Source organism: Chiloscyllium punctatum, chromosome 5 (assembly GCF_047496795.1).
Source record: "Chiloscyllium punctatum isolate Juve2018m chromosome 5, sChiPun1.3, whole genome shotgun sequence".
Lineage (NCBI taxonomy): Eukaryota > Metazoa > Chordata > Chondrichthyes > Orectolobiformes > Hemiscylliidae > Chiloscyllium > Chiloscyllium punctatum.
This window is the reverse complement of record NC_092743.1, coordinates 73,704,454-73,848,632: the sequence shown is the minus strand read 5'-3', so window position 1 is coordinate 73,848,632 and position 144,179 is coordinate 73,704,454. Positions and strand designations below refer to the sequence as shown.

Here is a 144,179-nt window from a genome sequence, read left to right as displayed (position 1 = left end):
GTTACCAAAATTAATCAATATAAGAACAGACCTGGGCTTTATAGAGAGAGGCAGACAAGCTACAGAAGACAGGAAGTGATAAAGGCCTTATAAAATTATAGTTCTGTCCTAGCTGGAGTACAGTGACAAAGTTGTGCGAGAGTCATATTCTAAGAGGGCACAGGAAAGTACAAGAATTAGTCAGGTTGGGGGGAGAAAGGAGTGCAGAGGAGAAGCTAGGGATATACTCGAGCAGAAATAGGAAATATGATGGAGTTCTTTAAAGACCATAAAGGATTGATAGATGAGTATATAGAGAGTAGGCAGTAGCAATAGTAAGGTGACTTGATTATTAATCTAAACTCCAGGCCACTCTTCCGGGTACATGGGCTCAAATCCCACGAGGGCAAAATTTGAAGTTAACAAAAAACACAAAAAAGCTAGTCCAATGGCCATCATATAACCACTGTTGATTACTGTAAAACCATCTGGTTCACTAATATCCTTCACTAATATCCTTGCTGGCCTGGTATAGCCTAAATGCAATTCCAGACCTGGTAACATGGTTGAATAAAAACAGTAAATAAAAGTAAATTCTAGGCATCACACGTTTGGACTAAGCATGAAGGAGTTAAGTATAGAAGGTACAAGGTTGCAACATCCAACTCTTCATTTTCCTGTTCCTCTTCGCCTTTAATTAGTAGATCTTCACAAAATAGATTTTCAGCAGAAACACTTTCACAGAAATTACTACATACCATCATACTGGAATTACTCATTGGACCAGTAAGGTGCAAGCCTACTTTTGCGTGAATGATCTGAATTATGTGAAACATTGGTCAGAGTATTGCAATAGTCTACCATGGGGAACCTTGTCAAATGCCTTATTGAAATTCATAATCACACATCAACGGCTTTACCCTCATCCACTTGTTTGGTCACCTTCTTTCCTCTTTAGTTTTCTATCACAGACCACTGAGAGTTTCCAACCATCACATTCCACCAATCAGAAATAAACTCAGTTATGCATATTCTCAAACTATTTTCCATGCTCGCATTTTATATATTTTATACCATGAGCTCCTACTTTGTGCAATAACCATTCAATGTGGCACTTGTTTATTAAGTACCTTTCAGAAATCCAAATAAAGTTATATCTACAGTTTATCTTTTTCATCTGCAGTATGCTACTCCTTCAAAGAACGCCAATAAATTGACTAAACATGACCTTCCTTTCACAATAGCATACTGCCTTTTCCTAATTTATCTTGAAAGTTATTTCGGTGCTCAGCTGTGATCTTCTCGTTAATGATCAATTCTAACATCTTCCATGTGCAGACATTAAGCTAACTGATTTTTAGCTTTTCTAGTTTATTTTGTCCCTCCCTTTCTTCTGGAATAGAGGGGTTATATTTGCCACTTTCCAGTCTAATGGAACCTTTTTTCTAGGATTGAGAAAAATTTTGGAAAATTAATACTAACACCTCATTAGCCACCTGTTTTAAGACCCATCAGAACCCAATGATTTTGCAGACTGCAGCTCCATCAGTTGTTCCTTACTAATTTACTAATGGTTATCATTTCATCCTCTCACCCTTCAACCTCCTAGATTCATAGATATTACTGGATTGTCTCTAACTTTTTAAAAAAAGATCAATGTACCATCTAACTGAGTCCCAATTGTATATTATTGCAAGATTGCTTATGCATATTTTGGCTAAACTATTAAATAGTGATCTTTTAAATTTTAAATCTATTTATTTTAACATCTGTCAGGTAACTAAGTTCTTGATGAGGGAGATGAAAGAGAGGCATATAACTTTGGAGGAGGCAGAGGAAAATTCTCAAGAAAGTAATGAAGAAATGAAGAGGCTTAATTGGACTATAAACAATCAGGTATTTCTTCATTTGAAGTTTTACTTTCTTTCATGTTTCTTAAAAATATGGAACATTGGTGAAAGTATTTGGTTTTATTATCAAAATTAGTTTTAATTGTTTTTATTTCAATAATTCTATTCTTGAATATCATTTTAAGGAAAACTTTGAGTTTTCTGGAAAGTAATGAATATAGAAGAATAGGTAGAGCAGTAGGTAGGTAGAATGAAGTAACACCCATTACCCAAGAAAGTTGTGCAGGGCACTATGGTTAGTGTGCATTAGGATTTTCAAAAGGCATTTAATAAAGCACCACATGTTAAATTTATTAATAACAATAACACCAGTGGAATAAAGAAGGGCAATAGTCATGAGTGTGTAATTGGAGGAGAAGGAAACCGTATTAGTTAGCTGTCTTTTTTTTCAAATTGAAAGAAAGATATTGTTCCTCAAGAGGCAATGTTAGGATCACTGTTAGGATTCATAATAATGAATTGGATTTGGACATGCAGAGTATAAAGTTTGCTGATATCATGATCTCTAATACACTGCCACTATCATCCACTATCATTTAACTGAAAATGGACAGCAGGAGATTAAGCTTGGAAAGATATCACTTCACTATTTTTAGTGTGTCAAATAGTAAAAGGCACAACTTTAACAGGACTGTACAAATAATGGGTGTATGTGCCCAAATCTTTGAAAGTGGCTAGAAAAATAAGGCAACTGAAATCATGAGATTCTTGCCTTTTATTAATGGATATATTGCAAAAGCATGAAAGTTGTGAATCTTTTCACTAAACACTGGGTATCATCTAGTATGGTATGTTTAAATATGATCACCATGCTTTGGGGATAATGTCAAGGAACTAGAGGATAGAAAAGTTTTTTGACTATAGTCATTCTTGGTACCTTCTAGCTGAGAAGAAATTTGTAGTTGCTCAATCGTAACCGGTTTTGATAGAGTAAATATAAATAAACACTTTCCACTGGAGGTGGGGTGTGTGGGGGTGGAAGGTTAATAATCAAAGGGCATGAACTCTTAATTGCAATGTGTAGAAAGCTTTTTTTTGGCTAGGCAAATGGTAATGAATTTGAATGGGCTGTATAAAGGATTGATGAAGCTGATTTTACTTTTTAAATTTAAAACAAAAAATCAGTACTTCAATTTGGAAGAGGAAAAATAACCAATAATTCCCCAGGAATATGGGGAAAAAGTAGTGGCAAGGAGGTAGCTCCTTTTATAGAGCTATGAGAGCATGATGAGCCTAACAGAGCCTTCAACATTAGCTGTCCTGAATTAGAGAATTATGCCATCACAACTGCAATTTTTTCAAATGTCTTCATGTGACTGAACAGGCTGATTCATGACCAACAGATCTTTTGACCCCATGAGACATCGCAAGAGTAATCTGGACAGCTTACCTTTTCCTTCTTAGGTGCTTAACCTCACAGTGAAGGTATTGTGATTCAGTATGAGAGCTTAATAGGCAAGCTGTCACTATTCTGAATGATGGGGGTTACCAAGTGATTCTTGTCTATGCTATCACCCTTCAAGGAGAACTTCAGAGTGTTTTTGCAACATTTTTGTGTCCTTTTCACTCGAATATTGGTCACTTGAGAGTTGAGAAGTCCAGTTAGAACTAATTTTTAAGGAGGTTTTATCTGTACTGTGTGAATGCCAGCTGCATACTAGTCTATTTTAATAGTCCTCCCAAGAAATCTGAAGGATGCAGTGGAGACATTATTGATTAATTTTTTCTTGTTCTAAAGTGCTCTTGTATGGTGTTGTTACGTAATCCAGTACTTGAGTATGTTATTGTACGCCAGCAAAAGTTCTTTTTGTCGTCTAATGTTTGCTCCTGTGGCTTATAGAAGACTGATCTAGAAATTGATCAGTTGGATCTTCTCAATACACATGCTGTGATGAAGTTTCTTGAAGATTCAAATCTTCAGAGTCCAATCTACAGAGCCTTGCAACTTATGAAGTCAAATTCTTTGGTCAGCTTGATGAATGTAATGAATGGTTCCTGATGTTCAACCACTTTTTTTTACCTAATGCTAATGATACATGCTTGAGGTTCCTTTGTCATGTTTATAGCAAAGTTGTGTTTTCTGGAGGATTTTTGTGGTCATTGTAGGAAGTAGGTGACTTGGGAGACTATCATTTGAAAAGAGGAAATTGCTTCTATAGTACTGTTCATTTTCTGTGTCTCTTAGTTGCTAGATGCTTAAAATAGCTGTACTGTGAGCTTGAGACCTCTCTTAAGCTTATCTGGTCATACAACTGCTTCAGTTGGTATTGTGTTACACACTACCAAACTCCAGTGCAGCAATGAATGTAGCTCAGTGGAGCACATAGACCTAAATGGTTCCTCACTTATCATTTCCTATCTTGTTATATGCACTAACAACAATATGTAACAAGTACTTTTTTAGCTTCTTTGCGCCACTGAGTACTACTATTTTTGAATGATGTAAATATAATCTAGATAAGATAAAATTTGGTTGTTTAATATGATAAAGGCCATGAGCATAAAACCACTCAACTCCAGGTGAATCTGGAATCTTGTTTCTTTTTAAATATAAATCTTGCATGAAAATATTTTGATTGTACTTCATTCCATCATCCTGTAATCCATTTTCAGTTTTTGTGACTATTTGGGATGGGATGGTACACCTGAAGATGGCTAGCACAATATGTAATATATGTTTATAGGTAATGTGTAACTCCAGTAGATTCACTTTGCAAAATATGTATTCAGATATTTCAGTGGCGTCCAACCATTTAGCGCATGTAGTATTTGAATGCAACATGATTAATCTTTTTTGAGTTCATGATTGTTAGTTTGCTTTACAAGATTTCTGTACTTTATGTAAACAAATCAATTTTGAGATGCCATCTTAAACTATATTTGTCCTGAATGCTGTCCTTTCCTAAATGTTCAAATCTATTGTTTGGAGGTGAAAGATTTGTTTTTTGTTTAGTTGATTCTTGGATTTCAATCTATATCAGTAAATGACTGAATACCAGGTCAAGCAACTACTTTAAGGAATAATTTTAATAATTCAGTACATGAATTCTGTGTTAGTGTACAGAGTATGATAGTATAGGGAGTCCTTATTTAATTGTTGCACTTTTTTATTAGCATTTTCAATTTTCCTCTTGTATCATTCATATACTGGAATCAGAAGTCTACAGAACAGAAAAAGACCTTTTTAACCCATCACATCTGTACCAGTCAAAAACAGGCATCTAACTGTTCTAATCCAATTTTCTAGCAATTGGCGAATAATCTTATATCTGTCATCATATGTGCACAGCTTAGTACTACTTAAATGTTGTGAGGATTTCTGCCTCTACCATTCTTTTATAGGCAGAGTTCCAGGTTCCCATCACTTTGGAGTGGTTGACCAACATTCTAACACTTACCTAAAATCTATGCCCCCTAGTTATTGATTGCTCTCAAGGGAAAAAGTTTCTTCCTGTTTACCCTATCTCTGTCCCTCAATTTTATACATCTGAATTATGTCCCCCCTCAATCTCTCTACCCTAAAGAAAACAAGCCCAGTCAATCCAATCTCTCTTTAATGAAACTCACCGGCTCTGGCTGAACCCTCTCCAATGTTATATAATTCCATATATAATTCCACCTCCCTACCTAAATTGTGGATTCCAGAACTGCTCACACTACTTTAGCTGATGTCTAACCAACATTTTTTAATTTGAGCATAACTCCCTGTCCTTATAGACTGCCTTGGCAAATAGAGGCAAGTATTCCATATGCTGCCTTAACCCCTTACCCTAACCAATCCTGATTACCTTGAGGGACTGTTTTGCATGCACACCAAGGTCTCTCTAACCCTTGGTGCTTCCCAGGGTACTGTCATTGATAATGTATTCCCTCGCTTCAAGATTCATTTTAACATTTATTGATTTGTAATACCTGACAATTTTTGGTGGCCTTTTAGCATCACCTCTCTTGGACCCACCTCAAGTCTGAGTGGTAGTGCTCAGATTTCCAATGTACAGCACCACTGCCTGAGATCTGCATCAATTCTTAGGTCCAAGACTGCCCATGGTCCACCCTGTCAGAAAACTGCTCCTGCATGTGCATCTTCTGGCATGACAGTTCTATGACTGAGCTCAGCAGATCCATGAGGGAGCTGTTGAATTTGGATTAGAGTGCCTATCTTCTTCTGCTCCCAAGCCAGCCAATATAGGAACTTAGCCATTTAAAGTATTGTATTTCAATTTTGACATTACAGGGATAGTGTTACTTTTTTGATTAAGGAACTTTACTCTAGTTTCCACATGGAATGTTTTGGGAATCACTTAATGTCATTCCATTTTGTTATGGATGCTTTTCTGAAAATCACAACTTTAACTGAGGACTTTCTACATTAAAGACTTGCATAAAAACAAACTTTTTTGAATAATATTTGATATAATTGCATTTGTAAATTATTCTCCACCTGTTTTTGTTCCCCTCCCCCCCCCCCCACACCCCAACCCCCAACCCCCCAACCAAGGAGACATTGAAGAACAGCATGCTGACCAAATCAATCAACGACAGCATATGGTGTCCAAACTCCAGGAAGAACGTATTCTCTCTACAAAACTACCTAAGGCTGAAAAAATACCACAAACAAGTAACAGACTGTTTACTAATTTAAGTGGATTCAAACTGGCAGTTGGCTCTCCTGCAAAAAGCAGTTTGTTTAAATCCAGGGGTCTGATTCCACAGCTTAAAAAGTACACAGTTTCTGGTAAACTGCCATCACTAACAAGTAAAACTAATAAATAATTCATTGTACACTTGTTTAGTCTAATTATGTTTTTCATATCAACTCCTGGTTTTTAAACAAATCAAGTTTGTACTTCTTAACAAATAACTGACAAAGGTTTTTAGTTTTTATTTATTGATAGCTCCTAATATTGCAGCCTTCATCAGAGTTTCTGTAGAGAGGGCTGAAAGCTTAAGAAAAGTCAGTTGAGGACAACTAGAGCCTTTTTAAAATTGAGAAAGGAAAAAAATGAGTTATGGAGACCAAGATGGATTTAGGGAAATGTTTACCGGTAGATGAAGTTTATATTTTTATAAAGCAAGTTTACTTATTGGATGTTGATCTTGGGCTGCAATCTTAAATATTACTTATTCAAGTACAGCACTTGTAAGTCTTTTTGTACCAGCCTGAAATCAGGATAGTTAATGTATATACACATCCATAACTGAAACATAATAGCAAACTGTTGAATCATACCAAAAACACTAGCATGATCACAGTTAACTTTAATAAATGGAAATATGTAACAGACCTGTCATAGCAGATAGCTTGGCAGTATTTTATTCTTTAATTGTTCTTTTGCTGTTAATGAAAACAGAAACCTAGAAATAGAAAATCTGGCAGCATAAGTGGTGTGAAAAGTGTTGAGTTTAGCTTTGGCCATCAGAGCTAGGTAAAATAGGTATAACAACAGATTTTAAGCAAATATGAAGCCTACCTAAAGCCGGGCGAAAAGGAAAAGATGAAGGAAAACTTAATGATTGGGTGGAAGGCAAGACTGATTTAAATAACAATGGGATAATGGTAAAAGACAGAAGGGATGGTAATAAAACAATTGAAGAAACAAGATGTACTCAGGGAGGTAAGAGTGTTGGGGATTAACAAACTATTTACCAAGGACTGTTGTCTAAGGATTAATCTGGATATTGGAGAGCCAAAGTTGTTGTTGAAACAAAGAAACTGTTGAGTGCAAGACTTTCAGAAATGGAAAGAGTGGTAAAGTGAAGGGAGGGCAGTTGGGGATGCATGAGGGGAAATCCATTGTGTTTCTGTAGGCAGCAGTTACAGCAAATGCTGAATGGTGACAACTCAGCCACCTTTCACAGAAGTGAAAAAATCGTAGGACCGTTACAATGTGGAAGGAGGCCATTGGCCCCATCAAGTCTGCACTGACACTAAAAAACATCTCATGCAGAGCCAGCCCCCTACTCTCTCCCCATAACTCCACATCTGTGTAGCTTCCACATCTCTGGACACTACGGGGCAATTTATCATAGCAAATTCACCTAACCTTTACCTGTTTGGATTGTGGGAGGAAAACAGAGCAACCAAAAGAAACCCATGTAGACACAGGGAGAATGCACACAGCCGGTCACCGAAGACTGGAATCAGCCCAGGTCCCTGATGCTGTGAGGCACCAGTGCTAACCACTGAGCCACTAGGCTTTTAGTGAGAGCTTTTGGCCCATTGCATCTGCTCCTAGCTCTTCACATGAGCATTATTGCCAATTTGCTATCGAATAGAGTGTGGCTGAGAGACATCACTGAGGAACAATCTGTGAGAAGTTGGCTCAGTCACCATGATTGAACAGTTGATTGTGGAACAACCCATTTGTCAAGGAATCTAGAAGGTACTTGGTCTGTTTGTAAAGAATTTCCTGAGCTGCCTGAGGAAGAAGAGGCATTGTTGTGTCTTCTTGACTGTCACATCTACGTGGGAAGTCCAGGACAGGTTGTTGGTTATTGTCTCGCCTAAGAAATTGATGCTTTCAACCTTCACAACCTCGATGTAGATGGGGGCACATTCTGCTCCTTTCTTTCTGGAATCAATGATGAGTTATTTTGTTTTGAGAGAGGTTATTATCATTACTATCACCACAAAACAAAGCTTCCTTTCTGTGTTCTGACTTATCATTGTTTGATATCTGTCTTATCACAATGGTGTCATCAGCAAAGTTTAGCTACACAGTTGTGGGTACACAGGGAGTACAGGAGGGGGCTCTGGTGTTGAGGATTACTGTGGAGGAGGTGCAGTTGCTTTTCTTTACTGATTACAATAGGTGGGTCAGGAAGTTGAGGATCTAGTTGCAAGGGCAGGGCTGAGATCTAGCTCTGGGTTTTGAGGTCAGTGTGGAAGGAATTATGGTGTTGAAAGCAGAGCTGTAGCCAATGAGCAGGGGTTTGATGTAGGTTCTTGTTGTCTAGACATTCCAGGGAAGGGTGCAGGGCTAGGGAAATGGTGTCCACTGTGGACTTGTTATGTCAGTAGGCAAATTGCAAATGATCGCGGAAGGCTTGGAGGCTAGAGTTGATGTGGGCTATGACCACCCTCTCGCAACACTTTATAATTCTGGAGGTCAGCCACTGGGCGGGAGTTATTACGGCATTTTGCACATGCTTTCTTGGGTACTGGGTTGATAGTGGTCTTCTTGAAGCAGATGGTGACTTTGGCTTGTAGGAGGGAGAGCTTGAAGATGTCAGTGAAGACCTCTGCCAGCTGGTTCACACAGGAACTAAATGCATGGCCGGGGATTCTGTTGGGGCCAGTTGCTTTCCTTGGGTTGACACTCGGAAAGACTGACATGACACCTGCAGTGGTAATATCCTTATGAATGAAGGAATTATTAGGCTGTAGTGTATCTTGGTTCTGGTCTTTGGCTCTAGTGCTTTTCTTTGAAGATACACAATTTATGTCAAGTTGCTGCCATTTGGCAAATATCCAGCAAGTGCATCAACTCTCATTGCTACTATCTGATTATCCATTTTCCCATTCTTTCCTTTTGTGAACATTTGCATTTTCCTAATTTCCTAATCTCTACAGCATATATTCTGTGTGTATCCTTCCATACCCATAATTCTGATTGGTTGTCAGGATAAAGGAAAAGCTAAGGCTAAGTCACCCTCAGCAGTTTGTTTCTTCCAGGAGGATGCAACCATCCGATATCTCTTCCCCTTCCAGTATTCAAAGAACTGTTTCCACTGGTTTGCTGGTTCACTATCTGTGTTTTCCCTTTCTATGCCAACTGCAGGAGATGCAATACGTGCATATTGCTTTACCTCCCACTTTCTCACCAAAGATCCAAAACACTCTTGCGGGGTGAAACAGCAGTTTACATGTGCTTTTAACTTGTCATCTAATTTAGGATAACCAACAGTAACCACTTTACACAACATCTCCATTCATTTCATTAGCATGACTCCACCTTTCCAGTAACCTACAACTTCAATAAACTACTCAAACACTTTCCCAGTGTTGTAATGAACTTCAACACAAGCTTGTGGAACAGTATTTCATGTTGAGACTAAGAACTTCAATGCCCTTGTAAATGCATTAGCCACAATTTTACATCATGCATCAAGGACCAAAATAAGGAACTTTCTCAACTGCAGATGAACATGAACTGCGGAGGAGACTTTAATTAGTACCACACTGACTGCCAACTAATTAAAGGATAACAATCCAATTCCCAAACTGACAGCTGCTGCTGCAGAGACTACAGAGACTGAAAGGAGGATGAGATAGTACTTTCATGTTGAAATGCCATAAAAATTGACAATGGCAAAGATAAAAGGGATCACAGGCAAGCACTGCCGAATGGAGAGGTGAACCTTTTCAGCAGCATTATTGGGGCCAAAGTAGAAACCTTGGTAAGTCCTTCCATGAACTATAGACCCTTCAGAAAGTAAAAACCTTTGAGAAATAGTTATTGGGTCACTTGTAGCTGACAGTTGTCTTATGTGAGAGGCAGGAATGGGTATTTGACAGCTTGTAAAATTGTGGGCAAAAGGGTTACTCGGTAGGCTTGTGGTCTTGTGAGTGCCTTAGCTATCCAGCAGGGGAATTGATAGGGATAAACTAATTCATTAGTTTGAGGAATAGGTGTTTCTGCATCAGTAAACACTGGTCCAGGATGATATATTGCCTCCCTGGTGCCAAGGACATTACAAAACAATGGCAGAGCATTCTTCTAGGGAACAGTGAACAGACAGAGGTCATGGTCCACATTGGCTCAGAAGGGGGATGCAAATCTACAATCAGAATTCAGGGAACTAGGTTAGATGATAGCACGCAGGTATATAAATCTCCAGATTACTCCCAGTTCTACATGCAAGTGAGTACAGAAATAGGAGAGAGAAGTTGACTGGTGAGTACATGGTTGAAAAGATGTTTTGTGGTCTGGGTTTTAGATTCCTGGGATAGGCTCTGGGTGAGATAACACCTGCAGAAATCAAACAGACTGTCTGCACCTGAACAGATCTGGGACAGAGAGGGCATTTTGTTAGTGTCTTTGGGTGGGCTCGAAACTAACTTGGCAGGGTTGTGTGAGCTAAGAGAGGAGGATACCACTGTTTGCAAAATATTGTGATGCAGAGAACACCAAGTTAATCCTAGTAAGGGAGAAATGAAATTAAAACAAATATTGTGCACGTTATATGAACATACAGAATAAGATTGGGGAGTTATAGGCATCGATCGCAATTTAGAAATATAATATTGTGGTAATAACAAAGTGCTGACTCAATTAAGGGTCTGACTTGGTGTATATTCCTGGGTACAAAGTGTCACAGAAGATAGGAAAGTTGAGAAATGTTGAGGGCTGACAGTATTAGTTAAGGAGAGCATTGCACTGCTGGAGGAAGAGGATGTCTCAGCGTTCGAAGGCAAAATCAACTTAGCTAGAGCTAAAAAGAACAAAGAATACAATTACATTACTAGGTTCAGTCTATTGACTACCAACTAGTGCAAAGGTTGTAGAGGAACAAATCTGCAGGGGAATTAGAGAGAGATGTCGATATTACTCAACTAGAGACTGGGATACTGACATCAAGGGGCAAGTGGATTGAATGCAGCAGTATGTGTCCAGTCCAACAATAAGCAATTTATTTTGTTGGACTTGGTTCTTGAAAACGAGGCTGGCCAAATGGATCAATTATAATTTTGGGGAGGGGGATGCTTTGCATCTCAGAGACAGTGATCATTGTACTGTAAGGTTCAAGATAATGATGGAGAATGAAAATATCAATCTAGAGCAAAAAGAAATAAAAAACAAATCAATTGGCAGAGAGCAAACTTCAGGGGACAAGGACAGAGCTGAGCAAGATGAACTGAAATGAGAAGTTGGTAGGAAAACTGTAATTGAACAGTTCAAAATGCGATGGTTTAGGTAAACTGAATTGGGGAAAGGTTCCCAGAGTTCCCTGGCTGACAACGGAATGTAGAAATTAAGATAAGCTGCTTTTTCTCTTTATGACAGGTATCAGGTAGACTACCAGGCAGCATCCTGGTAAATATCCTCTACATCCTCTCTAAAGCTTCCACATCTTTCCTATAATGAGGCGAGCAGAACTGAACACAGTATTCTAACTGTGGTCTAACCAGTGCTCCATAAAGCTGCAGCATAACTCACAGCTCTTAAAGTCAAACTCCTGCTAATGAAAGTCAACACACCATACACCTTCTTAACAACCCTATCAAATTGAGTGGCAACTTTGAGGGATTTGTGGACATGAACCCCAAGATCCCTCAGTTCCACCATACTGCCAAGAATCCTCCCTTTAACACTGCATTCTGCATTCAAATTTGACCTTCCAAAATGAATCACTTCACACTTTCTCAGGATGAATTCCATCTGCCACTTTTCAGCCCAGCTATGCATCCTGTCAATGCCCCCTTGCAATCTACTACAGCCTTCCATTCTATCCACCACTCCACAGCCTTCATGTCACTTGCAAACTTACTAATCCACCCTTCCACTTCCTCATCCAAGTCATTTATAAAAATCACAAAGAGCAGAGGTCCCAGAACAGATGCCTGTGGAACGCCACTGGTCACAAAGCTCCAGACTGAATACTTTCCACCTACTACCACCTCTGAATACAGAATTGGCTGGCCCATAGAAGACAGACAACCAAATTTCTCTGTATCCCATGCCTCCTTACCTTCTAAATGAGCCTACCATGGGGAAACCTTATCAAACTCTGGGCTAAAATTCATTTACATCACATCCAGTGCTCTACCATCATCAATGTGTTTTGTTACATCCTAAATGAATTCAATAAAGTTTGGGAGGCATGGCTTGCCCCTCACAAAGCCATGCTGACTATCTCTAATCAAACTATGGTTTTTCAAGTAATCATAAATCATGTCTTTCAGAATCCTCTCCATAATTCGACCACCACAGACGTTAGACTGACTGGTCTGTAATTCCCAGGATTATCCCTGTTGCCTTTCTTGAACAAGGGAGTAACATTTTCCACTCTCTAATCATCTGGCAGTGCTCTGGTGGACAGCGAGGACACAAAGATCATCACCAAAGGCTCATCAATCTCTTCCCTCGCTTCCTATAGGAACCTAGGGTATATCCCATCTGGCCCAGGGGACTTACCTATCCTTATGTTTTTCAAAATTTTCAACACATCCTCCTTCTTAACATCAACCTGTTCAAACATATCAGCCTGTTTCACCCTGTTCTCACAAATGTGAAGGTCCCTCCCAGTCATAAATATTGAAGCAAAGTATTCATTAAGAAACTTCTCTACCTCCTCCAACTCCAGGCACAAGTACCCTCCACTCTCCCTGATCGACCCTCCCCTCACTCTGGCCATCCACTTGTTTCTCACATAAGTGTAGCATGCCTTAGAGTTTTCCTTCATCCTACCCGCTAAGGCTTTTTCATGCCACCTTCTTGCTCTACTAAGTCCACTCTTCAGTTCCTTCCTGGCTACTGTGTAACCCTCAAGAGTCCTGTCTGATTCTTGCCTCCACAACCTTAAGTAACCTTTCTTTGTCCTCTTGACTGGATGTTCCAAATCCCTTGCCACTAAAGATCCTTTACCCTATCATCCCTTCATTAGAATGGCTATTGTAGGCACATTTGGTTCCTGAAGGCACATTCCTGAAGAAGGGCTTATGCCCGAAACATCGATTCTCCTGCTCCTCGGATGCTGCTGTGCTTTTCCAGCACCACATTTTTCAACTCTGGTCTCCAGCATCTGCAGTCCTCACTTTCTCCACATTTGGTTGAATCAACTCTTTTGGACCATAACATTTCAGTGATTCTGAGAAGCATTTATCAAAATTTGCATATATGTGTAACCCCAATTTGAATTCTCATTGCTGGAGGTTCATTTGAGTGTATTTTTTTAGATTAGATTACTTACAGTGCGGAAACAGGCCCTTCAGCCCAACAAGTCCACACCACCCCGCCGAAGCGCAACCCACCCAGACCCCTACATCTACCCCTTACCTCATACTATGGGCAATTTAGCATGGCCAATTCACTTGACCTGCACATCTTTGGACTGTGGGAGGAAACCGGAGCACCCGGAGGAAACCCACGCAGACACGGGGAGAACGTGCAGTCAGTCGCCTGAGGCGGGAATTGAACCCAGGTCTCTGGCGCTGTGAGGCAGCAGTGCTAACCACTGTGCCACCGTGCCGCCCACCGTACAGCCTTCCATATGGTAGTGGACTGATATATCGGGTGGTATTTTCCCAGCCTCTGAACACCATTGCCAATTGTGAGAAAGCTGGGAAATCATGAGATGTCCAGCAAGGAGCTTCTTGACACTGAGTGCAAATGGTTTAATTTTCCAACAAAATCTTTAACAGGTGAGATGGAATTCTCGGTAGTAAGTAGTAAGAAGCCTGTTTGGAATCATAGAATCCCTACAGTGTGGAAGCAGACTATTTGGCCCATCGATTCTGCACCGACCCTCCGAAGAGCTACCCATCCAGACCCACCCTGTAATGCTGCATCTTGCATACCTAATCTACCTCGCCTGCACATTCCTGATCATTATGGGCAATTTAGCATGGCTAATCCACCTAACCTGCACATCTTTGGACTGTGGGAAGAAACTGGAGCACCCAGCGAAACCTACGCAAACATGAGGAGATTGTGCAAGCTCCACACAAACAGTTGCTTGAGGCTGGACTTGAACCTGGGTGCCTGGTGTTGTGAGGCAGCTGTGCTAACCACTGAGTCACAATACCACCCCATATTTACAATCATGAGTGTGCATTACCATCTCATTATTATCTAATCGTGCTTCTTCAAATGCAGTTTTCCACTCTCCCACCCACCAGATAGAAACTTGACATGAAGGTCAGAGTAGGCACCCGGTGATTCCAGCTTTCAATTTTTTCCTCTGGCCCTCCACCTTAGACAGCAGTCATCAATGTCTCAGGACAAAATCCATGGGCAGTAACTGTACCCAAATCCCATCAATGAATCTTGGCCTAGCACACAAACCAGCCTTCCACCCTCATAACCCATCTCTGATACACTTACAAATGCTCTGCACTTTCGTACTACATTTGGAATGCATCAGTGCCTCTTCATTGCAATATTGCTGCAAGGGTGGTTTGCATGTGGGGTCAGACACCTGTCTCATTGATTTAATGAGGGTGCATTTCATTTGTGCTTGCTTGCTGTTTTAGTACTCAGTTCCTTTGTATCTACTTTGATGCAACATAGCATCATTGTACTGCCTTTTGCACTTTGCCTTCTCATCAAGCGCTTAAAGGTTCACAATACTTCAATCCTGTCTTTCAGCTTAATCTAGACCCAAAGCCAGCATCTTGCCATGGTTGTTAGCAGTCAACAATCAAGAAGTTGACGTGTTGCTGTGTGTCAATCTCACCCATGAGGCGTATGCCAACTGTGTACCTGGCAAACACATGAGATGTGCTCCAAGCAAATGGCCACATCTCAAAGACTAAGAGGAATAGTCCCTTAGTCAAGTCAAAAGAGGTTTCTCCATCATTCAGGGGCCGTAAATCAGAGGCATTGACTGATCTCAGTCCAAGAGCTTTGACGTGTTCAGTGTGCTGCTGGGTGATCAGTGTAAGTGATCAAGTGGGTAACAGATACTCCTTCAGGTAAAGCATACCGTCAAGTGATACACTTTAAGTCAGTGAGGGAACTGCACGTTAGTCACTCATTAGTTCAGACTATCTCTCTGAGCTAGTCAAAAGGTGGATACTAGTCACTCATTGGGGTTAGTAAAATGAAAGTAAAGAGGATCATTGGTGAATAGAGATATGTTAGGGAAGTTGTGAAACTTAAATGTAGAAGGACAATAATGGTGAAGGGGGAAATTTTGACATATAAGGTGGGAGGAAACAATAGTACATTGGACGACATAGGTTGTTGCTGTGGTTGGGGCGTGGTCATTACTGATGGATGCCACTACTTTGGCCTTTATATAGGGTGGGTGGGGGTGAGCTTTGAAGGCTTTCATGTATTTGATGGTCATACATTGAACAGTAAGATTTTTAGCCCCTGTGGACACTGGGGAAAGAGCAGCACTGACTTAGACAAGTTAAAATCACACAACACCAGGTTATAATCCAATAGATTATTTAGAAGTACTAGCTTTTGGAGTGTTGCTCCTTTGTCAGGTACCTAGTGGGGCAGGATCATAAAACTCAGAACTTATAGCACAAAATCATAGTGTCATGCAACTGATATGATATATTGAACAAACCTAGATTGCTGTTAAGTCTTCCATCTTTTAGAATGGGTGCAAGTTTCAATTCATTAATATGTAAATCCCAGAACTTCTATCGAGTCACATTCCCAATGTTTTTAAAAAACTGTGATATCTCAGCTCAGGCAATGCATTAAAGGTGAGAGGTTAGAGTCTGTCTGTACTCCAATCTTGAGTCAGACTGGTTCTATTTCCAAAGTAGGAGTTTATAAAATGTCACATGACTACTTGCATTGACTGTCTGCAGATTGTGTGCTTTTTGAGCAAAATAGAATGTATCTATAAATATATTTCTGCAAATGCAAATTCACCCTATAGACTTACGTGTGTGTGCTTGCATGTGAGGGAGTGAGAGTGAGTGTGTGTGTACTTGTGTGCGTGTGAATGTATGTATGTGTGAGCATGTGTGTGTATATCTGCTCGCCAATCTGCATTATTGTGTATCCTGAAGTCCACTTTGGAGGATGGTCATCCAAAGATCCAAGGCATGGAGATGGCAGGTACTCATATGACTCGGCCAATGTTGTCTATCTCATACACTGTAGGTAAGGATGCCCAGAGGCATGGTACATTGGCGAGACAAAGCAGACGCTATGATTAAGAATGAATGGATACAGTGCAACAATTGCTGGCCAGGGATGTTCCCTCCCAGTCGGGAAACACTTCAGTCATGGACATTCTGCTTTAGATTTTCAGTTGAACACCCTCCAAGGTGAACTTTGGGATACGTAACAACGTTGAGTTGCTGAGCAGAGGCTAATAGCCAATTTCAATACCCATGAGGATGGCCTTAACCAGAACCTGGGGTTCATGTCACATGACAGGTGACCCCACTACACCAAACACTCACACACACACACTCACACACAAACATGTATACACAGATACACCCTTACATACTCACACACTCCCACAGTCTCTCTGATACACACACTCTCTCTCAGACACACACACATACACCCCCCACACTCACATCCATGTGTGCACTCTCACAGGCTTGTACTCTGTCACACTCACGCACCCGCTCCAGCTGTGTATCTTGATTCTTAAGCAGCAATCTTTGTAAGACTATGAACTTATATGTACAATGACATATCCACCATGTTATTGGCATCTTGTGGTTGCTCTCCCACTGCATGAATAGTGAAAGATGGATGTAGACTGCCGATACTTGGCCAAGTGCATACTTGGACTTCAAATATAGCACAGATGACAGGGATCCTGCCAATGCCAATTATGTCCATCTATGGTGGGAGAATAGGATGAGCAGCATGCTGTAATGGGCATGGTACATAAGGGCTAGTGTGGACTTGTTAGGCTAAATGGCCTGTTTCCACACTGTAGGGATTCTATGATATCTAGTAATGACATGAGTTTGGAGAGATAGCACAACAAAGCCTGTTAAGGCCTTGAGGAGAGAAGCCCTCCATGACACTTCACCATTTTATTGTAAGGCCATTGTTACTCGACAATGTATAGTTAAATATGTGACATCCCTGATGTTCATTTCTTAAAACAATTGTCAACTATTTCTTTATATAACAATATCGCTCCCTGGCATCAGAGGGTAGCAGTCTCTGATATTCATTTCAATTGAGAACTGCCTTCTTCTCTGAGGAGGTATTTATTTTGCACCACTAGAGGCTGCAATAATCCAAAAGCTACTTCTGTGTGTAAAACATATTGAGCTAACTCCCCTAAACACTTCTGTGGGAAATGTAATTTGACTTTCTGAAAAAGAAATCTGAGATGAGGACATCACTTGCATTTATTGTTGATCTCTAATTGTCCTGAGAAAGTCAATAATAACTTGCCTCTTCGAATACAAAAGAGTGACTTCTGGGCCAGTTCAAAGGGCCAAGCTGTGGATCCAGAATCACATTTGAGATGAGATGTGGTGCACTCTTTGAAGTTTGGAAGAATGAAAAACAATTTTTTTTCACAAAAAACATGCATGGTTCTGAGGTGGGCTTGATGGAGTCATTGCTGTCAGGATGAGAAATCTTCTGGAATTCTGACCTTGGGATCATCAAATTCCACTCTTTTAATTGGAAATGACATGGTAAGGGTTCAAGCTGACGAGGATATGTACAAGTCCAACTCTCCCCAGCTACTTGTGCAGTGTGTTGACTGATGATATGGCTTTGTTGGATGTGATGATAGAACACAAACTGCTACATGAAGAGGGAGAATGGGATATCGTGTGGGACAGTTCCACGATCACACATGACTTAGAGCATGAGGCAGCCAGGGATATGGGACATCCATATATCATAGAATTCCTACAGTGCGAAAACAGGCCCTTCAGCCCAACAAGTCCACACTGACCCTCCAAAGAATAATCCACCCAGATCCATTCTCCTACTACTCTACATTTTAAAAAAATTATTTCAAAAATATACTTTATCCATAGAAATCTTTGGTATCTGTACAGTTGGTGATGCCATTCAAGTATATATTTTACATGGCTTTACATACAGAGAACAGACCGAGTCATTGATATTTACAATTCTATGTGTTAATCGTCTAGTCTCTTGGTATTTAGCTGAGGCATCAGCGGAGCCCAATTACTGAGTGGGCTCCTCGTTATTCTTCGGCAAAAGGTCTTTCCCCACCGTGCCTTGACGGCAGCTGCCCCTAGCTTCAGCACGTCCCTCAGCACATAGTCCTGGGCCTTGGAATGTGCCAGCCTGCAACACTCAGTCAGGGTTAACTCCTCCAACTAGAAGACTAGCAAGTTTCAGGCAGACCAAAGAGCGTCTTTCACCAAGTTGATGATCCTCCAGGCGCAGTTGATGTTTGTCTCAGTGCTCAACCTGGGGAACAGACCTTAGAGCGCGGATTCCCACATCATGGAGCTGCTCAGGACGAACCTCAACAAATCCCACTGCATTCCCCTCCAGACTTTCTTTGCATAGGCATATTCCAGCAGGAGGTGTATGACAGTCTTGTCCCCTCCACAGCCACTTCGAGGGCAGCGTGCAGTGGCACAGAGAGTCCAGGTGTGCATAAAGGATCTTACAGGCAGAGCCCTTCTCACCACCAAGCCATATCTTGGCACTTGTTGGAAAGTCCTGGTGATGAGGCATTCTGCCAAATGGCTTTGACAGTCTGCCCAGGGAACTGCTCAACAGGACTCCTTTTCCAGAGGGGTCTCGAGAACACTATGTGCTGACCACTTCCTGATGGACTTGTGGTCAAAGGTGTTTTTCTTCATAAATTTCTCCACGAAGGACAGGTGATACGGAACGGTCCAATTTTATGAGGTTACCATTGTCCGTTTACCAACGTACCTGTATCTTGGGCGGCTGTCTGCATCCCTGTGGTGTAGGCGAACTGTTGGACTCTCACAGGGCTGAGGTAGCTGTCCAGCTCCTCACTGGGGTCAGTCCCTCACTCTGGTACCATCAGACCAAGACCAGGGTCCGCAGAGGCCAGTTCTACGTCTGACAGTGGGGCTGCCAGAAGTTTGTGGCTTCTAGTTACCTGGAGATGTGGGTCAGTGAATTACCCTGGTTCTCACTGGGTTGGGGGAAGGGGGGGCTTTACCAGTACCCTCAGAGGGTCTGTCTTTTCCTAATTGGGAGGTGCTTCCCTCCTTTTCCCCAGTGATGCTCTGCCTCTTTTCCTGGTGATGACCCTCCTTGCACTTGTCTTCAGCAACTGAAGAGCTGCCCATGTCCTCCCCATTCAGCTGTTGTTTCCCCCTTTGCTGTAAGGCTTCGGAGACCTGGCAGGTTTTCCTTTTCCTGTTTTTCACCGAAATCCATTTCCCCTTCCCCACTTGGAACCTGCAGCACTCATCCCATACTGATGCACCTGAGCTATACATCCCTGAACACGAAGGGCAATTTCACATAATCTGAACATCTTTTGTATTGTGGAAGCAAACCAGAGCACCCGGAGAAAACCCATGCAGACACGGGGAGAATGTGCAAACTCCATACGGACAGTTGTCCAAGGTGGGAATTGAACCTGGGTCACTGGCGCTATTAGGTAATAATGCTATCTACTGAGCCACCATGCTGCATTATGCATATGCATTGCTGGAAAACCTTAAACATTCTATTTATAAGTTTGCTTTGACAAATTTCGCATTATGAAACAAACATTTGAAATGAGATATCTAGCTTAAATTAGATTGAAGATTTTGACTGTTGCCGTATGTTTAAAGAAACCTGTTGATCATTCAGTTCATACATAAAACACAAATGTTATGTAAAAGGAACTTTGAGAAACATGATAAGAAGCCACAGTCAGTCAGATGAATAAAAAAATTAATCAAGGAAGATGAGTAAAAAATTATTCAAGGAGGAAGATTCTGATTCTCTGCTTTCCTTCTTTGAGACAAAGTGTAGGAAGTGAATTCCAGGGCTTCGGGTCTAAACAGATGGAGAATTGGCAACTATGAGATTTAAACTGGAGATGCTTAAGAGACCAGAATTTAGGAAGCATAGTTAAGGCAGAGGATTGTGGAGCTAGCAAAGATTATTGAGATAGCGAGCGGTGATGCCATCAAGATTTTTGAAAATGAGGCTGACTAATGTTTTGCTGAACCAAGAGACAAAGTAGGTCTATATTATTCTTTTGTCAGATGTGGGCATTTATTGCTCATCACTAATTATTCTTTTTGACTGGCTTGCTAGGCTTTTTGAGGTGCACTCATCCACATTGCTGCAGATCTGGAATCTGCTGGACCAAGGAAAGATGATAGATATCCTTTGGGGAAGGACCAGATGTAATTTTCTGACAATCAAAAGTTAGTAATTGTAACAAAGCAATTGGCTGAAACAAAGACTAGATTTCAAATCTGATTTAGGAATTGTGTTTTTAAACTCCATCTGCAGTTATGGTGAGATATAAGTGCTCAGTGCTTTAACCTGGGACTCTGGTTTACCTACCCAGCCAACTTTACTCTGCCACTCTCCTCTTGTAGTAGGATAGAATTCCTACAGTGTGGAAACAAGCCATTTGGCCCAACAAGTCCATACCGACCTTCCAAAGAGTAACCGACCCAGTCCCATTCCCCTACCCATTTACTCCACATTTACTAATGCACCTAACCTACACATCTCTGAACACTATGGACAATTGAGCATGGCCAATTCACCTAACCTGCACGTCTTTGGATTGTGGGAGAGAACCAGAGCAAACCCATGCAGACACTGGGAGAAAGTGCAAACTCCACACAGACAATCACTCAATGCTGGAATCAAACCTGGGTCCCTGGTGCTGTGAGGCAGCAGTGCTGACCACTGAGTCACCATATCACACCACAGCGTGGGAGTATCTGCATCAGACAATGTGCTGAGAATATTCCAGGATATTAAGCAAGCAGCGATGGCAACATAGTTCCAAGTCAGGATGATGTATGGCTTGGAGGGGAACTTGCAGGTTGTTGTGTCCCAGGTTTCTGCTGTCCTTGCCTTTTTAGGTGATAGAAGTTTGGAGGATGCTGTCAAAGGAGCCTTGATCAATTGCTGTAGAGTATTTTAAATGTGGTAAACACTGCTGCCACTGTGTCTGACTGTTCAAGGTGATCTCTGGAGCATCCAGCAAGTGATTTGTTTTGGCCTGGCTGGTGCCAAGTTTGAATGTTGCTGGAGATATACTCTTCCAGGTAGGTCGAGTTTATTCTATCAAACTCCTGGCTTGTAGATGGCAGGCAATCAATGGCCAGTCAGGAGGGGAGTTATTCACCTCAGAATTCCTAAACTCTAGCTGCCTATTGTAGCTACCGTATTTAAATGGCTAGTGCAGTTCAATTTATGATCAATGGAAGCCCATTGTAATAGTAATATCACTGTATATCCAAGGAAGATAGTTGGGTTCTCCCTTTTGGAGATAATCCTTGCCTAGCAATTAAGTGGCAGGTTACTTTCATACCATACATCAGCCTAAGTCTGAAGTTTGTCCATGACTCTCATATATACGAGGACTGCTTTACAATCTAAGGAGTCATGAAAAGTGCTGGACATCATTAGTGAACCTCTACTTAACCACGTTCAGCTGTTTCAGGTGAGAGATTCCTCGATGAGTTTGTTTTGGCGAAACAAATGTCATAAAAGAACAAGGGTTTTGCTTTGCTTTATTCAGGAATATCCACTCGAGAAAATATGTGCTCACTGTCTATGAAAAAAGTCTATGAAAAGGTCTATGAAAAGTCTATGAAAAAGGTTTAAAAGCTGATCTGTTACATCAATCTTGCATACCAAAGTATTTTGAAATATTTATGTACATTGATTAGTTCTGCCTTTTTATGTCAATAGTTGGTCCGATTGTCATGACAAAAGCTGGTTGTAGATTGATACCGTTATCACTGCATCATCTGTGAAACATTTCAGTCAGAATTTTGTTTCAGTCACTGGGTCAACTCAATGGGGTCTGCTTTTCGAACAAATAACTTCATTTTTAGATTTGAGCCTCCTTATTCTTTGTCTTCAAAAAAAAACTTGGAAAATTGTACTTTGCAAAGGAAATATTGTAAATACTTTTGTAAAATACTTGCCTTTATTCAAAATGTTCATGTTACAAATTCATAACTTACTGTATATTCTTCCCACACAATGGGAAAACAGAAAAGTATCAAGCAAATTATTGCACATTTTACAAGTAGCATACACATCTGCTAAGTGTTCCATTAAAACAGCTACTCAAAATTTTATTATACAAAATATATGGAATAAAATATCATTTACACATTGACCAGAAAATGTCCCTCTTCATGATTAGATTAGATTAGATTCCCTACAGTGTGGAAATGGCCCTTCAGCCCAACAAGTCCACACTGACCCTCCGAAGAGCATCCCACCCCTACATTTACCCCTGACTAATGCACCTAACACTACGGGGAATTTTAGCATAGCCAATTCACCTAACCTGCACATCTTTGGACATCATCTGTCAAAGTTAGTCACTTCTGGAAACTCCCAGTGAATTGAAAGTTGAATAATCGTGATTTGTTTGAATACGATCCGTGTCATCGATAATGTTTCCAGTTTTGGAATGTGGAACAGGTTCATGGAGTTTTGTTTCAAATTTGCTCTTTTGAGTTGGAATCTTAGTGAACTACATTTTGAAGTATTACCACTGGATTCAGTAAAAAGCAATATCACTGAATAGATTTGTTTTGAAAGAAATTAAATGTTACAACTGCTAAAGAAAAATCAAGAATATAGTAATAACAACTGGTCTACACAACTTTCCACATGCCTGCTAATTATGATCAAACCACTAATTCACTGTGGAATATAATCTTAGTCTTGTAAAATAAAAATTGTGTTTGACTTTGGTCAGATTTAATATCAATGAAAATTATTACATAAGCAACTCCCCAAATGCTCAAACAGTATAGGTGAAATGGTGAAAATGATAGTTAACAAGTAGTTGTGAATTCACTAATAATAGTTTAATGTTTCAAATGATGGTCCCATTGTTGTATTTCGCTTGAACTGTATTTATTTATTAAGTGGGCAGAAAATCCATTCGTGTTCATATATATGGATCCACTGACCAGAATTGCTTGGATTAAGTAGTTTTTTGCAACTACTAACATTAATAATTTCCCAATGCAGCTGTACTGAGCAGTCTTCAAGCAGGTTTGATTATTGTATATCACTGTCAGCTTTGAGACACCACTACAGTATAACTGTATCCATAAAGTACTAAATTGAGATAAAAACACTATGTAGTGATTCAGGACAAGAATGTCTATCTCACCACACCCTCTGCCGCCGCCGCCGCCGCCGCCGCCGCCACCACCTCCCACCTTCCCACTCCCCCTTACCTCCTCCCACACCCCCAGTTGGGAAATGATTTGCCACTACCATTCTATTCGAGTTAATTTTTGTGAGTGAAAATAGCTGGGTTATTTTATCTACTTTTGATCTATTAATTTAGACGCTGAACATATAACCTTTTACAACATGCTTGTGGTGATGTGGATTATTTGGTACAATTGAATGTTCCAGTTATCTAGGTAATAAGCATCAGTTAGTGACTTCTTTACATGAAATTGTGACAAAATACATTTGGTGTATACATATATACCTTCATGCCATTTAACATGGTGCTAGTTATTGATTTGATTGACCTTTCATTTTAAATTGTTCTATGGCTGTTGTTGGTATTGACCTTCTGTGGCTGTATAAAAGTCTTCAAGAAGCGATTTGAGATATTCAAAGGTTGGCCGATCTTCAGCTTTACTTTTCCAACAATCCTTCATGACATCATACAGCTCTTGTGGGCATTCTTCAGGACGTGGCATGCGATAACCACGTCCAATAGCATTTACAACCTCTGTGTTAGACATCCCTAAAAAAGTGAATTTTGAAGTTAGACTCAGATATTAAAATACTGCAATGAAAGTAATTACAATCTCCATTATTCTTAGACATGTCTGTAGTGACCAACCAACAAAATAGCATTTATATCAGAATGAGATATAGCAATCACACATAGATTACAGGATACCTGTTGTGATGAACAATTAATGGAGATGGTTATGAGCTTGGAGCACACTTATTGGGATGAATAAATCACAAAAGGCTAGCATTCCACAGGTAATAGGAAAAATAAATAGAATGCAGTTTCTATTTCAAAGGGAATATAGTATAAAGGTGGGGAGGTTTTGTTATAATCACTGGAGGGTTTGAGTTAATAAGGAGAGGCTGGATAGGCTGAGGGGTGACCTCAGAGGTTTTTAAAATCATGAGGGGCACAGGTAAGATAAATAACCAAGGCAAATGGGTCTAGTTAAGTTTGGGAGACCTGGTTGACATGAGCAAGTTGGACTGAAGGGTCTGTTTCCATGCTTTATGACACTTTTCTAAAGAAAGCTATACTGGCATTGAAGTTAGCTGATGGGTGCATTGTCTTTAAGTTTTTTTTTAAAAAGATTTCCTGCTGTATGGAAACAGGCCCTTCAGCCCAACATATCCACACCGACCCTCCAAAGAGTAACCCACCCAAACCCTATATTTACCCCTAACTGAGGGTTAAATAGAATGGCCAATTCACTTAACCTGCACATTTTTGGATTGTGGGAGGAAACTGGAGCACCTGGAGGAACCCCATGCAGACACTGGGAGAACATACAAACTCCACACACAGTCTGAGGTGGAAATCGAACCCGGGTCCCTGGCACTGTGAGGCAGCAGTGCTAACCACTGAGTCACCTTGCTTCCCCCATAGCCACCATGCCGCCCCATTATGTAAGGATGTTCAGTACTTTGGATTTGTACTTTATTGAGGTTTATAAGAATGAAAGGTGACCTTATTGAAACAAGATACTTCGTGAATGTGGAAAAGCTGTTTCTCCTTATGGGAGAATCCAGAACTAGAGGACATAATATTAGAATGAAAGGTTGCCCATTTAAGACCTAGATGAGGAAGAATTTTCTTCTGAGGATAGTGAATTTATGGAATTCGGCACTATAGAAGACGGAGGATGGGTCATCAAGTACATTGAAGGATAAGATAGATTCTTAATCAATATGGTAATTGAGGGTTATGTGGAAAAGGCAGGAGTGTGGAGTTGAGGATGACCAGATCAGCCTTTCAGATCTCACTGAATGGCAGAGCAGACTCACTGGCCTACTTCTTAACTGACAATAGATGTACCAGAGAAGAAAATATGGAACCAGTTGATATGGTTGCTCCACTCCTGCATATCTCTTCCATTCCCCACTCCATTGCTCTAAACCCTACCCCATGCAAACATAATAAAGACAGGTTCCCTGTTATCCTCACTTTCAACCCCTCCATCTACAACACCTCTGCAACTCCAACTAGACCCCACGACCAAGAACATCTTTCCCTCCCCACCCCTCCCCCTGCCTTCCTTTTGCCACTCATTGATTCATGCCACCCTTGCCACCAACCCCCTCTCCACACCACCCCCTCCCCCCCCACCCCCAAAACCCCAGTTTTCCCCTGCAACTGTAAAAAACGCAAAAAGTGCTGGCATATCACCTCCGTCACCTCCACCCAGGGCTTCAAGCAGTCCCTCCAGGTGAGACAGAGGTTCACCTGCCTCTCCTCCAACCTAGTTTGCTGTATTCGGTGGTCCCAATGTGACCTTCTCTACACCAGTGACACCAAACATAAACTAAGGGTACATTTCTCACTGCATCCCAGCTGGGCCAGAAAGGACAAGCCTGACCTCCCAGTTACTGCCCATTTCAGTTCCCTGTCCCACTCCCTCTTCAACATGTCCATCGTCCATCTCCTTTATTACCACAGTGAATCAGACAGTAAATTGGAAGAAAAACACCTCATCTTCCATCTGTGCAGCTTGCAGCCAGGAGGACTCAACATTGAGTTCTGCAATTTCAAACAACCTTCTGACCCATCCCACAACTCCCTTTTGCAGCACCGTCTCCTCTTTCCCAATCCTCCGACTGACCCCTCCTTCCAACCACCAACCGGATTCATTCCTCCTGTCAACCAACCATACCTACCATCTGTATTCACCTATCACTATCTCGCCACTCCATCCCTCTCCCCACCTACAACTGCTCCCCCCACCATTCCTGAAGAAGGATTATACCCGAAATGCCAACTTCTCCACCTGCCTGATTTGCTGTACTCTGGATTAGTGGTGCTGGAAGAGCACAGCAGTTCAGGCAGCATCCAACGAGCAGCGAAATCGCCATTTCGGGCAAAAGGCCTTCATCAGGAATAAAGGCAGTGAGCCTGAAGCTTGGAGAGATAAGCAAGGGGAGGGTGGGGGTGGGGAGAGAGTAGCATAGAGTACAATGGGTGAGTGGGGGAGGAAATGAAGGTGATAGGTCAGGGAGGGGAGGGTAGAGTGGATATGTGGAAAAGGAGCTAGACAGGTCGGACAAGTCCAGACAAGTCAAGGGGATAGTGCTGAGCTGGAATTTTGAAACTAGGAGGGGGGGGGGGGGGGGGAGGGTGGGGAAAGGGGAAATGAGGAAACTGTTGAAGTCCACATTGATGCCCTGAGGTTGAAGTGTTCCGAGGCGGAAGATGAGGCGTTCTTCCTCCAGGCGTCTGGTGGTGAGGGAGCGGCGGTGAAGGAGGCCCAGGACCTCCATGTCCTCGGCAGAGTGGGAGGGGGAGTTGAAATGTTGGGCCACGGGGCGGTATGGTTGATTGGTGCAGGTGTCTCGGAGATGTTCCCTAAAGCGCTCTGCTGGGAGGCGCCCAGTCTCCCCAATGTAGAGGAGACCACATCGGGAGCAATGGATATGATAAATGATATTAGTGGATGTGCGGGTAAAACTTTGATGGATGTGGAAGGCTCCTTTAGGGCCTTGGATAGAGGTGAGGGAGGAGATGTGGGCACAGGTTTTACAGTTCCTGCGGTGGCAGGGGAAAGTGCCAGAATGGGAGGGTGGGTCGTAGGGGAGCGTGGACCTGACCAGGTAGTCACGGAGGGAACGGTCTTTGTGGAAGGCGGAAAGGGCTGGGGAGGGAAATATATCCCTGGTGGTGGGGTCTTTTTGGAGGTGACGGAAATGTTGGCAGATGATTTGGTTTATGTGAAGGTTTGTAGGGTGGAAGGTGAGCACCAGGGGCGTTCTGTCCTTGTTACAGTTGGAGGGGTGGGGTCTGATACTCATCCAGTCTCCTGCTTGTCTACTTTGGATTCCAGTTTTCTTTGTCTCTACTCTACTTTATTTACTTGTGGAGGTAAAATACCTAAATTTGGAATCTGTTTCAATTTTGAAGATTTGATTTCAGCTTATCTCACTCTGGTAGATATGTGTCTGTGGCAATATGCTATTGCTGCCTACACACTCCTCTCATACTCTGATCGATATTATGGTAATTTTAAATTTTAATGTTAATAAAAATCTGCAGGCACTGCCAAGACAGAGGCATTGGCATAGTTGTAAAATCGAGAACTCCCAGGTTAATATTCTGGGGACTTGGCATCAAATTCCAACATGGCAGGTGGTGAAGTTAGATTTCAATAAAAACTTGGGATAAAAAGATAGCTCTATGGCAACCATTTAACTGCTATCTATTGTTGATGAAAGCCTTTTCGGTTTACTAATATTCTTTAAGGGAGGATATCTGCCATTGTTACCTTGTTTGACCCTCATGTGATTCCAGATGGTATGATTAGTTGAGTCTTAAATGACTTATGGATAATTAGAAAAAGGCAATAAATGCTGTCCTCGTTAGTGACACCTATATCCCATGAACAAATAAAAAAAAGAATTTGGAAAATTTCCAAATTCCCATTTCCAGTCTTAAAGAGGAGATCCATTCTTAATATTGATTACAGTGGAAGGTGTAATATAAGCGGTGACCGCAAATGTGATTCCAGAAAGATGTGCTGTTTCCCTAGTCAGGGATTCCACTGAGTGGTTCCAGGCTACTCTGAAGGGGGAGGATGATAAGACAGAGGTTGTGGTACCCATTGGTACCAACTAAATAAGCAGAACAAGGGATGAGGTGTTGCATCAAGAGTTCAGGGAGCTAGGCAGTTGATTAAGAAGCAGGACCTCAAAGGTTGTAATCTCAGAATTACTGTTGGCGCCATGGACTAGCAAGCATAACAAGAAATAGGAGAATAGAGTAAATGAATGACTCAGGAGTTAGTGCAGGAAGGAGGGATTTAGGTTCCTAGATCAATGGGACTGTTTCTGGGAAAAGTGGGACCAGTAACCATTGGGACTGTTTATACCTGAGTCAGAGTGGGACTGACATACTTATGGAAAGATTTGCAAGTGCTGTTGGCAGGATGTAAAACGAGTTCAGCATGGGCATTAGTTAAGTAGTGACACAGCATAACTTAGAAAAGGAAACAAAGCAGAGTCAGTTCAACCATGTGATGTCTCAAGGGAGTAAGGTGAGGTGGTAAATCAAATGAGTTAATGTGACACATGAAGCTGCCATGTTGTTGCCATCACAGAGACATAGTTGAGGGAGGGACAAGGTGCAAAAAAAAAATTGCAGTTGCATTATTAATTTATGAAATTAATTGCTGCATTTAGGAGAAGTAATATGTTGGAAGGGTCATCAAATGAGGTTTTGTGGGGAAAACTTAGGAATAAAATGGTGACAGTCACACTGTTTGGAATGCATTATAGACCCTCAAACAGTTAGCAGGCAATTGAAGAGCAGATATGTAATCAATTCACCTTAAGTGTGCAAGAATAATAATAGGGTAATTATTAATCTTACACACCTTAGGTGAATTGATTACTTATCAATTATATTGGGGAATTTCAACTTTTATATGGCATTTTTAATTGTGTTAATCACAGTATAAAGGATCGAAAGGGGCAGATTTATAGATATGGATACAGGATAGCTTTTTATGTCAACTATAGCTTTTTATGGGTCTACAGTGTTGGACCTAATTCTGGAAAATAATGCCAGATAGGTGTTCAAGGTGACAGTGGGGGTGCATTTTTATTGTAGTGACCAGAACACTTACGGAAAAGGAAAAAGATGATCTGCAAAAAAAAAAGACTTGGATAGGGGTCAGGCAGATTTAATTAGCTTGGGAGGTCATGTTTAACAAATCGAGTGCAATTTTGAGAGATGACCAGATTTGGATTAGAGTACGGCAGTTGATGTGGTTTATATCAATTTCAGCAAGGCCTTTGGCAAAGTCCCATATGGAAGACTGATAATGAAGGTTAGGGGATCTGTCCAAAATAGACTGGGAACAGCTACTAAAGAAATCTCAAGTGGAAGGTGTTCAAAAAAGGTATGGAGGAGGAGGATGTAGGGCTGACATGTTCCCATTAAGCCGAATTGTAGGAGTAACAAGCCCAGAAAACCATAAAATGTCTATGAATATTCAGGACTGATGAAAAGGAAAAGGAATACATTTAGTTCTGCTATAACACATTCCCTCAGAACGAATTGACCTTAACGCGATTAAAGAATTTAGACTGTTATTTGCAGAACGTGAACTTTCCTTACCTGCATTGGCTACAATGTGATTCAAGCCCCATTAGTTTAAGTGGTGTGGCTATTGCACGATTTTCTTATTACATGAGATTGCACGACAACGGAGCTATGCATTATATCTGTTCGTATAACAGATTCAAAGGGAGCAAAACAATAGAGGCCCTAGAGGAGTATGGGAGGAAGCAAGGAGGAAGCGCAAGAAAGCAATTAGGAAAGAAAGAAAGGGCATGAGAAAATGTTGGTGGGCAGGGTTAGGGAGAATCCGAAGATATTATACAAGGCCAAGAGAATAACCAGGGAATGAGTAGAGCCTATTAGGGACTAAAGAGGCAATAGTTGCATGAATCTGGGGGACATTTTGCACTCTACCAAGGAGTACTTCACATTTGTCTTTACTCAGGAGAAGGAGGATGCAAGTATACAATTAGAAAAGATGTACAGTGAAGTTCTTGGGCAGATTGACATAAGCAGTGAGGAGGGATTGGCGGTTGTAGTGGATTTTAAAAAGTGTACAAATTCCCAGTTCCAGATGTGCTGTATCCCAAGTTGCTGTGGGAGGTGATGGAGGAAATCACAGTGGCCCTGAATCAAATTTTAATATTGCCTGTAGCCATGGGGAGGTGCCAGAGGACTGGAGGACAGCTAATGTGGTTCCATTTTACAAGAAGTGTGGTAGAGATAGACCAGAGAACTACAGACCAGTGAGTCTAATATGAGTAATAAGGAAACTGATGGAGAAAATTGTGAAAGAGTAATCTCTATTTAGAGAAGCAGTGTTTGATCAGTGATAGTTAGCTTGGGAGGTCATGCTTAACAAATCTAGTGCAATTTTGAGAGATGACCAGCTTTGGATTAGAGTAGGGAAGTTGATGTGGTTTATATCGATTTCAGCAAGGCCTTTGGCAAAGTCCCACATAGAAGACTGATAATGAAGGTTAGGGGATCCAAGGTAACTTGACAAATTGAATCCAACATTGGCTTAGCGACAGGAAGCAGCGTGGTGGTGGAAGACCGTGTGAGAGATTTAGAATCTTAGAATTAGCTTTAATGTCACATATAAACTTTTCACTGAACTCATTTGAGTACAGTGAAAAGTTTACAAGTTACCACTTACAATATCATCTTAGGTACCCAAGGTTACATAGGTACAGATGCTTAAGTACAAATTCTTAGGAAAAAATATAGAAAATGAAAGAAATAAAAAGTTCAGCATTACAGATCATAGGAATAAATTAGAAAACTTAGAAAGAGACTGGAGCTTGGTGTGCAGTGGCTTTCTACAGGGGTCAGTGTGGATACTGTATTGTATGTGATGTTCATTAATGATGTAGATACGAATGTGGCAGGGTTGAGAGAGGTGCAGGGAAAGGGATTGATGATAAGTAAGCTTGCAGATAACACAAAAGATTTTTCCAGTTATTTACGGTGAAGACAAAAGGAGGTAAGTTACCAATCTGGATATATTCAGATTGGTCGGATCGGCAAATCAGTGGAGATGAATTTATTGCTGATAAACGTGAGGTGATACACTTTGAAAGAAGAAAAGGGGAGTTCTCAATGAATGGAAAGACACTAGGATGCTCATTTGGATTTTGGGGTGCTTACCCACAGACCCCTGAAGGTGGCAGGCTAGGTTTATAGGGCAGTTAAGAGGCTTACAAGATGCTTGCTTTTAACAATAATACATAGATTATAAGAACAAAAGTCATTTTGGAGCAGTATAGAACTGTGATAAGGCCACAGCAGAAGTATTGTGCATATATTTGGTCACCACAGTGTAGAATGGATGCAATTGCACTGAAGGAGTTACAAAAGAGAATAACAGGATGTTGTAAGTCCAGTGCCACTTCATCAGAACCCCTTTTTTTCTCTCTACAGATGCTGCCAAATCTGTTGCATTTCTCCAGCACTTTGGTTGCTGGAAATATGAAACAAAAACACAGTTCTTTGTTTTTATTTCTCCCTCTACATCCAAACTTTGCAACCTTTCACAGTTTAAAAGTTAACTCTTAAATCAACAATTTCAAATTTTCCCACATTATACTCCATTTGCCAGATTTATTTCCAGTCACTCAGCCTATCTATAGCTTTCTATAACATTCTTATGTCCTGTTCACAATGTAAGACCATCAGAATTAGGAACGGAGTTGGCCACTCAGACCCTTGAGCCTGCTCCTCTATTCAGTAAGTTCATGACAGATCTGTTGTGTTTTCCCATTTGCCCCCCTGATAACCTTAGCTTTTTGTTAGGAAAAGGAATTAATTTACCATGGCTTGAAAACATATTCAATGGCTCTGCTTCCACTATGTTCTGAGACAGAGAATTCTAAAGTCTTACACACCTGTCAGAAATTTCTCCTCATCTCTGTCCTCATTTTACAACAGTGCTTCCTAGTTCTGGATTCACCTATATCTAGAATCATAATTTTCATGTTTATCTTGTCAAGACCATTCAGGATCTCATCTACTTCAGTCAAGTTATCCCTTACTTTTCTAAAGTCCAGAGTAAACAAATCCTGGTTTTTCAACCTTTCCTCATAAGGCAGCCTACTCATTCCACTTATTGATCCAGTAAACCTCCTCTGAAACAGTGCCAACATATTTACATCCTTCCTTGAATAAGGAGACCAAAACTATACAAAGCATGTGAAATGCTGTCTCACTAATGTCCTCTAACTGAACCATGACATCTTACTTTTATGTTCAGCTCCTCTTGTAATAAAGGATATCTACTAGCCTTAATTACTTTCTGAACCTGCATACTAACTTGTTACTCATACACAACAGTACCTAGATCATTTCAGAATTCTTCAATCATTCTCTGTTTATGGAATGTTCTGCTTGTTGGAGAGTAGGAGACTGATTTGACAGATGTTTTCAAAATCACGAGAAGATAGAGAAGATAGAGAGAAGCTGTTCCTACTAATAAAAGTAAAAAAAAATGCAAGGGGACATAGATTTAAGGAAATGTACAAACAAAGCAAGGGTGATGTAAGGAAACCTTTTCATACAGTGAGTAGTTAAGGTATACTACAATACAAACAACACCGGAACAAGCCCTTTGGCTCAACAAGCCTGTGTTGATTCCTCATCAATATTTAGACCCACTACTTATTGCCCACATGCAGTTTCCCCTTCCCTCTGCTTGCCTCCGGTTTGTATGCTTACCAAGATACACCTTAAATGTTGTAAACATACTGGCTTCCATAACCTCCACTGACAGTGCTTGCCCGGCATCCACCACACTCTGTGAAACAATTTCTCTGCACTTCTCCCCTAAACTTGCCCCCTCTCACCCTGAAACTGTCCCCTCTTGTAGTTTACTGTCCACTCTGTGAAAAAGCTTCTGGCTATCCACCCTGTCTACGTTTCTCATCATTTTGTAGCCATGAAGTGGAGGAGCTGGTGTTAGACTGGGGTGGACAAAGTTAAAAATCACACAACACCAGGTTATAGTCCAACAAGTCTATTTTGAAGCTCTAGCTTTCACAGTGCTGCTCCTTCATCAGGTAGCTGATGAAGGAGCAGCGCTCTAAAACTAGTGCTTCCAAATAAACCTGTTGGACTATAACCTGGTGTTGTGTGATTTTTAAATAATTTGTAGACCTCTATCAGGTTCCCCCACAGCCCCTGTCTTTCCAGTGAAAACAATCAGAGTTCATCCAACCTCTCCTCTAAACTAGAACCAGGTAACATCCTGATAAACGTTCTCTGCACCCTCTCCAATGCATACACATCCTCTGGTGGTATGGTGACCAGAACTGCGCCCAATAGCCCAAATGTGGCCTAACTAAAATTTTATACATCACTGGTAACATCACTTGTCAATTTTAATGTTCAATATCCCACCCGATGAAGGTAAATGTGCTCTATTCCACTTTACCCATCTATGTTGCCACATCCAAGGATCTGTGGACCTGTACACCCAGATACTTCTATGTGTCAATGCTCCTAAGGGTTCTGTCAATTTTTGTCTAATTTGCACCTGAGTGTGATCCTCCAAAATGCATCACCTTGCATTTGTTAGAATTAAACTCCTGCTATCTCTCTACCCAAATCTACAATCTATCTACATCCTGCTGTATCCTTTGACAAACCTCCTCACCATCTGCAACTCTGCCACCTTGGGTTCCATCCAGTAATCAGGCCACCAGATTATCCGCCAGATCATTTATATATATTAAAAATAACAAATGTCCCTGCACTGATCAGTGTAGAACACCACCAGTTATTGATCTCCATTCTGAAAAGTACCTTTCCAACACTACTACTCTATTTTCTATGATTCAAGTCAGGTTTGTATCCATCTAGCCAGCTCACCCTGGATCACATGAGACACTACTTTTTGTACCAGCCTGTCGGGAGGCACCTTACAAAGTGCCTTACTAAAGTCCATGTAGACAATATGCACACCCTTGCCTCATCAATCATTCTTGTCACCTCCTCAAAATGGGAGGAGAAAGTGAGGACTGCAGATGCTGGAGATCAGAGCTGAAAATGTGTTGCTGGAAAAGCGCAGCAGGTCAGGCAGCATCCAAGGAACAGGAGAATCGACGTTTCGGGCATGAGCCCTTCTTCAGGAATTCCTGAAGAAGGGCTTATGCCTGAAACGTCGATTCTCCTGTTCCTTGGATGCTGCCTGACCTGCTGCGCTTTTTCAGCAACACATTTTCACCTCCTCAAAATCTCAATCAAGTTGGTGAGATATCAACTTCCGCACACAGACGTCGTGTGCCTTCATGGTGCCTATCACTAACAAGTCCATTCACTTGCAAAGTGAAGAAATCCTATCTCTCTGTATCCTCTCCAATAGCTACCAGACCTCTGATGTCAGTCTTACCAGACTGAATTATCTCTGGTTCCCTCCTTAAGCAAAGGAACAACACTGGCCATTCTCCAGTCCTGTGGAACCTCGCCTGAGGCCAAAGAGGATGCAAAGATATCTGTTAATGCCCCAGTTATTTTCTTCCTGGCCTCCCACAATATCCTGAGATAGATCCCATCTGGTCCTGGGGACTTGTCTACCTTAATATAGTTCAAGACACCCAACACTTCCTCCATTATGTTAACCTGGCTGAGAGTATTCACACACCTTACCTTACCTCAACATCCCTCATATCCCTCTCTGGTGAATACTGATGTAAAGTACTCCTTAAGGATCTCACCTATTTTCTCTGCCTCCACACCTTTATCCTGGAGTGGGCCTACGTTTTCCCTAGCTACCCTCTTGCCCCTAATACATGTACAAAATACCTTGGGATTCTCCTTAACCCTGCTAGTCAAGGATATCTCATAGCTTCTTTTAACCCTTCTAACTCCCTGTCTGACCTCCTTCCTACTTTGTCTATATTCTCCAAGGACTTTGTCTGTTTTTATTTACCTAGACCTTAGGTATGTTTTTTTTTGTTGATAAAGTGTGGCACTGGAAAAAGCAAAGCCAGTTAGGCAGCATCCAAGGAGTAGGAGAGTCAATGTTTCACCTCCATCCAAGGCCCAAAAGGATGATTCCAAATCTGACAGAGATTTATTTGCATATCCTCAAGCACATCCATTGCTCTTGATGTGGGCTCTTCTACATCAGAAACCGAAGGCAAACTCGCAAAATGGTTCGGGAACCTCTCTGGTCCATACACACCAAGCAACCCCACCTCCCTCTCCCTCTTCCAGTGACATGTCCATTCTGGGCCTCCTCCACCACCTAAACAAGGTCATCCGCAAACTGGAGGAAGAACACCGCATCTTCTGCCTTGGAAGCCTACAACCACACAATCTCAATATTGAATTCACCAATTTCCAAATCTCCCCTCCTCCCCACCTCATCCCAGATCCAACCATCTGACTCAGCCCTGCCCTCTTGACCTGATCTACCTGTTCATCTTCTTTCCCATCTATTCCCACCGACCTACTGCAATCACCTCCTACCTGTATTCACCTATCGCCATCCCACCTACCTTTCCCCTAGCCCCATCCTGCTCCCTTTCATTTCTCAGTCCCCTTCCCCCTTCCTAGTTCTGATGAAGGATCCTGCCCAAAATGTCAACTCTCCTGCTTCTCAGATGCTGCCTGACCCACAAAGCTTTTTCCAGTGCTACACCTTATCGACTTTGACTCTCCTGCATCTGCAGTCCTTACTATCTTTTTCTTTTTGACTAAGCTGATAAATTCCCCTGTTCTTCAAGGGTCCTAAACACTGCCTTTCCTGTCCCTCATTTTTATATAGTATACCTCTCCTGCACTCTAATCAGCTTGTTTTTTAAAGTCTCCCACATGTCAGATGTAGATTTACCATCAAACAAGCGCTCCCAATCCACATTTTCCAATTCTTGCCTAATTCAGTTATAGTTGGCCTTTCTCCAATTTAATACCTTCATCCGAGGTCCACTCTTGTCCTTATCCAGAAGTATCTGGAAACCTATAGAATTATGGCTACTATTCTCAAAATGCTTCCTCACTTTGATCACCTGGCTGGGCTCATTTCCCAATACCAGGTCCAGTATAGCCCCCTCCCTTGTTGGATCATCCAGATATTGTTTCAAAAAAACTCTTCTGGACATACCTAATAAATTGCCTCCTATCCAACTGCCTGGCACTAAAAGACTCCCAAGTCAATATGGGGGAAGTTAAAATCATCCACCATAACACTCCTGTTATTTTCACATCTTTCTAGAATCTGACTACGTATCTCTTCCTTTATCGCTTGCTGATAGCTGTGATTACACCCTTCTTAGTTTTTAATTCTACCCAGAATATTTTGCTGCAGGAACCTCCAGGGAGCCCTCCCTCAACATAGCTGTGTTATGTTCCCACCTCTTTTGCTTCTTCCTCTTTCTTGTCTAAAACATTGATATCCCAGAATGTTAAACTGCCAATTCTGTCCCTCTTTCAACTATATTTCTGTGATTGCAACAACATCATAATTGTATGCAGTAATCCAGGCTCTTAAGTTGATGCATCTTATCTGTTGTACTTCTTGCATTGAAACAAATACAGTCCAAGTCTCCAGTTCCACTGATTTCAGCAACATCTCCCTGTTCTTTTTAGCTATATTTCCCATAGTCTCAAGCTCTTCCCCAAATTTTATACCTACTGACCTGCTGCTTCAGTTTCCACCTCCCTGCCATTAGTTTAAACCTTCCTGAGTGGCACTATCAAACCTTCCTGCCAGGATGTTGGTGCCCCTCCAATTTACGTGCAACCTGTCCTTGTAAGCTTCCATCTTCCCTGGAAGCCATCCTCTACATCAGCTCTTTAGCCATGTGTTCAATTGTACTCTGTTCCTAGCATCAGTGGCACGTGGCATGGGGAATAATCCTGAGTTTACTACATTAGAGGTCCTGCTTTTTAGTTTGCTACTTAAGTCCCTGAATCATCATTGCAGGACCTAGTCACACTTCCCAATATGTGCAAATATGGACAATGACTTCTGTCTATTTATTGTGGAATAATTGTGTGGAAATGTGATGGAGACAAGTTGAATTGAGGTGTTCAATTAGAATTGGTGCTTATTTGGATAGGAATGATGTTTTAGGTATGGGGAAAGGGCAGAAGATTGGCAGTATGTACTAGTATGTACTAAAGCTTATGCAGGCATGATGGGCCAAATGATCTCCTTCTGTGCTGCAACAATTCTGTGAAGTATATTAATTCTACCTGCCAAAGTGAATAATTTTCCACTTTTCCACATTACGCTCTATTTTCCAGATTTTAGCCCACTCACGCAATCTATTTATATTGGTCAGCAACTTCCTTCTGTCTTCTCCTCTGTATACTTCTTACTCAACTTTGTGTAACCTGTAAATTTAACTACTATATCTCCATTCCTTTCATCAAAGCCATTCTTATAAAATGTAAAAAGCTGAAACTGCAACACCTACCCTATGGGATCTCACACTTCACATTCTGCCTTGCTAGTATGATGCACCCTATACCATGTGCTGCTACTTTGCATAATAACCTTTTATGTGGCATTTTGTCAAATGCCTTCCGGCAATCCAAGTGCAGCATGTCAACAGACTTGCCCATATCTCCAGCGCATGATACATCTTCAAGGAATTCCAATAAATCTGTTAATCATGATCCCCCTTTCACAAAATTATACAGACTCTTTTCAATGACCTCCAAGTTTTCTAAATGCCAAGATTTAACTGCCTTAATGATTTATTCTAAAGGCTTGTCATTTCTGTTATTTGTTTCCATTTGCATTTATTAGTTCATTTGTTTAAAATGCTATTTGCAACCAAACACAGACCCTTTGGTTTGTTCTTTTATTATATTTGCAACCTCTAGGCGCCATCACACTCTATTGATTCACGCATTGATTTATACAGTCTGGCCCTTGCTGTCACTGTCTAACATTTTCCATTATAATGCATTTCTGTATTGCCTTGTCTCTATTATTCAATTTATCTTTCCTCAAATTTGATACCTTAACCCCAAATTTTAGTTTTGTTGTCAGCAGAAACAATCAATTAAAAAAAGAACTCCGCAAACACAAGAACAGGAGTAGGCCATTCAGCCCAATAAGCCTGATCCATCATTTTAGATCATGGCTGATCATGTCGTCAATACAACTAACCCATACTACCTCATATGCTTTAATATCATTAATTTCCAGAAACCCATCAACTTCTTTTTTGAACCTGCTCAATAACTGAGCTTCTACAGCCCAAAGATTCATGACCTTCTGAGTGAAGAAATTCCTCCTCATCTCAAGTCTGATACAGTCTGCCCAAATACCAAGATTATGACCCTGGTTTTAATTTCACCAGTGAAGAAAAACATCTTATTCAAATCCACCATGACCTTAAAAATTTTCATAGGCTTAAATGAGATCACCTCTCATTTTCCTAAAATCTAACTAGTAAATCCCAGTTTCCTTAACATCTCCTTATAAAACAATACTACCACCTCTGGAATTAATTTGGTGAACCCCCATTGCTTCTCATCATGATTTCATAAAACTGTGCATAATTCTTAAGGTGATGTCTCACCAAGACTCTATCATGGATCTAAATTCCTTTGAACACTTGCATTTCCCAATTTTTCACCAATTAAGAAATATTCTGTCTCTTTTTTTTCTACCAAAGTGAATAATGCCTTGCTTATTTACACTTTCTTCCATTTTCAGTACTCTAGCTCATTCACTTAACCTATCCACATTCTTTTGAAGCCTCCTAGTACTCTCCTTAGAATTTGCATTCCCACCCAGTTTGGGGTCATCAGCAAACTTGGAAACATTCCTGTATTACTGTGAACTTCAGAACTTTAATAACTGTTCATGGATTGAAAGAAGCAACAATAACTCTGTCTGGAATAAACTGATAGGTGGATTAGGGCGAAGTGTTATACAGGAACCGAAAACGATTAGCCATGCCTGAGAAAAGAGAGAATTTAAGCTACATAAACAAAATTGTTTTAACAACTACATGATAACTGGCTGCCTTGTGCCACAACGACAAATGATTACCCTGCAGAAAAATTTAGAGTTAATTACAGGAAAATTGTTTCAAATGGATAGTCAATGCCAAATGTAACAAGGAACAGGGAAGCTACTTCCAAATAAGTCAGCGAGCAGCAGACTTGTAATATTGTCGAAGAAAGAATCTAAAGATTCATCAATAATGTCACACCACAAACCTGAAGGACAGCACTCTTTAGTAATAGACCTTCAAAAACAATACCGCCCAATGATTGAACCATGGACATCTAGAGGACAGATAATGTTGGTTTGAATGGAGGCTAAATTGGGTAATAGCCAAATGGATGTGTGAGGCTTAACTTGCTTACTTTAGGGGTCATACTTTGGATGCTACAGAGAATAAAGCTTAAATAATTATTTCAGTGTTCGATTGCAAGATTACTTAATAAGTAGCCGAATTAAAGGTAGCTTGTGGTAATTTACCCACGTTACAATTATTTCCCACATCCAAATCACTTGAATAGATTCTGAACATCGTGGAACCATCACTGATTCCTACTATTAATAGCCCATCACCCTGAAAATGATCCATTTATTTCTACTTGATGCTGTCGATTAACAAATTTTCAATCCATACCAGTATACTAATATACTAGTATCCATACTAAACTCCACCAATTGTATCAAAAATGATTTCCCTTTCTATGTTAACTCCACCCAATTTTGCCATTCTTTTCAAAATGTTCAGTTTATTGCATGCTTTTCTTATAGATTCCAACGTTTTTCCTAAATGGATATCAAGCTAACAGATCCATCATTCTTCATCTTCCTCTATTCTTCAACTTTTCAGTCAGCAAATCCTTTCCAGAATTGATAAGATTACAGAAGACAACTTCCAATACCTCTTTTGCTATTTTCTTCAACAGCAGCAAAGCTCATCTGGTACAACAGATTTATTAACCCTTAATCCACCTAATCCACCTAGTGCTGCCTCTTCACTAAAACAAATTTCTTTTCATTCTTCAGTTACCCAAGTCTCTTGGTCAGCTAGTATTTCTGAGAGCTTTTCTTTACAGTCTTCCAGGAAGACAGATACTGTTTAGCTTCTCATCTATTTCCCTTTGCTCCATGATAAATTCAAAAATGTGCCCAACATTACCTGGCATACATTTATATGAATATTTTACCTTTCACATATTAATAGAAGTTTTACAGTCCGCCTTTATGTTCCTCACTAGCTTGCATTTTTATTCTCTTTTCCCTTTTCTTTAAGTTGCTGGGTTGCCTCCATTGCTGGGTCCTAAATTCTTTCCAATTTTCAAGAATATTTCTGGCATTGTCCGAAACCATTTCCTTGAGAACCGTTTATCTATTTTCTTGAACAATGGTTAATGTGCCCTTCCATTTGGGTGTTTGTGCATTAGATAAAAGTACTTCATTGAAAAAAACTGACAATAGAAAGGCAGTGGCTAGTATTTGGTGTATATTCTTAATCCACCCAACCAACTTTCCCTTCAGACCCTTAGTTTCCTTTGCTCTGATTTAAGATCCTGGTTCAAGAATAAATTGTTGTATTCAAACTTAATGTGAAATTATGGTCACTATTTCCACTATTTGCTGCAATGTAGTTGGGTTAACCCTTTCACATTACACACTGAATCCACAATATCTCGACATCTACTTAGCTCCTCAACATATTGTTCCAGAAACCTCTCTTATACATTCCAAGAATTCATTCTCCTCAGCTGACTTAGTTAACCCAGTCTACGTGAAAATTAAAGCCACCAATTTTTACTATATTACCCACGTTATATGCATCTCTTTGAGGCGGCATGGTGGTTCAGTGGTTAGCACTGCTACCTCACAGCACCAGGGTCCCAGGTTTGATTCCAGACTCGGGTGACTGTCTGTATGGAGTTTGCACATTCTCCCTGTGTCTATGCGGGTTTCCTCTGGGTGCTCTGGCTTCCCCCCACCGTCCAAAGATGTGCAGGTGAATTGGCCATGCAAAATTGCCTATAGGTTAGGTGCGTTAGTCAGAGAGAAATGGGTCTGGGTGGGTTACTCTTTGGAGGGTTGGTGTGGACTTGTTGGGCTGAAGGGCCTGTTTCCACACTGTAGGGATTCTAATCTTATTAACTGATTAATAGTATAACCAATATTAGTGCTCTACAACTAATTTGCACTATCATTTGCTTTCCCTTGCTGTTTTTATTGGAGCCCTGCACAAAACATTTCTACATCTTGATTTTCCAATCAAAGATTAACTCTTACTAATATAGTACTGTACTATTATTCTTCAATAAGAATGTTACCTCACTTTTTTTTTCCTCTATTCTTTTAGAATTTAGAAAATTATTGGATATTCACTTTCCAATCTCGGTCACATTACTCTCATGTCTCTTAATGGCAATTAAATAACTTCCATAATTTATGCATTCAAAGCATTAAATTCAAATGCTGTGTACGTTCATACAGAATAACTTTAATTCTGCCATTTTTTAAACATTATTTTCACATTCCACAAGCTGTACATTCCATTTGGTTGAGATGCCTTGCCGTACTTCAACGATACCAATTGTTTATTACAAGTATAATAGCTTACCAATTACTCAGCAACAAAGTTGCTTTTGCACCAAAGTTTGAACAAAGGTCTTGATGGTGAAGAAAATACTTCTCATTATGGTGCTATTCGTCATAATTGAACCTTTGACAGTAGTTTCACAGGTATTTCACTTCATGTTTTCATGAAGTTGTGGAAAGATGAATTTAATTCAGATTGTGGCAAATTTTTATTGTCACTTTGTGATATGGATCAAATCATGTTGCAGAAAGTTTCAGAGCAACAAATAAGTTCATGATTCCCAAAGGCAATCTCCTTGATACAAGGGTGCAGATTTTCCTTTGGCCAGACTATTATTTTCCAGTGTAAATGCAAATGGCACACGTGGACTTGAGGAATTCCCATTTTAGCATATTCCAAAGGAATTGCCCAGAAAAATGAATTTTCTGTTGGGCAATTCCTCTATGTTAGGATCACTCCAAAAATTTCCAATTAAATCAGAGACTTTGGATGTTTCCAATGAAATTAGTAGTTACTCAGAAAGAAGTTAGACCATTAAACACACAGTCTAATTCCTGAAGAAATATTAAATAGACTCCATGCTTATTTCAATTACATATTTTCCAAACTCCTTACAGTCTTTTGGGATCCAAACTGGTGCCCATGCTGCCAGACCTGATTAAGACCATGCTTTCCTCTTCCCCAGACCCACTCTTCACCTGCCCCACTAAACAATGCATTGCTTACCTGCCCCCACTTGTGGCTGATACACTGTCACTCTATCCCCTTGCCACAGTAACCTATCTAGCTGACACCTTATATTCATCCCAGCTAGAATCCTAACCAGCTGGCACCCTACACATAACTTTAGCCAACATGTTCAAATGTGTCGACATTTGAAATGTTCAGATGTGTTAGTCTTTCATACTACCTTATGTACTTACTGTTCGACTGCAGCTGTCAAAGTGGCTGTCAGGACCTTTAAGTCTGAGAATATGGCAGCTGGCTGCTGCAAAAAGAGTCCATAGTTTGTCTTCCTCTGACAGTTCTATGCTATGAAAGAAATGTCAGAATGGAAATAAGGCTTCACATTTCTGCAGGAGTCCTGAGTGGAATCTCCTCTCAGAAATGTAGAGCTTCCTCTTTCATTTAAAAAGTGGAAGGAATGGTGATCTGTGTGAGATTGTCACTCCCTAGAAAATCTGGTCCATGATAATAACCTATTTTTAAATTTCATGTACATTTGAAAATGGCACTTCTGAAACTGTTACAGTACTACTATAATTCTTTATTCAAAGGAATTAGATCATATAATTCTTTAATATATCCTTGGAATTAGACAGTGGATATGAAAAATAGGAACAGATTCCAGGAAATAATAAAAACAGATTAACCTAAAATTAGACACAGACAGGTTTTGAATTTACAATAGCTCCAAAATGATTAGATTAGATTAGATTACTTACAGTGTGGAAACAGGCCCTTCGGGTGTCCACACCGCCCCGCCGAAGCGCAACCCACCCATACCCCTACGGGTAATTTAGCATGGCCAATTCACCTGACCTGCACATCTTTGGACTGTGGGAGGAAACTGGAGCACCCGGAGGAAACCCTCGCAGACACGGGGAGAATGTGCAAACATTCCCGCCTGAGGCGGGAATTGAACCCGGGTCTCTGGCGCTGTGAGGCAGCAGTGCTAACCACTGTGCCACCGTGCCGCCCAAGTTGGAAGGAAGGCATGTTTACTTTAGGTCAGTGAAACTTTGCTGCTGAATTACAAAAATGAAATGAAGGAACTAATTTATGTTCTCCTCAACTCTAAACTTTACTGTCATTTCCCCTTTTTAAAATTCAACTACAAATGATTAAGAAAGAAACTAAGTTACAATGGCATGTCTAAGCAATTCTCCTTTTGGACTTCAGTTAAGTTACTGATAGAAACCCCCTCAAACTTATTTTTTGCTCTTAATCACTGCAATAGCTCCATCTTGATCCCTATGAATGGTTTTGGCACTTTTTAAAGATGGCATTTAATTTGAATTTACACAACAACCATTTTGTCATGGTAGAATGGAATTAAAGTTAATTAAGCTTTTAATTTCATTTAGGTAAGGAAATAAATCATACTGTGTGACACTGCACCTTTACTGAAAAACTAAATTCCATGTATTTTGTCCTTCTAGAGGTCTACAGCACAGAAAAAGTTCCTTCATCCCATCAAGTTTGCAACATAAGTTCAAAAGAGCAGAATTAGGCTATTTGGCCCACCGCATCTGCTCTGTCATTCAATCATGGTCGATGTCCGCCTCACCCCCATTTTCTTGCCTTTTCTCCATATCTCTTCAACTCATTACCAGTTAAAAATCTGTCTAACTCCTCCTTAAATTTACTCACTGTCCCAGTATCCACTGGGGTAGCAAATTCCACAGATACAAAACCCTTTGGGAGAAGTAGTTCCTCCTCAACTCTATTTTAAAGTTGCTACCTCTTATCCTAAGACTATGACTTCTCATCCTGGAATGGCCCACAAGAGGGAGTGTCTGCTCCACATCAATTTTATCTACACCTTTTATCATCTTGAATACCACAATATGATCACCCCTCATTCTTCTAAATTCCAGAGAGTATAGGCCTAAACTGTTCAATCTCTCTTCATATGACAAACTCCTCACAATCCACCTGACTATTCTAATACAATTTTTCAGCACTTGATGTATACCCTTGTATGCCTTGAAATCACAAGTGCATACCTAAGTACTACTTAAATGTACTGTTTTTGCCTCTACTTCCCTACACACAGTGAGCTCCAGATTCCTATCCCCTACAAAATCCTCACATCCCCTACAAATTTCCTGCCCCTTACCTTAAGTTTATCATTGCTTTACCCCAGGGAGAAAGTTCCTTCTTGCCAATGTCCCTCATAATTTTATACAACCTCAGTCTCCACTGCTCCAAGTAAAACAGCCCAGTCTTTCCAATCTCTATTCATAACTAAAACTCTTCAACCCTGGTAGCTTCCCCTGCATTATTTCCTGCATAATTCTATAATGTGGATTCAAGAACTGTGTACATTTCTCTAACTGCAGCCTAACAAACATTTTATACAGTTCCACATAACATCCCCACTCTTAAACTGTATGCCTCAGCTAATAAAAGTATCCTAATATCCTCAACAAATTTATCTACCCACTCCTCCACCTTGAGAACTTGGTGGACATGCGGACCAAAGTACTGCTGATCTTTGGTGCTTCCCAGGATCCTCAGGTTCATCATGTATTCCCTTATCTTGTTTGCCCTGCTCAAAGGCATCACCTTGCATTTAGCTGGCTTGAATTTCACTTGCTACTGATCAGTTCATCTATATTCTTTTGTACTCTAATGCTATCTTCCTCACTATTTGCCAGCCACCAATTTTTATATCATCCACAAACATATTAATCAATCCTCCTACAAGACTAAATCATTTATATATACCACAAACAGCAAAGTTTAATAGGAAGAATAGGCAGAGCATGGAGGAAGAACATGGCAGTTTTAAGTGTAATTATTTTAGTGGATGAAGTATAACAGGTAAGGCAGATGAGCTTAGAGACTGGATTGTACGTGGAACTACGATGTTATAGCCATTACAGGAATTTTGTCAAGAGAATGGCAGGACCGGCAGCTCAATGTTCCAGTGTTTAGATTTTCAGGTGAGATAGAGAGGGGTGTAAAAGAGATGGGGAGTTGATTAAGGAGAATGTCACAGTTGTACTAAGAGATGGCATCTTGAAGGGCTCATCCAGTGAGGCCATGTGGGTAGAATTTAGGAATAAGAAAGGGACAATCATTATGATTTAGGTGGGGGGGGGGGGGGGTTGGTGTGGTGTTTATATTATAGACCTCCCAATATGGGTGATTTTAACCTCCCCAATATTGACTGGGACCCTCTGAGGGGCTTAGATGGGGCAGAATTTGTTAGATGCGTCCAGGAAGTCTTCTGAAACAAGATGTAAGTAGTCCAATTGGGAAGGAGCCATACCAGAACTTTTATTGAGGAATGAGCCCAAGTGATTGAAGTTTCAATGGGGAGCTTTTTCGGAAGTATGATCATAATTCTGTAACTTAAGATAGTTATAGATAAGGATAAGACTGGTCCTTTGGTGAAAGTGCTAAATTGAGAGAAGGCTAATTATAACAGTATTAGGCAGGAACTGGAGAAATTAGACTGGAGACAGCTGTTTGAGGGTAAATCCATATCTGACATGTGAGAGATCTTTAAATGCCCAACAAGTCCACACCGACCCTCCGAAGAGCAAGCCACCCAGACCCTTTCCGCTATTACTCTACACTTAGCCCAGACTAATACACTTAACTTACACATCCCTGAACACTATGGGCAATTTTAGTATGGCCAATTCACCTAATCTGCACATCTTTGGGTTGTGGGAGGAAACTGGAGCACCCAGAAGAAACCCATACAGACACGGGGAGAATGTGCAAACTCCACACAGACAGGAATCGAATCCGGGTCCCTAGCGCTGTGAGGCAACAGTGCCAACCACTGAGCCACCATGCCACCCATAAATGTTGAATTCAGTTGGCTTAAGCAGTGTGTAATGTAGTAATGCCGCTTACAGTAACCAAGAGCTTTCTGGGAATAGAAGAAGTGACTTTGGGGGCCTTAGAAAAAGTGAACAAGGAAGAGCTGCTGGAATTGGCAGTCAAGCTAGAGTTGGAGCTGCCTCTTTCTGTGAGGAAAGGAGAGATAACTACAGCAATAGCTCAGCATTTAAATTTGCTGGAAACGCCATTAGAATCTTTAGAGATGGCTAAAATTCAATTGAGAATGATGCAGCTTGAGTTAGTGGCAAAAGAAATGAAACTGTTTGAATTATGATTAAAAGCCAAGGAAAGAGACAAAGAATTAATTGCTTGAGAACAACAAAAAGAATAAGAGAGAGAGGAGATAGAAAAGGAGACAGGAGAGAAAGAGAGGGAGTTCGAACTTTAGAAATTGGCACTTAGACAGGAAAGTCAGCTTAAAAGGACAGAGATGAAGATTGAAGGTAAGCTTTGTGAGGTTAGAGTGTCCAGTGAAGAGTGAGGAAGTCATAGTAGGTGTACTGGACAAACTCTTTGCTCCACAAGTACATTTTATCCTTGCTAATGATATAGCTGGTTCACAGGTAGGAGTGCTGTCTATTGTGGTTGAAAAGCCAGTGGAAACTCAGGCAAATGAACTAATAAAACTTGCATATCCTGAGATTTTTTTCAGACTGTAACAAGGTCACAATGTTACCAGTTGAAACAGAAAAGATCAGAGAGTATAGATAAGAATGTCAAAATGGAATTAGCAGAGACCCTGTTTCATCAAATGGTTGAGACAAACCAGGAGCAGATTGATGACAAAGCAGACATCTTTAGTTCAGAGAAATTGACTGAAGTACAGCAGAAAGATGAAAAACTAAGCCAATTGTATCAAAAAGCATACACAGATGGAGAATCTAGATGTATCTCAGTGTGCTACTACCTTAAAAGTGATATTTTAATGAGGAAATGGAGACCATTACATATTCAGACAGATGAGAAATGGGCAGAGTTCTATTGCCAGTGGCTTATAGAAAGGAGATGTTGCTGGTGGTACATGAACAACTTAGGGGTAAGAAAAGCCCAAGCTAAAATATAAAAAACATTTTTACTAACCTGGACTGCACAAGTATGTAACTGAATTTTGTCAGACTTGTCATACATGTCAGGTAATTGGAAAACTACACACAGTAATAAAGCCCGCACGTTTAATACCTATTCCTACATTTGGAGAACCATTTACAAAAGTCTTAATTGATTGTGTAGGACCCCTACCTAAAACAGAAAGTGGGAATCAATATTTGTTAACAATAATGGATGTGTACACTAGATTTCCAAGGTCATTCCATTATGAAATATCACAGCTAAAAGGATTGTAGAGCAGTTAATCAAATTTTTCACTAGGTGCAGACTACCCACAGAGATACAATCAGACCCATGGCCAATCTTCACATTAAAATTATTCAAGCAGGTTATGGACAACTTTGTATTAAAACAATTCAAATCTATATATCATCCAGAATCGCAGGGAGCACTTTGAGACATTAACGACCATGTTGAGGGCTTACAGTCAAGACTATCCAGATCACTGGGATAAGAGAATTCTGCATGTACCTTTTGTAAGGAGAAATTGGTAAGTCAGAATTCATAGATCATATATTTAGAGTATATGTCAGATTTTCTGGAATGATTAAATAGAGTGGGGGACTTGGCTCTTCAGCATTTAAAAGTATCACAGCATATAATGAAATGGGAAGCAGAAATGTGCAATTTTGCTATCTGAGATAAGGTTGTTTCCAGAGATAGGCGAATCTTTAAAACCAAGGGTTTTAAAGTCGAATTTCAAGTTGAATGCAAATTGAGTGAGGTGAATTGTTTGATAAGGACTCCAGACAGAAAGAAATCTCCGAGTGTGCAAGGAAAGCAAAAGGAGACGTGTTGTTGGTTATAGCACAGAATTTAAAATAAAATGCTTCCTGTAACTTGGTGCAATAGTTGTTTAATAAATTCTGTTCAGCCAATTTTGATTTTTTTGTGTGTTTATTACAGTAATTCTTCAATTATTATTAGGTTACTAGATTAGTGTGGAAACAGGCCTTTGGCCCAACAAGTCCACACTGACCTGCCAAAGCACAACCCACCCAGACCCATTCCCCTACATTTACCCCTTCACGTAACACTACGGGCAATTTAGCATGGCTAGTTCACCTAATCTGCACACTTTTGGACTGTGGGAGCAAACCAGAGCACTTGGAGGAAACCCACGTAGACACAGGGAGAATGTGGAAACTCCACACAGTCAGTCACCTGAGGCGGGAATTGAACTCGGGTCTCTGGCGCTGTGAGGCAGCAGTGCTAACCATTGTGCCACCGTGCTGCCCATTATCTTGCCATTTGACCCTTCATGAGCCAGTCACTAGGAATTCAATATTTTTAAAGAAATTATCTTATTTTATTGGGACTGCAACACAACATAAGCTTTCCAGTATACTAATATGCTTCTGAACAAAGCCTTGTTATGGTGCACTGGAAAATCGAGCCCCGATATTTCTGGAGTCGTCACAAAAGTTTATGCAGTTTGCAGAAATTCTCCAATTTACCTGACATTCAGACTCTGTATGAAAGATCAGGTTTCTGTATCAAACACCAATAATTATCTATTACAAATAATCATACTTTGATTTTAAATAAAGAGTTATAAATCACTGGTTTATAACATTATTAATTAGAACTCAAAAGTCCTCCTTACACACAAGATAGATAGACAGGAAAAAAAAAGCCAAACAAGGAAATTAGGCTTTTGGGCAACATAGAAAAACTGTACAGACAGTTCACTAGTTTTTGTTCCCAGGTACTGCTGTTGAGATTATCCTTATTACTCTTCTGCTCTCTTTCAGTCATCATTCTCTGCACACTTTCATTGGTTGCTAAGAGACACAAGATATCTATGAAAAAAACCTCTGATTTATAAGTTTAAAAGTCACAGCTTAAAACCATGACAAGAAGGATTAACTGTTTCTTTTCCAGTCTAACGAGCTTTGACTGCAGAGAACAGAGAGTTCTCCTGAGCAGGGGAAATCCAAGCACTTTTCACTTTCTCTCTCTGTAACTTGTTCCTAGCTTGAATGGCTATACCCCTGATCACCAATTTGTCTGTTACCAAACTTCAATTACTGGTTGTTCAAGCAGCTACTGACATTATGCCCTGTCATGTTCCTTATTTTTCAAAACATGCACAATTGCTTTTTTTAAAAAAGCACAAAATTAAAAGACATTCAAAAGCCTGTCTTTACAGTCTCCTAAATCCAAAATCATGAAATATTTTGGGGCAGTAGCTAAAATATACCTGAGAAAGTAAGACCGTTCCAGTTGTGGTTTTTTTTTAGCACCTGTTTCCAGTTGTTTTGAGGATTATGCTCATAACATCATAGATTAAGTGATTGAATGAATTGCCTCTTTATCATAAAGGTAAAATCCAGTTATGAACATAAAAAGAACAAAGTGTTCATATTATTAACAGCTTGCATTTGAGTGAGGAGAATGCAGTCTGAAGCCACAAATTTAGAGCCCCACAAAAAGTGAATATTATCTTACTCTGTGGACACTTTTATGCATCAATACTAGAGTAGTGCTGGAAAGCAGCAGCCCCTATTCCTGACAAAGGGGCTTTGCCTGAAATGTCGATTTTCCTGCTCTTTAGATGCTGCCTGACCTGCTGTGCGATTTCAGCACTATTCTCATCTCTAATCTCCAGCGTCTGCAGTACCCACTTTCGCCTACACTTTTATGTGGCTAATTCCAAATCTAAAGTTATTAGTTTTGTGTCATAAGAGATAGGATATAAAAGAAAATTATGTTGAAATTGAACCAGATCTTAGAATGTCATTGGAGCATTGTACAACAGTTTTGGGCAATTGTACAACAGAAAGATGAATGCATTCAGGGGAAAAAAAAAGTTCACTAGGATGTTATTATGTATAAACAATTGCAGCTATGAAGAATTTATGCTAAAGGTAATTCTTGAAGTAAAGTATTGGTACTAATGTGAAGAACAAGAGGTGGTTTAATCAAAGTTGGAGAAGAGTTACAATAAAATAACAAATAGTTCTTCATTTCTACCCTTTAATTACACCATTGGATCATTAAACTACTAAGTAAACGTTTGAAAGAAAAGATGAACCAAAAGATGCCTTTTCCGTTTTTTGACTTAAGTAACTGTAAAAAAAAACATTTCGAATCACCGTAGAAATTCTTCTATTTAATTCCTTAACAGAAAGATGAAGATTGCTAAATAAATCTTAAGCTGTTCTTTTGTAACTAACATTGGTATGTGTATAATCCTCCTTATCTTGTATTTCTTACAACTTCAGTAGCTGTGTTATAATGAATGATATCCTTTGGAAGTCAAATTATGCCTTCTATCACATTATCCCAGTGATCAGAAACTGCTTAGTGTGGGTGCTCTTACCTGAATGTAGTTAAAAATGGCACAACATCAAGTTATAGTCCAACAGGTTTAATTGGAAGCACACTAGTTTTCAGAACGTCGTTCCTTCATCAGGTGATGGGAGCGACACTCTGAAAGCTAGTGTGCTTCCAATTAAACCTGTTGGACTATAACCTGGTGTTGTGTCATTTTTAACTTTGTACACCGCAGTCCAACACCGGCATCTCTAAATCATACTTACCTGGATATGGTATCTTTCCATATGTGACTATTTCATAGAGGAGAACTCCAAAGGACCAAACATCTGACTTAATCGTGAAAGACCCGTAGCTTATAGCTTCAGGTGCTGTCCATTTTATTGGAAATTTAGCCCCTGAAACAAAAAAAAACTTCAATTATGTTTTGAGACTCAACTTCCTGCAAAGTTAGAACACTGAAGAATGTCAGAGTATAAAGATAATATATAAATACTGATCTATGTATAAATATGACAACTTAGTACATATCTTCTCTTCCACCACACCCTTTTTATAACTTAGAAAAGAAACCAAGGAAGAGAGATTGACAAAATAAAAGTTTAAAAATCTTTACACGAGTCAAAAGAAGTTGTTAGAATCAGACAGGTTATATGAAAACTAAATAGTAATTAAACTTTTCAGCTGATTTGTTGTCACAATGCTCACGATGCCATAACTTTGCACCAAATTAATTTCTGTATGCGGAGAAAGTGAGGACTGAAGATGTTGGAGATCAGAGCTGAAAATGTGTTGCTGGAAAAGCACAGCAGATCAGGCAGCATCCAAGGAGCAGGAGAATCGATGTTTCGGGCATGAGCCCTTATTCAGGAAGGGCATACCTCTATGGCAGGTGGGACTTGCAGGGACACTACCACTACACCAGAAGATCACTTATGATAGTTATATGCTATTGCCATCATGATTTCCATTTGAAATTCAGAGATTTTGTTAAAAATTGTTAGCAAATGTTAGTCAATGTTTAACTAGCAAAAGTTCTTAACTATTGCGCTACATTTTCAAAGTGCAAGTGAGAAATCTGATTTAAGAGACTTGAAACAAAGTTTTGTAAATTAACTGACTTTTAATCCATTGGCATCTGCAAAAGCTCGACATCCTTTCTCTAACAAAGCACACCATGATCCTCATGCATCAGAGTGTGCTGATACAGACCTCTACCAGTACGTCACTAAATATTTAATCACCTTAAAGTGACTGAAATATATGGGAATGCTTGAAAACTCACATATTCTTCTCATATAATGTCTAAAACTCAATTCATAACAAATCACCACAAATTATTGGTTGAATTGGTGACTGTTTTTATCCTGACATCAGATACTAAAATATAACAAATTCTATCACTTAGTTTCTTGATTTTGTGACAAACAATGCACAGAATTAATGAATTTGTCACTTGTTTGATTATTTAAAATTTTAAAGTAAATCAGTTCAATGATGATTCCAGGACATTAATGCAGCTTGGAGACTGCATATAAACTGAAAATAAGCCCCTAGATTGCACATAGAATCCACTGAGTGGGAAACATGTAAGGGAAGCACTAAGCCCTGGGAAAATAACATAAACATGCCAAATGAAGAGAAGGGGACATTAAGGAAATTCTGCTTCAAATTCCTGAAGGACAAATAAAATGTCATCTGATGAAGGAGCAGTGCTCTGAAAGCTAAACCTTTTGGACTAAACCTGGTGTTGTGAGATTTTTACCTTTTACACCCCAATCCAACACCGCCCCCTCCAAATCACAAGAAAGATGTCAGTCATCTTTCAGTTTCATTTTATAACTGAACATTTTAATTACACCTCATTTATTCTTAAACATCTTTATTTTTATGTTTGTAGCTGTTTATTTAATTAAGCATTTTTGAAATTCCCATCCAGTTTCAAGCAGAGTTTTGAAATGTACCTTCTTTGGCTGTGTACTCATTATCTTCGATTATTCGAGCAAGGCCAAAATCAGCAATTTTACACATCAGGTTTTCAGATACCAAAACATTGGCTGCTCTAAGGTCTCGATGGATGTAATTTTTTCTTTCAATAAATGCCATTCCCTCTGCAATCTATAATAGAATATAATAGATTATTTTAGAAAGGTTTTCTCTTGTATGTTGCAGCAACAAATGATACAAATATTACAGATAGTACAGACCCGTTGACAGTGAGAACACAGTGGACCAGGTTAATAGGCTTGAACAGATTGATATTAAGAAAGAAGATGTGCTGGAAATTCTGGGAAGCATCAAGATAGATAAGTCCCCAAGGCGGTAGCAGATATATCCAAGGTTATTACAGGAAGTGAGGAATGAGATTGCTGCGCCTCTGGCAATGCTTTTTGCATCCTCACTCTCCACAGGAGCAGCACTGGATGATTGGAGATAGGCAAATGTTATTTCGCTATTCAAGAAAGAGAATAGGGAAGTCCTTGGGAATTACAGACCAGTCAGTCTTACATCTGTGGTAAGAAAGTTACTGGAAAGGAATGTGAGAGATAGGATTTATGACTATTTGGAAAAATATAGTTTGACTAAAGATAGTCAGCATAGCTTTGAAGGGCAGGTCTTGCCTTACAAGCATTATTGAGTTTTTTGAGGATGTGATGAGACAAGTTGATGAAGGTCAAACAGTGGATGCGGTGTATATGGATTTTAGTAAGGCATTTGATAAGGCTCCCCATGGTAGGCTCATTCAGGAAATTAGGATGTTTGGGATACAGGGAAATTTGGCTGTCTAGCTACACAATTTGCTGTCCGAAAGAAGACAGCGAATGGAAAGTATTCTGCCTGGAGGTCAGTGAGCAGTGGTGTCCCGCAGGGATCTATTCTTGGGCCTCTGCTCTTTGTAGATTTTATAAATGGCTTCAATGAAGAAGTGGAAGAGTGAGTTAGTAGATTTGCCAATGACACACATGTCAGTGGTGTTGTAGATAATGTCGAGGGCTGTTGCAGGCTACAAGACATTAGCAGAATGCAGAGTTGGGCTGAGAAGTGGCTGATGGAGTTCAACCTGGATAACTGCGAAGTGATTCATTTTGGAATGTTGAATTTGAATGCTGAATACAGGGTTAAAGACAGAATTCTTGGCAGTGTGAAGGAACAGCAGGATCTTGGGGTCTACGTACATAGATCCTTTAAAGTTGCCATCCAAGTAGATAGGGTTGTTAAGGAGGGGTGTGGTGTTTTGGCTTTCATTAACGGGGATCGAGTTTAAGAGCTCTGAGGTTTTGCTGCAGCTCTATAAAACCCTGCTTAGACCACACTTGGAATATTATGTCTAGTTCTGGTCACCTCATTATAAAAAGGATGTAAGCTTCAGAGAGTGCAGAGGAGATTTACCAGGATGCTGCCTGGATTGAAGGGCTTGTCTTATAAAGAGAGGTTAAGTGAGCTGGGACTTTTCACACTGGAGAGAAGGAGGAAGAGAGGTGACTTGATAGAGGTGTACAAGGTAATGAAAGGCATAGATAGAGTAGATAGCCAGAGACTTTTCCAAAGGGCAAAAATGGCTGTCACGAGGGGTCATAATTTTAAGGTGACTGGAAGAAGGTATAGGGAAGATGTCAGATGTAGGTTCTTTACACGGAATGTTGGGTGCATGAAATGCATTGCCAGCGGTGGTAGTAGAGTCAGAGACATTATGGACATTTAAGCGACTGCTGGACAAGCATACGGATGGCAGTAAATCGAGGGGTGTGTAGGTTAGGCTGATCTTAGATTAAGATAAATGCTCTGCACAACATCATGGGCTGAATGGCCTGTATTGTGCTATCCTGTTCTATGTTCTACATTCTACATCTAATAAAGGTAATTTGCATAATCTGCAGTTTCTGGAAATTGAATTAAATGTAACCCCATTGCAAATCTCAGAGGAAGAACTTGTGTTCAATAATATTAATAAATGAAAAGTATGAATGTGAGAATTCCTTATTTCATTCCAGGGAGTTATAGTGGAATCATGTCTGCCCAGTCTCCTCCAAAGCTGACCATAATAATGTTTGTGACACAATAGAAAAATGGTACCAAAGTTTAGGGCATCACTAATTGTCCCTGCCGATATGGGTGCACTGTTGGTTCACATGCAGCTGACAATATCACTGACAGGAGAACTTGACCCATTTTAATACTCCTTCTGTATCCAAGGTGACCATATGTGCAGGAAGTTTTCAACTGCAGCTCCTGACTAGTTACATGAAGTAGCTGGAACTCCCGATGGACTCACTATGAGAGCATCCACTTGCTGAGAACATCGTGGATAGCATATTTAGTGAGCTGGTCACACCACAAGTAAGGGCTACGCAGACAGAAAAGTGTTGTGTGTCCATCAGGAAGACAAGTGTGGGCAGGTAGTGCAGGAGTCCCCTGTAGTCATTCCCCTGTCAAAAGGTATACTGTTTGGAAGCTGCTTTTTTGGGAGAAGAGGGATTGCCTTTCAGGGAAAAGCAGCAACAGCCAAATTTGTGGCACTATGGTTGGTTCTGCTGCAAAGGAGAGCAGCACATCTGTTTGCAAAGCATGCACATTATGCTCCAGTGATATTTAGATCAGCAAATGTTCATTTTCTCAGTTCCCTTTTTATGTTATGGTAGCGGGAAGTTAGACCACATTGTTACTTTTGTCTTCAAAGTGGGTGTGTTTGGACGAATGAAACTTAAAATCTTTAGTACTGAAATGGCCACAAATCTTTCTAAAAATATTAAAGAATTCCAGAAACTACTTTTTAAATTTTTTTCTGCCTCAGTGTAAGATCTGCATTTGTTGCCCTTTTCTTTTACTTGAGAAGGTAGTTCCATATAATGTAATTCATGTAAGTGAAAGCACTCCAATAATATGGTTTGATTTTTACCCCAAAACAATAATAAAACAGTGACATATGTCCCATTCAAGCTGGAGGAGGACTTGGAGGTGCTTCAATTCATACACCTTCATCCTTGTTTTTCTACATGGCATTTTGAGAGGTCAGAATCATCCTAAATTATGGACAAGCAAGCAAGCTAACTAAAACAGAAATGCTCGAAAATTCTAAAATGGCATTCCTGCAAACTCTATAGAAATTTTAATATGGTTCCATGGGACGTTGCTTCACTGACAAGTCCATATGTTACCCATCCCTAATTTCCTTTAATTAAGGGGCTTGCTAAACTTGAGGGCAGTTGAGAGTAATCACAGGTGATTCAGTTTAAGGATGGCAGATTTCCTTCTATCAAGGATATTGGTGACTTAGTTTTACAACATTGATAGTTGTCTTGTTCATCATTCCAGGGGCTACCTTTATATTTCAAATAGTTCAATTATATTTCAATTAATAAATTTGAATTTAAATTCAGGTAAGATGGCAGTAGGTAGGGCTTCGGAGTCCAGGGTTCATCTACTTTTTTTTTGTTTCCTTTTACTTTTTCTTTTCTCTCTTTTATTTTAGTTATCACTTGTTGAAGAGCTTGGTCATGACGACGGCATTGGCAGTCGGTGAATGGGCCCATTTCGAACTGGTGTGCCCAGTACAGACTCATGGCGGTAGGCAAATGGGTCCAACTCAGACTAAAATATGCCCAGCGCCGACTCATTGCTGTTGGGTTGGAGGCTACTTTGGGTTCCCAACAGTATCTGCATCCAGCACAGAATCATGGAGGTGGCAGAGTCGAATTTGGGCTGGTGTAGTACTCAACAGCGTTGATGGTATCTGCATTAGTTAGGCCCAGTGAGGATTTAAGAGTGGCGAGGGCATTGGTGAAGGTGAGACAGCACTGAAGAGTGGTGAATTTTGTTCCAGTGGCTGTAGGGCAGCAAAGTGATGCTTGCCTGGCCACTAGGCTGATGGAGGAGGAATTAACAAGAAGGACTCTGAAGTTGACCTCTTTATCTTTATTTCTTCAATCTTCTGCCTTTATATTCCATATTTTAGTTTATTTTTCTGGGTTTTAAGATGGCGCTAGAGAGTGACGACAATATACAACACTTTTCATTGTATTTTTGTAAAAAAATACATGTGATAATAAATAAATGAAATCAAACTTCACAAGCTGCCCTGGCAAGATTTGAACCTCTGCTCCTAGCTCATTAGCTAGTAACATTACAGTTATGCCATTAACTCCACAAGCATAGAACCCCCACATTCTGTGCAGCTCTCTCAATTTATTGATTTCAAGGATTCTAAATGTCATAAAATTTTATGCTATTCTGGTTCCAAGATTTCACAGTCCTTGACTGACATGTCTGAACTGTCCTCAACTTTGTGAAACCATACAAAAAAAAAGTAACCTACTCGAACTGCTTAAGAGCATGGAGCTGATTTCCTTTCATTTAAACTAAGTATTCACCACCTTGCTCTTAAAATATTGCCTTTCTTTGAAGGGGTGGAGGGCATGGTTTTACTGATCCTCCAATTTCTTATGGCAACTTGATGCTTTCAAGGATCCACTGAAGACATAGAACATAGAACGGTACAGCATAATACAAGTCCTTCGGCCCTTGGTGTTGTGCCGATCTTTTATCCTACTCTAAAATCAAACTAATCTGCATGCATGGGATCTCTTGATGACAAATTTATCAAGGCTACTACCAATATGGTGTTAGACAGATCACTACTGAGCATAGATACGTTGCTGTCTGTTGTTCTACCAGGGCTGTTGTGGAGAAGACAATAGGCCTCCTGAAAATGAGTTTGTCATGCTTGGGTCAGTGCTAGGGAAGATCCTTGCAGTCCAGTCCAGAAAATGTAATGCATAATCCTAGCATGCTGTGTTCTGCACAACAGGAGCTGGCAAAGAGGAGATGTGATGGACCATGAAGAGCTGAGAGAGCAGCAGTAATCTTTCAAAGAGAAAGATCAGAACATCACCTTCAACATGACAAAGTGCTGAAACATTGGATAGAATAAGCCAGACAGGACTTAATTGACAACTACTTCTGATAAACATGATTTGGGTGAAGTAAGCATTCATTGACAAGTTTATTGTTGCTCGAAAGACAAGTCATCGTTGTTTGGTCCCAAAACAAATGCCGCTCTTTTCTGTTATTTATTCTTTATTTTTGTTTTTTTTCAATAAAAGTCAACTTTTTCAACTATTATATGGCATTCAGGCATAGATGGTTCAGACATTAAACAATCACACGATTTTATGCTGAGCTAAGCATTAGGGAAAGAGTAGCATTCCCGAAGACAGGGTTTTAACATGGTATGGCACTAAGGATGGGTAGCCTGTGTAGCTTGATTCATGTAGTTGTTGTTATTTGCAATGAAATGGCATCTGTGCCTTTGAAGCTAGAACATAGAACATAGAACATAGAACAATACAGCACAGAACAGGCCCTTCGGCCCACGATGTTGTGCCGAACTTCTAACCTAGATTAAGCACCCATCCATGTACCTATCCAAATGCCGCTTAAAGGTCGCCAATGATTCTGACTCTACCACTCCCACGGGCAGCGCATTCCATGCCCCACCACTCTCTGGGTAAAGAACCCACCCCTGACATCTCCCCTATACCTTCCACCCTTCATCTTAAATTTATGTCCCCTTGTAACACTCTGTTGTACCCGGGGAAAAAAGTTTCTGACTGTCTACTCTATCTATTCCTCTGATCATCTTACAAACCTCTATCAAGTCACCCCTCATCCTTCGCCGTTCCAACGGGAAAAGGCCGAGAACTCTCAACCTATCCTCGTACGACCTACTCTCCATTCCAGGCAACATCCTGGTAAATCTTCTCTGCACCCTCTCCAAAGCTTCCACATCTTTCCTAAAGTGAGGCGACCAGAACTGCACACAGTACTCCAACTGTGGCCTAACCAAAGTCCTGTACAGCTGCAACATCACTTCACGACTCTTGAATTCAATCCCTCTGCTAATGAACGATAATACACCATAGGCCTTCTTACAAACTCTATCCACCTGAGTGGCAACTTTCAAAGATCTATGTACATAGACCCCAAGATCCCTCTATTCCTCCACCTGACTAAGAACCCTACCATTAACCCTGTATTCCGCATTCTTATTTGTTCTTCCAAAATGGACAACCTCACACTTGGCAGGGTTGAACTCCATCTGCCACTCCTCAGCCCAGCTCTGCATCATATCTAAGTCCCTTTGCAAACGACAAATGCCCTCCTCACTTTCCACAACTCCACCTATCTTCGTATCATCAGCAAATTTACTGACCCACCCTTCGACTCCCTCATCCAAGTCATTAATAAAAATTACAAACAGCAGAGGACCCAGAACTGATCCCTGCGGAACTCCACTTGTAACCGGGCTCCAGGCTGAATATTTACCATCTACCACCACTCTCTGCCTTCGACCAGTTAGCCAGTTTTCTATCCAATTGGCCAAATTTCCCTCTATCCCATGCCTCCTGACTTTCCGCATAAGCCTACCATGGGGAACCTTATCAAATGCCTTACTAAAATCCATGTACACTACATCCACTGCTCTACCCTCATCCACATGCTTGGCCACCTCCTCGAAGAATTCAATAAGACTTGTAAGGCAAGACCTACCCTTCACAAATCCGTGCTGGCTGTCCCTAATCAAGCAGTGTCTTTCCAGATACTCGTAAATCCTATCCCTCAGTACCCTTTCCATTACTTTGCCTACCACAGAAGTAAGACTAACTGGCCTGTAATTCCCGGGGTTATCCCTATTCCCTTTTTTGAACAGGGGCACAACATTCGCCACAATCCAGTCCCCTGGTACCACCCCCGTTGCCAGTGAAGACGAGAAGATCATTGCCAACGGTACTGCAATTTCCTCTCTTGCTTCCCACATAATCCTAGGATATATCCCGTCAGGCCCGGGGGACTTGTCTATCCTCAAGTTGTTCAAAATGTCCAACACATCTTCCTTGCTAACAGGTATCTCTTCTAGCTTAACTAGAAGCTATTCTTTTTTTTCATTTCCCTCCCATTAGTTTCATCATCAATGAGTATTCGTGGCATCATTGGCATGGTCCACAGTGTGTTTTAAATATGGGACTGGCAGTGAAATCCTGTAAAATTCTCACAATGGCAAGTATTTCTGCCATGGATGGACACACAAGAACAAATGAGATTATGGAGAAAAGTCCTCCATGAAACTCTCCAAAATTAACACTTCTAAAATATTTGATAAAATTCAGACCGGGGTTTCTAAAGCTTTGGTTCCACACTTTTATTTGGCTAGCATTAGCAGTCTGTCGCAGATAAGAATCTAATCTTAAACTGAGTCTGTAGGTAGCTGTACAGACTGATGTGGTGTCTGCAGGCTGTGTTACACTTTGGCTAACACACCTTTTAAGCTTGTCACTTGTGTTGTCTTAATGCAAACTGAAAATAATCATAGAAATTCATCTGAGCACTACATATGAGTATAATAATAACACTGAAACGAGAAGATATTATAAGGGTAAACGAAAGCTTGATCAATACATGGAGGGGGGGGGAGAGATTCCAGATGGTTGGTATAATCGACAATAATGGGGCAAAGAGATGACGATGTGCTTGAAATCAAATAAAAGAGATGGGGAAGAGTCAGGCCATCATGGAACGTAAACAAAAAAAAAGGTAAAAATTTAAACTTAAAGCATTTTGGCTCCAACCTAAGGGCATAGGTGACAGTGGCCTTTAAGATAGCTAAAGCAGACTTATGCAGGATCCATAAAAGATCAGGTAGAAGGCAAAGGAAGATTTAAGAGTTATCAACTGCTTAATTTGGAACATTAAACTAGCACATCTCATTTGCACAATATGTTAACAGACAATACCTTTATGGACCAAGATCTCGTCTTTAAAAGTCAGTTAAGAGGTGAGAAATAGGTTGAGGCTGAATTGCCTATATAGCAGAAAAATGGCAAACCAGGGAAATGTTTTACATTTGATCCAAACCTCAGTTTTACTGAAAGAGTTTTGATGATCAAGATCTAGCACTTTTAATGTGAAATACTTTTCAGCAGCTTTGCAATTAAGAGAATCTTGCTTTTCTAATGGTTTAAATAACTTTCTGGAATCATGCTATATTTTAGGCTGGTTTCAACAGCCTAAAATACAACACTTACAATAGCGAATTTCCCAGGAGCACCGGGAAACCATTGCAAAATTCAAAGCCACTAAAAATTTAAAGCCAAGAAAATGCATTTGGTCCCTACCGAATGGAACATGCAGAAAAGAAAAATTAATAAGGGAAGGCAAACCATTGATGACATTCCCAGGATGCAAGGTTTGTTATTCCCTTTCTCTTCCATTTTAGTATTTGATAGAATTGATGACAGAATATAAATCAGTGAAATGCTGGAAACTCTGGAGAGTCTTTCACCTCCTGACTCTCCTGACCACTATCTACAAGAGCACAAGTCAGAAATGCAATGGGATATTCTCCATTTGTGTTGATGAGTGCAGTTTTAACAGCACTCAAGCAGCTTCATACATTCCAGCACAAAGTAGCCACTTTGATTCACACTCCATATCATGCCTTCAACAATCTGTCCCTCTACTGATACACAGGGTCAGCAGTGTGTATTATTTACAAGATGCACTGCAGCAACTCAAAGACTCCTTTGATAGCAACTTCTAAACCCATGATCTCTATCACTCAGAAGGATGAGGGCAGCAAATGCATAGGAACACCTCAACCTGCACTTTCCTTCTAAGCAGCACACCATTCTGACTTGGGAATATAATCACACAATCCCGAAACTCCCTCCCCAAAAGCACTGCAGATGTGCTGACACCATGTGGATTGCAATGATTCAACAAGATTGTTCACCACTGGCTTTTCAACAGTAATTAGTGATGGGCAACAAATTGTGGCCCAGCCAATGATGAACACATTCTGTAAAAGATCAAACAAGACAAAGGCAAAAATGCAGTGGAAGAAATGCAACTCAAAGGAAAATCTTCCCTGAAATTATCACTAGTCCAAGAGGCCCAAAGGTCTATTTAAAACACTATCTACAAGAAATTATTACACACGTTAATTTTGGAAAACATTATTTCAGAAACAAAATCAATATGAAAACCAAACAATGTGCAAAGCTTGCATGCACAATAATTTTATGAACACCCATTGATCGTAATTAATTCACTTTCACCATAAATATTTCACTTGGCATGCAGAATTTTGTTGTTAAATTATAATATACAAAAGCAACAGGAAAAGCATGTAAAAGAAGATTAAAATTTAAACAGATTCCCGTAAAGGTGTTGACCTAATTTGGAATGAAGGCCATTTCACTCATCACAATTCTGTCCACATAAGAGCAATGTTTCCTTTTTTAAAAATCAATTGCAGAAGTCTGGAAATGGGGAGTGTTACTGTGATACATTGACAAGTTCCAAGAAAATGAAAAAATGAAGTTATTTTCAAAGTCAAGAAGACCTCAGTAATGAGGAGATATTATCAGTGTCAAATGTTAAGTTAAAATTGGAAGATAAATCGAAGATTAATCTTCACAAATAATTGGGGTGTTCATTAGAATGGCAGGAACAAAAATATTGACATATTTAGGTGTAGTAAGGTGAGTTGAGAGATAGTACTCTTGATGGGGAAGAGAATGGATGTTATTAGACTTTTTTGGATGATGAATGAATTAAGATGTAACCTGGAATATAGCTACAAATGTAATGTAATTTAAATGGGTCATTGGTCTTGATATTTATGGAGATATAAAGGAGGAGCATGGTAGTATGGATGACACCTGGAAATCCTATTAGCATGGAAGTCATGCTAATGTCATCAGAAAAATGAAAAGTATAATTTCTGGGTTGAATCAACAATTGAAAGGGTGGATAACCATTGAAAAGTTATATATTCAGAGGACAGGAGGAGAAGAGGGAAAAGATGTTGCCAGGTCATAATGCAGAAGGCTGCAAACAATAAAAGGTTTCCCAAATGATGGAGGGAACACTTCTGTTCTCCCTGATTCTCAAATAGTATCTTAAAAATACTATCTTATTCAGCAAGAAGTTCCCATCTGAATGTACGTATGAAATATTTCTGGAGTCTGATGCCTGACCAGCAGCTGTTAAATTTGAAACAGGTTGCAGTGTAGGAGTTGGATTTGAATAGCATACAACAAGACATGACAGAAAGACAGGTTGTTCTGCTACAATGCGTGTTTCATTAATGCCAATTCACTGAAATGTGATTGGGTACATTGTTTCTAAAGTGCAAACTTTTAAATGTGTGTTGGCCTAACACAATTACATCGCTAACACTTTTAAGCGCTGTTTCTAAAGCGCAATTTTTCTATAATGCAGGGTTGCACAAGAATGCAACTATTGTGTTATAGAAGAACTACCTGTACACCTCACAACCTGCCAGTGTAAAATGTGTGATAAATGTATAAATGTCAATAAAATGTGGAGCCGGATAAAGCACAGCAGGTCAAGCTGCTTGGCGTGTTGTGCTTTCTCCAGCTTTACATTTTATTGACTGACTTTCCAGCATCTTTAATCCTCACTATCTCCATAAATGTATGAGAAGCTCATTTAGGTTGAATTTCACAATTCTACCTTCTCAGCCTTCTTACATGCTTCCGCTTTCTGCCATGAGGTTGGATTTAGGGGCCCAGGGTTGTTTTAATATTGATTCCACTATTTTGGGAAGAACAAGGAATGTCAACAAATGCAAATTCAGATCCAATAAATTAGACGTTGAAAGGAAAAGGAAAAAAAGGCATTGGTTTGCTATCTTTTGTAATTTTAGGACATCCCAAAGAACTTTGCAACCAATTATGTACCTTTGTTTGTGATGCATAATAAATATAGGAAAGCAATTTGAATTCTTTGTATGGAAGTTTTATGTGGCACTTAGAATTGTGCTTTAATGCAGCTTCTTCTATATACAATGACAAACTTATTTTCTTTGTTACATACCTGTGCGGAGAAATCAATCATTTTAGGTAATACAAGTCTTCTCCCTTCATCTGTCTTCAGGAAATCTAGCAAACTACCTGTGATTGTAATAAAAAAAGTACTTAGACAAATAATTTATTTTAAAGTAACAGAAAGGCTACAATAGATAAAATACAAAGTATTTCTTTAATTTACAACAGTAATGCAGTTCAACGATATCAGTAAATATTGTTATTTTAAAAGAAATGAACCCTAAAATAACAGCACATTTGAGGGCTTTTAAATGTAACTCTCTTTGAGAAGAGAATTCGTGCTTCCAATGATAATTTGACAATGATTTGGTTCGGGAATACGAAGCAGTTTTGATTTCTGATCCATTTTACATAATCAGGTGAAGAGTGAAATTCAGATTCTTTAAGTAAAGACGAGCAATAGAAAAGTCTTTTTTTGTAAGAAGCTACTTTTAGGCTGTCTACAGTTGGGGGGCAGTAGTCGGCAGGGGAGGGGAGGGCAGAAAGAGAGTGAATAATAAGGTAAAATGGAGCAGTCTCACATTAGTTGAGCTGCTTTGCTCTAATCTGAGCCACACAGCACCACTGGACAGGTACAATAACTTTGAATTCTTTACTATATGACAGATCATTCCTGAAGAAGGGCTTTTGCCCGAAACCTTGATTCTCCTGCTCCTTGGATGCTGCCTGGCCTGCTGTGTCTTTCCAGCACCACACTTTTCAATTATATGACAGATCATTCAATGGTTGATGATCTTATTCTGCAAAGTATTGCGATTAGATACAAATTAGGAAATACAATTTCTGTGAACAAAGATTTTCTTGTTCCTTTCAATAGTTTTACGAATCAGTTCCATCTGTTTATAAACTCTGAAGATATAATATATTGTAACAAAAGCAGAAATTGCTGGCAAATACAATGTATTGTACTTTATTATCATACATTTTTGGTAATGAATTATAGGTGGAACATTTTCTGAGATGGATTATTTAAGTTCAGTTTTACTACTTATTATTTGTATGCGCTCAAAACACACTCACTGCTCCTTATAAATCTTTGAAACAAAAAACGTTGAAGATGAATAAAAGGTAGAATGTGTAGCAAAATTCAATCTTGTATTTGAAAATACAAACAAATTTACCAAATCCACTGGGTTGTTTCATAGTAAGCCTTCTTTTCAAAGTGAAAATTTACCAAGTTTGATGTACACTTGAGATTAATGGGCTACTTATCATCCCCCCTAAATAAAAATATCGTACTTAATTCCAATGTTCACACTTACCATTGGCCATAAATTCTGCAATAATGTAAATTGGATCTCCTTTAGTGACTACTGCATAGAGTCGCACTAATCGGTCATGTAAGAGTTTCTTCATGAGGTTGGCTTCTTCAAGGAAGGCTTCCACGGACATGCTGCCTGGTTTCAAAGTTTTAACAGCTACTTTTGTAGTATTTTTGTAATAACCTAAATAAAACAGAACAGATAAAATAATGAAAGATGTTGATAAAGGAATTATGATTTATCAGTTCAATCAAGAAACCGCAAATCAGTTTAAGTTGATACTTCAGCATAAAATGTACACATTGAAGATAACAAAAAAAGGTTGAAGATGAATGAAAGGTAGAATGTGTAGAAAAGTTCAGTCCTGTATTTCAAAATACAAACAACAAATTTACCAAATCCACTGGATTGTTCCATAGTAAGCCTTCTTCTGAAACTGAAGATTAACCAGGTTTGACGTACGCTTGAGATTAATGGGCCACTTATCAACCCCAAATAAAAATACTGGACTTGATTCCAGTGTTCACACTGACCATTGGCCATAAATTCTGCCATAATGTAAATTGAATCTCCTTTAGTAACTACTGCATAGAGTCGCACTAATCAGCCATGTAAGTTTCTTCATGGGTAGTAGACAACAGAGATAAGGGAGACCACATCAAATTAATTTAACTCATCCATCCAAATGACAATCTTTCATCCTAACTCCCCAATACATCAGCCAACTCTTCAATGACTCCAAGAGTTTTCCATTTGCTTCCTTACCCGAATGTTGATCAGTATGCATTTGATCTAAATCTTCCTGATATCATTGATATGGACATTTACAGAAGAGAAGAAGAATGAAAGTGAAGATCTGAATACTGCTTAAATGTTGTTGAGAGTTTCTGACTCAACCATCCTTTTAGGCAATGAGCTCCAGACTTCTAACACTCTCTGGGTGAAAACAGTCGCTTAACTCCCCTCTTAGCACGCTAAATCTATGCACCCTAGTTATTGACTATTCTGTGTGGAAAAAAATACCTTCCTACCCACCTGTATATGCCTATTAATCTCTATCAGGTTCCCTTTCAACCTTCATTGCTCCAAGGAAAGCAATCCCAGCCTATTCAGTCCTTCCTTGGAACTCAAGATCCACCTGGCCAGGCAGCATCCTGGTATATCTTCTCTGCACCCTTTCTTTTACGAATATCATCCTTTCTTTAAATATAGTGATGGCAACATGAATAGACAAGAGATGCTAAGGAAGACCATATCAAACCAATTTAACCCAGTCATTCATATGATAATCTTACAGTCCAATCTCCCGCTTACATTGCAAGAATGTTATTTGAGTACCAGAGCATTGCTTTCCTTTCCTTGAACAAAATGTTGATTAGTATACATGCAACTAGAACTGCATGCAGCACTCCAATTGTAGCCTCGCGATTTATTTCAATTGCAACATATCCTCCATGCTCTTGCATTCCATACCACATCTACGCAATGTACATATCTAAATGCCATCTTAAACACCTTCTCTACCTGCTCTTCAGGGATCTTTGGATGTGCATGTGAATATCCTTCTGTTCTTCGGCACATTTCTGGCTGCTAACAAATATATTGTAACCTCTTGCATTGTTAAACTTCCCCAAGTGCATTACCTCACATTTTTGCAGGTTAAATTCCATGTGGTCAATTGACCAATCCATTGACATCCTCCTAACATATGGCTATCCTTCTCACTCTTTACTAGCTTACCACTTTTTGTGTCATTCACAAATATACTTTATCTTGATCATATTTTCTGCATTTAACTCCAAATCATTAATGTATACGACAAACAGTAAGGGTCCAAGCTGTGAGTCCTGCAGAATTCCAGTGGAAAAAGCTTCCAGTCATGGAAATATCCCTCCACCGTCACTCTCTGGTTCTTGCCTTTGACCTAATTTTGCATCTAACTGCTTCTTTGCCTTGGATCTCCTGAGCTTTTATTTTCTTGACTAGTCTGTCATGAGAAACTTTTTCAAAAGCCTTGCTGAACTCCATGGAGACCACGTGAAATGTATTACCCTCATCAACACTTCTGATTACCTCCTCAGAAAAATTGCTTAATTTGTCAAACATTATCTTATCTTAACAAATCCATGATGACTATCCAGGATTAATCTCCATCTCTCCAACTGCAGATATATTTTATCCCATAAAATTCTAATGACATCCCCACCATTAAGGTGAGACTTAGCGGTCTAAAATTTCCAGATTTATCCCTTCTTTCCGTTTGATAATAAATAACCAAATAAAACTTTTATTTTAACAGGGTTAACCTTTATCTTTTTTTCCCTGGTATCCAAGTTACTATGAATTGTATCATTCTAATCTTCATCCTCTGGCCTGTGTAGACAATGGCTTATTATCTTGATTCATTGATCTTTTAAAAATTTGCTTTTATACCATTTCTATTACTGGTATGATTTTCTTAGCTGTTGCTGATCAAAGCACAACTGTATTCAAGATCCAATTTGGTTCCAATTCTATACACTTTTAACATGATGTTTTCTTACTTTTACTCAATGAATTCAGCAATATAAATAACCTTAACTCTATTGCAGCAATAACAACATTGTGTAACATATTGGACTCTTTATTAACCTTAATAATTTTGAATGATAATCTGTGTTCCTTTGGCCCTGGATATTAAGTGCTAGTAATGGTTCTGATGCCATATAATTCATAATCCAGTTTCATAATTTGTTTCTTTTCCACTACCATCTCTCTTGCACCATCATTCCTAATAGCATTTAACCTCTGATGCTTTCTGCCCCATCACAGACCTTTCCTCTTTCCCTGATTGTATACTTTAAAGCTTTTCCATCTCCAGTGATTTCTGGTTCTGATGAAAAAGTTATAAATTGAATGTCTTTCTATGATTTATATCCACAATTGCTGCCTGACTGTTAAGTATTTCAAGAAATGTAATTACCTTCACCAGTGACTGTTTTACCTGCTTGTTACTGAGTCTAGAGCCATTTAAGACTGAGATAATGAAAAGGGTATTGAACCTATGGAATTCTCTACTAGGGAAGGCTACGTTGGTCAAGTCACTAAATATATCCAGCAGAGAGACAGGTTCATTTTTCAGATTTTAATGTCATTAAATAATAAGGTGAGAAAGTGGGAATATGGCACTGAGAGCGGGGATCAGCCTCAATTATATTGCATGGTGAAGGCAAAATGGCCTACCCTTGCTCCTAGTTTCAATGTTTGTAATAATGTCCCAAAAACCAAATAGACAGATTACTTCTGGATTGCCTTAGCTGCTGTGATGGAATTTGTTATAGCTGAAAATGTGAGCAGTGTTTTAAGAGCTGGTAGTTGGATAGAATTTGACCTGAAGCCTCTTTGGAGGGACAAAAACTCAATGAAAAGATTTTTTTTAGGTCTGTCATTACAATTTCGACTAGATAGCAAAAAAATTCAATGAAGAGAAATTTAGTTATAATGACACTGAGTTAAAACAGCATGGTGGAGATGTGCACTCTATTGGATACACACTTTTCACTTGTTTAGCATCATGTTTATTTTGTTTTATTATCACTGGATTTTGACTAAATGTGTGTCAAATCAACCTTCATGCCCAAGCCTCTTTCTGTCTCAGTTATTATTACCATCCATGAAATATATTTGTGACATCCAGTTTTCTACTAGTTTAGAACATAGAACAAAGAAAAGTATAGCACAGAACAGGCCTTTTGGCCCATGATGTTGAGCCGAGACTTAATCCTAATGTAAAGTATAGTAACTTAACCTATGCACCCCTCAACTCACTGCTATCCATGTGCATGTTCAGCAATCGCTTAAATGTCCCCAATGACTTTGCTTCCACCACCTCAACTGGCAACGCATTCCATGCATTCACAACTTTTTGTGTAAAGAACCTACCTCTGACATCTCCTTTATACCTTCCTCCTAATATCTTCAAACTATAACTTCTCATACCAGTCAATCCTGCACTGGGGAAAAGTCTCTGGCTATTGACTATCTATTCCTCTCATTATTTTGTACACCTTGATCAGGTCTCCTCTCTTCCTCTTTCTCTCCAGAAAGAAAAGTCCAAGCTTATTCAACCTTTCTTCATACAGCAAGCCATCCAGTCCAGGCAGCATCCTGGTAAACCTTCTTTGCACCCTCTCCAAAGCCTCTGTATCTTTCCTATATTAGGGCGACCAGAACTGGGCACAATGCTCCAAGTGTGGTCTCACCACGGACTTGTAGAGCTGCCGCAAAACCTTGTGGCTCTTAAACTTGATACCCATGTAAATGAAAGCCAAAACATCATATACTTTCTTAACAACCCTATTCACTTGGGTGGCAAATTTGAGGGATCTATGTACTTGCACACCCAGATCCCTCTGTTCCTCCACACTGCCAAGAATCCGGTCTTTAATCCTATATTCAGCATTCGAGTTCGACCTTCCAAAATGCACCACTTTGCATTTTTTTTAGATTAGATTCCCTACAGTGTGAAAACAGGCCCTTCAGCCCAACTAAGTCCACACCAACCCTCTGAAGAGTAATCCACCAAAACCCATTTCCTTCTGACTAATGCACCTAACACTATGGGAAATTTAGCATAGCCAATTTACCTGACCTGTACATCTTTGGGCTATGGGAGGAAACCGGAGCACCTGGAGGAAACCCACACAGAATACGGGGAGAATGTGCAAACTCACCCGAGGCTGGAATCGAACCTGGGACCCTGGTGCTGTGAGGCAGCAGTGCTAACCACTGAACCAACGTGCCACCCCGGTTATCCAGGTTGAACTCCATCTGCCATTTCTCAGCCCAGCTCTGCATCCTGTCTATGTTGCGCTGCAGCCTGCAGTAGCCCTCTATACTATCGACGACACCTCCAACCTTTGTGTCATCTGCAAATTTACTAACCCATCCCTCAACCTCCTCAGCCAAGTAATTTATAAAAACTACAAAGAGCAGAGGCTCAAGAACAGAGCCCTGCGGGATCCCACTCAAAACTGACCTCCCGGCAGGATGTTTCCCATCTACAAGCACTTTCTGCCTTCTGTCAGCCAGCCAGTTCTGAATCCAGATAGCCAAATCTTCCTGTATCCCATACTTCCTGACTTTATGAATGAGCCTACCATGGAGAAATCAAATGCCTTGCTGAAGTCCATATACACCACATCCACTGCTCGACCGTCATCCACCTGTCTTGACACCTCCTCAAAGAACTCAATAAGATTTGTGAGGCATGACTTGCCCCTCACAAAGCCATGCTGACTGCCTTTAATCACACTATGCTTTGCCAAATAGTCATAAATCCTATCCCTCAGAATTCTTTACACAACTTTGCTGACCACAGATGTACGACTGACTGGTCTGTAATTGCCAGGGATTTCCCTATTACCCTTCTTGAAAAGTGGAACAACATTCGCCTCCTTCCAATCCTCCGGTACGACTCCCATGGAAAGTGAGGATGCAAATATCCTCGCCAGTGGCTTAGAAACCTTTCTCGCTTCCTGGAGCAGCCTAGGCTAAATCTGGTCTGGCCCTGAGCACATCCACTTCATCAATCTTGATCTGGTCAAGACTGTATCCCAGCTCCTCTAAGTTTTCATTTATAACAAGTTCCCTTTCCTTGGTGAAAACCAAAGCAAAAAATTCATTTAGGGCTTCCCCTATCTGCTCTGATTTCATGCACAAGATCCTCCGCTATCCCTGATCAGCCCTACCTTCTCCCTGAGCATTCTCTTATCCCTCACATATGAGTAAAATGCCTTTGGCTTCTCCCTAGTCAGTCTTGCCAAGCCTTTCTCGTGCCACCCCCCACTTCCCCCCCCCCCCCGGCTCTTCTCAGTCCATTTCTGAGCTCCTTTCTAGCAAGCCTGTAATCCTGTAAAGCTGTGCTAGATCCTTGCTTCCTCCACCTTATGTAAGCTGCCTTCTTCCTTTTGACGAGAGGTTCCTCTGTCCTCATCATCCAAGGTTCCTTAATCACCCTTCTTACCTGTCTCAGAGGAACAAATTTGTGCATCACTCGCAACAACTGTTCCTTAAATAGTCTCCACATGTCTGCTGTGGAACAATTGCTCCCAGTCTGTACTTCCCAACTCCTGTCTGATAGCGTCATAATTTCCTTTTCCCCAATTAAATATTTTCCTTCGGTAACTGCTCCTTTTACTCTCCAAGGCTATGCTAAATGTGAAGCAGTTGTGATCACTTTCACCAAAGTGCTCTCCCACCACGAGATCTGACACCTGTCCTGGCTTGTTGCCGAGCACCAAATCCAAAATGGCTTCCCCCCTCGTTGGTCTGTCCACATACTGAGTAAGGAAACCCTCCTGAACACACCTGACAAAAACAGCTCCATCCAAACCATCCGCACTTAGGAAGTTCCAGTCAATATTGGGAAAGTTGAAATCACTCATAACAACAAACCTGCTACTTTTGCATTTTTCCAGAATCTGCCTACCTATGAGATCTTCAATCTCTCTACTGCTATTAGGTGGTCTGTAGAAACCCCCCAATACGGTGGCTGTTCCCTTGCTGTTCCCAAGTTTCACCCATACTGACTCAGTAGACAAATCTTACTCAACAACCTTCATTTCTGTAGCTGTGATGCACTCTCTGATGAGCAATACTACACCCCCTCCTTGTTTTCCACCCTCCCCGTTCTTTTTAAATGTTCTAAACCCTGGAACATCAAGCAACCATTCCTGCCCCTGTGAAACCCATGTCTCCGTTATGACCACAACATCATAGCCCCAAGTACTGATCCATGCACTAAGTTTGTTACTCTTATTCCGGACACTCCTTGCATTAAAGCAGACACACTTTAACCGATCCCTTTGTTTCATCGTGTGAGAAACCTTCCTGATAGATTCAATATATCCTATCATTGTCCTGTCTGCAACTGACCCCCTCTCAGACAATTCCCACACCCCTGCCAAACTAATTTAAACCCTCCCAAATTGCACGAGCAAATTTCCCACCCAGGACATTTGTACCCCTCCAGTTCAGGTGCAACCTGTCCTTCATGTACAGGTCCCACCTTCCCCAGAAGGTAACCCTAGGTAACTGAAGCCCTCCCTCCTGCACCAGCCTCGCAGCCACGTGTTAAGCTGCATTTGCTGACTGTTCCTCCTCTCATTATCTTGTGGCACTGGTAGCAAAGCTGAGATCACTACTCTATTTGTCCTGCTCTTCAGCTTCCAATCTAACTCTCTGCAGTCACTTTTCAGATCCTCAATCCCTTTCCTGGCTAAAGTATTGGTGCCAATATGTACCACAATTTCTGGCTGCTCACCCTCCCCCTTCAGAATCTTGTAAACCCGATTGGCGACATCCCGGACCCTGACACCAGGGAGGCAACATACCTTCCCGGAGTCCCGTTCCTGATCACAAAATCTCCTATTAATCCATCTAACTATTGAGTCCTCTACCACTAGTGCTTTTCTATTTCCCCCCATTCCCTTCTGAGCCACAGTGCCAGGATCAGTGACAGAGACCTGACAACTATGGCTTTTCCCTGATAGGCTGTCCCCGCCAGCAGTATCCAAAATGGTATAGAACATAGAACATAGAACATAGAACAATACAGCACAGAACAGGCCCTTCGGCCCACGATGTTGTGCCGCACTTCTATCCTAGATTAAGCACCCATCCATGTACCTATCCAAATGCCACTTAAAGGTCGCCAATGATTCTGACTCTACCACTCCCTCGGGCAGCGCATTCCATGCCCCCACCACTCTCTGGGTAAAGAACCCACCCCTGACATCTCCCCTATACCTTCCACCCTTCACCTTAAATTTATGTCCCCTTGTAACACTCTGTTGTACCCGGGGAAAAAGTTTCTGACTGTCTACTCTATCTATTCCTCTGATCATCTTATAAACCTCTATCAAGTCACCCCTCATCCTTCGCCGTTCCAACGAGAAAAGGCCGAGAACTCTCAACCTATCCTCGTACGACCTACTCTCCATTCCAGGCAACATCCTGGTAAATCTTCTCTGCACCCTCTCCAAAGCTTCCACATCTTTCCTAAAGTGAGGCGACCAGAACTGCACACAGTACTCCAAATGTGGCCTAACCAAAGTCCTGTACAGCTGCAACATCACCTCACGACTCTTGAATTCAATCCCTCTGCTAATGAACGATAATACTCCATAGGCCTTCTTACAAACTCTATCCACCTGAGTGGCAACTTTCAAAGATCTATGTACATAGACCCCAAGATCCCTCTGTTCCTCCACCTGACCAAGAACCCTACCATTAACCCTGTATTCCGCATTCTTATTTGTTCTTCCAAAATGGACAACCTCACACTTGGCAGGGTTGAACTCCATCTGCCACTCCTCAGCCCAGCTCTGCATCATATCTAAGTCCCTCTGCAGCCGACAACAGCCCTCCTCACTGTCCACAACTCCACCTATCTTTGTATCATCTGCAAATTTACTGACCCACCCTTCGACTCCCTCCTCTAAGTCATTAATAAAAATTACAAACAGCAGAGGACCCAGAACTGATCCCTGCGGAACTCCACTTGTAACTGGACTCCATGCTGAATATTTACCATCTACCACCACTCTCTGACTTCGACCGGTTAGCCAGTTTTCTATCCAATTGGCCAAATTTCCCTCTATCCCATGCCTCCTGGTATATTTATTGCTGAGGGAAACGGCCACAGGGGATCCCTGCTCTGACTGTCAGTTCCCTCTCCTCCCCCTGATTGTAACCCAGCTGTTCTTACCCTGTGTCTGGGGAGTGACCACCTCCCTGTACATCCTCTCAATATCCCCCCAGTCTTCCGGATGATCCATAGTTCATCCAGCTCCAGCTCCAGTTCCCTAATTCGGTTTTCGAGGAGCTGGACTTGGGTGCACTTCCTGGAGACGTAACTGACAGAGACATGTGAAGTATCTCTCATCTGTCACACTCTGCAGGAGGAACATGCAACTGCCCTAACATCCATATCCCGCTACTCTGAAAGCCTGCACAGGACTAAACAAAGAAAGAGAAGAAAAAAAGAAAAACCTGAAAACTTACCTAGTTTACAGACTCTTAGTAAGGTTAGAGGAGGGACCCCATGGTGTAGGATCTTGGGTTTAGATCTCACCCACTTAAAAACTTCCCAGAAGTCCTTCGCTCCTCCCTAGCACCTCTCGGCAAGAATGCATTATACATGCTCAGTTGCAGATTCTATTCAATTTGTTTTGTAGATCCCTGGTTATTCTGTTTATTTTGACAACCCCACCTCCAGGTTAAATTTAATTTGTGTATTAGAGTTTGCATTGTAATTCAATGTTTAAATTATTAATTATAGATCAGGAACAATAAATACTCCAAACACAACACCATTAACTTCATTCATTCAGTTTATTCCTTATCCTTAACCAAGTTTTACTTTGAACCTCCACATATTTCAGATTTGTAACATCCTTTTCTAAGGAATTTTATCAAAGGCATTGAAATCTGCGAACAAATGCTAGATGGTTTCCAATATCCACACGTATCTCTTCCTTGAGAAAAATCAAGGAATGTAAAAACAGACAATCCAAGCCAACTAAAATTATGTCATTCTCTATTCACTGGATTACCTTTTGTACAGTTATGATCCAAAATTTTCTCCTAATTATTGGTAAGGAAGTAGGTGCTGTCATTATAAGGGGGACAGGGTTATGCCATTGAGGGTATGGAAGAGATTTACATAGATATTACCAGGATAGAAGAATTTAATGAGGAAAGACTGAATAGACTGGAGTAGTTCTTCCTGAGAGGGTTTTAGCCTCTGGAAGCTGAGGGGGAATTTAATAAAAGTATGTAAATGAGGGTCGTAGCTGGCGAGGATAGGAAAAATCTATTTCGGTTAGCAAAAAGGTCATTAACCAATGAACATAGATTTAAAGTAAAGGGTAGAAAAAGTAGAGGGAAATAAAGATGCACGTTTTTCACATAAATGGCACTTAGGGGTCTGAAAATCCTTGCCTAAAAAGGTGATGGATGCAGAAACTGTCAAAATAATTTTGGTATGCTGTTGGATGTGCCAGAACTGTAAATCAAGAATAAACGGTGTTTAGATTGGCTAGCTTTTTTGAGATGACAAATATATAATTAGTTCAATGGCCTCCTTTAGTACAATAAATCTTTTTCAGATTCAGAGCTTCTATTTTCAGTTTGTCTTTGATTTCAACCCAAGTATCCAATAATATTTCTCACTCTTCTTTGACCCCTGTTTGCTATGAGTTAAAGGATTTCATGCAGTTGGCCTTTAGATTTCAAACTATACTAAACTTTAATTCCCTTTGCATTTTACTCTTGGATATACAATTTCCTTGCAAGGTTGATTGTTTCAAACTTAAATTCTACCTGCCTTCTGCTGAATCAGGAATAAGTAACTCCCTGCTTTCAATGTATTTTAGCTCTTTACACATACTTTCACTGCTGATTTGAGTATAAAACCTTTGTACATTAGTTAAGTATAATTAACATTATAATTTGTGATTGATGTAAAAGATCAAAAGCTGATTAAAATTAGAATAACCTGTCAATTACTTGTGAGTCAAAAGCTTGGAAGAAAGTTAAAGATTGGATACCAGTTAAAGTGGGTATAGAGATTGTGATTTGGGACATCTCTATGCCTATTTCAGTGAAGATGAAATTCAAAGTTCTTTTCAAAAGATTAGACATTTGTTTTATTATTGTGTCCATTTTGTAACAAATGATGAATATTGTAATCTGACTGCCTCAGATTAGCAAGTTAAAAAAAGCTAATTTGACACTACTGCACAGGAGTGCTTGGACAATATCCTTTCTTCATCTTTAATTATTTGACTGAAGACCTTATATGTTGAGCAATGCACATTTCATGGTCGCAATGTGTCCATTGACACTATCTCTGCTCATCAGGGGACCGAGCGGTATTGCACTGTTGGTACTTTATGCAGCCAGCCTTCTTTATTGGATGCCTTCCCACCTTAAAGAGGAGTAACACTGCATAACAGGAAAATACTGCGTGCCCAACAGCATTTTAAGTCTACCTACGGCATATGGACTGCTAGTATTATTCCTGAAACTACAGCATGGACAATGCAACCACTGCAGTGAAGGGACTCTGAGGTCTTAGATTCAATACTGGAAACCTTATGGAAGCCACACTTCCATGATGAGCCTGGATTCCCTCAAGGATCACCCTCAGGAGGGACTTGGAGCAGCTGCAGAAGAAGGTCAACTTCTCAAGTCTGGACCTCGTTGAACACCACAGGATGTCTAGTAAACTCATGTAGATAGTAAAGGTCAGTGAATGCAACTTCATATAATATCTCCCACCCATGGCTCTATTTGCCTCTTGCTCTAATGATCCTTAGACATCACCTTCCAAACCCATGACCACTTCCATATAGAAGGTCAAGGGAAGCAGGTACATGGGAACAATATCGCGTACAAGTTCCTCTCCAAGCCAGTCATCATTCTGACTTGCAAATATATCACCCCTCCCACTATTGGTCAAAATCTTGAAATTCTCTCCCTAACAGCATTGTGAATCTACCTGCAGCGGTTCAATAAGGCAGCTCATCACCATCTTCTCAAGGGCAACTAGGGATGGACAATAAATACTGGCCAGCCAGCGTTGCCCACATACCATGAGAAAATATAAAAAAGGGCATCTTGCCTCCTAAACCATCCCCTCTCCCTCACTTCAGCTGCCCCTTCCAATCCCTGCTGTCAGATCCCCAAGAATTTCTAATTGCCCAATAACAATCATGTCCAAGATTGAGGAGGAAAGAAAGCAACATCATACATTTGAACCCAAACCATCATACAGTCCATGCAGGCACCAGCTCAGAATTCAAACTGCATGTACTTTTGAGGTGAGTATTGCAGCATGAATACTGCATTATTATTTCAATAATGCATCCTCCCCTTGAGAATTGTACACATATTCAGATCTCTAAAACTATGGAAACAAAGTTTTAATGGTGAAACTTCATCAAATTTATACTGTAAGTACTTTCAATGCATTATAAGAAGCTACATAAAAGAAGTAAACCTTTGTGAATATGCAGTGGTTTACAAATATGAATACAAGGAAGTCACCCAAGCGTTAGGTCTCAGATTTGCCAAGCAAATCTATGTAAATAATAAGCTACATTATGCAGGTTGCAGGAACTGCACTATCATTATCCCCCAATATCAACATTCCTGAGGAAGATCAGAAATTCAACTGGACTCACCATATAAATACAACGGCTACAAGAATAGGTCGGAAGCTAGGAATACTGCAGCAAATAACTCACCTCCTGGATCCCCAGTGCCTGCCCACAAGACACAAGTCAGGAGTGTGATGGAATACTCCCCCATTTGGCTGGATGAGTGTATCTCCAACAACAACCAAGAAGCTTGAGACCATCCAGGACAAAGCAACCCATTTCATTGGTACCATATCTACAAACATTCTTGTCACTCCATCACTGACACAGTGGCAGCAGTGTGTAGCATTTAGAAGATGCACTGCAGTAATTCACCAAGGCTCCTTAGACAACACCTTCCAAACCCAGGATCACTACCGTCTAGAAGGATAAGAATAGCAGATACATGGAAAATCCATCACCACCTGTAAGTTATCCTCCAAGCCACTTAATATCCAGACTTGAAAATATATGACCATTCCTACAGTGTCACTGGGTCAAATCCTGGAATTTCCTCCCCAACAGTATTATAGAACATAGAAGAATACAGCGCAGTACAGGCCCTTCGGCCCTCGGTGTTGCACCGATCCAAGCCCACCTAACCTACACTAGCCCACTATCCTCCATATGCCTATCTAATGCCTGTTTAAATGCCCATAAAGAGGGAGAGTCCACCACTGCTACTGGCAGGGCATTCCATGAACTCACGACTCGCTGAATAAAGAATCTACCCCTAACATCTGTCCTATACCTACCACCCCTTAATTTAAAGCTATGCCCCCTCGTAATAGCTGACTCCATACGCGGAAAAAGGTTCTCATGGTCAACCCTATCTAAACCCCTAATCATCTTGTACACCTCTATCAAGTCACCCCTAAACCTTCTTTTCCCCAAGTGCCTCAGCCTTTCCTCATACGATCTTCCTACCATACCAGGCAACATCCTGGTAAACCTCCTCTGCACCCGTTCCAGTGCCTCCACATCCTTCCTATAGTATGGCGACCAAATCTGCACACTATACTCCAGATGCGGCCGCACCAGAGTCTCATACAACTGCGACATGACCTCAGGACTCTGGAACTCAATTCCTCTACCAATAAAAGCCAGTACGCCATATGCCTTCTTCACCGCACTATTTACCTGGGTGGCAACTTTCAGAGATCTGTGTACATGGACACCAAGATCCCTCTGCTCATCCACACTACCAAGTATCCAACCATTAGCCCAGTACTCCATCTTTTTGTTACTCATACCAAAGTGAATCACCTCACACTTACCCACATTGAACTTCATTTGCCACCTTTCTGCCCAGCTCTGCAGCTTATCTATAACCCGCTGTAATCTGCCACATCTTTCCTCACTGTCAACAACTCCACCGACTTTCGTATCATCCGCAAACTTGCTCACCCAACCTTCTAGCCCCTCCTCCAGGTCATTTATAAAAATGACAAACAGCAATGGTCCCAAAACAGATCCTTGCAGAACACGTCTAGTAACTACGCTCCAAGATGAACCTTTACCATCAACTACTACCCTCTGTCTTCTTTCAGCCAGCCAATTCCTAATCCAAACCTCCAACTCACCCTCAATGCCATACTTCCGTATTTTTTGCAGTAGCCTACCGTGAGGAACCTTATCAAACGCCTTACTAAAATCCATATACACCACATCTACCGCTTTACCCTCGTCCATCTCCTTAGTCACCTTAGCATTGTAAGTCTACCTACAGCACATGGACAGCAATAGTTCAAGATGACAGCTTGCCACCATATTTTCAAAGGGAAGAGTAATAAATGTTGGACCAGCCAGCAATGCCCACATCCCACAAGCAAATTTAAAAAAAAAGAACATTTGAAAAAAAATACTTGGATAGGAATATCCTGGTCATATTGGAGTTTGATTTTGAGGGATTCAAGACAAGTCAGTTATTACAAATTTTATTGAATTATCCTTCTGGGAAATACATGACCTGATTTAAGTAGTTTTCAAACTTTGTGAAAATGTTATTAAATATGTAAACAAAATAAGAAAAGTCATCCAGCTGGGATGAGAATGGACTCTAATCTTTGCTAAAACTCACTTGGAGTCTTATTCTCATATTTTACCTCTTAGATGTTACGTACAAGAGTATAATCTATGATATTTGCCATAATGTAATGTGATTTTGTAAAGTTGTTTTTCGTTCGAAGACAGTAATTGAGGAGTTTGAGACAGTGCTGTTAAGTTAGACAAGGCAAAGAGAATATTATGGGAGAGACACAATTATTATAAGGAGAGCTGCAGTTCACATCATGGAATTGAACCTTCTTAATTCCAAGCCGTAAAAGTTATTGCTTGTCTCTATATCCTTTTGATCTTCAGAGCAGCTAATTGAAGGATCATGAACATTTAACTGGCTCAAGTGGGCTGCAGTCAGGTCAGAGGGCAGGGATGCTAGACTTGCCAACTATCTGAAGCTGAGGTTTCACGTGAGTACTGCTATTCTATTCTTCCTTATTTTGATAAAAGGACTTAGTTGAGGACTTTAATATGGCAGTACAGACAGTACTTAAAGAAAATGGACTGTGCAATGCTGGATGCATAGGCTAGCTGCCAGGTAGCCTCCGATGACAAATTATGTTGCCCACAACAGGTCCTTCTTCTTATAGTCCTTCAGTACAATTTGCCGGCAAACAGCAATTAAAAGCAGGGTAGAATTAATTTTTAAAATTAATTTACAGGATGAGGGTGTCACTGACTAGGCCAGCATTTATTGCCTATTCAGGGGGGCAATTAACAGTCAAACACATTGCTGTGAATCTGGAATCAAATGTCATCCTGACATTTGATTCACTAAATGACTTTAGTGAATCAGATCAGTTTTTCCTAACAATGGATTCATGTTCACCATTAAACGCTTAATTCTAGATTTCTATTTAATTCAAATTCCACAGTCTGCTGTGGCGGTATTTGAATCTGGGTCACCATAATATTACCTGGGTCTATGGATTAACAGCTGAAAATGTGTTGCTGGAAAAGTGCAGCAGGTCAGGCAGCATCCAAGGAACAGGAGAATCGACGTTTCGGGCATAAGCCCTTCCTCAGGAAAAGCTTATGCCCGAAACGTCGATTCTCCTGTTCCTTGGATGCTGCCTGACCTGCTGCACTTTTCCAGCAACACATTTTCAGCTCTGATCTCCAGCATCTGCAGTCCTCACTTTCCCCTCTATGGATTAACAGTCTGGCAATTGTACCACTAGGCCAAGGCTTTCCTGCACCCATATCTGCACTGTGTGGTGTTCAATATTCAGAGTTCATTGATAATTGATTTCATGGTCAGAGTCTCAAATTTACAAGTCAGCGATTTAACTACCATGACAAGCCAACTGGGGCCAATTACACGTGCTATGTGTTCCATGTGGAGACTTCCGTACACTTCATGCATTATGGATAAACTTGTGTGCAAGAAGTGCCACGTTTCCCTTCACTCAAGCCCAAGTCTCATTTGTTACAGGGCACCATAATCCTGCAGCAACAGATATGGACCATAGTGGTGGTTGGTGAATGAATGAGGTCGCCAGCAGAGTAGGAGGAAGGCACATGTATTGCAGGAAATTCCCAAAACAGTGCCATTCACGAGTAGTGTCCAGTTTTGGATACTCAGCAGGGATGTCTATTCCATGGAGAAATATGATGAGAATTCAACTTCAAGAAATTTAACTGTATGCAGGGGAAATGAAAGGTTGAAAATTCAGTGTTACATCAGATTTGATAGTTCGGGGATAGGTAAGCACTTCCATGACCACAATTCTGATTCCCAAATAATATGCTACGTCCTTTGTGCCAGAGTAAGGAATATCACTGAATGGCAACAGGATAATCTGAGTGAAGGAGGGGAATAAACGACACAGGTAGAAATGTTAATAAGCATCTTTAGGCATTTTAAGGAAGGAAAGAGATTTTAAAACAACATCTCAAAGTCAGCAATCTAATGATTAATCCCAAATTCACACATTGATAAATATAAAAATAGGAATATAGTATAGATGAATGTGTGGTTAGAAAAGTGGCACAAGAGGAACATTTCAAATTCTTGAGTTTTGGGTATTAAAACAAGATGGACACATTGACCATGTAAATAAAACCAAGACCAAAAAGAAGGAAGGAACAACTCAGGAGTGAAGAGCAACTTGCAGCCATTACCTCAGTCACTGCACATTATTTGAAGGTTAGCCATGATGTGGGAGAGGTGGTATTAGACTAGCATGGACAAAGTTAAAGATCACACAACACCAGGTTATAGTCCAACAGGTTTATTTGGAAGCATTAGCTTTTGGAGCAATGCTCCTTCATCAGGTAGTTGTGAATCAGGACCATAAGACACAGAATGTATTGCAATAGATTACAGTGTCATGCAACTGAAATGATATGATTAGATTCCCTACAGTGTGGAAACAGGCTCTGCAGCCCAACAAGTCCACACCGAGCCTCCGAAGAGTAACCCACCCAGACCCATTTCCCTCTGACTAACACACCTAACACTATGGGCAATTTAGCATGGCCAATCTACCTGACCTGCACATGTTTTGGACTGTGGGAGGAAACCGGAGCACCCAGAGGAAACCCACGCAGACACGGGGACAATGTGCAAACTCCACACAGAGAGTCGCCTGAGGCTGGAATGGAATCTGGGACCCTGGTGCTGTGAGACAGCAGTGCTAATCACTGAGCCAACATGCCGCCCTATATTGAACAAACCTAAATTGTTGTTAAGTGTTTCATCTTTTAGAATAGTTTGTAGGTTTTGGTTCATTAATACGTGAATCTCAGAACTACTGTTAAGTCATTCTCGAGATAACAAGGTTTTATAAAATAAAAGGTGACATCTCAGCTCAGACAATGCATTAAAGGTGTGAGGTTAGAGTCTCTGTATCCCAATTTTGAGTCAGACTGGTTCTATTTCCAAAATGGATTTTACAAAATATTACACGGAATGACTGTAGAATGTATCTGCAAATATAATTCAGCAAATACAAATTCACCCCATAGACTCATAGTTGGGATACAGACAGACTCTAACCTCACACCTTTAATGCATTATCTGAGCTGAGGTTTTATTTATTATAAAACCTTAGGTTCTCTCAAGAACGTGACTTAAAAGACTTTGAGATTTACGTAATAATAACCAAAAGCTGCAACCCATTCTAAAAGATGAAAGACTTAACAATAATCTAGGTTTGTTCGATATATCATTTCAATTGCTTGACACTGTAATCTTTTCCTATAAATTCTGTGTCTTGTGTCCTGATTCACAACTATCTGGTGTGAAGGAGCAGCACTCTGAAAGTGAGTGCTTCCAAATTAACCTGTTGGACTATAAGCCAGTGTTGTGTGATTTTTAACTTTGGAGGTTAGTACAGATGTGGAATCAATTGGGTAAATTAATCAAGTGGGCTGCAATTAGGTCAGAGGCCCAGGATGCTAGATTTGCTAACTCTCTGAAGCTGATGTTTCAGATGAGTACTGCTATTCTATTCTTTATTTTGATAAAAGGGCTTAGTTGAGGACTTTAATATGGCAGCACAGACAGTACTTAAAGAAAATGGACTGTGCAATGCTGGATGCATAGGCTAGCTGCCCGATAGCATCCAATCACAATCAAGGAGGATTGGGGAATTTGGCTCTGACTTTGAGCAGGGTCTGACACTGAGTTTGCCCTCTCCTCTATTCTCCTTTGATAGTGTGGACCCAGAGGCATTTCCAGTGTGGCCCCATTTTTATGACAGTCTGTTTGGAGATTGGTGACCTCCTCTTCTCTTGGGTTGTCAGACCTGTGTTGTTCAATTTTTGTATCCTGACATTTCAGCAGCCATTTAGGCCAAGAAATGTCATGTTCACATGTTAGGACATTAGTTTCCTTTTTCCATATCAATGATCTGACAACATGTAATCTACGCAAGTATTAGTCCACAGCACTGGTATCCTTGACTGGCAGCATGTCTGCATGGTGCCACGTGAAGCTGCACAATTGAAATTCACAAAGAATTTTAAAGCAGTTTGCTAGGTTGATATTCGAATTTTTGAAGATAAAGCCTCAGAAGAAAATTTTTGTGAAAAGACAAAGCTATGAAACTGGTACTTTGTATCTTTCTTCAAAGGAAATGGATGATACAAAGGTGATACTAAAAGAGTGGAAGGGATTTATGAACGGGACAATAACAGATAGACAAAACTTAAAAAGATTAATATTGCTAAAATGGTTAAGTGACCTGCTGAAGGAATTCATCGCAGATCTTTAAAAAAGCAGAAATTAAAAGCAACAGAGATATTCCATCCTCATTGAATTCAGGGTTGGCATCACAGGACTGGAAATTTGACATATTAACCCACTATTCAAGAAAGGGGAGAGGTATAAATTGTAAACTGCAGCCAAATTGCTGATTGCCGAGTTATTGAAAGCAACTAAGGACAAAATAAATGTAAATTTGGAAAAGCATGTGTCAATTTAGGAGAGCCAGCATAGATTTATTAAAGGCAAATCCTATCTAACTTAGAGTGATGGAATAGTTACACCTCAGGAGGGGAAAATCAATTGGTCCATGCTGGCTCTTTCAATGATATTTTCTAATCAACCTGTTCATACACCTATAGGAATAAATGGGACTGGCCTACTGACCCAGTGACCTGGCTCTTTAACAGTACCTAAGTCAATTCCATTTCTACCTGTAGCCAAGTATATTTCTTTCTTCAGGTTTTTGCCTAATTCCCTTTCGGAAACCCAAATTGTACAAGTTTGCACCACATCTGGCATATAGCAGGTTATTCCAGATTCTAACATCTGCATTGAAAATCTTGTCCTTGTGGTGCCCTTGGTTTTTTTTTGCCAATCACCTTAAAATCAGTTGTCTGGTTCTCATCACTTCCACCAATGGGAACAGTTGAAGTTCTAAATTGGAGAAAGGCCAATTTCGATGGTATTAGGCAAGAACTTTCGAAAACTGATTGGAGGCAGATGTTCGCAGGTAAAGGGACGGCTGGAAAATAGGAAGCTTTCAGAAATGAGATAACAAGAATGCAGAGAAAGTATATTCCTGTCAGGGTGAAAAGGAAGGCTGGTAGGTATAGGGAATGCTGGATGACTAAAGAAATTGAGGGTTTGGTTAAGAAAAAGAAGGAAGCATATGTCAGGTATAGATCGAGTGAATCCTTAGAGTATAAAGGAAGTAGGAGTATACTTAAGAGAGAAATCAGGAGGGCAAAAAGGGGACATGGGATAGCTTTGACAAATAGAGTTAAGGAGAAAACTCAAAAACGGATCATGCTGTAAGGTTGAGTGAAATAGGAGTTGATGGGAAGGGTGAGGGCAGTAACAAATTAAAAATACTATATATGAATGCACAAAGCATTAGAAATAAGATGGACGAGCTTGAGGCTCTTTTGGAAATTGGCAGCTACGATATTGTGGGGATTACTGAGACGTGGCTTCAAGTGGACAGGGCCTGGGAAATAATATTCAAGGCTACACGTGCTATTGTAAGGACAGACTGATGGGCAGAGGGGGTGGGGTGGCCATGTTGGTAAGGGATGATATTCAGTCCCTTGCGTGGGGGGGGACCTAGAATCAGGGGATGTAGAGTCAGTATGGATAGAGCTGAGAAATCCTAAGGGTAAAAAGACCCTCTTGGGAGTTTTCTACAGGCCCCCAAACAGTAGTCTGGATGTCGAATGTAAGTGGAATCAGGAGCTGAAATTGGCCTGTCGCAAAGATGCTACTACAGTTGTTATGGGGGATTTCAACATGCAGGTAGACTGGGAGAATCAGGATGGTATTGGACCTCAAGAGAGAGACTTTGCGGAGTGCCTCCGAGATGGATTCTTAGAACAGCTGATGCTGGAGCCGACCAGGGAGAAGGCAATTCTGGATCTGGTATTTTGCAACGAACCAGAATTGATCAGGGACCTCGAAGTGAAGGAGACATTGGGAAATAGTGACCATAATACAATAAGCTTCAATCTGCAATTTGAGAGGGAGAGGGTATAATCAAAAGTGACAATATTTCTGTTGAATAAAGGGAACGATGGAGCTATGTGGGAGGAGCTGGCCAAAGTTCAATGGTGCAATATCTTAGCAGGGATGACAGTGGAGGAACAATGGCAGACATTTCTGTGTATAATGAAGATGCAGGATCAGTTCATTCCAAAAAGGAAGAAAGATCCTAGGAGGAGGCATGGGTGGCCGTGGCTGACGAGGGAAGTTAAGAAACACAAAGTTAAAAGAGAAAAAGTATAACATAGCAAAGATAAGTGGGAAAACGGAGGACTGGAAAGCTTTTAAAGAACAACAGAGGATTACTAAGAAGGAAATACACAGAGAAAAAATGAGGTACGAAGGTAAACTGGCCAAAAATAAAGGATAGTAAAAGCCTTTTTAGGTATGTGAAAGGCAAAAAAATGGTTAAGACTAAAATTGGGCCCTTGAAGACAGAAACAGGGGAATATATTACGGGGAACAAAGAAATGGCAGAAGAATTGGATTGGTACTCCAGATCTGTGTTCACTGGGGAAGACACAAGCAATCTCCCTGAGGTAACAGTGGCTGAAGGACCTGAACTGAATGGAATTTATATTTGCCAGGAATTGGTGTTGGAGAGACTGTTAGGTCTGAAGGTTGATAAGTCCCCGGGGCCTGATGGTCTACATCCCAGGATACTGAAGGAGGTGGCTCGGGAAATCGTGGATGCGTTGGTGATTATTTTCCAGAGTTCGATAGATTCAGGATCAGTTCCTGCAGATTGGAGGGTGGCTAATGTTGTACCACGTTTTAAGAAAGGTGGGAGAGAGAAAGCAGGAAATTATAGAACAGTTAGTCTGACCTCAGTGGTGGGAAAGATGCTGGAGTCAATTATAAAGGATGAAATTACGACACATCTGGATAGTAATAACAGGATAGGTCAGAGTCAGCATGGATTTATGAAGGGGAAACCATGTTTGACTAATCTTCTGGAATTTTTTGAGGATGTAACTCTGAAGATGGATGAGGGACCTCCAGTAGATGGAGTGTACCTGGATTTTCAGAAAGCTTTTGATAAAGTCCCACATAGGAGGTTAGTGAGCAAAATTAGGGCGCATGGTATTGGGGGCAAAGTACTAACATGAATTGAAAGTTGGTTGGCTGACAGGAAACAAAGAGTAGTGATAAACGGCTCCACTTCGGAATGGCAGACAGTGACCAGTGGGGTACCGCAGGGATCAGTGCTGGGACCGCAGCTTTTTACAATATATATTAGTGATATAGAAGATGGTATTAGTAATAACATTAGTAAAATTGCTGATGATACAAAGCTAGGTGGCAGGGTGAAATGTGAGGAGGATGTTAGGAGATTACAAGGTGACCTGGACAGGTTAGGTGAGTGGTCAGATGTATGGCAGATGCAGTTTTGGTGTCTTGAACAGGAAGGCAGATTACTACCTAAATGGAATCAATTTAGGTAAAGGGGCAGTACAAAGAGATCTGGGTGTTCTTGTACACCAGGCAATGAAGGTAAGCATGCAGGTACAGCAGGTAGTGAAGAAGGCTAATAGCATGCTGGCCTTCATAACAAAAGGGATTGAGTATAGAAGCAAAGAGATTCTTCTGCAGCTGTAAGGGCCCTGGTGAGACCACGCCTGGAGTATTGTGTGCAGTTCTGGTCTCCAAATTTGAGGAAAGACATTCTGGCTATTGAGGGTGTGCAGTGTAGGTTCACAAGGTCAATTCCTGGAATGGCGGGACTACCTTACGCTGAAAGACTGAAGCGGCTGGGCTTGTACACCCTTGCGTTTAGAAGGCTGAGAGTGGATCTGATTGAGACATATAAGATTATTAAAGGATTGGACACTCTGGCAGCAGGAAACATGTTTCCGCTGATGGGTGAGTCCCGAACCAGAGGACACAGCTTAAAAATACGGGGTAGACCATTTAGGACAGAGATGAGGAGAAACTTCTTCACCCAGAGAGTGGTGGGTGTGTGGAATGCTCTGCCCCAGAGGGCAGTGGAGGCCCAGTCTCTGGATTCATTTAAGAAAGAGTTGGATAGAGCTCTCAAAGATAGTGGAATCAAGGGTTATGGAGATAAGGCAGGAACAGGATACTGATTAAGGATGATCAGCCATGATCATATTGAATGGTGGTGCAGGCTCGAAGGGCAGAATGGCCTTCTCCTGCACCTATTGTCTATTGTCCCAGGGAGTGTTGCTGATAAAAAGAGGCCTTGGAGTGCAGGTTCATAGCTCCTTGAAAGTGGAGTTGCAGGTAGATAGGATAATGAAGGCGGTGTTTGGTATGCTTTCCTTTATTGGTCAGAGTATTGAGTACAGGAGTTGGGAGGTCATATTGTGGCTGTACAGGACATTGGTTAGGCCACTGTTGGAATATTGTGTGCAATTCTGGTTTCCTTCCTATTGGAAAGATGTTGTGAAACTTGAAAGGGTTCAGAAAAAATTTACAAGGATGTTGCCAGGGTTGGAGGATTTGAGCTATAGGGTGAGGCTGAACAGGCTGGGACTGTTTTTCCTGGAGCATTGGAGGCTGAGGGGTGACCTTATAGAGGTTTACAAAATTATGAGGGGCATGGATAGGGTAAATAGACAAAGTCTTTTCCATGGGGTCGGGGAGTCCAGAACAAGAGGGCATAGGTTTAGGGTGAGAGGGAAAAGATATAAAAGAGACCTAAGGGGCAACTTTTTCATACAGAGGGTGGTACGTGTATGGAATGAGCTGCCAGAGGATGTGGTGGAGGCTGGTACAATTGCAATATTTAAGAGACATTTGGATGGGTATATGAATAGGAAGGGTTTGGAGGGATATGGGCCAGGTGCTGGCAGGTGGGACTAGATCGGGTTGGGATATCTAGCCAGCATGGACAGGTTGGAACGAAGGGCCTGTTTCCATGCTGTACATCTCTATGACTATCTACCATCACAACCCTGAGCATTTCTATTAAATCTTCTCAACCTCTCTTTTCTAAGGAGAGCAGGGCTGTTTTCTGTAATTTTTTCAACCAACACAATCCCATCATCCTGAAATCATTCACATGATTATTTTCTGCATCGTGAAATCTTCACATCCTTCTTAAAGTGTGGTATTCAGAATTGGGTACAGTATATCAGTTAAGATCAAACCAGAATTTCATTAACTTAATAATAATCTAATTGCTTTTGTCATCTGTGTCACTGTTTACAAAACCCAGGGACCTATACATTTTTTAACCACTTTAACAATCTGTTCTGCCATTTTCTACAATGTGTGCTTATATAACATTAGGTCTCTCTATTTCTTGTGCCTTTCATATTACATTGCTTCTCCTTTTTGTTCCTACAGGAATTTACCACTTCATACTTCTCTGCAAAAAAAAAACCTCATGAATTCCGCGATGAGGTAACACAAAACATTAAAAATATACATTGCAGTTTAAACCACAAATGCTAAAGATTGGTTCAGCACAAGCTTGATCTATCTTCAATCTCATTGCAAAACTACCAATATGGTTCTAACCATAGTATTTAAAGGTTGTTTTTAAAGAATTGATTAACAAAGATATCCTCCTTTGACAAGCTATGTACATTCTATTCCATAAAGGCCTACATCTGCCTTATTTATCTGACAATCTGAATTTATAAATCTGACAAATTTCTCAATGACACAAGAAGGTAGACCACAAACTAACACAACTATCAATTCTTACTAACACTCCACTGATGAGAGTTCCAACAGTACAGAAACCAAGTTGTGAGAAGTTTATTCGTCTTTGAGGAAATAATTTCTTGTTTTAATTGATAGAAAAATCAAAACTTCCTTTAAAGATGTTAATTGTTCCAATAGATATAGTTAACAGGCAAATTCTGCCCTCCCACCCCATTCTCTATGTCCTCTGTAATAACTCCACGGAGGCAGGTATCCCGTTACTACATCACCCTTTATTCACATGTGCACAGTTCATGGACTCTGACCAGCCAGCTCAGATCCTGTCCCTGGATGAAGGACCACTGTGAATCTCCAGTTTTTATCTGTCAGCCAGGCCTCCCTTATTGGCCCAGGTTAACAACCCCAATCAAGGATCTCATAGTAAATAAGATTCACCTGGCCCTCATTCCAATTACTGCATCCACAAACTGCGATTTTTACCAAAATCTTTTAAAAATAAAACAAATAAGTCAAAGTTTTCATGATGTCAAAGCTGATTATATATCACAATTTGTTGCAAATGGTCTGTAGGGCACTTTCTGCCAAGAATAAAGCAAATACATTTACGTAGAAAGCATTTTGTAAATGATATCTCCAGACTTAAATCATCAGGGTTGCCCATTTTTCCTTGTCCTGTGCAAGTCAGAGTAAGAAACTTTACTGCAAATGAATAATTGACAGAAGTAGAGAGAGAGGAAATGTGCACTGCTGACGTATGCGCTGTGCCAGTTGTAAGAACAATCATAAAGGAAGAGTGTAGACGTCAACTGAACTGTGCAAATTAGAGGAAACATCTTGCACTTCAGGCCACCCTAAATAGCTGATGTGTGAAGAACCAACATACTTCCTGGAATTGATATCTGTTTCTTCACCATCTAAACAAAGGTGAAACATTTAATAGCGTGAAAAGTAATGAAGCCTATACTTTGAACGATTTCATGTCAATAATGAAATGCACAAGAACAAGCAATACAACCAAATTTAAATGTGGTTTGTATTTCTAGTTGCGGATTATGTGAAGTTAATGGTACATAAAACTTATAACACAATGATCAGACATCACCTGGCCTATTCCATCCATTCCACTTTACAGCATGTCTATAATCTTTAGCATTTATCTTAATCTCATTTACCTTATACATGATTAACCTTACCTCAAGGTTTAAATCTGAATTGAATGGTTATTTCACCATTGTATTTGCTTTTTTTAATATGAAAGCTAAGTTATCATTTTTCACCTCGGAATTTCACATACTATCAAATGACAGCATTTAACAGTCATGTAACCGCTACTAAGAATCAACTGGTCCACAGTTCTGTTGCAGAGTCATCTAGACTCAAAGCGTTAGCTTGCTCCCTGAACCACTGATTTCCAGTACTGGCTTTTCTCAGTACAGATTCCAGCACCTGCAGTAATTTGTTCCTAGTGCACAGCTCACTTGTATTCCGAACAATCTTTTGAGGCTGAGCACTACAAACAGACAAAGGGCGTATCATGAAACTAGGCAGCTCAAATGTCTTCACTTTCAATAACCACTTGGAATGTTTGCAAACTCAAACAATTTTTATTTATATAAAAACCATTGCATCCTGATAATGTCCACTGTGTCTCTCTCAAATAGTATGTTTTCTATTCATGAAGTCAGTAGGTACAACAAATGAGTCAGAACTATATCAATGTTTTCAATGCAGTATTTGCAATATTTCTGCACATTATGAGTTTTATAACATCACCAGTGCCATCACCAAGAGTTGTCTCTAAAAAATACTGTACTCCATATCTTATTAGATTTAAAACACAGCAGGCTTTACACAAAGCATTTGATTTAATCATGTAATATGCTGAAACACCTTCAATAATACAAAAACTAGAAGCACTGATTTTAAAGTCCTGCTACAGTAAAATATATGCAAGTCACAACCAGGTCCAAAGACACTAAAATTATGGATACCTTCATCAAAAAATAAAGCTACTCTAGCTGGTTGTTCGCCTTCTTTTATATTCCTTCGTTCAACACTCCAAACATTCAGTTGACGACAAAGTCAAATACATAGTGGAAACAAGATAGAATGTGGAAACCAATATTAGAAAACTAGTAATATTCAGTCCAAATTAGTGTAGAACCTGAAGTAATTCCCACAGAAGTAAAGCTGGTGTTCATCAACTTGAAAAATATCTCTAAAGATTGTGCCCTGATAACATGAATATTCCAAAAGAAATCATGGAAACAGACTGGAATCAACAAATTCAAGCCTCTCCTTGGTGCAGTAATAATTAATAAGATTTTAATTTTCAAATAGCACATTGAGATGATTACATTTACCAAGTAACTGCCAGTCACATACCCATCCACACTTCTCCAAATTGTCCAGCACCAAGTTTCTTGACCAGTTTCACAGACTCTCGTGGAATTTCCCATGCATCTTTATCCCATGGTTTTTGTGGTTGGGGGCTAAGACAGGGCGATCCAAGCTTTCGACACAGACCATCAGGCTGTTCTGTGGATTAAAACAATTAGGGTTTGAGGTGAAATATTGTGCACAATATTTTCTTGAAAATAAAAATGTTCTAGTAGGCCTGTTCATTAACGTTATTGCAGTCCAACATATTAAGTAGTTGTTTTCTTTTTCTATAATGTATATCTCTAATCTTTTCCGGCTACTCAAACCTCTGAAATATCGATGCTCCTCTAATTCTGGCCTCTTCTGCATCATGAAATGTAACTGCCCTATCATTCTTGGCCATGCTTTCAGCTGTTTCGGTCCCAAGCTCAATAAGTCCCTCTTTACACCATTACGCTTGTTTGTCTCACATTGTCAGTGGGACAGTTATTAATGTTTTACTTCAGCATCATTGGCTCCAGTCACCAATGTAGTGAATTTTTTGGTACATTCAACTACATCATTCGAGTCACACTTCATGTTTGAGATATGACCATAGTGGACCATGTTTTTCTTGGGAAAGGATAGAGAATAACGGCTGTTTTTTTTATATAGAAGTGAAATGTGTTACTATACAAATATCAGTTTTCTCCTATATTGTTGATTTTAGTTTGAATGGATGCTTTGAATGGAGATCAAGCAAAATATTCAGCAAATTAAAGTACAAGGAATATACCTATTATTTGATGACTTACTAAAGTTCTCAAATTAACAATGGACTGGTGATTTTTGGCAGTTTATAACATTTGTATTCACGTGTTGAATGGCTAGATTTACAAACCACACTTACTCCCCCTCACCACTGACAGAGGGAATAAAGCTTTAAAGCTTTGAGTGAGGCACCAAACATGTGGGTTGCTTTGCACTGGAAGGTATCAAGGTTCTTGAGTCTTGTTGGACTCATGCAGGTGAGTTCACAACCTTGACTGCTGTCTTGTAAATGGTAGGAAAGATTTGAGAAATAACTGGTATACCTAGTATCTGACCTGCTGCAAAGTCTTAACTAAGCAATGTTTAGACGTCTGAGTTTCCCTCTTCTACCATGAAAAACATTTTGAACTCTTCTATAATTTGCTGGGTCCACATAATTATTTCTCCATCCTTATTCTCCAAACGAGCTATGTTCACTTTGAATTTTCTCTTCCTGACATATTTAAAGCAGTTCTCACATTACTTGCTAGTTTACCACCATATTTTGTTTCCTCCATTTTATAAAAAGGTAACCTTTTGTTGGCATTTAAAAATTTCTCAATCATCTTGTTTACCACTAAGCTTGCATTTCTTTCGAATTGATGCTATTCTTAACTTCCTTGGTTAACCATGGTAGGCTTATACACTTTCTTGCATTCTCCTTCCTCACTGGGACATATCTTTGCTATGAACTACCTTCTTAAATGTTGCCACTTTTCATCAAAAACCTTCTGCTACACTCCTTTTCCTGCCCCCTCCAGCCAACTCTGGCCTCATTACTTTGAAGTTACCCTTATTTAAGTTTTGCCACAGTTGGTTCTGATCCAGACTTCTCATTTCAAACTGAATGCTAAATTCTCTCATATTATGGTCACTGTTTTTGTGGTAGGGGTATGTTTATTCAGATTAGAGATTACCTGATCACATATACATACTTTTTTCTAAGAAACTGTATCCTGAAATTCCTCCAGATTTTATGATAGAACATTGAACATAGAAGCTAACATATAACCTAGAGGTTGCTGAGTGGTTAGCACTGCTGCCTCACAGCACCAGGGTCCTAGGTTCAATTCCAGCCTTGGGTGACTGTCTGTGTGGAGTTTGCACATTCTCCCCTTTTCTGCGTGGGCTTCCTCCAGGTGCTCTTGTTTCCTCCCACAGTCCAAAGATGTGCAGGTTAGGTGAATTGGTCGTTCTAAATTGCCCATAGTGTTAGGTGCATTAGTCAGAGGGAAATTGATCTGGGTGGGTTATTCTTTGGAGGGTCGGTGTGGACTTGTTGTGCTGAAGAGCCTGTTTCCAAATTGTAGGGAATCTAATCTTAATCTAACAGCACAGTACAGGCCCTCCGGCCCACGATGTTATGCCAATCTGAAACTCATCTAACCTACACTATTCCATTATCATCCATATGATTATCCAATGACCATTTAAATGCCCTTAATGTTGACGAGTCTACGACTGTTACAGGCAGGGCTTTCCACGCCCTTACTATTCTCTGAGTAAAGAAACTACCTCTCACATCTGTCCTATATCTATCACCCCTCAGTTTAAAGCTCTGTGCCCTCATGCTAGCCATCATCATCCAAGGAAAAAGGCTCTCACTGTCCACTCTATCTAATCTTATGATCATCTTGTATGTCTCTATTAAGTCACTTCTTATCCTTCTTCTCTCTAATTAAAACAGCCTCAAATCCCTCAGCCTTTCCTAATAAGACCTTCCTTCCATACTAGGCAACATCCTGGTAAATATCCTCTGCACTCTTTCCAATGCTTCCACATCCTTCCTATAATGCGGCGACCAGAACTGCAAGCAATACTCCAAGTGCAGATGCACCAGAGTTTTGTACAGCTGCAACATGACCTCATGGCTCAGAAACTCAATCCCTCTACCAACAAAAACTAATACACCATACGCCTTCTCAACAACCTTATCAACAAGGGCGGCAACTTTCAGGGATCTATGCACATGGACAAAGAGAACTCTCTGCTCATCTACACTACCAAGAATCTTACCAAGTTAAAAATCACGCAACACCAGGTTATAGTCCAACAGGTTTAATTGGAAGCACACTAGCTTTCCTGTTGGACTATAACCTGGTGTTGTGATATTTAACTTTGTACACTCCAGTCCAACACCGGCATCTCCAAATTATGACTAGAATCTTACCATTAGCCTCGTACTCTGTATTCCTGTTACTCCTTCCAAAGTGAATCACACCACACTTTTCTGCATTAAACTCCATTTGCCACCTCTCAGCCCAGCTCTGCAGCTTATCTATGTCCCTCTGTAAATTGCAACATCCTCCACAACTACACCCAATTTAGTGTTATCCACAAATTTACTAAACCATCCTTCTAAATCCTCATACAAGTCATTTATAAAATGACAAACAGCAGTGGCCCCAAAACAGATCCTGTAGTACACCACTAGTAACACCAGGATGACAATTTCCCATCAACCACCACCCTCTGTCTTCTTTCGGCTAGCCAATTTCTGATCCAAACTGCTAAATCACCCTCAGTCCTATGCCTCCATACTTTCTGCAATAGCGTACCGTGGGGAACCTTATCAAATGTTTTACTGAAATCCATATATACATCAACCATTTTACTTCATCGACCTGTTTGGTCACCTCAAAGAACTCAATAAGGTTTCTGAGACATGACCTACCCTTCACAAAACCATGTTGACTACCTTAATCAAATTATTCCTTTCTAGATGATTATAAATCCTCTCTCTTATATTCCTTTCCAATACTTTATCCACAACCGAAGTAAGGCTCATTGGTCTATTACCAGGGTTACATCTACTCCCCTTCTTGAACAAGGGAACAACATTTGCTATCCTCCAATTTTGTGAAACTATTCCTGTAGACAACAGACTGCAGACACTGATAGCAGTGACTTTGTCAAGGGGAAGCAGTTGATTTTTTTTCTTAGTGGAGATAGTTGCACCATCTATAAGATGCACTCTATAATTTGCCAAGGCTCCTCTGAAAGCACCTTCCAAACCCGCAATATCTACCACCTAAAAGATCAAGGGTAGCAAATGTATGGGAATATCAGCACCCATAGGCTCCACCGAAGCCACTCACCATCCTGATCTGGAGTGTCACCGTTCCTTCAGTTCTGCTGCCTCCAAATCCTGAACTCTCTCCTTAATGGCATTATAGGTCTACCTACACCAAAATGGTTCAAGGAAATAGGTCACTGCTACCTCCTCAAAGTCACGATTGGCATCACATCCACAAACATTCAGTCGCTTCACCATCGACACGGAGTAGCAGCAATGAATACTATCTACAAGATGTACTACAGAAATTCACGAAAACTCCTTCGACAACATCTCTCAATCCACAACCACTTGTATCTAGGGGAGTAGATACATGTAAACACCACCAATTCCAAGTTTCCTTCCAAGCCACTCACCATCCTTTTTTGGAAACATATTGCTTTAGTGCCACGGAGTAAAAATCCTAGATTTTCTTACCCAACAACTTTGTACACTACCTATAGCACAATAACAAAGTGGTTCAAAAATGCAGCTCACCACCACCTTCTCAAGAATAAGTAGCAATGGGCAATACAAGTTGAATGAGCCAGCCACGGCAGTGCCCCAAGAGTGAATTAAAAAAAGGGCAATAAAAGCCGTCATTTGCACAAACAAATTAGATAGATAATTTTGGATCTGTTTGAAGACTAGTCACCAGCTGACCACAAGAACCTCTTCATAAATTATTTTTATAATGGACCTAAATATAGGACAACAGTCATAATCTTTAAATTTGCTCACATTATTAAAATCTCTGCAAGTGTGAGGAAAGTAGATGATTCTCTACTGTTTCAGTCAAATCTTGATGTTTTGGGAGATTTTGCACATATCTGGCAAATGATGTTAATATTGACATTTAAGTGGAATATTGTATTGTTTGGAATGCGATAGTGGCAATGCTCAACATATAAGGTCTTAGTCAAATAATTAAAGTTGAAGAAAGGATATTGTCCAAGCACTCCTATGCAGTAGTGTCAAATTAGCTTTTTTTTACTTGCTAATCGGAGGTAGTTAGATTACAATATTCATCATTTGTTACAAAATGGATACAATAATAAAACAAATGTCTAATCTTTTGAAAAGAACTTTGAATTTTAAGCCATTGGTAAATGAGATCAATACACTCACTTCCAAAGCCATCATTCTATGATGAACAGTTTTGAAAAGGGTTTTGCAAATCAATTGTTAAACAAAATAAGCCTGGTATACACATTCTCAAGGCATGATGAAAATTGGAGAATTCAGCAACTGAACTATATGCCAATTAATATAACACACCCTAACTGACATTTGACTCATGTTTAACAGTATTGTGGTAAATTCCTCTTTGCTCAATTAAGAATGAACAGCAAATTGAGATCTAGTGGATAACATCAATATTCATATTTATTACTGCAACTTTAACTCCAACTCTAATATTGTTGGCTCAAAAAAAATTACGATTCACCAAATATTAGTAGCCTGTTCACCACATAAAGCAATTATATTTGTCAAAACTGTAATTCACCCTTGATCTCTAAAGTTTGATGAGCAATAACTGAAAAGCAGAGTGTTATTGTATATTTGTTGGATAAGGCATTATTTTGTTTTTGTACAATAGCTTGGTCATAACATCTCACCCGGAATATTGTCCCCACCTTTGGTTTCCACACATAGTGGATGATATTGAAGCTACAGAAACATTCCATGAATTTCACTTCTGGTTAGGAGCATTTTTGTAGTCAGACAATCAAAAGTTATGATATTCAAGTAGCACAGACACAGGGATGATCTGATCAAGTTTAATTTGATGAGAAAGGAATCACTCAAGTTCACAGTTTGTTCCAAAAAAATAAGGTTAGGGAGGACAAGAGTCTTGACTAAGTTGTATAAGACTATAACTAGATTGTATGTCAGGCGATGGTTCTTCTCTTATAGAGCAGTGGATCTTTCAAATATGCTACCATCTCATACTTGCTCATCTCATTCATGACTTGCTGAATTAATTCATGTGACATTTACACAGTTTCTGGCTTGGAAAGCGGGGGAGTGGAGGTATATATTTATTTCACAGAAAGAAAAGTACGGCAAGGAATTCAGAGACAGAATGGTTTCCTGGGCTAATTTTGATTTCTTGAGGGGGAAAAGGAATGGGGCCGGGTGCTGGAGTTTGAAAATAAATTTCCTTGATACCTTCCTTCAAATTAGACCAAGATTTTAACTGATTGTTCACAATTTCTAAGGAGTCTGAGTTTTTAGGAGGATGCAAAAAGGTATATGAGATCACAACTCGACAGTGGACAGTTTGGATAAACCAAAGGTTCTTTCTCAGTTGTCACTGCTTATTTGAGAATAAAAGCTGTGTTACCCATAGACTTCAAACCAAGATTAAGATTGACTAATTAAAACTGAACTTATCTTTAAGCTAAAATCATGATATTGACAAGCTAATGAATGAATTTCGGTTTTTGTCACGCGACAGTAAAATTTCCAATTACTATATTTCACTGTGATGCTTATGCTTCAAGCTACATTTCAGATATATTGCAAAAATTGCCAGTACTTACTTTGGTAATGTTTAATTAGCTGATTTAGGTCAAGAAATGTAATTCTAGGAGAGATGTAAAATCCACCACTGTCCAGGCACCGAATCTTGTAGTGTTTTACTACATCACCCATTTGAAGATCATAATCTCTCATTGAAAGTGAGTAACTACCTGAAAATGGAACATGGTTCAAAAGTGAGCAATGTAAGTAAAAACATGACTTTTATCAAAATAAAAGTGTGTTGAATTAACTTTTACATTTAGTATCTAACTATGAAAGTATAGGTAGATAAACAGTTGGCTGCCTCTAATTCAACCCAATTACTGAGAAGTACAAAGAACAAAGTCAAACCTGTTCCAACAATTCAGTGAGATTATGACTAATCTGTATTTCAACTCCACATTTTTACTACACAACGTGCGAAGAAGTGTCTTCTTATCTTTCACTGAAAAGTCTACTTCTGACTTTATGTTCCCTTGTCCGGCACTTTCTCACTAGCAGTGAGAAAAGCTTCTAACACTTTCTTTCAAAGTCTTGAAAAATTCTATCAAATCTTTCTGAACTTTGTACTATTTCAGCGCATACAAAACAAATTTATGTAGTTTGGAAAGACAGGGTTTGATTAAGAGTAGTCAACATGGCTTTATGCATGGGAGGTCATGTCTCACAAATTTGTTAGAGGTCTTTGATGAAGTGACCAGGAAAGATGATGAGGGCAGGGTGGTAGACATAATTTTTATGGATTTCACTAAGGCCTTTGATAAGATTCCACATGGTAGGCTGCTCTGGAAGGTTAGTTTGCATGCAATCCAGGGGGAGTTGGCAAATTGGAAACACAATTGACTTGATGGTAAGAAGCAGAAGGTAATAGTGGATGGATGCTTGTCAGATTGGACGCCTGTGACTATTGGAGTGCCTCAGGGGTCAGTGTTGGGCCCATTGCTGTTTGTTACCTATATCAATGATTTGGATGAGAATATACAAGGCATAATTAGTAAATAACACTAAAATAGGCAGTATCGTGGACAATCAGGAAGTTTATCAGAAGTTGCAGCAGGACCTTGATCAGCTGTAAAAGTTGGCTGAGAAATGGAAAATGGAGTTTAATATAGGTAAATGTGAGGTCTTGCATTTTGGAAAGTCACATCAAGGTAGGAGTTTCATGGTGAATGGTAGCGCCTTAGGAACTGAGGGATCTTGGAGTTCATTTTATTTAGAGTTCCTACTGTGTGAAAACAGGCCCTTCACCCCAACTGATCCACACAAACCCTCTGAAGAGTATCCAACCTAGACCCATTCTCCTCCCCTATTAGTCGACATGTCCCATGACTAATGCACCTAACTTACACATCCCTAAACACTATGAGCAATGTAGCTTGGTGAATTCACCTAACCTGCATATCTTTTGGATTGTGGGAAGAAACTGGAGCACCCAGAGGAAACCCATGCAGACATAGGGATAATGTGCAAACTCCACACAGACTGGAACCAAACTCAGGTCCCCAGCGCTATGAGGCAGCAGTGCTAACCAGAGCCACCATGCCGCCCTTCAGGTGCAGAGTTCTTTGAAAGTGGAGTCACAGGTAGATAGGGAGGGAAGGCTGCTTTTGGCACACTGGCCTTCATCAGTCAGGGCATTGAGTACAGAAATTGGGAAGCTATGCTGCAGTTGTACAGGAGGTTGATGAGGCTGCACTTGGAGTATTGTGCTCAGTTTCGATCAAATTTTTATACGAAGGATGTTATTAAACTGGAAGGAGTGCAGAAGTAATTTACAAGGCTGTTGCCAGGAATCAATGGTCTGAGTTATAGGGAGAGATTGGGCAAACTAGGACTTGTTGCTTTAGAGATTAGGAGACTGAAGGGATCTTGTAAAAATATATATCATCATGTGAGGCATGGATAGGGTGAATGCACTCAGTCTTTCTCCCAGAGTTGGGGAATCATAAAGGGCATCAGTTTAAAGTTTGAGCAAAAAGATGAAAAGGGAACCTGAGGGGCAACTTTGTTTTACACAGAGTGGTATAAGACCATAAGACCATAAGACATAGGAGTGGAAGTAAGGCCATTCGGCCCATCGAGTCCACTCCGCCATTCAATCATGGCTGATGCGCATTTCAGCTCCACTTGCCAGCGTTCTCCCCGTAGCCCTTAATTCCTCTAGACAACAAGAACCTATCAATCTCGGCCTTGAAGACATTTAGCGTCCCGGCTTCCACTGCACTCCGTGGCAATGAATTCCACAGGCCCACCACTCTCTGGCTGAAGAAATGTCTCCGCATTTCCGTTCTGAAATGACCCCCTCTAATTCTAAGGCTGTGTCCACGGGTCCTAGTCTCCTCGCCTAACAGAAACAATTTTCTAGCATCCACCTTTTCAAAGCCATGTATTATTTTGTACATCTCTATTAGATCTCCCCTTAATCTTCTAAACTCCAACGAATACAATCCCAGTATCCTCAGCCGTTCCTCATATGCTAGACCTGTCATTCCAGGGATCATCCGTGTGAATCTCCGCTGGACACGTTCCAGTGCCAGTATGTCCTTCCTGAGGTGTGGGGACCAAAACTGGACACAGTACTCCAAATGGGGCCTAACCAGAGCTTTATAAAGTCTTAGTAGTACATCTCTGCTTTTATATTCCAACCCTCTTGAGATAAGAGACAACATTGCATTCGCTTTCTTAATCACAGACTCAACCTGCATGTTTACCTTTAGAGAATCCTCGACTAGCACTCCCAGATCCCTTTGTGCTTTGGCTTTATTAAGTTTCTCACCATTTAGAAAGTAGTCCATTCCTATATTCTTTTTGCCAAAGTGCAAGACCTCGCACTTGCTCACGTTAAATTCCATCAGCCATTTCCTGGACCACTCTCCCAACCTGTCTAGATCCTTCTGTAGCCTCCCCACTTCCTCAGTACTACCTGCCTGTCTACCTAACTTTGTATCATCGGCAAACTTCGCTAGAATGCCCCCGGTTCCCTCATCCAAATCATTAATATATAATGCGAACAGCTGTGGCCCCAGCACCGAACCCTGCGGGACACCGCTCGTCACCGGCTGCCATTCTGAAAAAGAACCTTTTATCCCAACTCTCTGCCTTCTGTTAGATAGCCAATCCTCAATCCATCCCAGCAGCTCACCTCGAACACCATGGGCCCTCACCTTGCTCAGCAGTCTCCCGTGTGGCACCTTATCAAAGGCCTTTTGAAAGTCCAGATAGACCACATCCACTGGGTTCCCCTGGTCTAACCTACTTGTTACCTCTTCAAAAAATTCCAACAGGTTTGTCAGGCATGACCTCCCTTTACTAAATCCATGTTGACTTGTTCTAATCAGACTCTGCTCTTCCAAGAATTTAGAAACCTCATCCTTAATGATGGATTCTAGAATTTTACCAACAACCGAGGTTAAGCTGATTGGCCTATAATTTTCCATCTTTTGCCTTGATCCTTTCTTGAACAAGGGGGTTACTACAGCCATCTTCCAATCGTCCGGGACCTTTCCTGACTCCAGTGACTCTTGAAAGATCTCAACCAATGCCTCTGCTATTTCCTCAGCAACCTCTCTCAGAACTCTAGGGTGTATCCCATCGGGGCCAGGAGATTTATCAATTTTAAGACTTTTTAACTTTTCTAGCACTATCTCTTTCGTAATGGCAACCATACTCAACTCAGCCTCGTGACACCCTTTAATTTTTGGGATATTACTCCTGTCTTCCACTGTGAAAACTGACGCAAAGTACTTGTTAAGTTCTCCTGCTATTTCCTTATCTCCCATCACTAGGCTCCCTGCATCAGTTTGAAGTGGCCCAATGTCTACTTTTGCCTGTCGTTTGTTTCTTATGTACTGAAAGAAACTTTTACTATTATTTCTAATATTACTGGCTAGCCTACCTTCATATTTGATCCTCTCATTTCTTATTACACTCTTTGTTATCCTCTGTTTGCTTTTGTATCCTTCCCAATCTTCTGATTTCCCACTGTTCTTAGCCACTTTATAGGATCTCTCTTTTTCTTTAATACATTTCCTGACTTCCTTTGTCAGCCAAGGTTGTCTAATCCCTCCCCGGTTAATCTTTCTTTTCTTGGGAATGAACCTCTGTACAGTGTCCTCAATTATACCTACAAACTCCTGCCATTTTTGCTCTAGTGTCTTCCCGGTTAGCCTCTGCTTCCAGTCTATTTTAGTCAGTTCCTCTCTCATGCCCTCATAATTACCTTTATTCAACTGTAACACCATTACATCAGATTTCGCCTTCTCCCTTTCAAACTCCAGACTGAACTCTACCATATTATGGTCGCTACTTCCTAAGGGTTCCCTTACTTTAAGATCTTTTATAGAGTCTGGTTCATTGCAAAGCACTAGGTCCAGAATAGCCTGCTCTCTTGTGGGCTCCATGACTAGCTGTTCCAAAAAGCCATCCTGTAAGCATTCCATGAATTCCCTTTCTTTAGATCCACTAGCAACATTATTTACCCAGTCCACCTGCATATTGAAGTCACCCATGATCAATGTAACCTTGCCTTTCTGACATGCCTTCTCTATTTCCCGGTACATGTTGCGTCCCTGGTCCTGACCACTGTTAGGAGGTCTGTACACAACTCCAATTATGGTTTTTTTGCCTTTGTGGTTCCTCAATTCCACCCACACAGACTCCACATCATCCGACGCTATGTCATTCAATACCATAGATTTAATTTTGTTCTTAACTAACAAGGCAACCCCACCCCCTCTGCCCACCTCTCTGTCTTTTCGATAAGTCGAAAAACCATGGAGGTTTAACTGCCAGTCCTGACCCCCCTGTAACCAAGTCTCTGTGATGCCTACTACATCATAATCATTCACTATTATCTGTGCACATGGAATGAGCTGCCAGCAGAAGTGGTTGAGGTGGGTACTTTAAAAATATTTAAAAGGCATTTGGACAAATACATCGAAAGGGAAGGTGTAGAAGGATATGGGCCAAGTGCAGGGAAATGGGGTTAGAGTGGATGGAGATCTTGGTCAGCATGGACCAGATTGGGTCAAAAGGGCCTGTCTCTGTGCTGTAGGACTCTGACTCAAAAACTACTCCTTAAAATGTAATTCTGGTAATGTCCTGATACAGCTGCACTGGGTCCCTCCAGGACCAGTGTATCCTAAGATGCCTATGCCTAACCAAGGCTTTGTGTAGCATTTATGTTGCAACTAACTAATTATAGAGGGAAAAATTTCCTTAGTCTTTTTCATTGAATTGTTGTGTCTCCACTGCTTCAATTTTTCAATTGGGAAAACAAAACAATGATGTATTATTTATTGATTTAAAATGTAGGATCTCAGACTTAGTGGCAACGATTGTGACAAATTCATTTGCCACAATTGTTCCCAATCATTGGTGGAATTTAATACTATCCACCAGTCCAGGTTTAGTTTTGAGGGCATTTAATGAAAATGGCAGATAAGGAATTGCCACTTTCACCATGGCTGTAATTGAGTCTATGTAGGAGGCCCATGGAAGTGTTCAATTGAGGCCCTTAAGTGCACAATTGAGATCCACTTAAAGTCTCATGCCACTACTGATGGTATTTACCTGGCAACAGGCAATGTGGCATGTGGGAACCTGGAAAATGAATATGTTTAGGGTTGTTTGCAGACTCTCGTGATGGGGTATTTCCTATTCAATAGGCATTCACTGCTCGATTGAAAGGCCCAGCATCAGGAAAATTGTGAGCCACCCCCATCCCATGTGACCCCCACTTGCCATCAATCATCTATGCTTGTACTGTTGGAAATCCTAGACCTTGAGTAAGTGTACTATCAGCATGTGCTACTGCCACCCTGGTAGCATTGTTGAGCAATGAAAATCTGCCAGCCTTTAATTTTGTGGAAATTCTACCCCTGGATCCTGGGGAGGGTTCACATTGCCTCAACAGATCTTCTCAAAAGGAGAGAACTTTGGGTTCTCACCAGCTCTCCAGTAGACTGGCAAGACCTCAGACTCCCTCCATTAAATACCACCTATTTTACATGTAGAAACACAATACTTAGCCCCTGTGGGGAGCACTCAATTTCAAAATGGTATGGTGGAGAACAAACAGAAGTTGGAACAAAGGTATATGGTATTGGGAACAAACAGATACAGATGACTTGCTTAATGCTAAAGCTAAAATTTTTAAAATGATGGTATTACATGACCAAAAGGTGAGATAATTCATTTCCTTAGCATTCCAGAACCATCCCCCTCAATGACATTTGCTCAAAAGAACCCTTGCTTTACAGAAAGCTTTAGTTATTTTGATGTACGTTTTAATTCTTGCCTTTCTTCTACACAAGATCATATTGAATTGCTCAGCACAACATTCACAATATCCTATGGAGCTAAAGTTTTCTTTTCCACCTGAAAAACAATTGGAGTTAAACATAACTCCATAAAATAAAACAGGAGTTCAAGAGTCATAGAGCATAGAAATAGGCCAATTGGCCCACCATGTCTATGCTGACAAACAAGCACCAGGCTACACTCATCCCATTTACCTACACTTGATCCATAGCCTATTATACCCTGGCATTTTAAGTATTCGTCCAGATGCTTTTTAATTGTTGAGAGTAGGCAGTATGTTCTGTATAACTACCACCCTTTCAGTGAAAAGAATCCTTCTATTATCTCCTCCAAACTACTTGCTGTTCATCTTAAACTTGTGTCCTCTGCTCTTAGATACATCAGACATGGGGAAGAGATTCTCATGAACTATTCTGTCTCTACGTCTCATAATTTTGTGCACCTAAAAAGTGTTTATGTATAACATCTAAGTAACCAGTCATAACTCTACAATCCTGCAGTCAGATCTGTCATAATATGTAAAAATTAAGGAAAAGATTTATAAGGTCCTACCTTTTGATGTTTCACTCTCCCTAATGAGGAAAGCACCAGATTTATTTCCAGCTGATAATAAGAGTCTCTCTGAATCTTTGCGGCTGATATCTTTAAAGAACCACCTGAAAAACATCAAAGGTTTCTATATTAATTTGTGTCTGATAAGTAAAATCCAAAATGCATCGAAGTATCAAAAAAAAGAAGCAACGTACTCCTCAGTTTCCAGTGTGTTGATGTTTGCCACATAATTGCTGGGAATGTATCCCTCTTTTCTACTTACAAGAGATTTGGCTTTCCACCATTCACCATGCCTGGAAGAAAAAACATTACATATGAATGGTAGAGTTCTGAGATGAAACAATTGAAAGTCCAAACAATAACTGTTCAAACAACTGACAATTCACTTAATATTACCATCAAAACTGCTAAACATTCTCAGCCCTTGAGTTGGCATCCTGCTGTCACCCCTCCAAAAGAAAAACCACATGCTTTGACCAAACAGTAATTGTTGCTTGTTGAGACTCTTTTTCCAGCTTCTGAGCAAGTCCAACTTAGAAATGTAAGTTGCTTGTCCCACTTTTTTGACACAGTCCTCAAACCATGGAATTAATATCATCAGTCTTTGTAACAGCATTGACTTTGCGATAGTCCACACATGACCATTGGGCACCATCTGGCTTTGGCACCATGACTATAGGTGAGCTCCAGTCACTGTAACTCACTGCGATTATGCCATCTTGGAGCATGTACTCTACCTCCTTCTGAACTTGTGCCAACTTTAGGGGGTTATGCCTAGAAGGATGATGCTTAATTGGAACAGCATCTCCTATATCTACACCATGGACAATTAGGTTAATACTTCCCTGTTTATTTACACATATTTCCCCATGTGAATATAATAAGTCTTTCAGGTCATTTCGATTTTCTTGTGGAAGGTAACTCAATAACTTATGACAATTTTCGACAACTTCTTTTGAGGAATGTCCAATTCAGAATCCTTTGAACTTGGTTTAACACTTTCTCCCCTTGCTTTCCTTCCCTATCAAAATACCTTTTCAGCAAATTCACATGAGATTTTTTCCTGTCTGGAGTCCTTATCAAGTAGTTCACCTCACTTAATTTCTTCTCAATTTAATAAACCTTGCTTTTAAAGGGTCACCTCTCACTGGAAGTAACATTGCGAACTTGTGATTTCTCATCTGTTTCTTGTTTCATTATATGCTGTGATACTTTTAAATGCTGTCTCACCAACTCTCCAGCTCTATTTAATTGTTCCCTAAAATTTGACACATAGTCCAAATTGGTGGTCTCTGAATTCCGACTTATTAATTTCTCCTTAATCAATTTTAACGGTCCTCTTACTTCATGTCCAAAAAGTAATTCAAATGGACTGAATTTAGTAGATTCATTTGGTGCATCTCTGATCGCAAAACGTACAAATGGAACTCCCTTATCACAATCATCTGGATAATCTTGATGATAAGCCCTCAACATGGTCTTCAGTGTTTGATGCCATCTCTCTAGCACTCCCTGCGATTCCAGACGGTACGCAGTAGACTTGAATTGCTTTATTCCCAAGTTATCCATAACCTCCTTGAATAGTTTGGATGTGGAGTTTGATCCTTGATCTGACTGGATCTCTATTGGTAGTCCATATCTCGTAAAAAAAATTAAGTAGTTCTTCGACAACCCTTTTAGCTCTGATGTTGTGTGATGGGATTGCCTCTGGAAATCTAGTCAATGCATCCATTATTGTTAATAAATACTTATCCACACTTTTTGTCTGAGGTAGGGGACCTACGCAATCAATCAAGACTCTTGTGGAAGGTTCCTCAAATGTTGGAATAGATATTAAAGGTACAGGTTTTATTCCTGTCTATGGTTTTCCGATTAACTGACATGTATGGCATGTCTGGCAAAATTCAACTCTCCCTTTGTTTAGTCCAGGCCAGTAAAAATGTCTTTGTATTTTAACCTGTGTTTTCCTCACCTCTAAAAGACCTCCAAATGGTAGCTCATGTGCCACTCGCAGCACCTCCTTTCTATACCCTACTGGCAAAACAATTTGAGCTGCTTGAATGTGTAATGATCTCCATTTCCTCATTAAGACATCATTTGTTAAGAAATAACACACAGGAATGCATTCACTTTCTTTCTCTGTAAATGCCTTTTGATATAACTGTTTTAATTCCTCATCTTTCTGCTGTAATTCAATCAGTTTAGCAGAGCTGCTCCTTCTCTGTTCCACTTATCTGATCAAAGACAGTTTTGGATAACTACATCAGCTTCCTTATCTGTGTCTTTTGATCTCACCTCCTTCAGCTTATGCCTCTGTGATCTTGTGGTCACACAATCAGGGAAAATTCTTGGATAAACATTTTCCAGGTCTTCAGTTGTTTGTGGCTCTACTGGCTTTTCAACTTCTATTGGTGAATCAGCTACAACATTTGCAAGGATAAATTGTATTCCTGGAGCTAAGAGTTTGTCCAGTACTCCTGCCACAAACTCTCCATTCTTCTCTGGACTCTAGCCTCACTTTACATAATTGAGCACTTTTTGTCTCACCATGAATTCGTGTTATCAGTACGTTTACTGGCAATAATCTCTCATGAATGCATATCTCCTCATCCCTCAGCATTACAGACTGAGAGGATCCTGTGTGCCTTCATATTGCAACCACCTTACCTATTGCTTTTGGCCTATGTCAATAAACTTTACCCTTGTATGTATATTTTTAAGCAAGTCTGGCACTTCCTCCTTTATCAAGCTCTGATCATATTGTACATTCTGAGGCAGTTGTCTAACTTCCCTTGTGCTTTTTGTTATTAGTCCAATAAAACTTCCAGGCTTGTCTGGTTTGCCTACATCTAGCTTTCTTCTAGCCCACCAACACTGTGATTTTGTATGGCCCACTTTATTATAATGAAAACATCAGAGCCTTTTAACTTCTTTGTCCCCCTCAAGTGTTTCTTTTCCACCCTGTGGTAAGTTCTCCTTATGATCTTCACTGAGATATACCTTGCCCTTTCTATGTGAGGAATTCTCATTTACTCAATTTCTATTCCTCATGCACTGAAGTTGATTCTGGAAGCCAAACTGTGTTTTATGGACCAATTCATAATCATCAGCCACTTCAGCTGCTAACCTTGCTGTTTTAATTCTCTGCTCTTCTTCACTGAGCCTACTCTCAGTTTTTATCTCCAGCCTTTAAAACTGACTTTCCTTTTCAAGTGTCAGTTTTTGAAGTTCAAGCACACTTTTTCTTTCTCTGCTCTCTCATTTTCTCTCTGTTCTGCTGCTCTCTCTTTTTCTCTCTTCTGCTTTGAGTCATAGCTCAAATTGTTTAATTTCTGCTGCCCTTTCCTTATCTCTTACCTCTAACTCAAGCTACTTCATTTACAATGGAATTCTTGCCATCTCTATAAATTTTGATAGTTCCTCCAGCAAGGTTAAATGCTGAACTCCTGCTGTAATTATCTCTCCTTTTCTCACAGAAGCAGGCAGTTCCAATTCCAGCTTCTCTGCTAATTCTTGCAACTTGCTCGTTAATTTTTTGCAAAACTTACAAGGTCACTGCATCCACATCCAGAAAACCTTCGGTGACCGAAAGAGACATGACTATCCCACGTTTTGCTCCAATCAAACAATACACGAAATAAGGGCACTAGCACCTACCACTCACTGTTTAATATCCTCAGTCTGTTATGGACTAAGCCAGACCACTCAAAACATTCTTAAGCAGGCAGCTCAGATCACAACTTTGCAATTTGCTTCGGTAAGTGGACAATGAAAATTAAACTGATTAAGTTAGCTAGGTTGACTTCTAGATTTTAAAACAGACGAAAATTTATTCACAACATTACACAATGAAACACAAAGAACAGAATAAAGAACCCCTACAGAACTCAACCTATCCAACTAGACATAATTATGCTGTTCTGAATATACACAACAGTCCTAATAAGCAAACTCCCTTTAAAATCCAGTATAAATGGAACACATGCTTACAGGTTGAAGTTGAAGGGCAGAAAAAGAGAGTGAGTTTCCACAGATCTCCCTGCTGAATTCCTCACCAGGCCAGACTGAAGTAAAACTGCTCAGCTCAGCTAGCTGGAGAGCTAACCACACTCCCCTTTCTTTATACAAGTCACTTCCAAAGCATGACCACTTTGGCCTGAAGTCTCATCTGTTTACACATAAACAAAATCCTTTTAATCCCTGTACCAAACCAGACTGATCGGAGTCTGGTCCAGTTTATTGCCCCCTGAAAAAAAAACAAGGACAGAGTCTCCTTGAGTTAAGGAACAGCTTTTAGAACAAAAGGGACTAGCTTTGTGACAGTAACTTCAGAGATAATTGATGGACGAGTAATAGTTTTCCAAGAATACTTAGATTCAGAAAAACCAATTGGAAAAGTGATTGGAAAACCACCATTGCAACACCCTTATTCAAAAAGGGAGGGAAACAAGAAAAATTTAATTGTAGGCCAATTAGCTTAGCGCAGGTCACTGGAAAAATGTTCCAGATGTAACTCTGAAGATGGACAAGGGAGATCCAGTGGATGTAGTGTACCTGGACTTTCAGAAAGCCTTTGATAAAGTCCCACGTAGGTGGTTAGTGAGCAAAATTAGGGCGCATGACATTGGGGGCAAAATACTGACTTGGATCGAAAATTGGTTGGCTGACAGGAAACAAAGAATAGTGATAAACTGCTCCCTTTCAGAATGGCAGTGGGGTACCGCAGGGATCAGTGCTGGGACCGCATCTTTTTACAAGATACATTAATGATATAGATGATGGTATTAAAAGTAATATTTGCAAAATTGCTGATGATACAAAGCTGGGTGGCAGGGTGAAATGTAAGGAGAATGTTAGGAGATTACAGGGTGACCTGGACAGGCTAGGTGAGTGGACAGATGCATGGCAGATGGAGTTTAATGTGGATAAATGTGTGGTTGTCCACTTTGGTGGCAAGAACAGGAAGGCAGAATACTACCTAAATGGAGGTAAGGTAAAGGGGCAGTACAACGAGATCCAGGTGTTCTTGTACATCAGGCAATGAAAGCTAGCATGCAGGTACAGCAGGCAGTGAAGAAAGCTAATAGCATGCTGGCCTTCATAACAAGAGGAATTGAGTATCGAAGCAAAGAGGTTCTTCTGCAGCTGTACAGGGCCCTGGTGAGACTGTACCTGGAATAGTGTGTGCAGTTCTGGTCTCCAAATTTGAGGAAAGACATTCTGGCTTTTGAGGGAGTGCAGTGTAGGTTCACAAGGTCAATTCCTGGAATGGCAGGATTACCTTACACTGAAAGACTGGAGTGACTAGGCTTGTATACCCTTGAGTTTAGAAGACTGAGAGGGGATCTGATTGAGACGTATTAGATTATTAAAGGATTGGCCATTCTGGAGGCAGGAAACATGTTTCCGCTGATGGGTGAGTCCCGAACCAGAGGACATGGCTTAAAAATAAGGGGTAGACCATTTAGAACAGAGTTGAGGAGAAACTTCTTCACCCAGAGAGTGGTGGGTGTGTGGAATGCTCTGCCCCAGAAGGTTGTGGAGGCCAAGTCTCTGGATACTTTCAAGAAAGAGTTGGATAGAGCTCTCAAGGGTAGTGGAATCAAGGGTTATGGGAATAAGGCAGAAACAGGATACTGATTGAGGATGATCAGCCATGATCATAATGAATGGTGGTGCTGGCTCAAAGGGCAGAATGGCCTACTCCTGCACCTATTGTCTTTTATCTATTGTCTAATCAAGCAGTGTCACTCTTGTTTCATGAAAGAGAAATCATATCTGACAAATGTATTATAGTTCTTTGAGAAGGTAACATGTAGAATAAACAAGGAAATAGTGGATGAAATATATTTGGATTTCCAAAGGGCATTTGAGAATGTGGGACTACTTAATAAGAGAACACTTAATGGTTTTGGGAATAGAGGATTGGCTAATTGAAAATAGAAAGCTGGGTTAAAGGGTTTTTTTCAGCAGGACAACCCTTAAATGAGTCAGTGGAATGCCACAGGGATCAGTGTTGGGACCACAATTATTTACAATATATATTGATGATTTGGATGATGGAAGTGAATGTTCTACACTCAAGCTTGCAGATGACACACAAATAGGTGGGAATGTAAGTAGTGATGATGACAGATGAATCTACAGAGGGATTCTGGTTAAGCACGGGTTAAATGAATGAGCAAAAACTTGGCAGTTGAAATATAATATGGGAAAATGTAAGGTTATGCACTATGGCAGGAAGACTAGAAGACCGGAGTATAATTTAAAGGGTGAAAATTTAGAGCAAGCCGCAGCACAGAGGGATTTGGTGCTGGATCACAAAAAGCTAGCATTCAACTTCAGTGAATACTAGGAGAGGCAAATGGAATTTTGGCCTTTATTTCAAAGGGAATGAAACATAAGAATAGGGAGATCTTGCGAAAGCAGTACAAGACACAAATCAGATCACATCTGGAATAGGGTGAACAGTTTTGATCCCTTATCCAAGAGTAGATATACTGGCATTGGAAGCCATTTAGAGAAGATTAGGTTGGATTCCCTACAGTGTGGAAACAGGCCCTTCGGCCCAACAAGTCCACACCGACCCTCTGAAGAATAACCCACCCAGACCAATTTCCCTCTGACAAATGCACCTAACACTATGGGCAATTTAGCATGGCCAATTCATCTGGTCTGTGGGAGGAAACCAGAGCACCCAGAGGAAACCAATGCAGACACGGGGAGAATGTGCAAACTGCACACACAGTTGCCCAAGGCAGGAATTGAACCTGGGTCCCTGGTGCTGTGAGGCAACAGTGCTAACCACTGAACCACCGTGCTAGATTATACAATTCACTAGATTCTGGTACCAAAGGATTTTCTTTTGTGGAGAAGTTTAGTAGATGGACTTGTATTCATTTGAACAGATGACCGAGAGGTTAACTTATTGAAACATACAAGATTATTAGAGGATTTGACAGAATAGATGCTGAGAGGTTGGTTCCCCTTGTGGGAGAGTCCAGAACTGGAGATGGTAATGAGGAGGAACTTCTCGGAGGGTAACAAATCTGTGGAATGTTTTCGAGGACTATCATGTTTGGCTCAGTAAGTATATTTAAAGCTGTGATAGATAGACTTTTAATCAGTAAGTGAATCAAAGATTATGGGAAAAGGCAAAGAAGTGGAGTTCAGGATTATCAGATCAGCCATGATCTTGTTGAATAACAAGGAGAATTGATGGGCTGAAAGACTATTTATGCTTCTAATGTCTTATGGTCATACTGTCAGTTAATCCATCCAGGTAGTAACTGCCATCAATGTCTTTTACTTAAAGTTTTCAAATGTTTTCTTAAGATCATGACAAGTTTAGATAATTATCTAATTTGTATGGGGTCACTTTTTTTGTAATTCTTTTCATCAAGGTTGAATTATTCATGCATTTGCACCCTGAAGTGGCATTGCATTTGAAGCATTTTGCCTCATCATAATTCAATTTCAACAGTTCCAACCAGTGGAAAGGTTTAAAGATGATGTTTTCAAAAATACAGGGGTAAGTCCTGCTAACAGTCATCCATTTTGGTGATAGATTTATAAACTGGGGAAAGGCAAACTCTATGAAGCCAAGGGATGTTTTGGAAAGTACACTGATTATAACTACTTGATGGAAAGTCAGTGGCAAATCCATGAGTGGCACTAAAAATCGAGATTCTGCATGCTCAGGTGCAGCCAAACAGTCAGATGCTGTAATATCTCCATAATGACTTTTGGTCAAGGTGCAATAGCTAACATTGATTACTGATCATAGGAAGAAGCTTGTACAGACTAGAAAAGTGATGACTCATCATAGAATTCAGATGGGCTAGCGTGTGAAATTCTGGTTATGCACCGACTTCTGCTAAAGTCAGCTGATGCCCAAAGGAACTATGTTATTAATCAGGAAGTTTCTGATGTCTCAGGAAATAACAGTGATGCATACGTGTTTATACATTTCCACATTGAAATAAGTGAGGCAACTGATAAACTGAGAATTGTGTGTGAAAATGTTAAAGATAAAGCAGAGATTCTATTTTTATAGTATTTTTAGCATTATACAATGTTCAAAAACATGGAGACTGTAGACCAATTGACATCAGGAAAATTAGGAGAAACGACAAAAGCAAATGGTGATGAAAATGATGACAAAAAGCAAAAGGCAGTAGAAAACCCAATTTTAATTATGCCATTGTGCTTAAAACAACTTGGATTGAAAATTTTCTCTTCCTTTTTCCCAGCAAAGTCTACATGGCATTTCACAATCAAATGATAGAATTCTATGAAATGAAACTAATTTTTAAAAAAAGCTGGTTGATTAGCAGCAGTAATTTTAAGCCTAGGTGAGTGGGTGAAAATCTGATGAATTTTAACGGCGTCCATATGCATCAAGCTGGTTTGTGCTCAAGCCTTGTCTCATTAGCAGAATTAGCCATGCATGTCAGAGAACAGATGGCCTTGCAGAGTGAAAGGAGTCATTTCCTTTTGTGTTTCCTTTCGAGCACTGAAACAAGGTTGTTTAAATAGCTATTGTACAGCGTAGACAGAGGAGATGAAAGTCTTATCTGCCTGTCTCATGGGGGCAGGGTGGTATTAAGAAATGTCTTTCTGAAAACAAAACAAAATTTCAGTACATCACCTCTACTTGACAGAGAAAACATATGATTTGATTTATTACTGTCACATATACTGTGATGCAGCAAAAAATGTTCTTTTGCATGGTCTACAGGCAGATCGTACCATACGCAGTGCATCAAGTAGCAGAACAGAGTGCAGAATACAGTGTTACAGTTAGAGAAGGTGCAAAGGGAAAGATCAACATTAACATTTGAGAAGCCCATTCAAAAATCTGATAAAAGCAGGGAAGAAGATGTTCTTGAATCTGTTCATACATGTATGTTTCATGTATTGAAACTCTTATATCTTATGCCCGATGAAAAAGGTGAAAGAGAGTATAACCGGGGTGGGAAGGGTCTTTGATTGTGTTGGTTGATTGCCCGAGGCAGCAGAAAGTATAGATGGAGTCAATGGATGGGGAAGGCTGGTATGTGTGATGGACTGGGCTGTGTTCATGACTCTTTATTGTTTCAGAGAATTTCCTTCACCTCTTAAGGAAGTAGAAGTGTTGTTATGCTTTCAATGTGGGTGGGCCAGGATGGATTGGTGGTGATCATCACTCCCAGGACCTTGATACTCTGGGCCATTTTCACCTCAGCACCATTGATGCAGATAGGGGCGTGCTCTCCATTACCCTTTCTGAAGTCAATAACTAGCTCCTTCATTTTGTTGACATTGATGGAGAGATTGTCATCTTTGCACTATGCACTAAGCATGCAATCCCTTTCCTGATTTCTATCTTGTCATTGTTTGAGATCCAACCTACAATGGTGGTGTAATCAGCAAACTTGTAAATGGAGTTGGGGCAGTATTTGACAACACAGTTATGAGTGTATAAGAAGTACAATAGGCAGCTGGGTACGTAGCCTTGCAGGGCACTGGTGCTGAGGATTGTCATGAAAGAGATGTTGTTGCCTATTCTTATTGATTGCGGTCTATGGCTCAGGAAGTCGAGAAACCAGTAACAGAGGGGTGAGCTGAGACCTAGGTCTCAGAGTATGGCGATGAGTTTGTTTGGAATTACAGAGTTGAAGGTGAAGCTGTAGTTAATAATAGAAGCCTGACCTAGATACCCTTGCAATCCAAACATTCCAGGGATGAGGGTCAGGCCAGGGAGAATGGACCTGTTGCATCGGTAGTCAAATCACAAACAATCAAGAAAAGGCTGGAGTTAATGTCAGCCATGACTAACTTATCAAAGCATTTCATGATTATGGAGGTCAGTGCCACTGGGCAGTAGTCATTCTGCATAATTTTTCTTTGATACTGGCATGATGGTGGGCTTCTTTAAGTAGGTGGAGACTTCAGATTGAACTAAGGAGAGGTTAAAGGTCAGCAAACATTCCTACCAATTGGTCTGCAAATGATCTGAGTGAATGACCAGACCAGTGGCTTTCTGTGGGGTCACTCTCAAGAAGGCTGATCTAAAATCTGTGGTCATGGGTTTGGGTGCATCTGAAGTTGTTGGGACAGGTGACATTATTTCTCTGACATTTTGTTCAAAATGAGCATAGACTGCATTGAACAAATCAGATATGGATGTATTATCGCTGAGCTGAAAATGTGTTGCTGGAAAAGCGCAGCAGGTCAGGCAGCATCCATGGAACAGGAGAATCAATGTTTCGGACATAAGCCCTTCTTTAGGAATGAGGAAAGTGTGTCCAACAGGCTAAGATAAAAGGTAGGGAGGAGGGACTTGGGGGAGGGGCGTTGGGAATACGATAGGTGGAGGGAGGTCAAAGTGAGGGTGATAGGCCGGAGTGGGGTGGGGGCGGAGAGGTCAGGAAGAAGATTGCAGGTTAGGAAGGCGGTGCTGAGTTTGAGGGATTTGACTGAGACAAGGTGGGGGGAGGGGAAATGAGGAAACTGGAGAAATCTGAGTTCATCCCTTGTGGTTGGAGGGTTCTGAGGCGGAAGATGAGGTGCTCTTCCTCCAACCGTCGTGTTGCCATGGTCTGGCGATGGAGGAGTCCAAGGACCTGGAGTGGGAGGGGGAGTTGAAGTGTTGAGCCATGGGGTGGTTGGGTTGGTTGGTCCGGGTATCCCAGAGGTGTTCTCTGAAATGTTCCGCAAGTAGGCGGCCTGTTTCCCCAATATAGAGGAGGCCACATCGGGTGCAGCGGATGCAATAGATGATGTGTGTGGAGGCGCAGGTGAATTTGTGGCGGATATGGAAGGGCCTGGGAGGGAAGTAAGGGGTGGGGGGGGGAGGTGTGGGCACAAGTTTTACATTTCTTGTGGTTGCAGGGGAAGGTGCCGGGAGTGGAGGTTGGGTTGGTGGGGGGTGTGGCCCTTTCGAGGGACAATAGACAATAGATGCAGGAGTAGGCCATTCTGCCCTTCGAGCCTGCACCGCCATTCAATATGATCATGGCTGATCATTCCTAATCAGTATCCTGTTCCAGCCTTATCTCCATACGGATGGAGTGGTCTTTTCGGAATGCAGATAGGGGAGGGGAGGGAGATATATCCCTGGTGGTGGGGTCCGTTTGGAGGTGGCAGAAAGGCTGGACATAGAGGTTGGTGGGGTGGTAGGTGAGGACCAGTGGGGTTCTGTCCTGGTGGCGATTGGAGGGGCGGGGCTCAAGGGCGGAGGAGTGGGAAGTGGAAGAGATGCGGTGGAGGGCATCGTCGACCACGTCTGGGGGGAAATTGCGGTCCTTGAAGAAGGAGGCCATCTGGGTGGTACAGTTTTGGAACTGGTCCTCCTGGGAGCAGATGCGGCAGAGACAAAGGAATTGGGAATATGGGATGGCATTTTTACAGGGGGCAGGGTGGGAGGAGGTGTAGTCTAGGTAGCTGTGGGAGTCGGTCGGTTTATAGTAAATATCCGTGTCGATTCGGTCACCCGAGATAGAAATGGAAAGGTCTAGGAAGGGGAGGGAGGAGTCTGAGATGGTCCAGGTGAATTTGAGGTTAAGGTGGAAGGTGTTGGTAAAGTGGATGAACTGTTCAACCTCCTCGTGCGAGCACGAGGCAGTGCCGATACAGTCATCGATGTAGCGGAGGAAATGGTGGGGGGTGGTGCCAGTGTAGCTGCGGAAGATGGACTGTTCCACATATCCTATGAAGAGGCAGGCATAGCTGGGGCCCATGTGGGTGCCCATGGCTACTCCTTTGGTTTGGAGGAAGTGGGAGGATTGGAAAGAGAAGTTGTTCAGACTGAGGACCAGTTCAGTCAGTCGAAGGAGAGTGTCAGTGGAAGGGTACTGGTTGGTACGGCGGGAAGGAAGAAGCGGAGGGCTTTGAGTCCTTCGTGATGGGGGATGGAGGTGTACAGGGACTGGATGTCCATGGTGAAGATAAGGCGTTGGGGACTGGGGAAGCAAAAATCATGGATGAGGTGTCCCGAACGTAGGTGGGGAGTTCTTGGACTAAGGGGGACAGGACCATGTCGAGGTATGCAGAGATGAGTTCGGTGGGGCAGGAGCAGGCTGAGACAATGGGTCAGCCGGGGCAGTCAGGTTTGTGGGTTTTGGGCAGGAGGTAGAAACAGGCGGTGCGGGGTTGTGGGACTATGAGGTTGGAGGTGGTGGATGGGAGATCCCCTGATGTGATGAGGTTCTGGATGGTCTGGGAGATGATGGTTTGGTGGTGGGAGGTGGGGTCATGGTCAAGGGGGCAGTAGGAGGAGGTGTCTGTGAGCTGGCGTTTAGCCTCAGCGGTGTAAGGGTCGGTGCGCCAAACTACTACCGCGCCTCCCTTGTCTGCTGAATGTCCTCATGGATGTATTATCGCCTGCAACTCTGTTCGACTTTACTTTGTAGTCTGTTATGTGGTGTAAGTCTTGCCACAAACAACAAGTATCCGTGTGTTTAGTATGGCTCTCAAGCTTAATTTGGTATAATCTTTTGGGGTCTCTGCTGGCTTTGCAAAGATCGTACCTGTACAGGGTCACCTGATTTGAACACCTCAGACCTGGCCTTCAGAAGGGAGTGGATCTCTTGGTTCATCCATGGTTTCCAGTTAGGGAACATTTGGATTAACTTCTTTGACACTTAGTCTGCTACACACTTACTAATGAAGTCTGTGATGGTAGTGACATACTCGTTAGGTTAGTCGCTAAATTCTTGAATATGGACCAGTCCATCAACTCTAAGCAGTCCCATAGAAGATCTTCCACTGCCGAGGCCAACACTGCCCTACTGCATGAATGAAATGTGTGAATGAATGGAAGAAAATCTGAAATGTGCGATCAAAACTGAGAATTCTTTGGCTCATGTGGTGTAATTAGTCTAGTTTCTATAGAAGATTCTATAGAAGTGAATAACAAGAAACAGCAACTTGTTCTTGGATTCAATTTTTGTTCTCTTTGTCCAAAGCTGAATTTGAGGACAGGAATCTTGGCCAAACATGGAGCAAAATTTCTGAAGTTCTTTTTCTGAACCTTGTCTTCAGGCTGAAATGTAGGCTAGAAGTCTGAACTGTGAGGGAAATGTTGAGTGGGATTTCACCAGAGTGACCCATTTATGACTAGAGTGTGGGCTCACCATTTATTTATGGAAGGATGATATGCTCTCAAATCTGGGTGGCCAAATTGAAAGCAGTAGTGACAACTAAATGAAGGAGAGGGTGTACACAGTCCCACTACAACAGTCTTACAGATTAAATAAATATGGCTTTTGCAGTCAGGCACCACTGGAAAGAGGTGGCATAATGGTAATGTCACTGTCCGAGCAATCCAGAGGATACGGGTTAAAATTCTGGGGACATGGGTTGTGGGGACATCCTATTGTGGCAAATGATGAAATTCAAATTCAATAAACTGGTCCCTGTCAAATGCAAGAACCTGAAGCAGACCTTATAGAGGTTTACAAAATAATGAGGGGCATTGATAGGATAAATAGACAAAGTCTTTTCTCTGTGGTAGAGGATTCCAAAACTCGAGGGCATAGATTTAGCGTGAGAGGGGAATGATATAAAAAAGACCTAAGGGGCAACTTTTTCATGTAGAGGGTGGTATGTTTATGGAATGAGCTGCCAGAGGAAGTGGTGGAGGTTGGCAAAATTGCAACATTTAAAAGGCATCTGGATGGGTATATGAATAGGGTTTGGAGGGATATGGGCCAGGTATTGGCAAGTGGGACTAGATTGGGTTGGGATATGTGGTTGGCGTGGACGAGTTCGATCGAAAGGTCTGTTTCCGTGCTGTGCATCTCTATGACTCTGGCAAGAAAATCCTAGTTGGCATCTATAACAAATCTTAATAGGCCACTTGCCACAGCATCTTCTAGGTCTATCTTCAGGAAATAGCCTTCAGTAAATAGTCATGGAAAAGGCCTATTTAAATATCAACTCACCTCTTACCAGCATCAGTGACACTTAAAATCTAGCCCATTGTTTCTATATAACAATTAAAGTAAACTAGCAATCTCACATGCTTTCCACAAATAATTCATTTTGGGTGTAATTCTCCATATCAGTACCATTTCACTATGGTGTATGAGATTGCTCTAAGTAAAAAATAAAATGTTGAATGGTGGCAATCTATAAATCCAATTATTTGTGGTGCAATATATACAAAAGAGGCACATCTTCCCTGATTAAACACAGAGCACACAAATTATATGGCAGTTTACCCATGTTATTGTCATTGTTTAGATAGTACAGAGAATACACATGGTCATGGTTTACTTAAAACTGGAACTCCTGCAGTTGAACAGGAACAGTTGTGATTGCTACTTGGCATACATTCCATCCACCAGTGCTTTCTCCCAGTGTTGATGTCATTGTCACGTCCTGCTTCCCACCTCTCCTGAGAAACTAGTGGTGGGAGAATGCACACATGCATCAGCAATTGGAATAGGTGTTGGTTGGACACATGCAATTGGACACCTGCTTGGTGACAGACAAGGACACAAAGCTGGGTAGAAGCATGAACTGTGTGGAGGAAGATGCAGAGGTGTTTCAGTACAATTTGGGCAAGACAATGTGACAAATAAAAGGCAGATGAAGTATCATGTGGATAAATGTGAGGTTATCCAGATTGGTAGCAAAAACAGGCAGCCATATTATTATCAAAATGGTGATACATTGGGAAAAAAGGAGGTGCAAAAAGACCAGGTGATCCTTGTGCACCAGTTGCTGAAAGTAAGTAGGCGGTGAAGAAGGTGAATGGTATTTTGGCCTTCATTGTGAGAGAATTTGCAAACGGAACAGGGACATCTTGCTGCAATTTGTAGAGGACCTTGGTGAGACCACACCCAGAGTATTCCATACAGTTTTGATCTCCTTAGCTGAGGAAGGATGTTCTGACTATGGAGGGAGCGTAAGTAAGATTTACAGACTGCTTCCTGAGATGGTAGCGTTGTCTAACAGAGAGACCAAAGGGTACACAGTCCTTTGAAAGATGTGACACAAATAGACAGGGTGATTAAGAACATGTTTAACACACTTGACTTCATTGCTCATACCATTCAGTATAGGAGTTGGGACACCATGTAGCTGTAGGACTTTTGCAGTACTGTGTTCAGTTCAAGTTGCCCTGTTTTAGGAAAGATGTTATTAAATTGCAGATGGCTCAGAAAAGATTTACAAGGATTTGTCAGGACTAGAAGCTTTGAATTATAAGGAAATGCTGGATAGATTGGGACTTTTTCACTGAAGCATAGGAGGTTGAAGGGTGACCTTCAGAAGTTCATAAATTCATGAGGACATTGGTAAGGTGAATAGCAAAAGTCTTTTCCCTAGCGCAGGGGAGTTCTAAATTAGACAGTATATTTTCAAGGTGAGAGGAGAACGTTTCAAAAGGGACATGAGGGGCAACTTTTTCACACAGTGTTTCATATGTGGAATGAACTGCCAGAGGAAGTGGTAGATGCAGCTACAGTTACAACATTTAAAAGATATTTGGACTGTACATGAATAGACGGAGGGGGATATGGTAAAAACAATGACTGCAGATGCTGTAAACCAGATTCTGGATTAGTGGTGCTGGAAGAGCACAGCAGTTCAGGCGCATCTGAGGAACAGTAAAATTGACGTTTCGGGCAAAAGCCCTTCATCAGGCTTTTGCCCGAAACGTCGATTTTACTGCTCCTCGGATGCTGCCTGAACTGCTGTGCTCTTCCAGCACCACTAATCCAGGAGAGGGATATGAGCCAAATGCAGGAAAATTGTACTAGTTTAGTTTGAGAAATTTGATCAGCATGGCCAAGTTTGACTAAATGGTCTGCTTCCGTGTTGTATGACTCTGATTCTATGGCAGGACCGTTGCATGAAGAGACATTGTAGTGTTTCAGACTAATATCCTTTCTCAGATAAGGAGACCATAATTGCACAGCTCTGCTGTCACCAAGACCCTGTACTATTGCAGCAAGACAGTCTTGCTCCTGTACATAAATCCTCTTACTACAAAGGCCAACATACCATTTGCCTTCTTCATTACCTGCTGCACTTGCATGCTTACTTTCTACTGTTTCTACAATGCAGTAGTAAAACACTGAAGACTAACTAACCTAAACTGTGTACTTATAACTAATCAGTTAGTGAAATAGAGAAATATTAACTACTTACTCTTCAAGCACTTTCAGCCTTTCCCCTTTTTTGAAGTTCAAGTCATCTGTATGGTTTCCTTCATATGGATACAAGGCAATAACTATTTTGCCATCAGTCTCTGTCATGTAAAGATAGAAGGCATTATGTTAATTTGAGTGCAAAATCAAAACAGAATGAATGAGGTTTTCAAATTATTCTCAGCTCTTTGTAAGTTACCTTCAAATTTCTGAAACTTCTGGCCAGGTAATAGATGAGAATCCTGGTTTGAACTCTGAAACAAGGTTCATATTTAAGTACTCAATGTAAATATAAAAATATACATCATAATCTCAACTTATATAAGCACATTCCTGATCCCACACTACATCAATTTAAAACATAAAAATTAATTAGCTTTATTTCAATATATTGCAAGTTACCATCTACGCACTACTCTATTTACCATTAAAAACATAGGAGCACAACTATATTCAATATTGTAATTCAGTTGTACTTTGTCTTCGTCATTTCCTATCGTAATACAATTTTGACAATACAGCTCAGGAAGAACATTTCATCCTTGAACAAGGTCCAGTACAGATTCACTAGGATGATACAGTGACTTAGGTTCAGGACTTGTTGCATACACATAGTTGGTATTTCCTTGACTGTGGGCGGCACGGTGGCAGAGTGGTTAGCACTGCTGCCTCACAGCGCCAGAGACCCGGGTTCATTTCCCGCCTCAGGCGACTGACTGTGGAGTTTGCACGTTCTCCCAGTGTCTGCGTGGGTTTCCTCCGGTTGCTCCGGTTTCCTCCCACAATCCAAAGATGTGCAGGTCAGGTGAATTGGCCATGCTAAATTGCCCCTAGTGTTAGGTAAGGGGTAAATGTAGGGGTATGGGTGGGTTACGCTTCGGCGGGGCGGTGTGGACTTGTTGGGCCGAAGGGCCTGTTTCCATACTGTAAGTAATCTAATCTAATCTAAAAAAAGATAGTCTCTGACTGAAATGATTAAAATGTTAAAAGGGATTTGATGGGGTAAATATAGAGAAACAATTTCTTCTGCTTAAAGAATCAAAAACACTGGAACATAATTTTAAAATTCAATTACTCTTTCAGGATGGAAATCAGGAAGCTATTTTTATATTAAGAATAGTAGAAATCAAGAATTGCCCAGCAAAAGGCTATAGATGCTTAAGTATTTTTAGAGAGCAATGAACTTCAGTTGCACGAAGGCTTCAAGGACATGGAGTTAAGGCAGTTAAATAGACATGAATGAATAGCTCAACCATGATTGAACTAAATTTTAGAACAAGCTCAAGAGATTGAATAACCTACTTCTGTTTCATAATTATTTAGGGAAAAGAGAAACCAAGTAATAAAGAAAAACGATCCCTCAAGTCAAATGCTGGAGGACAATGCTGTTGTCAATTGTTCCAAAGACTGCAGAAAAGTAAAGGGGAGATAGCGCTTCATGCTCAGTCACAGAAGGTGTGATTTATAATGAGCTTAGGGCAGAATCATAATTGAGACAGAGATAGAAAGCAGATTGAAACATTTCAAACATGGAGTCACACATAAGATGACAATTTGTTAAAGTTATTTGGGAGATGAAAATGGAGGTCAGAGATGGAAGTTAACTTGCAAAAGCAGATGGATTGAGATTTGATTAGATAATATCAAGGAGGGAGAATGGAAGTTTCAAAATCCAAGGACAGAATCATCTCTAAGTAACCATTAGATTAGATTCCCCGAGGGTGGAAACAGACCCTTTGGCCAACAAGTCCACACTGACCCTCCGAAGAGCAACCCACCCAGACCTATTCCCCAACATTCACCCCTGACTAATGCACCTAACATGATGGGCAATTTAGCATGGCTAATTCACCTAACCTGCACATCTTTGGACTGTGGGAGGAAACCGGAGCACCCGGAGGAAACCCACGCAGACATGGGGAGAATGTGCAAACTCCACACAAACAGTTGCCCGAGGTGGGAATTGAACCCAGGTTCCTGGCGCTGTGGGGCAGCAGTGCTAGCAAATGAGCCACCATGCCGCCCAAAGTTAGCAAAGAGGTAACAGAACAAAGTGTTATGGATGTGATGAACTTAGAGAAAGACATGAAAGAAAATAGAGAAAGAGCTGAGAGCATTAGAGAGCTTTGAGGAGAGGAATATTTTAAGATGTAGGTAGAGATTGTAGGTAGAGTAATAGACTGTTTAATTTGATGTTCATGATATTTATTTAAAGTAAAATACAATGCTAGCTACTGGTGATGAAAAGTTGAATGGTAAATAAAGTAACTTTGACAAATCTGGAGTTTAAGATCATAGAATTGTAAGTAGGACATGGAGTTTTAATAGATATTATGTATGTATCCAGCTTTGTGCCATGAGGATTTTCCTTCATTTCACTACTTACTGGCACTTGTGTATTGGATGTGGGATCTTGCACATAAATAGTTGGTTCAGATTTACGTACTGGTTTTTCCTTCAATTCTTTTGGCTCTTCAGTGAAGTTCTTTGACTTTATACATCCCATATTTTCTGAAAAAAAAAAATGCATTGTTAGAATTCTACAGACCTAATTCCTGTGCTCCCTACAAATTGCAATATAATCAACAATGATTCTAAAAGGTTTACCATCACTCTTCTACAAATACTTTGCAGATGATATAGGCTTTGGTCAGTCATGAAACTCAAGAGAAAACAAAATGAAATTGAAGTTAAATAAGCTACTAGGTCACAAGTGCCCAAAACTAATTTTACCCATGTTTCTATCTTAAAAACACTTTACTCGAAAATGTGAGGAACCAAAGGTTTACCAGTTGCAATTATTTTAAAACTTCTCCTCGGAGTCTGAGTCTATCAGCAGCAGGGGCGGCAGCTAAGTGGCTTGAATGCAAGAGCAATCAAAATCTTCCACATGTACTTACACCACAGGTTGTAGGTTCTGTAGAATTTTAGGCCACCTAAGAGCCACCTGTTAGACAAGCTTGTTTTAGCAGGTAGACAGGAAAGTGGAGTTGAGGCCACGATCAGATAAACCATAATTCTATCAAATGGCAGGGCAAGTGGGTTGAGTGGCCTACTCTTGAGAGTGTTAAAGTGGTGTGGTTGACTTTCAAAATGAAATTTACTTGTAAATATTTCAAATTAAATTGGTTTCATTTCACATGTTTATCATTATTGATTGAGAATGGCTTAAGTCAGTGTGTTGGACATACTGGCACATATGGATGTTTGCAGAAAAGTTAGGACATTTGCTTTATTGTAGGTAGAGTAATAGAGTTGTACAGCATGGAAACAAGACCTTCGGTCAAACTCGTCCATGCTGATCAGATATCCTAAATTAATCTAGCTCCATTTACCAGCACTTGGCCCATATCCCTCCAAAGCCTTCATTTACCTATCCAGATACTTTTTAAATGTTATTATTGTACCAGCCTCCATCACTTCCGCTGGCAGCTCATTCCATATACCCACCACCCTCTGTGTGAAAAAGTTGCCCTTTAAGTCCCTTTTAAATCTTTCCCCTCTAGTCTTGGACTCCCCCATCCCAGGGGGAAAAAGACCTTGGCTATTCACCCTATTCATGCCCTTTAGATGAAACAATGTTGTGCTTTTTAGTAACACTAAATTTTCATCAAGTGTCTGGTGTGGTATTTGCCACTCTGCGGGACAGCTAACCCTTCTGTTAATGCAATGTAAAGTCTACTGTCCAAGATCATGCATGGGTAGGACAATTGAAATATTATAGGTGAATTCACATCCCTGAATGGACTCTTACATGGACACACATGTGGATAGCACTGTCCCACCCCGAAGCATTTAATTTTCTAACCTTCACTGACATGCCCCCTACTACTTCACACACTTCCTCCCCCACACCACCACACCCATGATGATATGCCATTCTTACCTCACTGTTTCAGGCCTCGGACTGCACTGTCTGCCATCCTCTGGAAGCTTCTTTCACTCCTCTATACCCATTCCACAATCTCCTCTCACCATTGATTTATCCTTCCTGACCCTAAGCCTCTAAAAAGACTCAGTTCTCTTGCTCACCTCCTCTGTGCCTTGGAATTAAACAAGGAAAACCATTTAACTTACACACAACTGCACAAAAGTCAACTAGTGCAGATCACCTTTACCTGGTCATGAACTGGGTGTCATGCGATTCTCCTACACTGCTGACTTTATCCCAGGGGTATGATTTTATTAAAAACTATTTCACATCAAGCATATTCACAACATACACGATGCATTACAATTATTAACCTACCACAGACTGTATAATGCTCAACACAATGTGCTGCTGAATTTATCTTCGTATTTCATCTTTGCTGTTGGAAAGTCAATTTTTTGCATCCCAACGAATTAACTTACCTTACTGTTTTTGGAGAGTCTGTAAAATCTATCACTTCCCTGTTCAATGTTTCAATTAGTAGCACATTAATCAAATTTAAAATATATTTAACAATGAAGAAATCAATACTTAGATAATAAGATATATCCAGGATAATTATTTTCCTGTTTTCAGCCTTTATGCTTGTGAATTGGCATTTAATTAAAAACATTCTAGGCTTCCCACTGATGTGGCCAGACTTGGTATGTAGTGCAAAGGGAATAGCACCATATAGCTGTAGAATCTATGGACAGCCTTACTCCTGTCCCAAAGGATAGTGATATCATGGAAAAATGTGGCAGCTTAAAGTCAATGCTGTAATAAAACAAAATATTGTGGATAGTGGAAATCTGAAACAACACAATACTTGAGAAATGCAAAGGTCTGGTAGCATCTGTGGACAGGAAAAAAAAGGGTTAAAGTTTCAAGTCCAGCATGAATCTTCTTCAGAACTGGAGTCAATGCTGTGCTGTTACATTCCTTTAAGCAAGTGCTGGACCTATAACATCTGGCTGGAGGGATGGAGATAAGCTCATACAACGTGTAAGTAACATAAGTCATGGCAATACTCTCTCCTGCATAAATGTCAATTGCTTGATATTTATATATTTTTCCCCATAAGAATTTTTTTTTAAAAGAAAGCCTGGCTAGCATGAGTGGAGAATGTGTAAATTTTGCAGCAAACGTTATCAGAACTATACAGAGCAGGTTAGATCATTCAGTAGATCATTTCCTTTCTGTCGTCCTTCTATGTTTTTTCATTTGGAATTTGATGTTTTTGCACAGAATGGATATTGGAAAATATTAGTATCTAAACACAATGTCTTGAATCTGCACACTTCAAATGGGCAAGTCATAAGGCAGCAGGCTTTGAAGATATCTATTGAAATGAGATATATTTCAACTTGTTAAAAATTGTAGCTCACTGCCTCCTTCAATTTGAAGCAATAATGGTCAACAATCTCATTCCAGACCCTTTAACATTACCATTTTGTAAATCACAGCCCAACGAAGGAAGAGAGGTTGGAGTTTTATTAACAGACCAACCGGAAAATCATTACAGGGAGGAAATCGACATCACACTCTTGCTGTTGAAGGCACAAAAGGTCAACTTGAACAGAATGGTTTTAATAACAACCCTGGCAAACAATCCTGGACTGGAAATAAAAAGACAAGTGATTCAAGACAGTTAATAGCACTATAAAAGAAAGTTAATGCCAAAAATTAACAAATGAGCAAATAAACATGTGGTTCATTTCTTTTTTCATGTTTGAGGACAAGCGATTCAGCAAAGTGAATAAAACTTGCTTTGACTGTTAGCAAGTAAAGTGTTAGTGAAATCATTATTTGTATCTTTTCTCTGCCCACCAAGCATTTCTGTTTGCATTCATAATGATTGAATAATTGCATTGCAATGTGTGCAAGACTGGGGCCCTGACTTTAACTCCCTTAGCCAGCAAAAATGGGGCATAGAGCAGTTAAAATAAAGCCAGCCAATTACTCCTTTTGACTTCTTAGTGAGTGTCGATTTTAAGCTGCTCAGAAGAAAGCACTAGGAATTTTAAATATTAAATGCCAAGGATCCTGTGCGTAAACAACACAATGGCAGAGAAATATTCTGAGAAAGACAACATCGTCTCCCTTTCCTTGCAAAGAACTATCTAACAAAATAATATCGAACAAAAAATTGGAAGATAGTAATTATCCTCACTCACTATTTGTCTAGATGTCACTCCAACCAGTGAGAGACATTGAACAGTTATTGTGCCAACTGCCATGTGTCTGCAGTAAAGACTTATAAAGAATATGAGAGATCAGAATGACTTGTAAGAAGCAAGATGCCTCATTTAATCCCGTAGACTGCTGCTATTAAACTGTGTTCACCCAATTTGTTTTTTCTTCACTCACTGCATCTATTTTAAAGGTTTAAGGAGGCATGGAGTTTAAATTTTGAAGAATTACATGTTGATAATTCATATTTTGTTTGCCTGTGGTTAGAACTGATTGGTCAGTCATAAATTTTAGTTTCTTGTTCATTGTGGAAATGTGGTCAGTGATTTGTGTTAACCTGAGTTCATGAGGCAGGGAAGTTGGGACTGTGAGTAATTTGATTAAATCTTTAACTTGCATGACAACCTCAAGAGCAGTGGAAATGAGCATTCAGTAATTTCCCAGATGGATCACGGAAGAGTTGGGGTTGACTGTGGAATTGATAGAGGACAGTCATAGGAAAATAAGAGAACTTCATTTTAAAGTACACAGGATTTCCACAACCAATTTGAACAGATAGATAAAGGTGTAGTTTTACATTTTCTTTCAAATGACAGAAATTCCAACAATGCAACAGACTCTTTCTCCTCATTCATATTTTTTGTTGAAGTCTCGGAATGATGTTTGAACCAGCTGACTGAGACATTTGTTTTTGCTTAAGAATTAAATATCTGAATAATTTCTTTAACAATCTATGGAGTTACTGGGGATTCTCCTGGCATCAAAAGTTCTCTTGTACTAAAGTACTCAGCATCACCCACTTGACCAGTCCTAACTATTGATCTTCCTATCCAATTTTCTACTTCGCCTTCCTCACCAACCTCTCACACTTATCTTTCCCCCAGCCCCATTTATCTCTCAGCTCCCTTGCCCCTCCTCATTCCTGATGAAGGGCTTATGCCCAAAACGTCAACTCTCCTGCTACCCAGATGTTGCCTGTGCTTTTCCAGTGCCACACTTTTTGACTTTAAAGGACAATGCACCAAGCAGACAGATCTTTACAGGGAAGGAAGTTCCAAACCTTAAGTTAAACATGCATTGGGGAACTTAATTAGAAACTAAAGCTCTTGGAAGAATGCTTTGTAAAGCATTCTTGGACCAGACTTTTCACACCTTGACAGTGAGCTGAGCCCATATCCATCAAGTTACAAGAAGGACCAGGAGGCTGAAACTTTAAACAGCAGAAGCTTTATACTAGAGCTATTTATATTACAGGCAGCAAGGTAAGCTGTTTTCCACCAAAAATGACCAATTACATCTTTATTACATTGCATGATTGGACTCAAAGTGATAGTCCAACATACCTATACAAATACATAACAATATCCTTTCTGTTACACTGTATAGCCTACTTCCATCTTCTTCATGCAAACTGGCCTTCATAACACTTAGGTATCCACACACATATTAAATTATTTTTTCCTTGCACCCTAGTGTGTATCCTTGGCCTTCATTGAGCCAGAACTGGCCCAACATATAAGATTCAAACTTGTGTGGAAATTCTTCATTGAGCTCATCAGTCCCTGGCCTGAAGTTTTGTCAATCATTTGGGAAACAAAACTTGTTTCTGAATTCTCACCCTCATTCCAGTTTCCAAACATTTTGCTGTCATGAGAGATGAGTGTGAATAGCAGCCCACATTACAGCACTCCTGCCCTTGTTGGCTGCTTTGAAGGAATATTTATGCAGCTACACAATTTTAGGACCTTTGCAAAGAAACATGTTTTACAGCCTTTCAGAAGCACAAAGGAACGTCTAGTTCAAGTGGAGAGCCAGACAAAAATATTTAATGAACATTCCAATTAAAATATATTAGCCTTATATTTTCAATCAACCATAGCTATTCACATTCTCTACCCACCCATTGCAGCATTACAGAACTTTTGTACTTAACTACCACCCTAGCAGCATTCACATCCAAAAGATCATTAATTGCCATTTCCACCACCTCTGCTAAGATGCCATCTTCGGGCCTTCCCTCCCTTGTCAGCCTTCCGTGGGAACTGTTCCCTCCAGGTCACCTTGGTGCACTCCTCCTACATTCCCAACACTCCCATAGCATTCATGCAATCATATAAGGTGTAACACCTGCCCATTTACTTTCTCCCTCTTAATACTTCCAGGCACACCTTCTAGGTGAAGATTTACCTGCAATTCACTCAATTTAGTCTACTGTATTCACTGCTCACAATGCAGCCTCCTTTTTTTTGGGGATGAAGCGCAGACTGGGCAACCGCTTTGTAGAACGTTTACAATCTGTCCGCACAAATGACCATTACGTACTGGTCGCCTGCCATTTTAGCACACCACCTCCTGCAGTGTTCCAAAAACGTTCAGCATAAAGTGGAAGAACAACACTTCACTTTCCACTGGGGAACCCTGCAGTCTTTTAGACCCAATATCCAGTTCAATAACTTTAGGGCTTGAACACCCTCTCCCTTATCAATTCTCCCAGGCTGACCTTTACCAAAATAGTTTGTCTGCCCAGTATAGGCTCCATCTCTACCTATTGTTTACTCCGTCCCCCTTTTTCTTTAGTTACAGTAAGTTCCGAAGAAGGGTCACTGGACCCAAAACGTAAATTCTGCTGTCTCTCCACATAAGTTGAGTCTCTATACACTTGCTCAGTTTCCCATCAATTTCTGTTTTTGTTATAGCAATTGACAATATTTGTCAGAAGTTTTTATTGACTACAAACCACTTAAATCATGTCTAAGTAAACACACAGGCAGAGAGAAGAAATAGCATTCACTATCAGGTAATAGATATGGCAATTATACAAAGTTTTCCCTCCCTACCACTATGCAACTATTGGCTTGTTGAGATCCAAGTGGAGTAGCTTATTCTTGGAGCTCAGCCAAGTAATCACATGGAGGATATCTGAAAGAAAAGCTTTTTTTTTCCTCATCAGACATCTTTACCCCAGCATTAGCAACATTGCTGTCAGTTGACCAGCCCAGATCTCTGGAAGTTTCTCCTCTCTGCATTTCAACTGTTTTCTCATCCTTCAATGTTTCATTTGGTCCCCTTTTCTGAACCAAGATACTAATACTAATTCTAATATGAACACCTCGTGCCAAATTTTGTCTGAAAATATTCCTGTGATCTGCCTGGAAAGTTTTGGTATGTTGGAGATATTGCATAAACACACAGTGTTAAAAACACAATAGTGCCAAATAATTTTAGAACAAGACTAATAAGTTTGATAACCATAAAATAAAATTGACAGACTCAACCCAGACAATGCTCATCTTATATAGAGACTTCAGAAGATGTGGAACCAATATGTATTTAGACTGAACTTTGGACTGAAAAGACATGAAGATTACGACAAATCACATGAATAAAACAAAACAACCAGTTATGCTTGTAACAAATCAGAATTTTCAGATGAAGTTATGTTAGATTAAATTAGATTAGATTGCATACAGTGTGGAAACAGGCCCTTCAGCCCAACAAGTCCACACCAGCCCTCCGAAGAGTATTCACTCAGACATATTTCCCTCTGACGAATGCAGCTAACACTATGGGCACTTTAGCATGATCAATTCACCTGACCTGCACATCTTTAGACTGTGGGAGGAAACCAGAGCAGCTGGAGAAAACTCATGCAGACATGGGGAGAACGTGCAAACTCCACACAGACAATCACCCGAAGCTGGAATCAAACCCGGGTCCCTGGCGCCATGAAGCAGCAGTGCTAAAAACTAAGCCATCATGCCATTTTGTAACTATGATATTCCCTCTATCTCATCAATTTCCTTTACAATTGTTTAACCAGGTACATTTTAAATGAAGTTATCAGATTAGGTTTTAATCAGCTCTCTGGAAAAAGGCTAAGAGACATGAGGGCTCAAAATGGCAGTAAAAGAGCTGGACATCTGTCTGTCACCTGTATATTCTCAGGAGGGAGAATATCAGCCAGTTGGCCACTCACTGACTGGAGGTGCACAAACAATTATTATCCTCAACTGAGAGCTAACTCTTGCCCCACCAGTATTGGGAGGGGTCACCAGCACATAGGGAGACCACCAGGTAAACCTTGGGGTTTCTGAAAGGGATAGAAGATTGCCTGATGCTGACCCCCACCCCACCCCCAGAACTATGGCACTGTTACCACAGGGTGTATCCCAATCAGTCCCACTCCCGCATGTTAACTGTCTAAGAAAAAAGCTTGCCTTTGAGGACAGCTTAGCATGGAAACACCTCTCCTGCCTGCACCAACAGCAGTGGCTACATCTTTCAGTGATAGATAGATATAAACTAAAATACTTCAATCTCTGATTGTTCTGGCAGCCTTGGGAGATGGGCTGCCATACTCATTTGGATGATTGCCCTGGTAGTGGCCACTTAATTGACCATTAGTATAATGCCACACAGATCATTGGCTCCTGCCTAAAGGGTTAGGGTCCCATTTTTGGTACCAGCAGTAGGACTATTTAGCTTTTCAAAACATTCCAGCTATAGTGCCTGACATTATAGCATTTCAGTAATATTTTCTGTATCCTAATAATACTTTGTGTAAAATAAAACATCAATGCTTACTTGACTAACCTTGGATATTTTTGAGGAAACAATATTTCAGTTAGACTTGAATAGGTCTGATAACATTACAATGGCACATGATAGCATAAGTAAACTTTCAAAAGGCCTTCTGGAAATGATATGAAAGACTCCATTAGCAATTAAGGTCTGTGGATACCAACACACAAATGCAGATTCATCATGGTAATGTCATTAAACATCAAGAGAGATGGTCATTACCTGTCACTTAAAACGGGACTATCATGAGGTCAGGAGCCAAAAGGGCTTGGTGGAACCCAAACTGAATGGCAGTATGCAGATTATTGCAGAACTAATGCTGCTTGACAACACTGTTGACACTTCCTTCCAACACATTGTTTATGAAGGAGAGTAGGTCTATAGGGTGGTAATTGATTTGATTGGATATGTTCTAGTTTTTGTGGACAGGATCTATTTGTATTATTTTCCATATTGATCGATAGTTGCCAGTGTTGTTGCTGAAATAGCTGGTGACCCAGTAAGTTCGGGAGCATAACTTTTTTAGTACTTTTGCCAGAAGGCATTTAAAGGCCATATCCTTTGCAGTATCCAGTAGCTTCAGCCATTTTTTGGGATCATGTGGAGTGAATCAAATTGAAGATTTATGTCAGTGATGTTGAGGACCTCAGGAAGAAGCCAAAATGGATAGTCCACTGGTCAAATCTGAGTGAGAATGGGTGTGAATGTCCTAGTTGTGTCAGTCTACTAAATCTCATTCAATAGAAATGGTTTCAGATTTTTAAGCATCTACTCTGAATTTCCCATCCTGTATTCTCCATGGGAAACATTTTAACTTGACAAAGTTAAAATGCATATCAGGAACCCATTTGCCCTGTCAATGGTCTTTGCCGTGGTTGTTTACTTTTCAGATTAGATTAGATTACTTACAGTGTGAAAACAGGCCCTTCGGCCCAACAAGTCCACGCCGACCCTCCAAGGCGCAACCACCCAGACCCATTCCCCTACATTTACCCATTCGCCTAAAACTACGGGCAATTTAGCCAGGCCAATTCACCGAAACTGCACATTTTTTGGATTGTGGGAGGAAACCCACGCAGACACTGGGAGAATGTGCAAACTCCACACAAAGAGTTGCCTGAGGCGGTAATTGAACCCTGGGAGTCTGCCGCTGTGAGGCAGCAGTGCTAACCACTGTGCCACCGTGCTGCCCGCAAGTGATTGAATTTAAACTCCACCACAGTGAGATTTGAACTAATGATGGGCCTCTGCATGTAAGACCAGTGGCATTACCAATATTCCACAGTCTGCCTTAGCAGAGGGAGGGCAGGCAGGATAATGTCACAGAACATAGAACAGTAGAGCACAGAACAGGCCCTTCAGCCCACGATGTTGTACCGACCACTGATCCTCATGTACGCACCCTCAAATTTCTGTGACCATATGCATGTCCAGGAGTCTCTTAAATGTCCCCAATGACCCTGCCTCCACAACTGCTGCTGGCAATGCATTCCATGCTCTCACAACTCTCTGTGTAAAGAACCAGTCTCTGACATCCCCTCTATACTTTCCTCCAACCAGCTTAAAACTATGACCCCTCGTGTTAGTCATTTCTGCCCTGGGAAATAGTCTATGGCTATCGACTCTATCTATGCCTCTCATTATCTTGTATACCTCAATGAGGTCCCCTCTTCTCCTCCTTTTCTCCAATGAAAAAAGTCTGAGCTCAGTCAACCTCTCCTCATAAGATAAGCCCTCCAGTCCAGGCAGCATCCTGGTAAACCTCCTCTGAACCCTCTCCAAAGCATCCACATCTCTCCTATAATAGGGTGACCAGAACTGGATGCAGTATTCCAAATGCGGTTGAACCAAAGTTTTATAGAGCTCAACAAGATCTCACGACTCTTAAACTCAATCCCCCTGTTAATGAAAGCCAAAACACCATATGCTTTCTTAACAACCCTGTCCACTTGGGTGGCCATTTTAAGGGATTTATGTACCTGCACACCAAGATCCCTCTGTTCCTCCACACTGCCAAGAATCCTATCCTTAATTCTGTATTCAGTTTTCAAATTCGACCTTCCAAAATGCATCACCTCTGACCTCTGGTATACAGCTCAGGTTCCCACCCCCCTGCCATACCAGTTTAAACCCTCTCGAACTACTCGAACAAACCTTCCACCCAGGACATTGGTCCCCTTCCAGTTCAGATGCAACCCGTCCTTCATGTACAGGTCTCACCTTCCCCAGAAGGCATCCCAATTATCTACATATCTGAAGCCCACCCTCCTACACCAGCTGCGCAGCCACGTATTAAGCTGCACCCGCTCCCTGTTCCTCGCCTCGCTATCTCGTGGCACCAGTAGTAAACTAGAGAACACTACTCTGTTCGTCCTGCTTTGCAGCTTCTCTCCTAACTCCCTGAAATCATTTTTTATATCTTCAATCCTTTTCCTGGCTATATCATTAGTGCCAATATGTATCAAGATTTCTGGCTGTTCACCCTCCCCTTTCAGAATCTTATACACCCGATCAGAGACGTCCTGGACCCTGGCACCAGGAAGGCAACATACCTTCCGGGAATCCCGATCCTGACCACAAAATCTCCTGTCGATTCCCCTGACTATTGAGTCCCCTACCACGAGTACTTTTCTATTCTGACCCCTTCCCTTCTTTGCCACAGTGTCAGGCTCAGTGCCAGAGAACTGACTGCTATGGCTTCCCTCTGGTAGGTCATCCTCCCCAGCAGTATCCAAAACGGTATACTTATTGCTGAGGGGAATGTCCACAGGGGATCTCTGCACTGTCTGACTGTCCCCTTTCCTCCCCCTAACTGTAACCCATTTATCCTTGTCCTGAGCCTTAGGAGTGACCAACTCCCAGTAACTCCTCTCAATTACCCCCTCAGCCTCCGGAATGATCTGTAGTTCATCCAGCTCCAGCTCCAATTCCCTAACACTGTTTTCAAGGAGCTGGAGATGGGTGCACTTCCCGCAGGTGTAGCCAGCGGAGACGTGTGCCATGTCTTCCACCTGCCACATTCTGCAGGAGGAGCAAGAAACTGCCCTAGCATCCATACCCCACTTATCCGAACACCCACTCAGTACTAAAGTAGAAAGCTTAGTTCAAGTTGCTATAAAATCAATAACAAACTTATATTCAATAGAGGAAGTTTAGAATGAACTTTACCTTGTCCTGGAAACAACTTGTACTTGTGCTTCAGCAGCCACAGGATTTCAAAACAGGCTCAAGGAGGATGCTTCTGGTGCTTTCACTCTTTGATTTATTGCTGCAGGAAATTAGGGAGTGAAGTGAGTTGATATTTGCCAAGGATTGAAGAAAGATATCAGTCTCTCCAACTAAGCATGCATGGATAGCAATGGCCAAGCAAGTGAGCAGCAGAGGGTTCCTTGAACTAAGAGCCAGTGGCCCAAGATGTTCAAGAAGCTCATCTAAGGGAAAGAGATTGTGTCAAACCCCTTCAGGTACTTCTGATATTCCCAGCATTTCCCTGCCCAACATTGCTCAAACCAATATACCTCACATCTCCATTCATTCTTCTGTCATAAGAAATCTTTCATTCTCATCTGGGCATCCAAGACACACAGTCATTTCTGTATCATCTTACACATGCTCACAGTCACTATTCACAAAGATTCATTTTTTCTGCTTCACACAATCCAGTACTTACAACTCTCTGCTTTCTCTTCTTACAGAGTAGAGAACAGAATTCCAAGGAGAGGAAGTGAATGGGGACTTTCAGTGATGGTCTCCTTGATTGTTGCTGCTTATATCAGCCAAACTGGTCCAGTGGCAGGGAGGATTTGTTCCAAGAGGCTGATGGCAGCAATGAATTGCTATGAATGTCTGATTTTCCTGAATAACTGGTGTTTATACAGAGTCAAGAAAACTGTTTCTAAACCTATAGACTCTGTGTAAGGGGTCTCTTTGGAGTTTGAATTCCATGTCCAATTCCTCTATACTGTAAAACAACAAGTGGATAAGGAGAAGACAGCTGGTATTGTTCTTGCTACTGCTCATCTTTTTTCCACATCTGAGTTCTGATGTAGTGCTGCTCAAGCTGCACCCAAATTGTAGTGAAGGTTGACAGCAAGCAGTGCAGGTTGAGAGAAGTATAAAAAAAGTGAACCGATTTCCAAGGATTTATAAAACATGTTCCTAGTAACAAGAAAAACTCAGAGGAAGTGTTATGAACAGTAGCATTTCACCTAGACATGGCTGCAGCTATTCAGTTCACTGTTTGAAGACTTCTCAGCTTGTCTGTTTCACTGTAAAACACTTCCTGCTGCACTCACACCTGGTGAGTTTCAAACTGCTCTGCACTCTGTTTCCCAAACCAAATGTCAGGTTGTAATGCTCAGTAAGTTTCTCACTCATCTGCAAACCCACCTAGGTTAAATACAATCATGGGAGGAATTATTCTCAGTTCTGATTCAGATTTTATTGGTTCTTTAATGCTTTGCTTGTATAGTGCTCAAATCAGCTTTCACCTGTTGTTGCCCTATTTTAATTTTCGGGTGTTCAAGATCACAGTTAACAAATGCAGGCAGTCAATGATTTGTAGAAATCTTTTGATAGCTTGAGTCTGTTAAGCAGCAGTTTAGATCTGATAATATTATATGTCAGTTAAGTAAGCAATTTATGCAGGGGACAACTAGCTGTCCCCTTTCCCACCTCCACTTGAATATTAGTTTTCATTGCTTCTAAAGAACAAAAATCTTACTTTTGAAACCATTGAACTAATAGCAGGGTAGTGTGGCACTCAACAAATCTTTTGTTTATGCCAGTAGAAGGTTCATAACTATTGTAAGGAGAAAGCGAGGATTGCAGATGCTGGAAATCCGAGTCAAAAAGTGTGGTGCTGGCAAAGCACAGCCAGTCAGCCAGCATCCGAGGAACAAGAGAGTTGATGTTTTGAGCATAAGCTTTTCATCAGGAATGACATTCTCGATGAAGAGCTTATGCTTGAAATGTCGAATCTCCTGCTCCTTGGATGTTGTCCGACTGGCTGTGCTTTTCCAGTACCACACTTTTTGACTCATTACTACTGAAACACAGATTGAGGCGGTCTCAGACTACACAGGACATACCAAATACGAAATGTTGAGTTTACAGAGTTTTCGGGAGGACCTCAGTTTCCAACATTTATGTCTTGATGGCCTTCACATGACGGAGCAGCCAAAATTGTGCATAGAATGATAACCAAAGTTTTCTACAAAAATCATCATTATTTACTCATGTATTCACTGTATTTACATAGAAAAGACAAATCTGAAGACTTTCATAATCTGTTAACTAATTTTTCATTTCATAGGAACATTTTCACATATTCCTCTGTACCTAAGTCCAAATCATCAAACAATGATCACTTGCTATCACTCTCCAATTAAAGATGGGGGGGGGGGGGGGGCGGGGAACCTGACTGAGGTCTACAAAATCATGAAAGGTATGTATAGGGTGGATAGCAAGAAGCTTTTTCCCCCAAGAGTCATGAGTTCAAAGTGAGAGGGGAAAAGTTTAAGGGAGATATGTGTGGAAAGTTCTTTATGCACAGCGTGGTGGGTGCCAGCTAAGGTGGTAGAGGCAGGCACGACAGCTTCATTTAAGATGCATCTAGACAGGTATGTGTATGGGCAGGGAACAAAGGGATACAGATCCTTAGAAAATAGGCAACACGTTTAGATAGAGGATGTGGACCAACGCAGGCTTGGCAGGCCACAGGGCCTGTTCCTGTACTGTCATTTTCTTTGTTCTTCATCCATTTCCTGTTCAACCATTTGCATATTAGATTAGATTCCCTACAGTACGGATCAGGGCCTTTGGCCCAACAAGTCCACACTGACCCTCTGAAGAGTAACCCCACACTGACCCTCCGAAGAGTAACCCCACACTGACCTATTTCCCTCTGACTAACGCACCTAACACTACGGGCAATTTAGCATGGCCAATCCACCTGACCTGCACATCTTTGGACTGTGGGAGGAAACTGGAGCACCCGGAAGAAATCCATGCAGACACGGGGAGAGTGTGCAAACTCCACACAGACAGTCGCCTGAGGCTGCAATCAAACCCGGGTCCCTGGTGCGGTGAGGCTGCAGGGCTAACCACTGAGCCACCGTGCCACCACATGGTATATTTTGGACTATATTTCCTTTTTCACTGGACATTAGAATTTTTCAACAAAAGTCTTGCAAGACATTCTATTGAATTAATTCAGAAAAATATATCACCGATGGTATAACTTATCTTGCCGGTAGCGACCACTTATCAATAAATGCAATAAATTCATGCCAGCTATTCAGATTAGCAGATGCATTTCTAAATGTTCACTATTGGTCTTAATTCAAACTCCATCTGAGAGGAAAAGTGTCAAAAGGAAATTAAAGAGATGCTCCTTTCGAAGTACAACCATCTGAATTTTATTGTGAACGTTTTAAGTATCCAGGTTAGGCTTCCATATTGCTATCTGCCATATCAGTTGGAGGCCAGAGCAGGGACCAGTGGTGGCATGCCCATTACTGGGTCAAGAATCAAAAGAGACCGGAAAATGAAAATTTTAATTCTATATAAGCTTCATTATAGACCAGGAAGAGAAAGTGTGTTTCTTTAGGGGCCACTAAGCAAGCTTTGGATACCATTCTCTTAGGTGACATTTCCAAAAAATGTGATTACCTCTGGATTCTGTATCCCATTACACACAAAAAAAGTATTTCTTTCAAAACTTCTCCACCAATTTTGCCACCTCTCAACTGGTAGGCACATATCTCACAAAATTCAGGCTGTGTTTTTATGCCATCCTAATCAGTTGGCCTAATCAGTGATTTCAGTAAGTTCTCAGGTAGACATCTGAACCTAAATATAAACAAAAAGCTAAGGAGTCAAATTCTTTCCAGTCCTTAGCACATAAGCTTTTCATTCATAGCCAGATACCCTGCCAACAAATAGTGAGGCCATTCTATTTCAAATTGCAGCATTTCAACTGTAGGTAGGTCAGTAGCAAAGATAATTGGAAACTCATCTACTGCTTCAGAGACCAGGCCTTGGCTATTTTAACTCTGACTTCATTAAACTCCCATCAGTTGACTTCTGTTCTGTGATTAATGGAGAGCAGCTGAAAGATCACCCAGTATTGAGGCCACCCACCAACAAAATTAAGTGGGTCAACTGCTTCTCCATTTCAAATCATAGAAATCACAGCTTTTGGAAGGGGTCAGCAACACACTAAGTCTTCCCTTTGGGGCCCAAAGTGCAGGTGAACTGATGCAGACGCCACAGGAAATAATTTTAACTAAAGCATCTACTTAGTGTTCTCTTGGTCTTGACATTCTTACTAAAATCTACATCTTGAAGAAAAACGGCAGTGCTTTGTTTGCTCAGGATGTCAGTTAAAATAGTTATGGCCTTGATGACACATCATGATCTTGATGCATCATGATTATGTAAAGAAGGACATCAAGCCACAAGTGGAGGGATAATAGCAGCTTTCTGACAGGTAAATAGCTTACAATATTTGGGCAAGTCTGTTTAAACATTGCTCCAATTTTTCCATATCTGACATTAACCGATCCATGGATATTTAGTTTATTCTTCCCTCTCCTGGAGCATTGGAATTACAATGGATGTTATTCTTCTACTACATAATCTCATATTTTAGGCAAATTCAATGATTATCACCAGAGCCTCTTGTTTAGTTCCAACATCTCAAGTTGTATGCCATTAGACTTCCCCATTTTGTATGGACGAGGAGGTGCCAATGTTGGACTAGGGTGGACAAAGTTAAAAATCACACGACACCAGGTTATAGTCCAACCGGTTTATTTGGAAGTATTAGCTTTTGCAGCACTGCTCCTGTACCTCTAACCTCGCACCTTTACTGCATTAAAGATGTGAGGTTCGAGGTGAAGAACAGCGCTCGGAAAGCTAGAACTTCCAAGTAAACCTGTTGGACTTTAAGCTGGTTTTGTATGATTTTTAACTTCATCCACTTTGTGTTTAGTGCATTTAGGAAATGCCTTTTCTATGCTAATCAAGATTTTATGTTCTCCTGTAGTATGCCTTTTACATTCACAATCATTCGCATATAAATAATGCAAAATGTTTATTTAATATCTATGCTATACAATCATTCCTGAGCAACTCTATTTTTACATTTCATTTCAAAACAGGATGAGGACAAAGAGTTGTAATAGTTTAATTTAAGCTGGACATTGACATGTTTCATTCATGGTTTTGATGAGAACACTATCTATTTAAGTTATAATGGAATACTGCTACGGGAAGGCAGTCAGATTGGATTCCATAATGGAGATCAAATGATGTGAAGAGCTTTCTTCACCCAATATTTAGCAACAATTTATGGCTCAGAATTTCCTCAGTTGTTCCTGCTCTACCCCTACAAATTTGTTAATAGAGTTATTATGATTGAGCCAGTGTGGCTCCAAGGAAATTCCTGGCCCGTGTGTTTATTTCAAGGTTAAAATGTACTTCCTGTCATCCATTGAGAAACTGAAATAATTTCAGGACTGCTGTTCTGAAGGTAATGAAAAGCTAATATAACTACAATTCAAATTATTTGCAGAACATTAAAAAGCAGAAGATAATTAAATAATTTAACCTTGTTGGTCTTTCATAATATAAAGTAGCCAATATCAAAACAAAACGGCAGAAGTGGGCAAAGTCAATATCTAAATCAAACCATATCTGCACCTCAAAACAAACCCCTCGAGAATGGTTTGCTCATATGTCCTCACTCAACATAGCCTGTATGATACTGAAAGAAATCTTTATCAATACAAGAATAAAGAGATTTTTTTCCAAAAAAAACTAAAAGAGCCACTTATAGTCCAATATGAAATCAGAAATATACTTCCATTTAAAGATATAGAGTTCCACTGTTAACAACATACAAACTAAAGTGAATGAGCCACTTGTTTTATCAAAAAGAATAAAAAAAAGCCAAATGGATAATAAAAGCTTAATCTCCAGAGAAGCAAAGTATATTGCATTCAATCTTTAAATAGTGCTAAGATGAGGAAATGAAAGTCTAAGCGGAACTGAAGTGCGTTCACAGCAACATGAGGATAGCTTGCAGGGTTGTACCTAAAATTGAAGGATTAATGTTAGACAAAAATGTGGAGTTTAGAACGCAAGCAAAACAGCTATGGCCCTAAATTGTGGTAAATGAGCTCCAAAGTCTTACATTCTAACACTTGGTCACATGACAGGTTGAACATAATAGAAATTATGCATTTTGGTAGGAAGGAGGTACCGAGGCAAATAAAGAAACAAAATGCAGCAACAAAGAGATCTAGGGATGTATGTACACATAAATATTGAGTATGGCAGATAAGTTTAGAAAGCGGTTAATGAGGTTTATGGGATCTTTTATTTTATTAATAAAAGCTCAAAATACAAAGTCAGAAAAGTAAAATTAAGACTCTATGAAAAGGATTAGTTCAGTTTTACTTGGAGAAATTTGTTCAATTGAACATTTAGCAAAGACTTGGAGGGCAGAAGGCAGGGATTAACTCATTAGAATGTAGAACAGTACAGCACAGTACAGGCCCTTTGGCCCTTGATGTTGTGTCAACCTTTATCCTACTCTAAGATCAGACTAACCTACAGATCCTTCACTGTACTAACTTCCACGTGCCTATACAAGAGCTGCTTAAAGGTCCCTAATGCATCTGATTCTACCACCACTGCATTCCACACACCCACCACTGTAAAAATGCTACCTCTGACATCTCCCCTAAATCTTCCTCCAACCACCTTAAAATTATGCCCCCTCATGATAGACATTTCTGCCATGGGAAAAAGTCTCTGGCTATCCACTCTATCTATGCCTCTCAATATCTCATACACCTCTATCAAGTCACCTCTCATCTTTCGCTCCAATGAAAAAAGCCCTAGTTTCCTCAACCTCTCTTCATAAGACATGCCCTCCAGTCCAGGCAGCATCCTGGTAAATCTCCTCTGCACCCTCTCTAAAGCTTCCACATCTTTCCTATACTGAGGCGACCAGAACTGAAAACAATATTCCAAGTGTGGTCTAACCAGGACCCTATAGAGCTGCTGGCTCTTAAACTCAATATCCCTGCCTTCTTAACAGTCCTATCAATCTGGGTGGCAACTTTGAGGGATCTATGGACACGGACACCCAAGATCCCTCCACCCCTCCACACTGCCAAGAATCCTGCCTTTAACCCTGTATTCTGCATTCAAATTCGACCTTTCACACTCCAGGTTGAACTCCATCTGCCACTTTTCAGCCCAGTTCTGCATCTTAGTAATGTCTTATTGCACCCTACAACAGCCCTCCACACTATCCACAACTCCACCGTGTCATCGGCAAACTTACTAACCCAGCCTTCTACTTCCTCATCCAAGTCATTTATAAAAATCACAAAGAGCAGAGGTCCCAGAACTGATTCCTCTGTTACACCACTGGTCACCAAGATTCAAGCTGAATATTTTCCATCTATCACCACCCTCTGTCTTCTATGGGCCAGCCAATTCTGTATTCAGACAGACAGATTTCCCTGTATCCCATGCCTCCTTACTTTCTGAATGAGTCTACCATGGGAAACCCTATCAAATGCCTTGTTAAAATCCATGGACATCACATCCACTGCTCTACTTTCATCAATGTGTTTTTTGACATCCTCAAAGAACTAAATAAGATTTGTGAGGCTTGACCTTATAACGTTAGTTATAATAAATTATACAGCATAGATAAAATGGGTCAAATAGCCTCCTTTGATATTACATTGCATTCTGATGTTAAGAATTGTTTGTAGGCAAATGTGACAGCCAATTTGTATACCACAATATTCCAGAATTAGCAAAAGAGATGACTGACCGTGTGGTGTCGAGTACTGGTCAGGATATGGGAACAGCTTTGCAAATGAAAAGAATGTTTCATTAGGTCGGTGAGTACTCAAATTAGTATCTCATCCAAACATCCATTGCTATCAATGAGGCACTTCATCGGTATTAAAATTGAATTTATATCACCAGAGTCAGACACAACCAGTGTAACCTTTGAAGGATAAAGGCTTACAAGTTCCTTTAGAAATGTCTACATTTAGCTTCCAGGCACAATTCAAAGGATAAATTGATGAAAGATCATCAACACAGATAATTTGCTGACATAAAGGATCAGCAAATTAGCAACTCTCCACCACTATGCTTCTCATCTTGACTAATAAACCTGCATTATAGGCCTTTTGCCTTGGATATTTATAGCTAACTTTACTTAATAGCTGAAGTTCGGTTTCTGTAAGTGACATTTGGATTATGTAGACTGATGTTACCATCACATTACTCACATCAGTATTGCATCATTGAGATTCTGTAACAAACTTTCTTAACCAAAAGTCTCACTCAAAGTGTGCGTGTGTGAGAGAGAGAGAGAGGGAGCGGAAAGTTGAGGCAAGGTCACAATTTGATCTTACTAAATGGTGCAGCAGATTTGAAGTGCCAAAAGGCCTACAGCTGCTTTTTATTCTCATGATCTTATGACAAATGCCAACATATTATTTTCTTTCATATTTTCCTGCTGTATCTGTATATTAACTTTGCATTTCATACACAAGGACACCAAAATACCTCTGAACACAAATGTTTACTAGTTTCTAAGAATCAAGATCCAATATAACTGTTAGAAACTCATTGGATCCATTGAACAATCTGATTTAGGACCAAAACAAAACATTGCTAGCTACAGCTTTTTATGAAAGTAATAATCTATTTTTTTGCTATAAAATCATAGAACTTATCACATTTAAAGTTATTTTTATTTAAAATGTTCAATGGTGCAATAGTACATGCAAATGTATAAGTAAAATTTATAGAATTTGGTCACACTCAGAGAAAGCACCCTGTTATCTTAAAGATTTTAGCATCCATCAGTGCTTATCCACATCAGTAAGAACCAAAATACCAAAGATTTTTACTGCCTCTGGCATTGGTAAACACTGTTAAAGTTTTAAACTAAAAATAAGGAACAACATACAAAGGACAGAGTTCAGCTGTTTGTCCATTTCATTCACTCAAAAACAGCCCAGGGACAGAAAACTACTTACCTTTCAACAGTATCCAAATGAGATAAAATTGGTCTTTTTGTTGTACCGATTCCAAAGTAAGTTTTCTACGTGTAGTTTTTTTAACGTTTAAAGCAAACAGAGGAGTTTTTGCAACATTGAATGGTAAGCAGTTCAGAGAAACTTTACAGCTGCCTTAGCCACTCCCCACAAGCACAACTAAAATTGAGGAACTAGCTTGTGAGTTTTTTTTTTGTGTTACTTCCTGGTGTTTATATAAAATCAAATAACCTCCCAGCCCAGACTAGCATGCAATTTGCATGATCTGCAATAACTTACCAGCTAATGTTTACTGTGATATAAACACTAAGTGAATTGGCTAAAATGAAACAATTGTATTGTTAGTTTCACAGCCAAATAACAACAGAGCGGTAAAGGAGAGTTAATTCATTCAATTTAAAAATACATCTTCCTTGGACATGTGAAGTCCCACCATACTATTAAAAGACAGAAAAGGGTAACTGTTTATAATAGCCATCACATGGTTCACATGTCAAACTTTATAGCTGGAACGAAAGCTAAGATTCACTCCCTTGTGATATAAAATAAACAAAAAAGTTAACAAGGGCTTCTCTAGAAATGAATTGGGGCATTAAAAAC

General features: G+C 40.5%; 1 protein-coding gene across 2 annotated transcripts; it reads right to left on the bottom strand.

The window, feature by feature from the left end:
- Positions 1-23,927: 23,927 nt before the first annotated feature.
- Positions 23,928-143,724, bottom strand: lyn (LYN proto-oncogene, Src family tyrosine kinase). Of its 2 annotated transcripts, none has more exons than XM_072570555.1 (14): positions 143,562-143,724; positions 134,644-134,743; positions 123,178-123,302; positions 120,991-121,045; positions 120,793-120,892; positions 104,844-104,942; positions 104,650-104,753; positions 97,797-97,946; positions 91,410-91,562; positions 65,178-65,360; positions 63,905-63,981; positions 52,972-53,125; positions 51,274-51,405; positions 23,928-24,449 (listed from the first exon to the last, which is right to left on the bottom strand). In XM_072570555.1, exons 3-14 carry the CDS (start codon positions 123,295-123,297, stop codon positions 24,247-24,249), a joined length of 1,530 nt encoding a protein of 509 aa, XP_072426656.1. In that variant the 5' UTR covers positions 123,298-123,302; positions 134,644-134,743; positions 143,562-143,724; the 3' UTR covers positions 23,928-24,246. The 2 variants fall into 2 exon arrangements, with proteins under 2 accessions (XP_072426656.1, XP_072426657.1); XM_072570556.1 differs by having other exon boundaries at positions 123,238-123,302.
- Positions 143,725-144,179: the final 455 nt, after the last annotated feature.

What these genes read in the sequence shown, in the direction of transcription:
- lyn (XM_072570555.1), bottom strand. Translation starts at nt 123,297, where the DNA reads ATGGGATGTATAAAGTCAAAGAACTTCACTGAAGAGCCAAAAGAATTG. An exon ending in CATCCAATACACAAGTGCCA is followed by an intron (nt 121,046 to 123,177) that starts GTAAGTAGTGAA and finishes ACCTTGTTTCAG; the next exon opens with AGTTCAAACCAGGATTCTCA. An exon ending in TGGAAAGATACCATATCCAG is followed by an intron (nt 24,450 to 51,273) that starts GTAAGTATGATT and finishes TCACTTTTTTAG; the next exon opens with GGATGTCTAACACAGAGGTT.